Genomic DNA, 131,942 nt, shown 5'->3' with positions numbered 1-131,942 from the left:
CGGCTCAGGGAGGCAGAGCGTGTACAAAACCTGCATTCAAAGCGCTGATCACGAGACCCTGGAGATGCTGGCAAGTGCAGCAGCTATTCTTCATGCTGTACAAGTGCATCTTCATGCTGAGAGCCCAGCCTCAGAGGCTGCGTAGTGGGGAGGATATTGGTCAGGACAAGGGGTAGGGAAACATGCTGTGTATAATTTTGAATTTTCAGGAACAGCCAAGATGAGAAATTCTTTTTTGAGGCAGGCCATGTTTATGTTGGTTTTGAGTGTCTCTGCAGTAAAGAAAGTAGGGAATAAACCTGTGTAATAATGAAGCAGAAAAAAGGAGTGTAGGGTTCAATTATATGGAACTTAGTTATCGGGCCTGAAGGTGGCTCATGGTCACAAGAGTGTTCCAGACGCCTTTAGAAGGCTTTGAACAGACTAAACAAGAAGATAGAAAAAGAAAGATCCCAGTTAGAAAAACACAGGTGCACATTCCACGATAAAGGGAACTTGGCACAACCAACCTCAGTTCAGGGGCTTATCTTGACCAATTGGACTAAGCCAAGTCTTGCATGCTCTAATTAATACGGCCAATTATGTCCTATGTTTATGCGCGTGTACAGAGCGGGTATAACTAACTTTATCTTACGTTTGTGCGCGTGGACAGTACCGATGTAACCAATCACCGTTTATGCTTGTGCGCGTGGACACCAAATGCTTGCATGCAGCAACCAATCAGAGTTTCTAAACAACTTAGAGAAGTGTATAAGAATGATCAGCTAGGCTCAATAAAGGGGCGACTTTAATCATCATATTGGTGTTCTATCGTCCGGACCCCGCGGAAATAAACCCTAAACCCTGCATTTGGTGACCCCGACATGATCCGAAGAGGAACAAGAGGCAACGCTACTGAAAAGGCGGGGAATTGCTGCGGACCACGGTGGCTTGAAAGACAGTGCCGGACACTGCTCGAGAGAGGCAGGACAACACTGCTCGGGAGAAGCAGGACAACACTGCTCGGGAGAAGCAGGTAAATCGTAAGCTTACGTTGGTAAAAAGGGCGGCATGGGTATCGCAGCATCTGCGAAAGAAAAGGCAGCCGGAAAGATATTTACGAGGCTGGTTGAAAAAACAGAGACAGATATTAAAAAGGACAGAAACCTTTTAATTAGTGTTGGTACGGCTTTTGAACTTAGTACCTGGAAAGCTATCGGAACCTCCCTATGGGATGAAATTAGTGACGGGTCTAAAGAAGTTAAAGGTCTTGCAACTTTATGGAAATTGATTAAGACAACTCTGCAAGAAATGAAAGCAGATCGTAAAGCATCTGCGTCTGCTTTTGCTGCTCTCTCTCTCCAACCGCAAGCGAAAGGGAAAAGCGGGGAGAAAAACATAATGCAGCGAGAGAGACTTTTTGGAGCTTGTCCGCGTGCTCCTGTGCCCTTGACTTCTGCTCCACTCCCTGGGACTGCCGATATTAATCAGCAATCTGACAGTTTCCAAGCCTCCCTAACCGTACAATTAAAGGAAACCCTACAGAATCAGGGACTGAGTAAAAATCCACCTACAAGAAAACAGCCCCCAGGTACCACCGTTCAACATGAACAAATTATACCGAGCATATACCCTGATTCAAATAATGCAAACAAGGACTTGGCTACTCTAATAATAGAGCAAAAAGAGAAAATGTTAGAATTGCTGGAGGAAATGCGGAAAAGAGACGGGGGTAAAGGTGGGCAGCCGTTGACGAGAAAGAAATATGAGAAAGCAGTAACTGCGATTGTGGAAAGTATGGATTCTTTTGCTAAAATGGTGGGCAATGGGGAAGAAAAATCCCTCAAGGATAAAACGCAAGAACTGATTAACCTGTGTGTACAAAAAGGGGAATTAATGCCTGATGAGGGAAAAGGGTCTGAAGAGAGATACGAGGATAGATACAAAGGAATGTGACGGCTAACAGACCCGCCCTTACAAAACACGGAACCAGCCCGGGCAGGACCCCCACCACCACCACCCAGCGATCCGTCTTTTTCGCCGGGACAACGTTGGCGCGGAATTATTGAACAAGCCACTATAGAAGGAATAACACTGCCACCTACTATCGGATCATTTCCCGTGTTCACTGAACCAGGAGGAAAGCAACAATGAGCGCCTCTGGACTGGAAAACAGTTCGAGAACTGCAAAAAGCCATCATGCAATATGGAATAGACAATAAGTATGTACAACAAATGATACAACAATTTTTTAAGGCACAAACCTTAGTGCCAGCGGATATAAAGATTTTGGTGGAAATGTTCTTTGAACCAACTCAGAGGTTGCTGTTTCATGATCGGTGGAGACAGAAAGCAGAAGAAGCCCAGGTGAGAAATTTAGATGCTGGGGCACAAAATCCACTTGCATTTGTCAGTGTTGATATGTTACTTGGCATGGGACAGTTTGCTACTGGTCCCGTTCAGGCTGCATTAAGACCAGAGATTTTACAATTGGCACAACAACTAGCTCTGGAAGCTATTTCAGAGGTGCCCCAAGTGGGTAAACCAGTCCCACCATATTCTCAAATCATACAAGGGGAAGAGGAGCCGTACATGAAATTCCTTGACCGTTTAAAAACTGCTGTCGATGCGTCGCCCACCTTAACCCCCGAAGCGAAAGCTGCGGTCGGAAAGGACTTAGCTATTCAAAACGCGAATGCAAAATGCAGACAAATCATTGCATCGCTTCCATGTACAGCTACATTAGTGGATGTCATAGAGGCTTGTAATCGCTTACCTCTGATACAGGAACAAGAGAAAGCTAAAATACATGCTGAAGCTCACGCTGCAGCGCTTGCGGTAGCATTACGACCGATAGTGCAACAGGGAAAAGGAGACCGCGGCCCACACAAAGACCCCTTAGCGTGTTATCGGTGTGGTCAACCGGGGCATTTGAGACGTGCGTGCCCCCAACGCATAGCAACGCAGCCTCGATCTATGCCAGCACTAACTAACAGCAGTCAGTCAAACTCTCCTGGGGTCTGTAACAAGTGCGACAAGTTCGGACACAAAGCCAGTGACTGTCGATCAAGGTTTAAAAAAGATGGAACACCGTTAACACTATATTAGGGTTTGCAAGTTGCGGAAGCCTCTGTTTGTCCACAAAAGCTGTCGCTACACAAAGACATATGAAATATACATGATGTACAAAAACTTGTCGGAGACCTACAGTGGATTTGGCCTTATTGTGGTATCACAAATACAGACTTACAACCACTGCTGGACTTATTGCGGGGCAGCAATAGCTTAACTTCTGTACTACAACTAAATGCATCGGGACAGCAAGCCTTGACAGCAATTGAGCAAAAAATTACATCATCTATGTCTGGCAGATATATCCCTGATTTACCCATGAATTTATATGTATATAACTCAGATAAGGAAGTTGTGGGAATTTTGGGTCAGTGGGATGAGCGACAGAAACAAAACCCATTGGTAATACTAGAATGGATATTCTTGCCTGCTAGCATGTCAAAAACGGTAGTCACTAGAATTGAAGCTCTGGGAATGTGCATTCAAAAAGCAGGGGTGAGGGCAATACAAATTTCAGGGAGGCAAATGGACAAAATTATTTTACCTATGTCACTTGATATTGTGAATAATGCCATGATGAAAAATGACTGTCTTGCAGTAGCTCTGCTGGACTTCAAGGGGGAAGTGGATAATCACTACCCCCCTCACCCATTCTTTAAAACAATGTTAACAATGGAACCACGCTCTATTTGCAGCGAAAAGCCGCTGGAGGCCATTACCGTTTTTTACTGATGCTAGCAGCAGAACGGGTAAAGCGGGATTTGTGTATCTTCAGGACGGATCCTGGAAGTCCGAAGTCATTTTGCCAGAGGGGTCAGTACAGGTGCTTGAGCTATTAGCTGTATGCGCTGTTTTCAAAAGGTGGGATAAAACACCTGTCAACATTATTTCGGATTCTCAGTATGTCGTTGGGGTAGTCAAACGTATGCATAGGTCCTTGCTAAAAACTGTAAATAATAAGCAGCTGTTTATGACATTTTTTGAAATTATGGATGCTATTAGAAAAACGGACAGACTTATTTTTTATCGATCATATTCGTAGTCATACAACGTTGCCAGGATTCATTGTGGAAGGTAATGCGTGCGCAGATCGACTGGTAGTAGCCAATGCAAACGTTCGTTCTAATACACCCAAGCCTGATTTGTTTGGGCAAGCGCTGCTATCCCATAAATTTTACCATCAGTTGGCAAAAGCGCTGAGTAGACAATTTAATCTTCCCTTACAACAAACCAGAGCTATTCTTGCTGCCTGCCCAAACTGTGCGAATATTCCAAGCTTACAACCACAAGGGGTGAACCCCCGGGGATTATCACCATTGCAAATTTGGCAAACAGATGTTACGGAGTATCCCAGTTTTGGGAGATAAAATTTCATTCATGTATCTATTGACACATATTCGAACCTTATGTGGGCTACTGTTCATGTATCAACCAATGCCAAGGCCGTAATTAAGCACCTATTGGCAGCATTTGCGGCCATGGGAGTACCAACAGAAATTAAAACAGACAATGGCCCGGGATATCGCGCACAGTCATTAGAAACATTTTTACAGCTGTGGGGGGTAGCTCATAATTTTGGCATACCCCATAATTCTACTGGCCAAGCTATCGTTGAACGAGCACATCGGACATTAAAGACTCATTTAAACATTTTAAAAACAGGGGAAGACATGCGGCATTGTACCCCTCAAGAATTAATAAGTAAAGCACTGTATGTTTTGAATTGGCTACAGCCACGTGGCACTGAGGATCAGATCCCAATTAATAGGCATATGTGTGAGAACAACAATGTTGATAAATATCAGCCGCAGGTTTCAGTATTTGATCCAGTTTTAAAGCAATGGCAGGGACCTTGCAAATTATTTACTTGGGGAAGAGGGTATGCTTGTGTTTCCACAGGTAACGAACAGCCCCATTGGGTACCGGCAAAATGGGTCAAGCCGTGGATTGAGTGACCAGATGACACAAACAACTCAGAAGATCGAGAGCAAGAGGCAGCGGAGACATCAGCAGGTCCCGAAGCCCTAGACAGACCGACTAGACAAATCACGACGGAGACCGGCAGTCAATGTGGAAATTAAGAATGCGTGTGAAAAACGCGGAGTATGATACCGGCTTTAGATATGTATCTTAGTGCGAGTGGGTAGAAAGGAAAGTCAAAAAAAAAAAAAAAAAAATTTTTTTTTTGTGTGTGTAACCATTATAATAGACATTTAACTAACCAACTAACCTACTAACCTATACCTAATCGTATAGAGAATAAGCAGTTTAGAGTTCTTATAGCAGATATATATATATATATATGATTTAATATTGGCCAGCACTCGGTGAAACATTACTCTTAAGAACCGAGTGTGGAACTAGTTTTAAGATACCCTGATATGTAGTCATTTTAAAAAAAAAAAAAAAAAAAAAAAAAAAAAAAAGAGTGAGTTAGTTAAAACTAAAATTAGAGGTAAGGTCATTGACTTAGTTAAGAATCTAGAAACAGAGCAATGGGGAAGTCCACTTTTTCATTAATAACCTGGGGCGAGATTATGCTTGTGTTTTCACAGGTGCAAGCCCACAATGGACTTCTGTTCAATTTACATGATCATCATCATCCGGAGCATCATAGATGGTGTGGCAATACGAATACCACCTCAGCCAAAAACTAATGCGTAGGTCATCTTGGCTAACATAACAGATCAAAATTCTCAGTGCATTGCAACCGCATCACAAAGCCCATGAACAAATAGACAAGATGGCTATGACTCGTGCAGCGCGCCTGGCCAGCGAGCGCATGCGTCATAGGTTTCCAGATGAGGCGGATTTTGGCACCCGCTGGCCACGTGTGCTAAAATCCGTTCCTCTACAAATATATAAATACCGGGATTTTCCAAAGCGCATCAGGCTGGTGTACAGCAAGACCATAGCTGCCTCCGTGGGGACGCCCACATAAAGCTGACACCTACTGATTGCTGGGCTGAGTTTGCGGAGCAAGACGGCACAAGAATGTACAAGATGGTCCATCCTTGTATGTTGCAACGTGTTTAAAAATTAATTGATAGATCAAGTAAGGCTGTGTTAATTGAAACAAAAAAAAAAACAAAAAAAAAAAGGGGGGGGAGATGTAGGGTTCAATTATATGGAACTTAGTTATCGGGCCTGAAGGTGGCTCATGGTCACAAGAGTGTTCCAGACGCCTTTAGAAGGCTTTGAACAGACTAAACAAGAAGATAGAAAAAGAAAGATCCCAGTTAGAAAAACACAGGTGCACATTCCACGATAAAGGGAACTTGGCACAACCAACCTCAGTTCAGGGGCTTATCTTGACCAATTGGACTAAGACAAGTCTTGCATGCTCTAATTAATACGGCCAATTATGTCCTATGTTTATGCGCGTGTACAGAGCGGGTATAACTAACTTTATCTTACGTTTGTGCGCATGGACAGTACCGATGTAACCAATCACCGTTTATGCTTGTGCGCGTGGACACCAAATGCTTGCATGCAGCAACCAATCAGAGTTTCTAAACAACTTAGAGAAGTGTACAAGAATGATCAGCTAGGCTCAATAAAGGGGTGACTTTAATCATCATATTGGTGTTCTATCGTCCGGACCCCGCGGAAATAAACCCTAAACCCTACAAGGAGACTGTTTGGATGGACAATTTGCATCATACAAATACAGTAATCAAATAAGCCCACTGAATATTGGGGACATCTAATGCAGAGTGCAAACCTTCTTTTAGTGTAACACCTGGTGAGTCATTGTTTGTGTCTTCATACTTTCTTTATTGTGATGAGAAATAAACAAACCAAGAAACCCCAACCCCAAATTGACTGGGAATTACAGAAACAAAGGACTTTCAAACTAGTTTTGGAAAGCTTCTACTTCCTAGACATTGCCAAATCCTAACGACTGTTGTGGGTTGCCTGCCCTTTGAAAGGAAAGGAAAGAGCTCTGTAAGTCCTGGCTGGGCCACCAACAGAAACGTATGCAAATTAGTAGAACGTTCCGTTGCCGTAGCGCTGGAATGGCCGTTCCACCCCAGGCAGACTAGGCTGCAGTCAAACAGACAGTTGTAGCGGTCAGGAGTGCGGGTCAGTGCTGGTATGTATCCTGGTTTGACTCCAGCTGGCAAATAAGAACCACACAGCCGCTTGCTTCCTCGCCCCTGGTGAGATGGGGGAGGGAATTGGAAGGGTAAAAGTGAGAGAATTCATGGGTTGAGCTATAGTTCAATAGGTAAAGCAAAAGCTGCATGTGCAAGCAAAGCAAAATAAGGAATTAATTCACCACTTCCCATCAGCAGGCAGGTGTTCAGCCATCTCCAGGAAAGCAGGGCTCTATCATACCTAGTGGTTACTTGGGAAGACAAAATACTATCACTCCAAACACCACTCCCCCCGCCCCCCCCCCGCCCCCCTTCCTTCTTTATCGCCCAGCTTTATAGGGTGAGCATGACTTCATATGGTCTGGGATATCCCTCGGGTCAGTTGGGGTCAGCTGTCCCAGCTGTGTCCTCTCCCAACTCCTTGTGCCCCCCCAGCTCCTCGCTGGTGGGGTGGGCTGAGAAGCAGAAAAGGCCTTGGCTCTGGGTAAGCACTGCTCAGCAGTAACTAAAACATCCCTGTATTACTGAGGCTGTTTTCAGCACAAATCCAAAACATAGCCCCATACTAGCTACTATGAAGAAAATTAACTCTATCCCAGCCAAAACCAGCACAGTGTGTTAGTCTTCTATGGAGAAAGGGTGTCTGTTTTTACCTCTCTATATCAAATGCTGCAAATTTGAGTATTTGTACTGTCCTTATTTTAAGGCTAAGTACCACGCCTCTGTTGCTCTGTACTACAGGACCTTTCCCAGATTCAAACCCAGATACACAGCTCTGCGAGGTGGAAGCATTGATTCGAACTTGCAGTTTTGTGGCAGTAGTTGGATCACTGAAGAAGGTGAGAATGGAAAGGGGTTGAATATGCAATGGTGGCCTCAGCCAAATGGAATCCCCCCCCCCGATTTCAGGGAGAAATGGTCCTTGGAGGTCAGTCCTCATGTGCTGGCTCCGTGTCAGAATAGGTGGCTGGCAGAGCTCTGCAGATGATCCTGCCCTCCTCCAGTGGTATGCATGGCATCACATCTCTCTGTCACTAGTTCATTGTGCTTTCTCCTTTATCAACAGTAGCCAAATCACTACTACTGCCAGCCAGGACAGGGCCTGTGGCCCAACTGGCTATAAATTTGGCATGGGAATGAGATGTGAGTTCTGTTCCTAGCGTTGCTATCAATATGTGGTCTTGCAATAGGTAAATTCCCAGTTCTTCCTCTGCTTGCCCATCAGATCAGACCTTGGGGATGGGATGGTGCTGTAGAAACACTGGCAAGGTCTGCCTACTTGCTGACATGTCTTTATGCTTTCCAGAAATAACCAGTAGCACCGTGTGGGTCTATTGGTAGCTTTCACAGAAGCCAAGTCCTGAAATGGGAATCTTTTTTTCCCTCTTACCAGTGGGGCCTTCAACCTCTCTCTCCTGGCTTGCTAGCTCAATGCTGTTCAGAAGAATTAAACTGATGCTAGTTTATGAAAATTAAAACCAAACTGATCTTCTGAATGATTAAAAAAAAGTTGAATGCCTCACTCATTAGATGGGCTGATTGTAAATATGCGAGGTCAGCTAGCTCACTTGTTCCCTTTTACCTGATCTACAGCTTCTTTTCAGTCCATATTAACAACGCAGATGAAGAAGCAGCCCAGTTCACGGTATGGGGATGGAGTTAGGAAATTTGTGCACCCGAGGGCGATCTCTCCTGTGCCTGGCTGGTTCAGCAAGGCTAGCATGCTTGACCTCAGCACTGGGGCTGGAGGATGTCTCCCCCGCCTTTCTCACGAAGCCTTGACCCAGGACCCCCGAGAGAGGGATGTGAGCAGTGCTGCCCTGGAAAGCATTCAGATCAAGGACAAGCTGAAGACAAGGATGATGTCTGAGGACCTGTTAGCCTCACAGAGAGGTAAGGTGGGAGCCTGCATGCTCTCTTGTGGAAAGAAGGGTCTTTCCCAATGATTAAAAAAAAGTTGAATGCCTCACTCATTAGATGGGCTGATTGTAAATATGCGAGGTCAGCTAACTCACTTGTTCCCTTTTACCTGATCTACAGCTTCTTTTCAGTCCATATTAACAACGCAGATGAAGAAGCAGCCCAGTTCACGGTATGGGGATGGAGTTAGGAAATTTGTGCACCCGAGGGCGATCTCTCCTGTGCCTGGCTGGTTCAGCAAGGCTAGCATGCTTGACCTCAGCACTGGGGCTGGAGGATGTCTCCCCCGCCTTTCTCACGAAGCCTTGACCCAGGACCCCCGAGAGAGGGATGTGAGCAGTGCTGCCCTGGAAAGCATTCAGATCAAGGACAAGCTGAAGACAAGGATGATGTCTGAGGACCTGTTAGCCTCACAGAGAGGTAAGGTGGGAGCCTGCATGCTCTCTTGTGGAAAGAAGGGTCTTTCCCCAGCCTACAGAGGTAGCGCACATTCCCAGTGAACATTTCTCCCCTGCACGTGCCCCCCTGCGATAACCTGCCCAGCTCTCGGTCCCCTGTGTAGCCCTCCTGTTGCTGTAAGGGTGTACAACTGTGGGGCAGGGAGAGGAGCAGAAGGGTGTACGTGCAGGAGAGGTATTCTGTGTAAGTACAGGTCCGTGGGCTCCCTGTTGCCTGACAAGAGCCTGGAGGACCAGGGTGTTCCTCTGGTGGCTCTGTGGAAGTGGGAAAGTATTGTCCACTGGCCTGCTTCAAGTGGCTGCCAGCATGAGCATGTTTCCCTGTGCAGTTATTTAGAAGTTTCCAAGAAATCTGTCCGATGAAATATCTAGCTTCAGGTGCTTTAAGTTTGTATTGCTGCTTCTATTACGCTTTGTGTCTCCACTTTGCAGGCCTGACTGACTGCAGTGACTGTGAGGGGGTTACCCTGAAGCCAGTAGTTTCTAGGTCACCTTCCCAGAGGCTCCTGGTAACCTCCAAGTCCACGTCTCCCATCCCAAACAGCCTTCCTTTCTCAGAGCCCAGCAGGATGAGCAACGGAGAGCAGGAGCATGGGGAAAACGACACAGGCTGTGATGACAGTGATGGGAATAACAAGGAGTTGATGTCAGAGGGAAAAGGACATAAAGTAAGGAAACCAAGCCATATCACATGTGATGGATCTTCAGTTTATTTCCTGTAGGCAGAGCTCTGAGATCTTCTTCCCCTGTGGTGTGAGCCCAGGGAAGCAGCTGAGCCAAGGAAGAGCTCAGCTGGACATCACGCTTCAGGCTGTCTTTGCAACACGTGTACTGCAGACTTCATGTCCTCAACATCTATCAGTGGGAGAAGAGGGCTTTAAATAGTTTCTATGCTCTTTAATGGCTCCCGCTGTGTTTTATGATTGAAAAAACACCAGCAACCAGTCGGAGCAGCTAAATGTGTCTAATCTGGTCAAGCATATCCTTCTACAGTTAGTGAAATACATGTACCTGTGAACCATCTGTACATTGCAGTTACTGTTGCAGACCCACCAGTGTCTTGGTGGCTTTTCATATCAGCTCTGTCTGCTTTAGATGGAAAAAGATGTTTGCTGGAGCAGGCAGTCCTCCAAACTAAAGTTTAGGTTGCCTCAGCTTTTGAGTTGTACAGCTATGTCCTTCTGCACAGTTATCTTGAATAATATTTCTGGAGTTCAGCAGCTTCTGTGCAGCTTCATCCTCTCCCATGGGTCTGCCCAGGGGTAAGTTACGGGAACTGGCAATTCTGGCCATGGGGAATGGAGTCCAGACCCCATCTACTCAATTGCCTTTGCAGGAGGGGCAGAAGCTGCAGTTGTTTTTGTTTTGCCATGGTGGGGAGGAGAAGGCAGATGAATAACGGCTTTTGTAAACAGGATACCTAATATAAGGCTAGCGCACTTTATTTCAGCCCTGCAGATAGAGGGCCAAATGTATCCCTCACGTTAACTCTGTTGGTTTCACTGGAGTTTGAACAGGTCCTGATTTGGCTCTTTAGTTGTAACAAGAATGATGGGATACTAAGGAAGGGTATGCGTTTGCCCCTGCTCCCTCCACCCCCCTTCCTAGCCATGGCATGGGGAGCCTGAAGTAATTTCAGCAGGCAGGGAGACCCTACACAGAGCAGCAGGGTAGGGAGCTCTGCTGAACTTCATAAATGACAGTGAGCTTGAGATGATGGATTGCGTGGAAGCTGGAGAGAACCACGCATCCTGAGAGCACATTAGCATCTGGGCCGAAAGGCTGGTTGGGGACTGTAGGAAGGGCAGGAGCAGAAAAAATTACGGGCTTGAAAAAAGCAAGTTTTGACAGCGTGTAAAATGACTTTGTGGGGACTTGGCTGGAGTTCAGCAATGGCTGGTAGGCGCTTTAGGGACAGCGAGAGGATAGTGATCTAAACCCATTCCCATACCATCAGAAAGGCTAATAGAGGCAATGGCACCCCAGAACATCCTTATGCCAAGCAGACGGATGTCAGGTGGGAATGCAGCCACTGCCAGAGAGGTGAGCGAAGGGAGAGACCTGGCAACAGTGTGGGACATGGTCTCTCCCTCACCACTTTTCTTCCCATTGCCCATCCTAGGCCAAGCTGCTCCACCAGCTTTACTTTTCTTCTCCTGCCAAGTCCTAGCTAAAAGCGTGGCTAAACTTTTTGAGACATCAAAGGGGGAAGGTTGGATGCTCAAGCTGAGTGCTGTGTTCTACTATTTCCAGGCTTCCCCGCTGCCCTTCCCTTGCAGTGGTGGAGATGGGAAGAAGTCAATGAGAGTGGCTTTGATTCCCCCTGTCTCCAAGCCAGCAAGACCATCTGATGGGGCTCCTGGCAGTGCTGCAGTGCCTCTTCCAAGCTCTCAGCACCTGGTTTTCCAAGAGGGTCTGGAGATGAGGTAAGCCAAGGTGACCGCCTCTCTAATATGCCATTCACCTCACACTTCTTGTCTCTTGAGGTTGTTTTTCACAGTCAGCTTTCCAATATGTTTACGCAAACTTCTGTGCATTCACAATTTTTTCTTATATATGATGATCCAGCACAATGTCAAAACCAACATCATACACTCTAAGGGCAGGGGTGGGGGGGGTGTGGAGGAAGCAGGACTTAAGAGGACCTTAAAAGCAGGTCCTCTGCCGGACTCTGATACTGATTCATTCTGTAATCTTTGTGGTGCCATTTGGGAACTGTATTCCATGGATCTGAATACAGCATCTGGTTTTGTGTGTGATCTTTGACTGCCAATTTCTGTACCTGCAAGAATATGTTAAGGCAAATATTGGCTATTGTATAGCTGCCTGCAAATTCAGATGCTGCTTCTGTAAATGTCAGTCGTAACTTCTCTGTGTCGTGTCTGGGCCTTCACTGTGAAATGAGAGCCCAGGTAAATCTCAGTTTATAGATGTATAATCCTATAGACGTTTAATATTTACATATGGTTTTAAGATCAAAGGGGGCAAGGTGCTAGAGAACAGTTACAGGGCTGTAACTGATGGAAAGATATTTGCTTGGATATGCACGGGGAAATCTAGCTGTCAACCTTATCCTAGTTATAACAATAAATAAGGAGTCATAGAAATATAGTTCCAATTTAAAAGCTTCAGCATGGCTTTTAAAGCGCAATCTGAATATCCTTACCTACCAGTTGAGTTGGAAAAACCCCTTTTTCTTCTTGAAAGAGCAGGGAGGTGTAATATTCTTCTCAGGAGACAGCAGTGGTATTACCATGTGTAACCAAGATACTCTCATCAGTTGAAGTCATGACCAGGCAAAGTTAGGCTTCTGCAGCAGTATAAAGGTAGCTGCCCACAATACAGACTTATGACTGGCTTAACATCTCTTGCTGATTCAGGAAGGATGTATGTAACAGTGAGCCACTTATCTCCAAAAGGAGAGACAGCAAAATTGGATATTTAAGGCCCAAATTGAAGAATGACTCCTGTGTTTCAGCTGGAGCTTGATGAGCTCTGTGTGACTCCAGCAACTGAAAGTTTAATGGCAATTAATCAACTTTGCATATTGTTGGTTTTATGGGTTGCATTTGCTCCTTCATTGGAACGACCATGCTAAGAAAGTTTGCCTCCTTTAATGCTATCCCCCCTTTCTTTTTCTATCTCTTCATATATTCTTTTATCCTCAATTCTCTTAAGGCCAAGATCAGGCAGAAGCAATGAAGAGAAGACCCTTGAATCTCTAGGTAGGTACAAGGCATGGCTGTCCTAAAATGACAATAGGAATCCTGACCCATGGGTGGCATTGTGAAAGTTTGGTTGAAAACCATCCTGTAACTTTTTTTAATTCCTTGGTGTGCTCAGACGGCTCCCCCAGAACCCAGTCACTGGGAAATGTGCTCTGGTGATCCAGTGAAAATGACTCCAGCATGGAGTTATGAATGACAGGAGCTGGAGGGGTACCTTGGGGCCCTGGAAATGCACAGTAGGAAAAGAAAACATTCCTCTACCTCATGCTCATACCTTTTGTCCCCCTGCACACTCTCTAATGTCATGAAGATTAGAGAAAGATGAGGCATTTCACATGAAATGAGAAATGTTCCCACTCCTTCCTCCTACACTTGAAGGAGAAAACCTTCCATTGGTGCAGTTTCTGAACCAAACCCTTTGAGATCTGAAGTAGATTCATCAATATTGCTTATTTTTTGCACTGGGAGAAATAGTGAAACCTTGTGTGATAGGAAGTCCTTGTGAATTTTCCATTTCCAGAGAAAGAGACTCAAAAAAGGATCCAGCCTATGCAGGATCTGAGCTTTCCATCCTCTTAAAGCACAAGCCTAAACTCAATCCTGAGTAATGAACTGAAGTTTCCTCTGTGCAACTCATTTACTTCAAACCACATATGCTAGCTTTATGATTACAAATCTTTTCCCCTACTCTATCTGCATATGTCAGTATTGCAAACGGAGGCTGGGGTAGGAGATGCCTACTGGCTTCTCCCCCTCCCCACCTTGCATTATTACTAGTAATAAGACTTCTGCGAGACAAAATGTGGTGTCTGGTGCATCTGTGTTAGCCAATACTTTTAAGTTGAAAACCTCACTGACACCATTGCTGTCCCTTTGCCATCTGTGGGTTTGTAGTGATAGGAGAGATGAGAATTTAACAAATAATTTTGCTGGTGCAGAAGAAGGCAGAAGATCCACTGGTCCCTTAGCTCAGTGTTAGTTCCGCCAAATAATCATTCCCAACGGGCTTATGGGAACGATTCCTTTATTACTGGTATGCAGCTAGTATGCTGAATGCAACTAGGGAGAAGTACTGCTGAGTTAAGTAAGGTGACAGTTTTGCTGGATACATTCTGGACTAGAAATGAGCTATATTGTTAAACCATCTCTCTCTTTTATTATTGATCTGACCATTCTGCAGGGAAAAAAATCCTGATGTAAGAAAGTTATTCCTTTTTTCCTGCTTGGCTATCACATGATTTTATCATCTGCGAAGCCATGTTAGGAATGATTAGTTCTCTGAGTTTTAACAGCTCTGTTTGGAGAGTATTTCAGAAGGAGCTGCACTGTGCTGTTCCCATTAAGAAAATCAGCCTTTAGTCAGGCTGCCCAGAAAGTGGGCTGATCTGCTGCAATTTGGAATGAAACTCCTTGGGGAGAATGAATTCTCTAACCTCAAGAACACAGTTCTGGTTTTGGTAACACTCTAGCAATCCTAAGCTTTTCTCTAAATGCCCTCTAAAATATTCCAGCGAAGAGGAGGAAATGTTGATTCTTACCTCTACAAAGGCATATAGCCATTAAAAAGCAGGAGTTCTTTTAGTAACTAGGAAGAAGAGGATGTTTACTAAAATCAGAATGGATAGGAACAGATAAGAACCTTTTTGGCAAGAGCAATCTCCATCTCTCTGCTCTTCTCTATCAAACACAGCTAGCTGTTCACCAGAAGCCAAGGGCTGAGGCCTTTATCATGCGGTAGGTTTGAGTCTGATGGCCAACAGAGTAATGTCATTTCTGCTGCTAGTGCAGTATGGTAGTACTCCATCTGTTTGGAGAGGTCATATGTACCTCGCTTTTCTCATACACAAGCTATATCCATGTCTTATTAGAGCTCCAGACTCTGGCACCCGTCTTGCCTGTTCTCAAGCATCAACCTGTTGGTGGCATGAAGTCTCCCAGACGTTTATGTGAACCCGTGCCCCAGTTAACTGGCCTCCCACCCAGCCAGGCCGAGAAGATGGATCATCTCATGAGCGCTCCCCTTCTGAGTGACGACGACTTGAAGGACAGCAATGGAAGGGTAAGGGCTAAGGACAGGGGTGAGCAGGCTTCCTTTTCAGTGAGTGTTCAGTGCTTAGCACAAAATGTCACTGAAAATCATAGTCTTCCTCTCTGGGGGAGTGGATTCTCTTGGGAATACATTTGAAAGCTGCAGAGCAACTGCTTGAGCATTTTCACTGGTACAGAAGTCACTGGTTGGGAGATGGCGCTAAGGTTATGCCAGAAGCATTCTTTATGTACGAAGGCCAATTTAGAGCACATCTGAATGGCAGAGCAAGTTACACATCAGCGAACATGTGCAAAGTGCATGCTTGGAAGCACAGAAGCAAAGATTATAATATTGAGTGTAAGCAAGGCTGCAAAATAAAATGGGAGAGCTTAATTTTCCTTGGTTACCTTTCTTGCTGTATCTCCCAGCCCTCTCATTCTCAATTTTTCTATTCATTAAGACCAATGTTTCTCCAACTTGTTTTCACATGACTCCTTTTTTGGACTCATGTGTTTTCAGAGAGCAGCTGAATCCTTCAGAAGCAAGGAAGTGAGAAGCAGCTGCAATTACTGGCCGTGAGTGTTAGGAAGCAGCAAATTACCTCTCATTGCTGGTTATTGCAGATAGTTTTTGTTCCCCCACCCTGGCCTGAGGGAACTGAACTGCCTGTTCGCTGGTCATGTGAGCTCTTCTTACATCTCGGAGCATTCCTGACTCTCTTAGATCGAGCAGGGCTTCCTGACATAGATTGAGAAACAGTGTCTTGGACCAGTGGAAAGTTACAGTAGTAAAGTGTTATACATAACTTGGTGTAATTGTATGCCACAGTGAGGAAAGGAGGAGTTCTTCTGAAACTATTGGGATGTATATGGAGCTGCATTAAAGACTATGACGCTATACCACTGTGTTCCTGAAGAGGTGTTGTGTATGCTTTGTGTATCTCTCTTTATGCCCCATGATGTATTTCCTTTGCGACTAGATCCGTGTTACCTTGTCTAAGTCAGCTCAGAAGAAAATAGACCAGAAGCGAATGAAACAGCTGGAGCTATTGCGTAGAGAAAAGGAGAAAGAGAGAGAGAAGGAGAAAGAGAGAGAGAAGGAGAAAGAGAGAGAAAAGGAAAAGTCCCTGCAACTCCCTACACAGAGCGTTGACCCTGGGGATGCAGCTGAAGAAAGTAAGTGGTTGCTATAGTTGTAGGCCTTTTTGTTCACTTGCTTGCTATTTGCATAGTGGTGCAAGTGTCTATGAAATCAGACTGGAAGGCTGTTACACTTGCATCTAAGTGGAAATTAGAAGAGAATTTATTTCCATTTTCCGAAGGAAAATACAGAGGTATGAAGTGTCTTGCCTGTGGCCCACCCTGAGTCAGTCACGGATTATCACCTTCCCCCCTTCTACAAAGTCTTTCAGGCTAGATAATTCTGTCTTGCAAACTACATTGGGGCTGCCGACTCTCTAACTGAGAGTAGCCTCCAGGAAAAGGGAATGGATGAGTCCAAAAGAATGCTTTTCAACCAAGGTGCAACTTGGAAGAAACAAAATGAAACCATTTCTAATTAAAACACAAAAGATCCTGCTCACGTGATAGGACAGATTATCCTGGTCACAGCACTCCTTGCTGAGGAGCTTGCATTGCAGAGCCATGCTGGCGCCCTTAGCCAGTGCTTATGTTTTACCCACATGAGCAAGCAGTGTTACTGACTTAATTGCAGCTGACGGGCTCTGATTGTACTGCTGCATGCGCTACCACGAGTGCAGTGGCAGGGAACTTAAAAGTCAGCACTCAGCCCAAGGGCAATGACAAGGTTATCTGCTCTTTTTCTTGCTATTATTTTGTGAAGTGCTGATGAGGAGTGCTGAGGTGGGAGCCCCAGAAATGTAACTTCTCTATCCAGCCTCTGAAACAGGAAAGCAAAAGAAAAGCAGTACTGAGTTTTCCTCATTCTTAGGGAAAGCATCACTGCATTCAGTTTTAAACTAAAAGAGGGTAGATTTAGGTCAGATATAAAGATGTTTTTTACAATCAGGATGGTGAAACACCGCAACAGGTTGCCCAGAGAAGTTGTCAATGCCCCATCATTGGAGGTGTTCAAGGTCAGGCTGGACGGGGCTCTGAGCAACCTGCTCTAGTTGAAGATGTCCCTGCTCATTGCAGGGGGGTTGGACTAGATGACCTTTAAGGGTCCCTTCCAACCCAAACTGTTTTATGATTCTGTGATCACTGTCCCACATTAGAAGGCAACTGTTATTTATGCTTGGAGTTGTCTGGGACAACAAAGGGATGTTACCCAGCTCCAGCAAGTTTTCTAGCCCTTTCCAAGCCTGTAGCCACCCTGTCCAGCACTCTTCACTTACAAGGTCCTTTTCAGCCTCTGCAGGTTTTGGGCCACCGCCTGTCAATGGGACAGAGTTCACTTCCCCCAGCATGAGCAATGCACGTAGAGAGCGCGTTGGTAGTGCCTTGAGGAAGCGGGTCAACAGGCCCTCACTGCCCAGCGTGCCTGTCATCAGAGAGCGTGGCAGCTTCCCACGCAAGTCCTCAGGTGAGCCCCCTCTGCTGAAGCCCCCACATCAGCTCTTTCCTTGCACAATGAGCACAAACTGCCTCATTCCTCAACCACAGGTAGGATCTTGGGTCCAAAGCCTGTCCTGAGGACTGAAAGCAGACTTGCTTTGGTTCCACTCCAGCTTGGCGATACTGGAACAATTAGTGCTGACAGATCCATTGGAAAGCTTAGCTGAATAAAGTAGTGGTAAAGCCTTAAGCTCTAGCTTTTGCCCATACCCATAGTCCAAAATATAACACTGGTGCTGGGAGGCAGCTGTAAGTGCAGGGCTGAGCGCCGGTGAATTCTGGCAGGGTGTGCTAACTGTACGCATATGCGTACCACCATCATCAATTAGCCACTCACCATCTTGGCCCTCTGCCTGTGCTGCTGCCTGGCTCTCCAGCCAGCTTTTCTGCTATCACAGCAAGGGTTGTCTCTGCATGCAAATTAGTGACTTGGTACAATCACGCTATTGCACCTAAAAGTGCTTAATGGTTTCTAGCCTCTCTCATTCCACCGCCTGCAATGCAAGCTGGGAACAAGCAGTGCCTCTTCTGTCACCCCACCCAAACACAGTGGCTGTGTGTAGCAGATGACATACAGGAGAGGCTGCCTGGTGCTCCCAGGCTGCTTGCTACCTGCAATAAATCTACAGCAGATAGCAAGTCCATAGTGATTCTCATCTCTCCTTTGTGGGTAGCCTACCTCGTGTTATGATCCTGAGTAGTGTGAGTTAAGAAAAAGGGAGCTAGGAATGATACTTTGAATGCTCTTTTCTAGTGATGCTACTCTGATTTTCAAAATTGACCAGAACTAGCCTGACATGGCTCTCCATTCATATTGAATGTAGATGTGTATATCTACATACTCATGCAGCGACATCACTGATGTCAGTGACAGTGATATTGGTGACATCCAAATTAGTCCCCATCTGAATAGTTTTTGATTTTACAGTTCCTCCATCCTCCATACTTTGTAGAACACGTGAGGTAGCATAAAACCCCTACAGAGTCCATAGCAGTTCATCTAGTTTCTGTGCAATATTTATACTCAGTACTTTTAGACAGCTCAGATGTTTTCATCTACACTTTAGAAAATGAGCTTTTGAGTGCAAGACATGAAATTTTTGACCTACAGTGCTTTTGATGACAAATAGGTTTCATAACAAATGCATTTGTCATCTGATTTTTTTTATACCTTGTATATTTATCATCAAGAGAGTGCGTTTGCCAACAATTTGCATCTATATTTACATATTTTTATTCTCGGTTCACATTTGGAAGGCTTTTTTGTCACAACTATCTGCACTAGAAATTGCTTTTTTCCACAAGAGAAAGCTTAGGCTTTGCACAGTTTGCAAACAAGTACATTTGATGACAAATAAATCTCACCTCAGCATCTTCAAAATACAGCCAGTGATACCTCTGAAATAGTAAATATTCATAACGCTTGGAAAATAGCAAAATCCATAAACTACTACTTTCCCAATAGTATGCTAAAATGTGTGTGCACTCAGCTGCCTGCTGTCTAGAATATTTGAAGTAAATGGAAACAGAGGCACTGTCAGATTTAGAGGGTCAGGTATCACTGTTCCCTGGTGGTTGCTCCTTGGGGATTCACCCGAGCCCAGTGGGACTCAGGCTTGGTGCTCACTGGGGGCAGCTGGAGGTGTTTCCTCAAAGTTACAGGGTGCCTCTGTCCCCAGTGCTCCAGGTAACAGGGAGGTGATACAGGGAGTTATGTGCATATTTCAGGAGCTCATTCCTGGGGTAGCAAGTCTCGCTGGGTGGCACTGGCTCCCAGTGTGTGAGCTCGGTGGCACTAGGAAACTGCAAGCTGGCTGTGGTACCTATAGGGACTCGGGAGCTGGCTCTGTGTGGGCAATTTTCAGGTTTACACAAGAAGCTGGTGCCCAGCTGGGGGTGACTCGGAGGTGTCTGGGTGCTGGGGAAAGCAATGAGCCAGATAGCAGGGAAGTCTGAACCAATGCCGGTTTGCACCCGTATGTAACCTTGGCTGGGAGATTAAGTTGCAATCTGCTTGGTGGCCGGGTGCCTTGCCCGGGGATATGCGAAGCTGGTGCCTGACCCTCTCCTTACAGCGATCTCGCTGCCAGCCATTGCTCTGGACGTCCTGGAGGAGGAAGATGAGCCAGAGGGTGGGATCGCGGAGGAAGCCAGACCCTTCCCTCACCCACAGCAGGGGCTGCTTGATGCGCTCACGTGGCTCAGCAGTGATGACTGGTAAGAAAGCCCCCTGTTCGGTCTTTCTCCCTCTAAATGTCAAGCTCAGTTAGAAGCAATTACTTCCAGTGCCTCTGGGCCCAGACAGCCCAGATGTCCAAAGGGAACTAGTGAAACCACTCCAAAGCAGTCACAATATAAAGATGTGAGAGCAGCCTTTTATTTGCCTTGGTCTGTAGCAGTGCTACAGCCGCAGCAGGTCCATGCTGTTTCCTAGCTTTGTCTTCTGGTCCATGTAGCTGCAAACAAAATCTTCAGGGAAGAGAGAAAGTTGTGGCACAAGATTTGCTGGCTGAAGCCAGAAGCATGATGGAAGCTGTCTTGAGTTTAGAGATTGGGGGCCTCAGGTCACTGGCCCAGGTGGGACTGATTAAGGATTTATCTCTGCTCCCGCTGCTGGCAGCAGGAGACAGGGCGTCCCTGTGACCTGCTGCACCTACGTCCCAGGAGTGCCTACGGGGAGTTCCTATTTCTGAGAAACAGACTGAGACATGGTGCAGAGTTCCTCGGCCTGTCATTTCTCCTGAAGGGCTCGTGGCAAAAGATAAGGAAAAAAAAAAAAAAATCCTTCAGGAATCTTGCACTTTTAGAATTAAACTTTTTCCTCCTTGCTGCTTAATATGGGCCTAAGATGTTTTGTTGATAATCACAGTGTGTCCTGAAATTAGACGCAGACAGGAGGACACTACAAATTTCAGGTGATACTGGTTGTCTTTTTGATTTCTGGGTCAGCATACGCTCACTAGGGCTCTGTTCATACTGGGATAACCATGAAAAATCTCCCATGATGCATCTCCTTGTGCGATTGCTTTGTTTTGCACCTCTCCCCTTTCTCTTCCCTGCTCCTGTCTGGTGCCCTGTGAGGTGCGGAAAGCTGCTGCAGGTGCGTGGGGTCCGGGTTACATTCAGGGACCCCAGTGGGGATGGGTCCCTAGTCATGCCCTGCAGCCCTGGTGAACCCATGATGCGTCATGTGCCTTCATGTAGCTCAGGTCCTTCACAAAGAAAGTGCTGAAAGAGACGTGGTTTTACTACTTTTAAATAACATGTTGCTGTTGTGGGTGTTATTTTAAGTAGTCTTTTTCTGGAAAATCCAGCGTTTGGGCTGTTCTTGCCCAGGTGTGGAATCTCTTAGGACATACTGCTTTTTTTGGCAGCAGGGGTGGAGTGGGGTGGTGGTGGACATGGCGACTAGACTGCAGAGTGCAAACTCAGCTATGGAGTGGCAGTGCAGACTCTCACTCCTGAACTGCCCTCTGGGGATGGCAAAGAGGGAAAATGCCCAGTAACAGCCAGGCAGGACTGTGTCTCAGAGACAGGGTACAGAGAGGGTGCAAGAAACGGAAACATGGCACAATGTCCCAGCTTCTAGGAAGCAGTGACATCGGGCCTTTGTGTGCCAGGGATTTCAGAAAGGCTGTCTTGTTGAATGGCCACAAATTAACCCATCCCCTCTGAAACCATCTATTTGCCTTTTGGATTTATGTATGCTTTTGGCTGCCACAGCATCCTGTGGCAACGAGTTCCGTGATTTAAGTAAGTCCTGTATGAGAAGCACCTGCCTTTGTTTGTTTGAGCTGACTCCCTGGTAATTTCAGAGGGTGCTGCCTAGTTCTTGGGTGGTGAGAAAAATCAATCTTTTTGGTAATTGCCTTTCAGGGAGCAGAAGATGAAGGGACTCTTCAGCGTCAGACGCCTGGCTATCTGCCACTCAGAAGTCCTCCTCTGTAGACTTCATGATGTTTCCTTGGCAGTTACCAAGGAGGTAAGAACATTATGTTTAATTGTGTCCCATGTACCTTGTACATGGGGTGTAAAGTAGATATGTGCTTATTCATTTACATGTGTGCTCAGTGTCTGCCTTCATTACTATTTTTAGACCTCATTTTTTCTAATAGCTACGTCACCTATCTATATGATCTGTCTGTACATATAGCTATATTTACTGGTATGTAGGACATCTCTTCTCTTTGAGCTAGGTGTCATTATAATGCAATATACAAATGCAGAAGCTGAGACGCTAATCAGGTGATTTGCCACAGCCCAACTCTCTGCCCAAGCTGTAATTAAACACTGCAGCTTTTGCCTCCCAGCTTCCTCCCACTTCCTCCTCCTCCCCAGCATCCTGGGGGATTGACTGCAGGTTTTTATTTTCCAGTGTTTCCTGATGATGGCTTCTCCTTCTTCCTTTCTGTGTGCGTTTTGGTAATTTGCCCATTGGTCTGTTGCCTCCGTGCACCGATGGAATTTTGCACTGCAGCCACTGGGTGCTTGGAGTGGCCTGGCTGTGGGGTTTGCAGGGCAGTCGCACACAGCTTCACTATCTCATCTCTCAGTTAACAGAGAGGTCTCAACCTCAGCTCCTTAACATCTGTGGCTATATTTCTGACTTGGCACTTGTCTCTGGCCTGAACCAGCTGCCTTGTACTCTTATTACATGATTGCCAAATACATTGAATTTTCCTTTGCTGGCAGAAGACAGTAAGACTTAGTTAATTTCCATGAAAATCAGTCCCCCTATCTAATATTTAATGACGCTGGAGGCTTGAATGCCCCTTGGGTTGTTGGACTCTTCAAACCTTTCTGTTTAGATATGCAGGACTCGGATTCTCCCACTCTGATATCTGGGTTAGGAGAAGCCCTTTCAGCTTAGCTCATCTGATTCTTATATCACTTTTGTATTTCTGAGGAAATTTCCTCCTCTCTGTTCTACACATTCATGTGCAGAGACATCTTTCAGCTTTCATTTCATTCCAGTCCCAGATTTTGCTTTCACAAGCACTTCTAGCATTTACATGGTTCGTTTTTATTAACAGGCACAACTAAGTCCAGCAGAAAGAATCACTGGTCTGTCCTTCAAAGTATCTTTCAAATGAAGCACATGACTCTGAGATGCTTCTTCCTTACCCTTGTGGGGAGAACCTTTTGGAAGCAGGGATCACTCCAGAGCAGCACTGAATGCTGTAAAACCCCACCGATTGCAGCTGTAATTACATGTGATTTCCAGGATCCTGAAGTGCCTTAAGTCCAACTGCTAGGGTTCTCCTGAGTAGATGGAGCTGCAGAAGGACTCAAGTTCCTGCTGTGAATTAGTCTGTAGACTTGAGCCCATATCTTCTGTTTCCTGGTTGAGTGCTCAAACTGCCAGTGCTGCAATTTTTGATAGGAGGAAACTACTACTTTTCCTCTATCTTGTCTTTATGAATTGCACCTTTATAGTTTAAGAACAGCCCTTGCTTTAATTTTGTTGTTTGTTTGTTTGTTTTCAGTAAAAGGGCCTAAAATCAAAGCAGTGTACGTTATGGCTGAGTAGCACAATTTGTTCTAGGTGAAACAATATTTTTAAGCCTGCAGCCTCATTAAAATTGTATTGTATAAGTGGGCCTGAGGCCAGAGAAGAAGTTGGTATCAGAGTAAGTGTGGTTTTGTTCTTGTAGTCTTCTGCTCTTACCATGTTCTTATGTTCCACCTGGACACAGCAAGAAGTCTTGTTGTTTCCTAGGACTTTTGTCTAGGGGAACTGATTTTCTTTACAAGGTGATTCTTACGTTTCCCCTCATGAATTCCCCAGGTGAACAACCTCCGCTCAAAGGTGTGTCGCTTTGCAATCAGCACTCTTGGAGAGCTCTTCAGGACCATGACGAAACACATGGACCACGAGGTGGATGAGGTTGCTCGGGTCTTGCTCCAGAGGATGGGGGATTCCAACGAGTTCATTCAGAAAGCCGCCGATCGATCCCTGGGGATCATGGTGGGGACCGTGACTCCTGCACGAGCAATGACTGCTTTCATGGCTATTGGAGTCCAGTACGTTCTTCTCTTAGTGATAGCCTTCACCTTAAATTGTGTGGTAGGGGGAAGGGATGGGAGGCAGAAGGGGAATGATGGGAGGGAAGGGTCATTTCTCCTGCATCCTCTGTGAACTCGGTGATTAGATTCTCTGATCAACCTCACTCCCTTTCTCTTGTTGTCTGGTTCTGCCCTACTGCAGCCTATTTGTTCTCACAGTCTGTCAACATTGCCTAGATATGGTAAATGATGGGGAAGTGAAAGTCCCTGTAGAGGGTGGTGATACAGCCTTCTGGCTTTGTGGGAAGAGGGACAATGGCAATTCCAGCAGTGAGCGCCCTTTGATATTTCATGCTAACCACAGAGGCCCTGGGAAAAAACATGCATCATCATTATGCCATTAACTTGAGAAATAAAGACGCTAATTGCTGGGACATGGAGCACGTGGGGGAGAACCCGCTGCGTGTGGCACAGCCTGCTCAGCAGGTACAGCTCCTGCTGAGAGGAGTCTGTCTGACTCTCATGTCCTTAGAGTTCCACTTTCTATTCACATTGAAGCTGCATGTTAGCATTGAGATGGTGAGTCACTTTACAGGCGCCTTCACAGGCTGGCTCCCATGGGATAGCTGAAGCAAATGCTGCCTTAAAATAGCAGTGCTGTGCCTGATAGTTTCAAACAGGCACCTTCTAGAAAGGACAACCTGGCTAAAATGACTGCTACCTTTTCCTCAGCTTTTGAAAAGGGTAAAACATTCAAATGCACCTCTTGCCCCAAAGAACAAACTGGCTGCATTGCTGGATATTCTGCGGCTTCGTGCCCCACAGGGCTTTTCCCCCCATTTGTTTTTTTTCAAGGGTCTGCTGATTTGGAGATAAACGGGTGAAATAAGCCTAAATCCTGCTGCAGCTCTGCCTGTGTAGTGGAAGCCCTCGGCCAAGTCAGCATGAATTGTCTTTCATTTCGCTCTTTCTCAGAGTTAATTTTGGGAAAGAAATGGAGTATCAGATAGTCCAGGGAGATTAAATTCCTCCCTCTTCCTTGCGGGTAGTCTCTTTGTACAATGCCAACTTTGTGTTTATCTGAGGACAGAATCTTCTACAGGTGGCTACAATTGCAGCAAGAACACATGCCTCCTTCCCCCAGCCATTATGGGGAGCATGCTGTGACCAAGGACTGTGCTTCTGGCCCTCCTTTTCCCTCTGCCCCAGTGTTTGTTCTCTTGTTTCAGGCACCGCAACGTCCTGGTGCGGAGGTGTGCGGCCAAACACCTAGTGACTGTGATGGAGCGAATCGGAGCTGAGAAGCTCCTGTCGGGCGCACGTGCCAGTACTGAGGTACTGGTGAGCACGCTGGTGAAGCTTGCTCAGGACTGTCATCCGGACACAAGGTGATGATCTTCATTTCACCTCCTAAAATATGAAAACTGTTTGATGTCTGGCTATTAATGATAAAACCACAAAAGAATGGAAGGTGAAGTAAATATTAAGAAAGTTACTTCACAGTGTGGATAATGTTGTCTTGGGAAATGGCAGTACTGGGTAACATGAGGTTGTCCAGCAAGAATGACCATTGCCAAATGCCTGTGACTTGAATGATTCTTTGCTCAGATCAGCTGAGCTCAGATTAGTCAGTCAAACAATTTTGTTTGGTCTCATGTGCTTAATGCCAAGCTGAAGCGTTGGCCACTGTTCATCACTGAAAGATCCCAAGCATATATTTCTGATAAGGCTAAGACTGTCCTAGAAAAATTCCAGCTGTCTTTAACCAATGTAATCAGTCTTTCTAAACCTCTTCTTCAGATATAGCTAAGATAGTCACAAATTTTTCCTCCCAGTCATTGTATAATGTTGTTGTCTGTGGCTGAACGACCTCCAGATTTTCTCTTGAAGATAGCTGTAGTTTCATAGTAGCAAAACCAAACCAACCAACCAACCAAAAAACCCCCTTACTTTGATTATTAATTTAAATTCCCATTAACAGATGCCAAGAACACATGAGCAGCTAGCTGCCCGTGTGCATACATGTAGTATAGAAAACAAATAGTAAGCATGAGGCGATTTGTCCTAGCTTCTCTGCCAGTTAAAGAAAGGTAAATTATTGTCAACAGCAGAAAGGCACTGCAAATAAGCCATGACAGCAAAGCAGGAGATACGCTCTGCTCGTCCCATGGGATCCTTCGATCCCACAGAAGCATACACACAATTTCAGAGTGAAATTGTATTTTCCTGTTGCCCTGTGTTCTCTTCTTGCCTCTTGTGTTCAGCTGGCAGTGTTGTGCAGTGACAACAAGTGGAGGTAAATATCTCTCTTTGCTGAATGGGTAATACCTTCTCATGAATGTATTGCACATTATAAGTTTAAAATATCAGCTTATTCTATTAACACTTCCTTTGTTTATTCACAAGGGAGAAAAAACAGTAGTAGTCTGTATTCATTTCTCTCCTTCCTGCGTTAGGTGTTATGGACGGAAGATGATGAATATATTGATGAATCATCGAAAATTTGATAGGTATTTGAAACAGTCTGTCCCCTCACGTGACTTGGAAGATGTTATGGCAACAGTTAAGCAGCAAGTAAGTGCTTGGCAGGAGAAATGTCTCCTATATGCAAGTACTGAGATTGCTAGTATGAGATTAAACATACCTATTCTTTCTTTATCTCATTCTTCTTCCACTGAATCATTTTGCTCCTGGGAATGAACTGTTGATCCTCAGCCTGTTTATCTGCAGGCAGTGAACGAACTAGTTTGGTTAGAAATAAAGTGGCTGTATTTTGAATATCAGCCACAAACAGGAAGGGGAAGTAGGAGAAAATGGTTTTACCTTTAAGCATAAGAAACCTCAACACTCCCCCCCCCCCCCCCCCAATTAAGCAATGAAGTGAGAATAGTGCTTCTGAAGATAATAGAGTCTTTGCAACAGATGAAGGAAGTAGTAGTGCCAAGAAAACTTCCAAATACACAAAAGATGCGCAAGGCAACCATAATTAGTACATATATTGTCTGTATTCTGGGAATACTGCCCTGCTGTCATGCACTGTGGAGCTGGAAGAAGCTTCGTGAATTCAGCATCCAGTGGAAACTCATCCCTGGTTTGTTTTATTTGGGTTTTGGTCCGTCCGTGTGTCCCCCCCTTAATTTACATTCTAGAAAGGAATGTGCCTTTGTGCAGGAATAGGGAGAGTTAAGTGTGAACCAAATCAACTCCCAACACAGTGGGACCTCCAGAAAGTCCAAAAGTTTTCTGCTATTCCCTTTAAGAAAGCTTGTTCCCTACCAGTTTGTATTATTCCCATTTGTGCTCAAGAATAATGAATTCAGGATTTTTTACTGCTGCCCAGTATAGTAGCACCTATAACTTGCTTCGGGTTATTGAAAACAAATAGTAGACATCACTGAATCTCTGGCCTGTCTCCCGCTTTAAGTTATGAAATGTTTTCCTAAGCCTTTCTTGGTAGCAGTGATTCTGGTTATAACTTGTGTTTTAAACAAGTAATTTCCTATTTTATCTTCTATAGATTCATGTTTTTTTTATATATATCTAGGGAACAGAAGATCATAAATGTGAATATCCACCTGTCAAGGACACCAGGAAGTCTAGGAGCCACGGCTTGAAGATGTCCCAGGACAACTTGCCTTCTGATGGAGGGTACTGAGCACTTCTGTTATATCTGACAAAGCGCATGACAAGCTTTACATGTCTCTTCCTCAGTAAAATCTTTCTGGTGGAGATGAGCTGTGCCAGAGATTGTTTCCTTGCCCCACAAATCTTCTACGATAAAAAATGTCTATTTCTGCATTATGCTGAACACAAGTTCTCTGGAGGGTTTTCTAGAAAAATTGAGAGAGAGGAAGAGACAGCGAGCAGTTGCAGCTCAGAAGATCCAGTGCAGTGGCAAGGACAGTGTTGTGGAGGCTGTGAGAGGGTCGTGTCTCTGCTGTTTGACTTTGGACCAGTAATTTCGATCAGGGTATTCTTATCTGAGTGGAGTCTTTTTTAGATGGGTGGTTTGATGAGAAGTCCCAGTCTAGAACCATGATGCCATTCCCCAAAATAGCACTTTTGATACATGTGGTTTGGCCTCACTGAATCATGGCTTTCTGTCCCTCAAACAGTACCAGCAAGACAATTCCTGAGCAGTTCTGGTCAACAGATGTCTCAACGTGGACTTTTTCTGTAGCTGTTCATGTCATTCAGACCCATTACTGCTTGGCTGATGGACAGCATGTTCTTTTCCCCTGTGCTGCAGTCAGCATTCAAGATAGGAATTTGGTCCTTGCTGTCTCCCCATGCCGGTGGGAGAGCTACTTGTACCTGTTCTCTGATAACAGAGTGGATTTATTTAGCTCTGTTGTGCTCAGTAGTGGCAGGAAGGTGACCACACTTCTTATTAGCATAGTTAGGATCTCCCCATGCTCATGGCAGAGAGAGGTTGGTTGAAGAGAATTTTTCCCATCAGGTTTGTTAAGCTGTGGATCTAGTCCCTAGGGAAGCAATAATGTGAGTGTAGTGGTGGGATGTCTGCCTTCTGTTTTTATCTCTGTTACTGAGCCTCTGGATTCTTTCAGATATGCCCCTTAATTTCTCTGGGTAGGATTCATCTGTTCAGATGCATCTGAGCTATTTATCCAGATCCCCGTACCTGTTGTAGATACACTTCTCCAGAGTAAGAAATTTCCTTATAATACAGACACCTCCCATTCAAATGCCCAAAGACATTTAAACTTTGAAGTAGTGCCTATTTTTCCCCACAAAGGGATGCTAGATGAGTACCTGGGAAGACATCTGAAGATAAGTGAGATGAATCCCATCCTTGGTGCCTTGGTTTTTCTGAGTAAGCACTAGCAATAATGTTACTTGCAAATTGTCTCTGGTAACGATTGTCCTGAGATCCAAGTTGTTTTTCAGATAGGATCTAGCTGAAATCACGTCATTAGGAAGTCTCCTCAAGATGTTTTCCTCACAATTAACTGAAGACATTATCACTAAAAGGTCTTGCCTTGTTTTTATTTTCCAGCTTGAGGTCTGGCTCTGATGTACACGTCTTACCCCGTCAGACAGTCCGTCACACATCACTTCGGACCGCGGAAGAAATTGAACAGCTCAGGGAGCTTTCCAGGCTCCTGACAGCCACGGAGTTCCAGACACGAATGGAGGGAGTGGACCTCCTCCTAGATCACTGCAGAAGCAGCCCCCAGTTCGTCTCCACTAACATTGTCCAGGTATACAGGGCATCTCTATTGCTCCTTTCCCATTAGCTCCCTTCCCAAACCTGTACCAGTAAAGTTAACTCAGTGTGTCTTGGCACTACATACTAGTTGTTTGGGACAGGCTGGCCGCTTCTTACCCAGAATAATTTAATTCAATTCCAGGCTTCACGGCAAGTAGTTTCAGTCCAGATGTATTTCTCTGGCAGGTGCCTATCGGTGCTGTTCATGAGATCATGACAGTTTACTGCTGCTGTAGCTTCTGCTGTCTCCTGCTACCAGTTAGGTTGAAATAAAGGAAATCTAGCCACTGAAAGCTTGGCAATTATTCTTTAGAAGAAGAATGTGTTGGAATGGGGAAGAGAAGTATCAGGCTGGGCTGATTAAAAAAAAAATAAAATATTATTTTTTCAAGGATGCTCCTGTAAACTTTATCTTGCCTTGCACGGACACAGCTCTGCCTATTCACTTTCATCCTCATCCCCTTCCTGCTTAGGAAAGACTGTTCTCACACTTCCCAGGGGTCCTTTTTTCTCTTTGGAAAGAGGAGGAAAGTGGCTAGAGACAGATCTTCTCTTCCTTCTCTTCCCAGCAGCTGCTTTTTTCCTCTTTTCCCAAAAATGGCACCTGATAATGTGGCTGTCAAGGGACTGAACCTGCTCTCATGAGAACTGCACAGCACATTAAACTTCAGAAGTCTACCTGTTAGCTAGACAAATGGCCTGGATCCTGAAGAGTTTATCAGAGCCCTGCACTCCTCCAGACGCAGGTTCTGAGACAGATAAAACAAAACCTGGATCTCATCCAGTCACAGTTTTGGCAAAATGAAAACTACTCTCAGTACTTGAGACAGCTTTATGGAAAAATGGCCATCTTAAATACCTGTTTTCATACCTCTATACCAAAGATACTATTTTGCATTAATAATGTGGGATTGATTTAACTATTTGTGGGTAAAGAGAACAGCATATGAACTATCCTGTCCCCACCCAAACCTCTTAATAAAATATGAAAATCTTTTCCACCAGCATGAGGTTGTGCAACCACTACAGTGAGGAGCCCACAGGAAAACAGTGAAATTGTGCTAGCAAGTGCTGACCTGACAGAAAGAATTACATTCATCTTTTACATTGCTGGGTACTTGTTTCTACATCCCCTCTTGAAACAAAGACGTTTTAATCCAGCTTTCATGTCGTTTGTTTTCTTAACAGATTTTTGATATTTTTGTCCTGAGACTTCAGGATTGCAACAAGAAAGTGAACCAGCAGGCGCTGGAGGTGCTGGCTTTGATGACGCCCATACTCAAATATGCCTTACACCCAGTGCTGGTCCCTCTGGTAGCAGCAGTCACTGACAACCTGAACTCAAAACGCTCAGGGATTTATGCTGCAGCTGTGAAAGTGCTGGAAGCATCCATTGCTCACCTAGGTAAGGCTGACCTCTAACACTGACTTTCCTCAACTGTGGCTTCTATGTCTCAGAGTCAAGTGAACACCAAGTCTATTGATAGCTGGTGTCGTCTGTGGAAATATCCAGCTGCTGCAAGATATTTATGAAGTCCTGCCTGCATTCTTTCTATCCCAGTCTGTTGTATCATGTTGTGATCTGCAGCTGAATGGATGCTGCTTATCACCTGGCTCTTATGTCTGATTATTAACTCAGTAGAGAAGACATTATAGGGATTATTTTAAGTTCCTGCCAGAAGAGCATGAGGGAAGTGACTAGCATCTGGCATGACTGTTTTTCCCTCTTCCTCCTGGGAAACTGCATGCATTTTGTTTTTATTGAATTGGATTTCTAAGATGTGCGTTCTGTTAAGTTTATACCCACTAAAACAAGATGAAAGGAATGTGCCTTTCCCTCGAAACACATGGTGGGAAGGATGGTGGAGGCTCTTTGCTCTCGCTGGGCTTTGTTCCACGCTCTGGCAGTGGCAGCTCTCCTGAGCAGATGTGTCTGTCCCTTGCTGACTACCATATGAAAACCTTTGAACTCAGTTACTCATTTTGTAGTTTTAGGTAGTAGTTTAGCCATGTAAAGCCCAGTGAAAATGTCCTTATGAATCTAAAGATTGAGACCTTAAATTTAATAAGATACTGTGTTACGAAAGATCACAGTGGAGATCAGATGAAGGATGAAATGCTTGTTCTATAGTCAGTCTGGAGGTCTCACGTGTGGGGGGTTAGAATTGCCTTGGCTTCCTTCTTCCAGAAGGGAAAGGAGCCCATTATTGTCCCCTTTTCTAGGTGCTTGAGCATGGGGCTGCAAGTATGTCTGTTGATGTAAAATATGCACCTGCAGTAGGGAGAGGGTGAGGTCCCGATCTGCCCTGTGTCCTGAACCATATGGCCTGCTGCAGGTTGTGCAGCATGTGTTCTGCTGCCTACCAGGGTCATGCTGAAGCTCTCAGGGATCCTCAGGCTCATTTCGGCTGGAGGCACCTGCCCCACAGAGTGCAGCTCCAGCCCATCCCTTATCGCAGTCCAAAAACTGTGTTTGCATGCTGTGCCTTGGCAAATATAGTGGCATGGTCCTTCATGGCTAGTACTACAGAAGTCTGCATCAGTGTCTTTACAGTTCATCAAAACTTCTTTTAACAGCTACTTTTTGGTCAGCGTATTCAGAATAATTTCCTTGTGATCTGCTCTAGAAACTGATTGTATGCATGTGGGTAGTATGTATTTCTTAAAAGCATATGGAGATACTGTCCTGAAGTTAGCTCCCTGTTTCCCCTCACCTGCCACAGGTTTAAATTTGCCTTAATTTGGAGGCAGTAACCTAAAAATAAGGGAGTCAGAAAAGCAGAAGTAAAAGGATGGGAGTAAAATAGAATGGGATTATACTAAGTTGTTTTTTTTTTTTTGTCTCACCTTAGTTTTACGGTTGATATTAATGATTCACAACAATGAGTACAAGGACAGACAACTGGGTGGCTCTTTAAGTGAAGAAGGGGCTGGTAGGGTTGGTTGCAGCCAGGGGACACAGTTGAAAACCAGACCCAAGTCTATGGAAAGTGTTGTTCTCTGTGACTCGTAGGTTATTCTTATGCACTTTGTTTTAGGCAGCTGGATCCCCTGGAGGATCCAGCGGCAAGGATCTAGTGGAGAGGTGTTGATGTTGCCTGGTTTTCTTTTTGCACACATTTCCATCAGGCAGAGAGACTCAGGCTGCTCTGTGTAGCTTGCTGTAGGTGTTTACATCTACCCACTGAAACCTCAGTGAAGTGTTTAAAGTTTGGCGAGATGAATCCAGTCCTGAATTTCCCTCTTGATCTTCTGCTGTAGATTCAGCAGCGCACTGGCAATACTTGTGTTACTGCTGTCATCGCTGCAGCTGTGACCAGAAGTTTCTGGTCCCTGGGGCTCTTCATCTGCTGTTTACTCCAGCTCTGATTTCTGTTGAAATGTGAGATGAGAGCTGGTGTGTGTGCACTTAGAGATGCAAGGAGTTTGGTTTTGGAAAGATGAATGCCATCAATAAAAGTGTTCACCAGGACTTTCTCACACTGGTTAAAATGTACAGAAAAGCGGGTTCCACATAAAGTGTTTGGATTCTGTGTTTGATTCCAGGTTTGCAGATCGTTCATGTCATTTATGCTATATATCAAAGAACCTGAATTCCTGCCAACTGTCACTGGTGAGCTGGGTAACCAGAAGCCGTGGTGGTGCAGTCTTTATGCACCAGTTCCCAGGCAGGCTTGAATATGTACCAGCATTTCCCCAAAGCCCCAGGAGCCTTTGGCTCTGTGCTCCTTGTCTGCTTTGGTGCAGAAGGAGCTGAACAATAAATCCTGGAGTACAACTTTGCTAGAATTCAGGGACAAAGGGGTTTTTGGAGGTTGTTTGGGCCTGATTTTACTTCCCAAATGAATTGCTTTGCTATTGGTGTGAAGGGACACTGGCCCATCAGAGCTGCTGCAGTACGGCTTCCTGGAAGGCTCTACATTATAGGCATTAGCCAGTCCTGTCTATTTTCCACCTTTCTTCTTTGTCTTCTTTTTTAAAAAGGGAATTTATGATTTGCCAAGTTCATTTCTTTAGAACAAACAGGTATAAATCCAGCTGTAAATGATGGCTTGTTCCACATGTTGCTCTGCATAGGGCAAGATTGCTATAGCAAATAACTACATAGCCAAGGTCTGCTGTAAATGCCCTTGCCACACAGATTTATGTCAGCTGTGAAAATGCAGCACTGGGTGAATATGCCTGAAAAATTTAGTGTTGAAGAGGCAGGTCTTAGAGGGAAATTAACAACTTTCTCCACATCAGCTGCTTTGCAAACTCAGTGAATTTGCTGACCTGTTGCCTTTCTGTGTCCCAAGTATAGGGTTATTCCTGATCATGAAATGGGGAGAAGGGTGTGAGACCTGTAGTGCTCTTGGCCCTTATGCATTTTTTGTGGTGCCTGGGAGAAGGTTGGGGAAAAGTTGCGGAATCCTGCTAATAGAGGATGGGGCAAACAGATCCCTTCAGGGGTTTGTATGTAGCTTTCTGTCATTCCCCTCTCACCAATTCTGAAAGATCCCTGTAAATTTTCCATGCTCGCAGATGTCAGAACAGGAGTGAGGTACATCTGTCTCTCATCACACTGACTTTACCCAGAGACAGGTTCAAGCAAACAGGGTGGGATGTATTTTTTTGGTTCTGCTCATTTTTATGGACATTTGCAAAAATTCAAACAGGCAACTGAGTCACAAAGATTTCAAAATTCAACACCTAGGGCTTTAGTGGGGGAAGGAAGGGTCTACTGGAAAAATGCATGAGCGAAACCTTCCCACATGCTTTAAAATTGTCTGCCTTTTCAATTTAAAATCAAGTGGCAAATGACAACCCCCCCCAAGAACTCTAAAGGATTGTGCAACGCTCCTAGCTTAGAGTAAGTGAGCACAATGTCTTGCCCCATTGCTCCACTGAGTTTCATAGCTAAGAGCCCAGGTATTGCTCCAAGACTCTGTGTTGACATGCCTCAGATTCTGAGTTTTAGGTGAGACTTCCTCATCTGTCACCTTTAATGATCCATGCAAAAATGTAAGCTGGTGAGGAAATTGCTTTATCACTCGATGTAAAAACAAAACAAAAAAACCCCAAGCCCAAAACAAATCCCCCCCATCCTCAAGACAAAAATTCTACCCACCAACAAACTAACTTGCTTCCAAATAATGCCTGAATCTTTTATTTAGCTTAACCCTGACATTGGCTTGGACGTCCTCAGCTGAAGGCCCCACACATTCATTAGCTGTGACCTGGGACCCTAATCCCACTCGAGGGAGCCACCTTGTAGATGGCGGCAAATCAGCAAATCAAGCCCGACTGCAATGGGACCAAGGCATAGATCTTGCTCTCCTCTGACATCTGTCCTACCCTGTCCTCTGTCTTGAAAGAAATGCCATTCAGATGGCCGCTGCCTGACACTAGGATGTGGAGTGAGGCCAGCAGCCCGAGTAGCTCCCAGAGGAACCAGCCCTCTGCAAGACGGGAAGGGAAATTTCCCCTGTAGGTGTTTACATAGCAAAGAGGTGACCACAGTGCAAATGAGAGCGCAGAGAAGCAGATTCTTCTTTTGCTTGTATTGCAAATGCTGGGGTGTGTGTCCTGTGGCCAACAGGTTCAGCTAATATGTAGTGCAAAGAATTAAAGCTGAATTAATAAGAATTGAACTGCCTGCTGCCTTGTTTTCTCTAACAGCCATTAAAAGCTCCTCTGCCTTTAGGTCTCTCAAGGCAGCTAAAGTAATGGTTGGGTAAACTTGTTATCGACTCCAGCTTTACTGTTTCAAAATGCACAGGGCATTTGAAACCCTTAACTTGAAAGGTGAATAGTGCCTATACACTTAGATTCCTAAAAACCAAGCAAACAACCAGTTCTCCCTCACCCACCCAAACCCCAAGTGTTCCCCTGAAAATCTGTGTAGATACTGATCTTAATGATTAATTAACATTTTGTGCTCCTTCAACATCTCCAGATCTCAGGGTGTTTTTTTCAAAGCAGCAGCTGTAAGTTAACTCTCTGGGGAGGAACAGCACGTATGAAACAGGGTCTGCCAATACTGCAAGAGTGTGAGGCAAAAAGTGAAGTGTCTGTTTAAAAAGGTGGATGAGAAGAGTGTAATTACCAAAGCAGAAGCTTAATTAGGATAGCGGGATCAGTTCTTTACTGCACACTTCCAAGAAGATCATTAGGGACTTCCTTTTTGTATCTCATGTGAAAAGGAGCACTTAATAGCACAGTGCTACTTAAAACCACTTCAGGATTTAGCTCTGTTGTGGTTCACAAAGAAGTACGTTGCCTGCTTTATCGGTGCCACTCCTGGTGACATCATGAGGTATCGTATCGCATCCCACGTGCATTCTGCCTCTGAGAAAAGCTTTGCTGGACTTATCAAAGTGGTAAGACTGGAGGCTTGCAGAACAAGCCAGGCAACAGTTTATAAGTTAAAACAAGACCCTAAATCAACAACAGACAGCATAGGAAAAACTAAAATACATATGACTGTCAAGTATTGGGAAATCAGTTCGTTTTCCAGTCTGTCTGCCAAGATCTGATTTCAGAGATGTTACAAGAGCCCCCAAGAGTGGATGGTGTTGGCAATGAGCAGTAATTCTCTCTTGTAAGAGTAACTTGGAATCTTGTCTGTAGATTCCAACAGGTAACTTAAAGATTTAACAGTAGTTTATCCTTAAAATGTGAACGGATGTGTGGACTTTTGAGCCTTCTCACCCTTTTCCTTAGAGGAGGGAGGACGTCACTTCTGCAAAGCTCCAGCACGCACAACCTTTTCACTGCTTACATGTGATTTAAATTTTGAGGGCCCTGATGTGACATGTTTAACACAGTTCCTTGTGCAGCAGTCAACTTTGTATTTACAAATGTGAAATTAGAGCTTTTCTTTTTGAATTTTAAATCCTCCCAAGTAGGCCTGAAGGAAAGAAGAAGAAAAGCACTGAGAAAATGGCAGAATTTTATTTAAAAAATGCAGTTACCTCTGCCGCCCCTACCCCCCCCCCCCTTTTTCTTTATAACCTCAGAAGAGTGAGTAGAAAGAAATGTTTCTCTTTCAGATAACGCATTGCTGCTGCAAGCCTTGGCCCAGCGAGTGCGTTTCCTCAGTGGCCAAGCTCTGCTGGATGTCACAGAATATCTCTCAGGTATCACTTGCTTCAGCTAATTTCCACTGCTAAGTCAAGAAGCCTTCAGAGGCAATACTTAGAAGAAATGCCTCTGAATAGACAGTGCAGTAGCTCATCAAACACTAGAAGGTCCCGAGCTTGTCCGTCCTGCAAAATACACATAGTAGGTGTATTTGGCAGGGGTTTGCCTGGCTGCTGCAGAGGCATGCAGTGTGTGAGATGAGGATGGTGCTTGGGCTCCAGCGCTGAGATCTCACTGGGGCATATTGGGACCCACCTCCAGGAAAGAGAGGGGCTAAAAATACCCTGGCTGGCTCCTCTCTTTGAAGGACAGTACAGTAAAGGCCATGGAGGTCTGTAAGAGGTCCCTTTTCTAAAGCGAACAACCATCCTTTAGAAAAAATTGTGGCAACAGGTGTTTCTGAGGATCAGTTTGTTTTGTCATCATGGGATTCTTGTTTTCCTGTTGGAAACTTTTGAGGCTGAATTCTGCAGAGCCTGGGGCTCATAGCGTAGATGAAAACTCAACACACATATTACAGGCAAGGATTTTGTGCAAGGCAGGATTTGGGGGCAGAGAGGCAGAAGCGGGCAGTTCAGCCCAACCTACTGAGGCTCCCTGCCTGTATTGCAGATATGACGTTGGACTCTGAGCGTTTCAGGATGTGCAAACAAGTCTATTTCTGTATCAGCAGTGTCCGACACACCGCAAATGAAGCTGATAATTGATTTATAATAGTAGCTTGCTATGTCCAGCAATAGCCAAGGAATGGAAAAAATTATAATCTCAATATATACTAGAAAAGACCATTTATAGCCTTGCTTCAATTAGGGCTAAATCCACTGCTAATTATGCCAGCATCTTGTAATCCAAGGCTTAATACACTTTGCTTCTTCCTTATGAATCTCAAAAGGGCATGTTTAGCCACAGCGAATGTAAAAGGGCCTTTAAAGATAATTTGAATCGAGTAAATCTCCATAAACATAGAATATAATCTTAGAGTTATTTTAATCTCCTGAAAAAATAAAGCATTTGAAAATAAATTGGGACTACTTTGGAGAGAGCAGATGTTCTCTCTGGGATTTAGAGGGAACAGACAGCGCTTTCTCTTCTGAAGCTCCACGGTGACCACGGTGTTTAATAGCATTTAAACTCACATTAACTCCCATTTTCAAATAGGTACCATAACCCTTTTCTTGCTTACCAGAATTGGTTTTAGGTGCTTTCAGGAGCTGTTTAAATGTTGATGACTGATGCTAGATTAACGGTGTAGAGAAAATGAAGGTCCTTCCACTACAGAATAATAAATGGTTACTGCATAACTTTTCCACTGAACAGAAAATAAGAACTCTGTCTCCAGACCATTTCAGATTTTGATCTCTCAGCAAAATCTGCCATGCGAGGAGCCTATTGGGAGTAAATTTTTGTTTGTATTTAATATAGTTCAGAAAATGAGCTGAGAGCAGACTTCAGAGAGAATGAGAGGGAATGCTTGTTTTTTGGTTAAATGTCAGCCCCCTGCGTAAGATTTTTCTCTCTCTATTCCCCTATTTCAGAAAACATTGTGAGGGTAAATCCCATTAAAATCATGAGATGCTCAAATGCCATGGCAATGGGGTCTGGGTAATTATCTAAGGCGTCCTGAAGTTTGAAACAGCTGTTCATTAGAAGCCACCAAGTATGAGGGGAAAAAAGCTCAAACTAGACCATTCTGCCAAAGACATCAGTTAGTCACTGATGTTTCTAATAAAACTGTCAAGCAGCACACATCTTTTGTGGGCTGGAATTTTGAAGTGTAGTATAATACTGCTGTTCGCTGTGTGCCACTGAGCAAAGGGAACTGCCAAATTAGACTTCCGGCATTTTTCATCAAAGGTCACAAAAAAGTAATCATCCTTTTTATTAGAAATCTTTCAATTACCTCTCTAAGCTGCATTTCAAAATCTTCAGCAGATGGTTTAGACAACTTCTTAATGGAAATAAACAGTGATTTGACATTTTTGTCATTTGTAATGCAGAAGCGGATAGTGAAATGATTTGCAAAATGTGTATGATTCACTTTGCTAAGTCTATCACAGATGTAAAGCCTCTAATTTGGAGAAATTAAGGTCCTCAGAGGTTGATTGTTCTGTTCAGTGGATGGTCAGAGACTGTTGCCTGTTTCTGGATCGTCGGGCAATTTGTGCTTGCTGATATTAGCCAGAAAAGGCTTCCAAGAACCAAAAATAAAGGTAGGTACTTGTTTGCACTAACGTTTTTAAGAAGCTTGTCTCTCTTGTCCGGCAGTGCTTGTGGAATCTGTTTATCCTCGGAAACCCCAAGTCATCAAGCGCTACGCCCTGCCCGCGCTCTGGTCCTTCCTGGAAAACAGGGTCCTGCCTACCCGAAGCAGCAAAGTCAAGGCTGTGGTCACCAAGTTTGCAGCTACCCTCTACCAAGTGATGGGCTCCAGGCTGAAGGAGCATGCCGCCAAGCAGTCTCTGTGTGTGGCGAAAAACCTCTACGACATTTTGGACCTGAATGTTAATTGAAGGCTTGGTGTGCTCCAGGAAGCTGATGGGAAAGGTGGAGGCAAAGGTGGATGTGGCGGTGGCATTGGTTTCATTCTTTGTGTTTGAAGAAAAGGATTTACCCTACAGAGTTTCCTGTTACGGACATACATTATATATTTTGATGTAGGGTTTTAAAAACTAATAAAAAATAAAAGGAATTCTCAAAAATTTTATATCTTGAGCTCATGTTCCTTAAGATGCTTGCACAGATACCAAAAAAAATAAAAACCTGTGTGTAAATGCAATTTGTAACTGTAAAAAGGAAAAGAATATATTTCTATACATACTTACAAAGTAAGAGATGTGCATGTATATATACATATATTTACTTACAAAGTAAGAGATGGGCTTTGGAAGCATTGGGGTTACAGGATTAGATGGCTTGATTTGGGAAGCAGACAATGAGAGACCAGGACCTGCTAGCCCAGAGGATATGCCATGGGGTTATCAGAGGATGTGCATCTCACTGTATGTGCCAGTGTATGTCATACGTGCCAAGCTACTGGGTGGCCCCTTTACAAGTCTCTGGTAGCTGCTGGTGCAGTGGCAGATACCTGAGATGTCCAGGTCAAGCTCAGACTCCCTGTCCCATGACAGCAGAAATCTCCCCAGCTGCACTGAAATTTTCTTCCCATCTCAGGGGATGCATCTTGTCTGTCGTCCCCCGTGCAACGGACTGATGTGGCGAGGTGACCGGTGCCATCCGACTGCCTCCCAGCACCTTGGGGCACACCTGAGGAGGTGCAGGAGAGGGGCTTGGGGCAGGGGGCTGTGCCACCTTGCAGGGGGTGCTGGGTGGAACATGGAGTGCTGGGCAGTGAGTGGGCTAAGGGTGTCCTACAGAAGCTGGGGAGACCTAAGCTGTGGGACAAGGTATAGTTTTTTAAAGGATATACATTTTTTAAATGTCTTTTTTTCTGTCTTTTGAGAAGTGAAGGGTTTGCCTTATATGTGGAGCAATAAAGCACTTCTGAACCTGAGCTTCAGGAAACAGAGTGAGGAAGGGATGTGCCAGACCTTCACCATAGAAAGGTTTGGAAGCACAAGGGGAGAACTGATGAGAGAAGAGAGGAAGGGCTGAAAGCAGCAGATGTTGGTGCATCTGTATAGTCAGATATGAAAACAGAGCAGCCTGATCTATGTTCATATAGTCTGCAATATACTGGCAGAGTTCTGAAAGAAAGGAAAATGGAAGTTTTGGGGAGGAAAAAAAATAGGACAATAATGGCATGAAACACACTGGGCCCATGGAAGGTTAAAAGAGCCTTGACAGGTTCTTGACACGTACAAGGACCTTGTACGAAGCGGGGTGGCCAAAGAGTAGTCCAGGGAGATCTGCCCATCCCAGGGGTCTTGGGGTCTTGCATTTATTTGCTGCATTGTTTGGTATGTCTATATCTGTACAGGATTCCAACTTGCCAGATGCTATTGTTGCCTTGGGTCACCTCTTAAGGAATCTCTTTTTCTTCTTAGTACAGTACTAAAGCGGCAAAGTTATTTAGTAGACTCTTCTAAAATGTTTGGGGGTTTTTTTTGCTACTGCTTTTTGTTTTTAACTCCCAACTTTTAGTAGCAGGGAGCACTCAGGAACTCATCTCTGAAGTCTTGGCATGTGAGCTAGCCCAGGGACCTGGCTCTGAAACACTGGTGTCTCTGGGGATCCTGCAGAGCCTGCTGGAAGCCATAGTCCTTGCAGATCCGCTAGAACATTTTGGAGTTTAGCATCTCAAGAAATTTTTCTAATAGCTTACCAGAAACAGGAACAGCCTGGTAGCATGCACTTGTTTTGCAGGCGTGACAGGGCTCCGCAGATTATATGTGTGCACCCAATGCTAAGGGTGAAACACTGGAGAGTGTTAAAGGATGGATGAGTTTAAATAGCAGACCTCGAACTATGTCATGTAATTAAGCACCTGCAGTTTGCTACCTCCCGAGATCTATTTTAACAGGCAATTTTTATTTTTTTTTTAAGCGGTTGGCATCTCTAGAGGGCCTCCTGGTTTTGCTTCCTCTACCTCAATAGTTGTTCTTGCTGTTTCCTTCCTCTCCAGATCTCTCACTCAGGAGCTCCGTAAATGCTGCTCTGCCCAGGCTGCTTTTGCTGGGCTGAGTAAAAGCTCTTTGGTTTTACTTGCTTTTCGGCTGTGCTTGGGCTCTTGAGAATGTGGGGGGAAGTTTCTGCACTTGGGAGAAAAAAAGCTTTTGTGCATGTCACATGATGCCTCCCAGAGCCTGTTTTTTATGCATTTAGTTATAGCACTTGAAAAAGTAGGTTTGAAAAGTTACCCATGTAACTGGTTTCTTAACTCTGTTGGCCTCAAGTGGTGCTTTCACGCATACTGTTCCCCACAGTCAATGAGAATAAAGCATTGCCTGCCAGTACCTATTTTCTGTCTAGGTGTTTTATTTGTCTAACTCTCCAGCGGAGACAGTTTCCCCATGAGAGGGGCACTCCTACCACAGCGAGATCAAATTTAGCTGTGAGTGTGACTCTCTGCAGTGACAAGCAGAGGGGTTAATGGGCAGGGGTTGATTCAGCTCAGGTGAGCTCTCCTGCCACATGTTTGCACAGGTGCACATCTCAGAAGTTATTAAGGAGCTACTAAGGTTTGTGGATGATACAAACAGAAGGCAGAGCAGTGTTGGATCTTCTTCTGGCACTGGTAAGAATTTAAATACTTAATTTTTCTAACTTATTTTTATTATAACTTGATTACAGAAGTCTCACCAGAGAGGGGACTGCAAACTGCACTTGCAGGGCCAGCTTAATTAATTTAATTATTGCATTTAATGTGGAGTGCAGCTGCTAACCCGCAGAAGTTAGTATAGCAAAAGAAATTTATGGCAATCTTGAACGTTGGCTTACTCTTACCCTACATCCTGCCAGAGCCCCAAGACAGACCCTGGCTGTCACAGATGGTTCCTCCTGCTTGCTGAAGGTAAGAGTTGTTGTCATCAAGCAAAGGTGGAGGGTAAAAGGTGAGATGGCTTCTACCATAAAGGAGCGAATAAAGCTTACCTTCCCCTACAGAGTAGGAAGGTAGCGAGTTTGTGCCGTCTCCCTGTGCAAGGGGGCATTAGACCTCTGAAGTTGTGTGAATAGAGAGACTGGTGCTACGCACTCCGAATGCAGTCTGCAAAATTCATCATTTCCTCAAATGGGCACTTTCTTCTCAGCAAGAGTCAAAGCAAGTACCTGGTGGCATGGCTCGCCTGCTCTTCTGAGTGCTTGTGCCATGCAAATGTGTTAGCTGGACCCTAATCTCCCTGTGGAAATGCAACCACAAAGCCCTGCAGCAATGTGAACTAATGAACTTGGCAGTGCCAAGAAGACTTTGGGGATGGTATGGAAAAAGGAATGGCAAATAGGGAGGGTGGCCGGGGAGGGAGAACAAGGAAGGAAGGAAGGATGGCCCCAAAGTGTGGCGTGGAGGCTGAAGGCTGCTGTTGTAAGTAATGTTGGTGCTGTCTCATGGTGCTGCTGTGAGAGGTGGAGGAGAGAATTGAAGAATGCACCTGAAGGGAGCTGCTTTTGCAGAGGTGCAGCTGGGTCATGGAGTGTAATAAGGTGATTCTGGTAGAATTTGCTTTTGCAGAGGTGCAGCTGGGTCATGGAGTGTAATAAGGTGATTCTGGTAGAATTTGCTTTTGCCAAGGTTAAAGGTGGGATTGGGAACCAGCTGCTGAAGTCTCTCTCTCAAGCAGAGGGAGGGGGGCTGCACTGAGGTGGCTATTTTCATCCTTATTAAATAGTGACGATGGGAATAAAAGTGGTTGCATTGCTACCGAATCTCTGACAGCTGACACTGAATCCTGATGCTGTGATACTGCCTTTGATACAGGCAGAGGTGAGAAAACCACTCTAGTTAAAATTAGAGTTGACCTGAACCTTTAAGCCTCTACTGTGCCTTGGTATCTTGAGCTGAAAAAACCAGTAACTTTGTTTGGCCAACAAACTGCCCTGTGTATCCTTAAAAGCCCCCCAGTACTTTCTTAATGCAGCTGGCAATGGTAAAGGAGCTTGTAAAGCCTCTCTCTATGTTAAAAGCTGTGCCCCAAATAAATGAAGGCTGTGCTACTTTCACAGCCGTTTAGCATGTTCTGCCGCATTTGAGAGCGGAAAGGAAAAACTGTCCCCTTTGGAGACCGCAGTGAAGGCTGCAGGATGCGCAGGTCTGTCACTACCCGCTGCTGGGTCCTGCAAAGGACGTACGTGCCCAGCGGCCAGCACTGCAGTTAAGCCCAGGCTCTCAGGCAGAGCCTGAAATTTCATGTCCCTTGTGATTCGACTGCTGCTGCTCCAGCTTTCTCTACGGACACATGCACATCTATACGCACTCGTCTATGCATGGAGACACTTCCTCTGCACAATAGTCCTCCTCTGTGTATACTGCCAGTGTATGTAATGTATTAGGCTGTAAAACTCCTCAGCGTTGACACATTTCTGTCACTGCAAATATTCGAATAGTAGTACGTGTTATTTCAAGAAGGGAAATTGGCTATACTAATAAAACGACTTTCATATGGATATAATTGTGCCAGTACTAGGATCCCTATTGCTTTGACTGCTGTATTATTCTGGCAGGTTTTTATTTTCAGTATCACCCAGTGCGAACAAAACATGCTCCTGTTTCCCCAGGGAACAGCTGCCCTCCAGCTAAATCAGCCCGCTGGCTCTGGGAGGTGCCCTTGCAGGCTGGACCTCTGCAGCTGTGGGACGTCACTGCACCGTCTGGCAGCTGCTGGCAGGTACTGCTCATTCATTCCCCAGGGATTCTGCAATTAATACTCCATTTGAAGGTAATGGTAACACCATACCTCTCTTCTGGGCCTGCCCAGGGCTGATAGTAGTTCACATTTCACACCTGTAGAAAGCTATTATTTTTTTTTTTTTCCAAACTTACAGACTGCTCTTGTCCCAGTAAGTGATGGCCTAAAATCTTCCTCTGTGCAATTGCAATAAGGAATAAATCTGTCTCACCATATCCTTTCCTCACTGGGCCTCTCCTCTTCCTCTTTTGCCATGGCTTCTTTGTGTCATCTCCAGCTGCTGTTGATCATTTGGCATTACAATGGTGCCATTTATTTACATGTTTGGGGGACAACATACCCAAAAGGTCCTGTATAGAATGAAGTTTTCTAACTAAATGTATTCTGTGCTCACAATAGACCTGAACAAAGAAAACTTGGTCCAAATCCCGAAGCTTTGCACATTTGCAATCTGAGTCATTTCTGGCTCGTAGCTATCTTCAATCACAATTGTCTGTGTACGAGGAGGAACCATATTTCATTGGGAAAACATGCACTGCTTTTGAAAAAGCATATATATGTGTATTTACCCAGGACAGCACATAAGTGGTGTTGTTTGTAACTTGTTTGCAGAAGGACGAGTTGACCGTGAAGCCAATAACAGGCGAGAAGGGTTTCTCAAAACTATTTCTACTCCAGCCGGCGTGCCATTCAGCCCAGAGGCTGATTAGGGGACAGTGTCTAATGAATAAGGAACAGGCAGAGAGGTCTTGATGCTCCCCAGGGCTGGGCAAAACAGAGGCAGATGGAGAGCGGCAGATACAGCAGTATCTGTGTTTTTCCTGTTGTCTGTCCATCTTTCTTCTCTCTTTTCCTATCACTGTGAATTCAGGATTGATAAAAATGAACATTTTAAAAAGGTCTGTATAAGCTCACCAGCTCCAGACCTGTCTGCTGGGCTCTAATTAACATTTGCTTTGTGCACTTGGGCCGTTTCCCTCACAGGCTCGAATGCCACGCAATATTGATCGCCCTTGCCCAATGCACAAATGAGGTTGCCATGGGGAAAGCCCAAGGGCTCCCAATGCTGCGAACAAAAAAGAAACTGCCTGCGTGCCAGGAGGCTGCTGCGAAGGGCTGTGCTGCTCAGCAAGTGTACTATGTGAAAGAAAATGTGCTGAGAGGAATAGCTGAGCAGGTTTCTGGGTACAGGCACGTAAGGTGGCATGATTTCCGTCCCTGCTGCAGATGGCGGGGGGAAGCCCTGCTCAGCCCTGTGCTCCTGCCTACGGTGCCCCAAGGCTTCAAAGCAGAGTGTGGAGGTTTAGCCAAATAAGTCCAAGATGTGTTTATTGAAATAGAGAGGCCATGCTTCATGTCTAGAGAAAGGGGATTTCAAGGGAATTTTTGTTAACTTGTGAGGAATGATTGGACTGCTCTGTCAGGGAGGACTGGCGGAGGTGCTTGGGGTGCTATGGATGGATGCGAGAGAGGGTTTGATCTCGTAGCAAGGTTTATCCCATGGCTGTCTCAAGGAATGATGTGATAGCCATCACCAGGTTCGTTTCCAGGATGCACGTGAACACACGGACACTGCCCCTTCCTTGTGTAACGTAATGCATCATTACAGGGTGTGCAGGTGACATAAGAGCATGGCCACGTGGATGATGCTGCTGGAGGTGAAGTGGGTCTGACACAAGTTAGGTTCAGGAGGGAAGGTACTCTGTTCCCTGATTATGGCTGCAATTTTTTTCTTCCTTTTAGAAAGGATGAAATAAAACTTTGGCTTGCTGTTTTTAAGGCTAAGCATGTAGGCTTTCAAGTTTCTCTTTGGTTGCATCTGTCCCATCAGCTTCAGTATTACTGAGCCAAAAGAAAAGAGAGTGTAAGCAGGTGTTTGGGGAGAGAGACTGGACATTAGATGCTCCTGGGTGGTCCTTAGTCTGACCAGCTGACTACCTTTGCTCTACTTTTGTCACTTTTGCGTGATTTAACAGTGGTCACGCTTTTCAGTGCTGCTAATGCTGTTTCCCTGTAGAAGTGCTCATTTTGAGACACCCAGGAGCTTAACTTTTTCACTAGAGCTGAGCTTGTAGCTCATTGCTGGCCCCTTCAATTAAAGGGAACAACCAAACACTGTTTTGGGGAAAGTCCTTTGAAGAGCTACTGCCACCAATATTTTATGGTAACATCCCTAGCTGATGGCTGTGCCAGTTCTGTTAGATGATGCACACACATGTAGGAAGAGACAATTCCCTACCTTAAAGGGTTTGCCTTAAAAGAAAATACGGGGAAAGGTGAGCAAGCAGCATTTCTGCTATGCTTGCTTTGCAGGCAGGAGCTGGAGTAGATTAAGTCTTGCCTGAAGCCTCCAACACAGCTGAGACAGAATTTTCCTTGTGTCTCTTAAGGTCTAAAGCAGCGCTGGAGTCTGAGGGTAGTCCTCTGCCTCTTGTTTGTAGCAAAAGGGAGAAGCCTTTTGGGAGAATACTCCTGTTTCATGCAGGAGATGTCACATTTGGGGACCCATTTGCTGCAGTCAGCTCGTTTTCTGCCGTTCTGTGATATATAGAGTTGTCATTTTCTCACATGTCTGATTACTCAGCCTTGAAGAAGCTGAGAGAGTTGTGTGGTTTAAGATGACTCATTGTAAGGCTGAATCCTTTACTCCTACAGCACCAGTACCAACGGGGTGGCTCAGCAGTAACAGGAAGATGCTTCCCTTTGGCTTTGCTGCTGCTTTTACCAAGTGAGGTGACAGTCATCTCCCCAAATCGCAACAGGGTGCGTGTGCTGCCTTTGCTTGTTGGAGAAGGATTGCTAACTCCTGCAGATGGTTTTCTGTGGTTTTTTTTTTTTTCCCCTGTAGGAGCTGAATTATTGTACATTTTTACAGCTAAAAACCCCTTCCCACTTATCTGTTGGCTTGCAGGTTGGATACAGTGGCTCGGGACTTGCTGCTTGGTGTCTGAATTCCTTTTCTCATAATACTTGTGTGGACACTCTCCATCCAAATAATTGTAAAGACAGGTTGAGCTGCCATTCCCCATGGTTAACAGAGAACCTCATGCGAACCCTTGCACCTCTGCACAAAATTTCTCTCTCTTTTTGTGTGCTGGGTGTTTATAAAACCAGCCAGCAGTGACCTTGTTATGGAAAATTTCCAAACAAAATATTATTTTCACATTTGGAAGTAGCTTTTGAGTGAGCATAACAACAACAAAACACACACAGTAGCAAAACTAAATTTCTGCTCTGTGTTGCGTATTGCATAATTAGCAGCAGCACAGGGGAGAGGTATAAAAAAATTTGTAATGGGGCTGGTGGAGAATTCCAGTTTGGCAGCATTTAGTGGAGAGTGCAGCGACTGTGGACATGCCACATTGGAGAGGGCCAGGCTGAAGCAATTAGCTCTTCTCTTTTCCTAACCTTGCCTGAATGTGGTGCTTTCTGTAGGGCTGATACGGATTTACAGCAATCTAACTGAGAGGGGCTCCAGGCTCACGCTGCCTAGCTAAGCAATTTACCATGCAGAGATGTCATCAAATCCTGCAGTGAAGGGGGTGGAAACTTTCCCCTCCCTTTTACCAGTTTCCAGCAGATGCATACTTTGCTGTTTGCTTGGGCGTTGCGCACAGCTTTAGGCATGATTCTCACGCAGTGGTGGCAAGCAGGCAGGGAGGGACCGGGAACATGTTGCAGGTCAGAGTGTGTCCCTGCCTGAAGGTCTGGGTGCTGCGGAGGTCCCTCAGGTGTTTGCAGCTGCGGCACCCAGGGATCTGCCTGCCAGGCCTGCAGGCAAAAGATATTCCTTGCATCTCACGCCTCAAGATTTCTTCAGAGAAGTGGTTGCTATGCAGCCTTGTTTTTTCCTCGTGTCTGGCACTGTTTGCCTGCTGAGCTCGTGCACCTGGAAAGGGGAGCCTGCTGTACTCCTGGAGAAGGGGTCCAGCTTCACAAATGGCTGTCCCTGCTTCCAGTCGTGGAAACACAGGGTCTGGAACAGAAGAAATCCTTGTTTCCTTGTGGGAGGCAACCCACAGCAGGGTTTTACAGCTCCCGGGGGGAATACAAGCTTAACAACGTGGAGCTAGATTTCCACAGTGAAGGACACGCATGTTTGTGAAGGAGGTTGGTGGACAGCCCTGTCTCATGCGCTGTTGCTTTCTCAGCAAGGTGGTGCTCCGGCGGGGGCTGGCAGGAGCCAGGCAGAGGGGTTGCTTTTACTATGCTCTGGTGGAGGTTGCTGGGTGCAAGCGTCTCTCCCAGAAGGCAATAAAATCTGGGAGAAAGATTTGATGATTTTTCCTTTTCTTTTTCTCTTTTCAAAAGTTGTTTTGAAGTCTTAAAGCCACATGAGGGAAGCTTCTGCTGGGTGACTCCAGCCGTGTGCTGGAGAGTTTGGGTGTCATTTAAAAAAGACACAGTCCTGGGACGTGTGGAAGAGCAGCAGCGCTTCGGTGGCGGATGGAAGGAGGGGAGAGGAGGACAGGTGGGAGCTGCAGAGCAGATGGAGTGGTTTGTTGACAGGGAAATGGGAAGCTCCTCTTCATAAGAAGAGCAACAGCCTGGTCTCTGCCTCACCACAGGAGGCAGAGTGAGAGCTCCCACCTTGGCTCAGGTGCTGCCCTCAGGCTCCCAGGGCTTGTTTTGCTGCTGTGTGTGGGCAAATGGGCAAGTGCCCCACTCAGCTCCTGCTCAAACTCCCCTTGCTCTGACTGAGGCCAAAAAGCAAACACTGCACCTTTGGTCCTTCCTGGGCTCACACTGTTATTTTCCAGGTAGAATCAAGGAAGGTCGAACTCAAATCAACTTTCTGAAGCGGGCCCTGCTGAGGTTTAGGTCAGTGTTATATGGCTCCCGGGGGTGAGGGTTCACCCCTGCAGGATGGTAATCAAGTCTGCTCTTGCCAATGGTTTAAATTGCTGCGTTTCACTGAGTTTAAGCATGGCACCTCACTCCAAAGGATGTGGGGGAAAAGTGCATTTTCCTGCAAGCAAAGAGAGTAGAAGCAAACTTTAGTGAGCTCACAGTCTCTCTGATACGTAAATGCCCAGTCCCAAAGCGATATCACGCTGACGAACAAACTTGCCTCCAGGTTAGCCTCTGTTTTCAAAGGCGTTTTTTACTAAAAGCATGAAGCTCTGAAAATTGAATCTGGGAAAGGTGTAGGAGGAAGAGGAGGAAAGAGCCATGGTCTAACACATCTTGAATTTCTTTTAGGGTGCAGAGATGCTGGCCTGCCACAGCAGTAGGGGGAGGACAAACCAAACTCTCTGAAGGATTGAGATACAGGGACTCTGCACATTATCAGAGGTGTTTGCTGGTTACTTTCTCCCTCCGTTTCTCTCCTTCTCTCTCCGGAGATAATGCCTTTGCTTCACTTGTTTTTTCATTCCCTTTCTTCCTGGTAATATCTGTGCTCCCTCACCCCTAACAATTTAGCAAGCTGGGGCTTTGCTGCAGAGACTGCTGCTGTAATGACAGTGGTAACTGCTCCTATTTGCATAATATCCATCACCCCAGGGCATTTGAGAGCTTTGCAAAGCTTCCAAGCATCATTTGCATTTTTCCGTTGGAGATACTGACCTGTAAGAAGCAAAAGTTGACTTGTTAAAAAATCTGCGGCCTGCAGAGGTCACGCTTATACGCTCCTAACTTTTTTCTGGCCTTAAGATTTGTATTTCTGGCCTTGAGATTTATATTTCTATTTCTTTGCAGGCCAGGCAATGAATCAGCAGTAGAGCTAGCCTGCTTCTGCAGTCTTCCACTTTCCATGCTCTTCTTCGGCTGTGTTCACTTTTGGATGTTGGAAGTGATGGCAGTTTGGAAACGTGGTATTTTCTGTCAGGTCAGTGAGCCAAACCATTGCAAGGTTTCATCAGGCAGCAGTACTGTGTTGCGTGTTCATATCTGGCAGCTCTTGTTTGTCCCCTTGCCTGTAAAGCATTGCTGTTTGCTGCAGAGACAGCCTATTACTCCTTTACCTCTCCAGCTCACCCAATGCTGCCAGCTGGTAGATGTTGAAAAATAGTAATTTGTCCACCTTGACTGAAGATCCTGCATTGGGGCCTCTGGGCACCATGGTGTGGGGCTCTAAGCAGCAGGTCAGATGCAAGACACCTCCTGTGTTTAGCAGGCGTGAGCCCATGGACACTTGGGCGCTCTAGGGATTTAAATCCCTTGGAGTTAGGTGATACCTTGTAGCTTAGGTGAATGGAGGTGGTGTGCTTTAACCCCAGCTGGCAACTAAGCACCACACAGCCGCTCACTCACCTCCCTCACAGTGGGATGGGGGAGAGAATCAGAAGGGTTAAAGTGAGAAAAACTTGTGAGCTGAGATAAAGACATTTTAATAGGTAAAGCAAAAGCTATGCACACAAGCAAAGCAAAACAAGGAATCCATACAACACTTCCCATCAGCAGGCAGGTATTCAGCCATCTCTAGGAAAGCAGGGCTCCATCACGTGTAACGGTTACTTGAGAAGACAAATGCCAGTACTCCAAACACCCCCCCCCCCCTTCCTTCTTTATCCCCCAGCTTTATAGGGTGAGCACGACGTCATATGGTCTGGGATATCCCTCGGGTCAGCTGGGGTCAGCTGTCCCGGCTGTGTCCTCTCCCAACTCCTTGTGCCCCCCCAGCTCCTCGCTGGTGGGGTGGGCTGAGAAGCAGAAAAGGCCTTGGCTCTGGGTAAGCACTGCTCAGTGATAATGAAAACATCCCTGTGTTATCAACACCGTTTTCAGCACAAATCCAAAACATAGCCCCATACTAGCTACTGTGAAGAAAATTGACTCTATCCCAGCCAAAACCAGCACAGGAGGCTTTAAATATTTCAGTGATGCTTGAAGAGCAGACTTAGGCCCTGAACAAAACAGAGGTGCTTAGATACTGTAAAGACCAGGGAATAAATTCTAAGCGGTGGGAACTGTTGTATTTCAAGGTTCATACAGCACTAACAACAGTACTGGGACTTTAGTGGAATAGACATAAGAGTAGTAAAATGGACAATTAAGCTGGTCTCGTTAAAGGATATGCTCCTGTTTTTGCATGTCAGCCCTGCACCTCATGCTCCCAATGCTTGTTACTCATAATGAAAAATTTCAATACAGAACTCGGATCCCAGGTTGCAACTGAATGAAATTGCTTCATATCATTGAGAATTTCCCTGCCTGGTGATTACACAGGAACAGGACAGAGCCCTTAGGATGCTCACTTGGAGTTATCTTGGATTTATGCAGCTGTTTGTGGAAACCTGCTCTAGTCAGACTGCTTGGAGTTGGTTTGTGCCTTTACGAAAGATGTGTGGAACAGTATGCAGGGCCCTATCAGGAGAAAACTACTGGCCAGGGAACATATTTTAGTAGCCCTCTGGGATGGCTTCACACAGGAGTATGGGGTGGGAGACCGCTCTCCCTGAGGCAGCTGAGAGGAAGGCACTGAGGCAGACAAGCCTGGTATTTCTAAGGAAAATGCTTTTACAAGAAACCAGTGTGAACCAACAAACAGCTGGCCTAGCATTTCAAGACATGGGCCACTGGTTGGACTTAATTTGAGGATATATTAGTTCAAGGTGCTGATTGTGACTGCTTCTGTAGCCAAGCCTTGAGTGTTGGGCATTTAGAGCCTTTCCAAGAGTCCTTCATGGCAGAAATCCCACGTGCTGTGAAGACCTGCTCTCAGAAGAGATGGCAGCAGCTGATCGGTGCCTGCTTTTTCTAGCGCTAGGCCCCGCAGCTTTACTGCTGTCAGCTAATTTATGTTCATACGGCATTAGCAGCTGGAGGCCCCTCAGGGCGAGGACCTCTCTGCATGAGGTGCTCTGCAAACCCCTGCATGGCCTCAGCATCTCGCAGTTTCAGGGTCTTCTTCAAAGTGCCTCGATAAGGAGGGGAAATCTTTCAATGCTTTTGGTCCAGGCTGGGTTATGCTCAAGGCAAAGGTGTGTCAGTGTACTTGGCTTCTCCTCATCTCATTGTGTCTGGCAGTCACAGGAGCCCAGAGAGCAATCAATCACCCACCTTTGGGGAACAACCGCTCTGGGCCACAGCTCTAACAGAGACCGTCGCAGTGCTCAGTGGGAGCAAACTTGTGTACAGTACTCAAATAACCGTGGTGTCCAGCACAACACCTCATTAGAGCTGGAATGAGGGCTTGTTCAAGTGCTTTTTGAAGGAGCTAATGAGGTTTGGCATTCAGATCAGCTTATTCTCAACTCTTCATTTGCTGCCCTGCGTAAGCTGCTGCTTGTGGTAACTCTTGTTTCATGGTTGAGCAGCCCTGCTCTGCTGAGAAGCAGCCATTGTAGGAGCTTTCGATAGGGACATTGAACTTTTAAGATCTTCCAAATGAATGCTGAGGGCACAACTTGTAAAAAGAGCATCACGTGGGCGATGCTTTTCACGTTACATCTTTTGTCTGTGCTTCTTGCCATGCACAGTAAATATATGAGGAAGCAAGTTTGCTGGTTCAGAAATTCCTCAAAATGGTAAGAGAAAACAGATTTTGGCTGTGTTATCTTGCTTGGATCATTGTGCAGAAAGATACAGGAGCACTTCTTGTGACCTGTGTGTCTAACCTAAGTGGCTTTGACACCAAGAACTTAGAAAAGTGGGGAGAGATGCAATTAGTAGCACAGGGACCTGCCTTGTGATTCTCCTGCAGGCCTGGGGAAACTGCCCAGGTCCACTGGGCGATGGCTTTTTACTCTACATAAAAACTTCATCCTACAGACGCGTTATGGCCCTGCAAGCTGAAATCCTCTGGCCAAAAACCCCCCAAACAACTGTCATCACTCCAATTCCATTTTATCCTCACAACTAGCCTCTGGCTGGTGAGATACTGGGTTCAACCTCCACAGTGGCTCCAGTCCTGACGGGCTCTGTAGGGTTGTTGGAATCAGCATGTTTCACATAACAATACTGTATGTTTGCTGTGCTGGGAAGCCACCAGAGAAATAGCTTGTTAATTGGGAAAGAAAGTAATGATAGCATTAAATAATCTCTGTTTTCATTTACTGGGTGCTAATGATCCAAAGAAGCTGAAAATCCCAAAGGATGCGTTTCCTTTTGATTAACCCAGCAGAAGGATGACAAGGAGTACAGTTACTGTCTATTGAAACATCACCAGGGCCTGGAGCTGTTCACATGCAGCTGTGTTCCATTTTTTCTTCTTCAGAAAGCCATTTTCTAACGCTTTTTTTCACTCAGCAGTGAACCACTGCTACTGTTCTCCTCTGTACAGAGAATGGCACCAGCTTGTTTTCCATGCTCCTGTCAACAGTGGCAAAAGATGAATCCTGCACACCCAGTGCTTCCCCCAGGCTGCAGGCAAACTGCTCTGCTATTATCATTTGGGTTACAGTGGTTTCAGTGCAAGGGAGAAAGGGGTGGCCCTATATAGCTGTACATTTGGGGCTTTCCATATCATGTAGCTGGCCTGAATTAGGTACTATGCCCTGAATTTAGGCAATCAAGTCTTTGGGGGCCATGGAGGTGCCATAAGTAATGCCCTTCCTAATTATGCTTTATAGCATGCTAGCATTTAGGTAGGACAGACTGGCAGAGGAACAAAACTGAGGCATGGAGAGCCTGACTTTGTGCAACAGGGTTAAGTCAGTGGTAGAGGCAGCCTCTGTTTTAGCTACAGGATAGATTAATTTCTGGTACTTACTGCTTTCTTTTGGGCATTTTTAATACCTTAAGCAATGGGACATGCTCAGCTTCATTTAGGAGGTGATCTTAACCAGGCAAAATTGCTGCTGGCATATTTCTTAGATATTCATCCTATGCAATGAGACCAAAGAAAATATACCTTAATCCCTGCTTTATGTCCTAGTCCCACTTGCAATGATACCTCTATGCCTTGTTTTAAAGTACAGTCCAAATAGACCTATATTTGTATTTTTAAGGGTGTTTAGTGCCTGCCTTTTGTTGAAAGTAATGGGAATTAGGCTCTAAAAGCTCTCCAAGCACCTTCATTCATTGACCTTAAGCTGTCTCTGTGAATTTATCTAGACTAACAAAAAGAGTGAAAGCCAGAAGTGGGTTAACTGTCTCCGCTAACTCCAGTCTTTCTGAAATCACTTGTTTTACTCCAGATGAATGCTTTGATAGCTTTTGAGCAGAGTTAAATCTTTTGGGCAGGGGGTGGAGCAGCACAGGGCCTTGCTGCAATACGAACAATTTCTACTAAAATTTGCTTGAGGATGCCATTTTATCTGATTGTAAGTTTGATTGATGGTAGGGTACCTCAAGTCCTTGTACAGCATTCCTTGTTATTTGTTTTAAGCTTACAGAACAAATGAATAGGGACCTGCCTTTGCTTCCACCGAGTGCAGAGGCATTTTTCCTTCTGTAATACTTTAACTGAACTGTGTCTGTGATTGATCCTTCTGGCTGCACTGAGCTACCATGTGATAGTCGCTCTGTTTGCAGAGCTTTGGAGGCACCCATGAGTGGATTTTCAAAAGCGGTTCACACTGGCATCCTTCTGTACTTACTGACGTTTATAGGAATTTTACTGCTGGCTTACCATTCTGACCTCTGATCCTAAGGCACGCTCTGCAAAATCCCCTCTTACCTCTCACTTAGGCCATAAGAAATGGGCTGATATGTTTAAGGAAGCCCAAGTCCTGTATAGTGACTAAAGTCTGTCAGAAGGTGAAAAGAAATCTCTATAGAGAGTTTTGAAGTGAAAGAAATCAAACTGGTAAGGAAACAGACTGCAGGGACTGAAGCTGACGAGTGTCACGTTTTGCTATAGCACTAACCTGAAGGGCTAAGCCTAAACTTCCTTTACTCTCATATACCTGTGCCCTGTAACACCGTCTACAACTCCACTGGCCCTGTGGGATGTGCATTTGTTGATGTGAGCGTGGCATATAGTTTCTGGATAGCTGGCATCCCTAAATATGCGTTATGCCATAGCCTCAGGCTTTCTGAGGTGCTGCAAGTGCTATAGGTAACTCGGCAACACTATAAATGCAGGCAATTTAGCTACAAGGGCAGTTGTTTCAACCGCTTTTCTCCTTCCTTTCCCACTTGGTGGCAGATCTGGCAGTATTTGGCTTGTGTTTTAAATTGTGGCTCAGAATTACCCATGGATGTGTGATAAAATCTTACCTATCCCTTTCTATGGAAAAAATCTTGCAGATGGGTGGAAAGTGCTAGAGAATAGGGGTTACACACCAGTCTCCAGTATTGTTAGCCCGGTGCCGCCCCCCCCCCCCCCCCCCTTAATTCCAGGTACATTTGTATTAAAAAGGAGCAAATGATTCTAACCCCCATTTTTTTGGTTGCTCTTGGGGCAAGTCCAATGTGGCCTTCAAACTCTTTGTTATCAAATGTGTGAAATGATGCTCCTGCTGCAGCGGCAGTGCCGACTTCAGTGGGAACAACTCCAGCATGCTGCACTGGGGCCAGCAGCAGTGGGTGCGGTGAGAGCCTTGCCTCGGCTGCCATGCTCATACAGCCATGGGGAGAACAGCTGCTGGGGCGGAGTTATGTCTCCCCCGTTATGCCGACAGCAGTCTTCCTCCAGCATTTGGAGTTTGTGGCCATGATTTTGACAGAATTTGGAAAATGCATAGCTTGAATATATTTCTATGCTGTTTTAACACCACCTGACTTGAGCAGTTTCATATGCAGGAACCCCTGTATGCGGGGCAATGCCAGGGATCGGTGGCTGTCACTTGCACTAGCAGTGTTATTTTTCCATATAGGCTCCTGATGCTGCTGGGAAACCCACCAGCAGTTGTATCAGGCCCAGCGACCAGCGGCACATCGAGTAGACTCTCATCTGCAAAGAGCCCCTTGCCTCCCCTGCCATGGAAACACAAGATGATTTCGCAGCAGGTGAAGGGCTGCAGCAGACCGGAGACTTCTTCATCCAGGGCTTGTTGCAATCCCGTTCCTGCAGCCTTTGCCTGGAAGATGTTCGCCTACAGCGGCCGTGCCACTGCCCAGGAATGCTGCTCGGCTCAGGGAGGCAGAGCGTGTACAAAACCTGCATTCAAAGCGCTGATCACGAGACCCTGGAGATGCTGGCAAGTGCAGCAGCTATTCTTCATGCTGTACAAGTGCATCTTCATGCTGAGAGCCCAGCCTCAGAGGCTGCATAGTGGGGAGGATATTGGTCAGGACAAGGGGTAGGGAAACATGCTGTGTATAATTTTGAATTTTCAGGAACAGCCAAGATGAGAAATTCTTTTTTGAGGCAGGCCATGTTTATGTTGGTTTTGAGTGTCTCTGCAGTAAAGAAAGTAGGGAATAAACCTGTGTAATAATGAAGCAGAAAAAAGGAGTGTAGGGTTCAATTATATGGAACTTAGTTATCGGGCCTGAAGGTGGCTCATGGTCACAAGAGTGTTCCAGACGCCTTTAGAAGGCTTTGAACAGACTAAACAAGAAGATAGAAAAAGAAAGATCCCAGTTAGAAAAACACAGGTGCACATTCCACGATAAAGGGAACTTGGCACAACCAACCTCAGTTCAGGGGCTTATCTTGACCAATTGGACTAAGACAAGTCTTGCATGCTCTAATTAATACGGCCAATTATGTCCTATGTTTATGCGCGTGTACAGAGCGGGTATAACTAACTTTATCTTACGTTTGTGCGCGTGGACAGTACCGATGTAACCAATCACCGTTTATGCTTGTGCGCGTGGACACCAAATGCTTGCATGCAGCAACCAATCAGAGTTTCTAAACAACTTAGAGAAGTGTATAAGAATGATCAGCTAGGCTCAATAAAGGGGCGACTTTAATCATCATATTGGTGTTCTATCGTCCGGACCCCGCGGAAATAAACCCTAAACCCTGCATTTGGTGACCCCGACGTGATCCGAAGAGGAACAAGAGGCAACGCTACTGAAAAGGCGGGGAATTGCCGCGGACCACGGTGGCTTGAAAGACAGCGCCGGACACTGCTCGAGAGAGGCAGGACAACACTGCTCGGGAGAAGCAGGACAACACTGCTCGGGAGAAGCAGGTAAATCGTAAGCTTACGTTGGTAAAAAGGGCGGCATGGGTATCGCAACATCTGCGAAAGAAAAGGCAGCCGGAAAGATATTTACGAGGCTGGTTGAAAAAACAGAGACAGATATTAAAAAGGACAGAAACCTTTTAATTAGTGTTGGTACGGCTTTTGAACTTAGTACCTGGAAAGCTATCGGAACCTCCCTATGGGATGAAATTAGTGACGGGTCTAAAGAAGTTAAAGGTCTTGCAACTTTATGGAAATTGATTAAGACAACTCTGCAAGAAATGAAAGCAGATCGTAAAGCATCTGCGTCTGCTTTTGCTGCTCTCTCTCTCCAACCGCAAGCGAAAGGGAAAAGCGGGGAGAAAAACATAATGCAGCGAGAGAGACTTTTTGGAGCTTGTCCGCGTGCTCCTGTGCCCTTGACTTCTGCTCCACTCCCTGGGACTGCCGATATTAATCAGCAATCTGACAGTTTCCAAGCCTCCCTAACCGTACAATTAAAGGAAACCCTACAGAATCAGGGACTGAGTAAAAATCCACCTACAAGAAAACAGCCCCCAGGTACCACCGTTCAACATGAACAAATTATACCGAGCATATACCCTGATTCAAATAATGCAAACAAGGACTTGGCTACTCTAATAATAGAGCAAAAAGAGAAAATGTTAGAATTGCTGGAGGAAATGCGGAAAAGAGACGGGGGTAAAGGTGGGCAGCCGTTGACGAGAAAGAAATATGAGAAAGCAGTAACTGCGATCGTGGAAAGTATGGATTCTTTTGCTAAAATGGTGGGCAATGGGGAAGAAAAATCCCTCAAGGATAAAACGCAAGAACTGATTAACCTGTGTGTACAAAAAGGGGAATTAATGCCTGATGAGGGAAAAGGGTCTGAAGAGAGATACGAGGATAGATACAAAGGAATGTGACGGCTAACAGACCCGCCCTTACAAAACACGGAACCAGCCCGGGCAGGACCCCCACCACCACCACCCAGCGATCCGTCTTTTTCGCCGGGACAACGTTGGCGCGGAATTATTGAACAAGCCACTATAGAAGGAATAACACTGCCACCTACTATCGGATCATTTCCCGTGTTCACTGAACCAGGAGGAAAGCAACAATGAGCGCCTCTGGACTGGAAAACAGTTCGAGAACTGCAAAAAGCCATCATGCAATATGGAATAGACAATAAGTATGTACAACAAATGATACAACAATTTTTTAAGGCACAAACCTTAGTGCCAGCGGATATAAAGATTTTGGTGGAAATGTTCTTTGAACCAACTCAGAGGTTGCTGTTTCATGATCGGTGGAGACAGAAAGCAGAAGAAGCCCAGGTGAGAAATTTAGATGCTGGGGCACAAAATCCACTTGCATTTGTCAGTGTTGATATGTTACTTGGCATGGGACAGTTTGCTACTGGTCCCGTTCAGGCTGCATTAAGACCAGAGATTTTACAATTGGCACAACAACTAGCTCTGGAAGCTATTTCAGAGGTGCCCCAAGTGGGTAAACCAGTCCCACCATATTCTCAAATCATACAAGGGGAAGAGGAGCCGTACATGAAATTCCTTGACCGTTTAAAAACTGCTGTCGATGCGTCGCCCACCTTAACCCCCAAAGCGAAAGCTGCGGTCGGAAAGGACTTAGCTATTCAAAACGCGAATGCAAAATGCAGACAAATCATTGCGTCGCTTCCATGTACAGCTACATTAGTGGATGTCATAGAGGCTTGTAATCGCTTACCTCTGATACAGGAACAAGAGAAAGCTAAAATACATGCTGAAGCTCACGCTGCAGCGCTTGCGGTAGCATTACGACCGATAGTGCAACAGGGAAAAGGAGACCGCGGCCCACACAAAGACCCCTTAGCGTGTTATCGGTGTGGTCAACCGGGGCATTTGAGACGTGCGTGCCCCCAACGCATAGCAACGCAGCCTCGATCTATGCCAGCACTAACTAACAGCAGTCAGTCAAACTCTCCTGGGGTCTGTAACAAGTGCGACAAGTTCGGACACAAAGCCAGTGACTGTCGATCAAGGTTTAAAAAAGATGGAACACCGTTAACACTATATTAGGGTTTGCAAGTTGCGGAAGCCTCTGTTTGTCCACAAAAGCTGTCGCTACACAAAGACATATGAAATATACATGATGTACAAAAACTTGTCGGAGACCTACAGTGGATTTGGCCTTATTGTGGTATCACAAATACAGACTTACAACCACTGCTGGACTTATTGCGGGGCAGCAATAGCTTAACTTCTGTACTACAACTAAATGCATCGGGACAGCAAGCCTTGACAGCAATTGAGCAAAAAATTACATCATCTATGTCTGGCAGATATATCCCTGATTTACCCATGAATTTATATGTATATAACTCAGATAAGGAAGTTGTGGGAATTTTGGGTCAGTGGGATGAGCGACAGAAACAAAACCCATTGGTAATACTAGAATGGATATTCTTGCCTGCTAGCATGTCAAAAACGGTAGTCACTAGAATTGAAGCTCTGGGAATGTGCATTCAAAAAGCAGGGGTGAGGGCAATACAAATTTCAGGGAGGCAAATGGACAAAATTATTTTACCTATGTCACTTGATATTGTGAATAATGCCATGATGAAAAATGACTGTCTTGCAGTAGCTCTGCTGGACTTCAAGGGGGAAGTGGATAATCACTACCCCCCTCACCCATTCTTTAAAACAATGTTAACAATGGAACCACGCTCTATTTGCAGCGAAAAGCCGCTGGAGGCCATTACCGTTTTTTACTGATGCTAGCAGCAGAACGGGTAAAGCGGGATTTGTGTATCTTCAGGACGGATCCTGGAAGTCCGAAGTCATTTTGCCAGAGGGGTCAGTACAGGTGCTTGAGCTATTAGCTGTATGCGCTGTTTTCAAAAGGTGGGATAAAACACCTGTCAACATTATTTCGGATTCTCAGTATGTCGTTGGGGTAGTCAAACGTATGCATAGGTCCTTGCTAAAAACTGTAAATAATAAGCAGCTGTTTATGACATTTTTTGAAATTATGGATGCTATTAGAAAAACGGACAGACTTATTTTTTATCGATCATATTCGTAGTCATACAACGTTGCCAGGATTCATTGTGGAAGGTAATGCGTGCGCAGATCGACTGGTAGTAGCCAATGCAAACGTTCGTTCTAATACACCCAAGCCTGATTTGTTTGGGCAAGCGCTGCTATCCCATAAATTTTACCATCAGTTGGCAAAAGCGCTGAGTAGACAATTTAATCTTCCCTTACAACAAACCAGAGCTATTCTTGCTGCCTGCCCAAACTGTGCGAATATTCCAAGCTTACAACCACAAGGGGTGAACCCCCGGGGATTATCACCATTGCAAATTTGGCAAACAGATGTTACGGAGTATCCCAGTTTTGGGAGATAAAATTTCATTCATGTATCTATTGACACATATTCGAACCTTATGTGGGCTACTGTTCATGTATCAACCAATGCCAAGGCCGTAATTAAGCACCTATTGGCAGCATTTGCGGCCATGGGAGTACCAACAGAAATTAAAACAGACAATGGCCCGGGATATCGCGCACAGTCATTAGAAACATTTTTACAGCTGTGGGGGGTAGCTCATAATTTTGGCATACCCCATAATTCTACTGGCCAAGCTATCGTTGAACGAGCACATCGGACATTAAAGACTCGTTTAAACATTTTAAAAACAGGGGAAGACATGCGGCATTGTACCCCTCAAGAATTAATAAGTAAAGCACTGTATGTTTTGAATTGGCTACAGCCACGTGGCACTGAGGATCAGATCCCAATTAATAGGCATATGTGTGAGAACAACAATGTTGATAAATATCAGCCGCAGGTTTCAGTATTTGATCCAGTTTTAAAGCAATGGCAGGGACCTTGCAAATTATTTACTTGGGGAAGAGGGTATGCTTGTGTTTCCACAGGTAACGAACAGCCCCATTGGGTACCGGCAAAATGGGTCAAGCCGTGGATTGAGTGACCAGATGACACAAACAACTCAGAAGATCGAGAGCAAGAGGCAGCGGAGACATCAGCAGGTCCCGAAGCCCTAGACAGACCGACTAGACAAATCACGACGGAGACCGGCAGTCAATGTGGAAATTAAGAATGCGTGTGAAAAACGCGGAGTATGATACCGGCTTTAGATATGTATCTTAGTGCGAGTGGGTAGAAAGGAAAGTCAAAAAAAAAAAAAAAAAAATTTTTTTTTTGTGTGTGTAACCATTATAATAGACATTTAACTAACCAACTAACCTACTAACCTATACCTAATCGTATAGAGAATAAGCAGTTTAGAGTTCTTATAGCAGATATATATATATATGATTTAATATTGGCCAGCACTCGGTGAAACATTACTCTTAAGAACCGAGTGTGGAACTAGTTTTAAGATACCCTGATATGTAGTCATTTTAAAAAAAAAAAAAAAAAAAAAAAAAAAAAAAGAGTGAGTTAGTTAAAACTAAAATTAGAGGTAAGGTCATTGACTTAGTTAAGAATCTAGAAACAGAGCAATGGGGAAGTCCACTTTTTCATTAATAACCTGGGGCGAGATTATGCTTGTGTTTTCACAGGTGCAAGCCCACAATGGACTTCTGTTCAATTTACATGATCATCATCATCCGGAGCATCATAGATGGTGTGGCAATACGAATACCACCTCAGCCAAAAACTAATGCGTAGGTCATCTTGGCTAACATAACAGATCAAAATTCTCAGTGCATTGCAACCGCATCACAAAGCCCATGAACAAATAGACAAGATGGCTATGACTCGTGCAGCGCGCCTGGCCAGCGAGCGCATGCATCATAGGTTTCCAGACGGGGCGGATTTTGGCACCCGCTGGCCACGTGTGCTAAAATCCGTTCCTCTACAAATATATAAATACCGGGATTTTCCAAAGCGCATCAGGCTGGTGTACAGCAAGACCATAGCTGCCTCCGTGGGGACGCCCACATAAAGCTGACACCTACTGATTGCTGGGCTGAGTTTGCGGAGCAAGACGGCACAAGAATGTACAAGATGGTCCATCCTTGTATGTTGCAATGTGTTTAAAAATTAATTGATAGATCAAGTAAGGCTGTGTTAATTGAAACAAAAAAAAAAAAACAAAAAAAAAAAAGGGGGGGGAGATGTAGGGTTCAATTATATGGAACTTAGTTATCAGGCCTGAAGGTGGCTCATGGTCACAAGAGTGTTCCAGACGCCTTTAGAAGGCTTTGAACAGACTAAACAAGAAGATAGAAAAAGAAAGATCCCAGTTAGAAAAACACAGGTGCACATTCCACGATAAAGGGAACTTGGCACAACCAACCTCAGTTCAGGGGCTTATCTTGACCAATTGGACTAAGACAAGTCTTGCATGCTCTAATTAATACGGCCAATTATGTCCTATGTTTATGCGCGTGTACAGAGCGGGTATAACTAACTTTATCTTACGTTTGTGCGCATGGACAGTACCGATGTAACCAATCACCGTTTATGCTTGTGCGCGTGGACACCAAATGCTTGCATGCAGCAACCAATCAGAGTTTCTAAACAACTTAGAGAAGTGTACAAGAATGATCAGCTAGGCTCAATAAAGGGGTGACTTTAATCATCATATTGGTGTTCTATCGTCCGGACCCCGCGGAAATAAACCCTAAACCCTACAAGGAGACTGTTTGGATGGACAATTTGCATCATACAAATACAGTAATCAAATAAGCCCACTGAATATTGGGGACATCTAATGCAGAGTGCAAACCTTCTTTTAGTGTAACACCTGGTGAGTCATTGTTTGTGTCTTCATACTTTCTTTATTGTGATGAGAAATAAACAAACCAAGAAACCCCAACCCCAAATTGACTGGGAATTACAGAAACAAAGGACTTTCAAACTAGTTTTGGAAAGCTTCTACTTCCTAGACATTGCCAAATCCTAACGACTGTTGTGGGTTGCCTGCCCTTTGAAAGGAAAGGAAAGAGCTCTGTAAGTCCTGGCTGGGCCACCAACAGAAACGTATGCAAATTAGTAGAACGTTCCGTTGCCGTAGCGCTGGAACGGCCGTTCCACCCCAGGCAGACTAGGCTGCAGTCAAACAGACAGTTGTAGCGGTCAGGAGTGCGGGTCAGTGCTGGTATGTATCCTGGTTTGACTCCAGCTGGCAAATAAGAACCACACAGCCGCTTGCTTCCTCGCCCCTGGTGAGATGGGGGAGGGAATTGGAAGGGTAAAAGTGAGAGAATTCATGGGTTGAGCTATAGTTCAATAGGTAAAGCAAAAGCTGCATGTGCAAGCAAAGCAAAATAAGGAATTAATTCACCACTTCCCATCAGCAGGCAGGTGTTCAGCCATCTCCAGGAAAGCAGGGCTCTATCATACCTAGTGGTTACTTGGGAAGACAAAATACTATCACTCCAAACACCACTCCGCCCCCTGCCCCCCGCCCCCTTTCCTTCTTTATCGCCCAGCTTTATAGGGTGAGCATGACTTCATATGGTCTGGGATATCCCTCGGGTCAGTTGGGGTCAGCTGTCCCAGCTGTGTCCCCTCCCAACTCCTTGTGCCCCCCCAGCTCCTCGCTGGTGGGGTGGGGTGAGAAGCAGAAAAGGCCTTGGCCCTGGGTAAGCACTGCTCAGCAGTAACTAAAACATCCCTGTATTACTGAGGCTGTTTTCAGCACAAATCCAAAACATAGCCCCACACTAGCTACTATGAAGAAAATTAACTCTATCCCAGCCAAAACCAGCACAGTGTGTTAGTCTTCTATGGAGAAAGGGTGTCTGTTTTTACCTCTCTATATCAAATGCTGCAAATTTGAGTATTTGTACTGTCCTTATTTTAAGGCTAAGTACCACGCCTCTGTTGCTCTGTACTACGGGACCTTTCCCAGATTCAAACCCAGATACACAGCTCTGCGAGGTGGAAGCATTGATTCGAACTTGCAGTTTTGTGGCAGTAGTTGGATCACTGAAGAAGGTGAGAATGGAAAGGGGTTGAATATGCAATGGTGGCCTCAGCCAAATGGAATCCCCCCCCCCGATTTCAGGGAGAAATGGTCCTTGGAGGTCAGTCCTCATGTGCTGGCTCCGTGTCAGAATAGGTGGCTGGCAGAGCTCTGCAGATGATCCTGCCCTCCTCCAGTGGTATGCATGGCATCACATCTCTCTGTCACTAGTTCATTGTGCTTTCTCCTTTATCAACAGTAGCCAAATCACTACTACTGCCAGCCAGGACAGGGCCTGTGGCCCAACTGGCTATAAATTTGGCATGGGAATGAGATGTGAGTTCTGTTCCTAGCGTTGCTATCAATATGTGGTCTTGCAATAGGTAAATTCCCAGTTCTTCCTCTGCTTGCCCATCAGATCAGACCTTGGGGATGGGATGGTGCTGTAGAAACACTGGCAAGGTCTGCCTACTTGCTGACATGTCTTTATGCTTTCCAGAAATAACCAGTAGCACCGTGTGGGTCTATTGGTAGCTTTCACAGAAGCCAAGTCCTGAAATGGGAATCTTTTTTTCCCTCTTACCAGTGGGGCCTTCAACCTCTCTCTCCTGGCTTGCTAGCTCAATGCTGTTCAGAAGAATTAAACTGATGCTAGTTTATGAAAATTAAAACCAAACTGATCTTCTGAATGATTAAAAAAAAGTTGAATGCCTCACTCATTAGATGGGCTGATTGTAAATATGCGAGGTCAGCTAGCTCACTTGTTCCCTTTTACCTGATCTACAGCTTCTTTTCAGTCCATATTAACAACGCAGATGAAGAAGCAGCCCAGTTCACGGTATGGGGATGGAGTTAGGAAATTTGTGCACCCGAGGGCGATCTCTCCTGTGCCTGGCTGGTTCAGCAAGGCTAGCATGCTTGACCTCAGCACTGGGGCTGGAGGATGTCTCCCCCGCCTTTCTCACGAAGCCTTGACCCAGGACCCCCGAGAGAGGGATGTGAGCAGTGCTGCCCTGGAAAGCATTCAGATCAAGGACAAGCTGAAGACAAGGATGATGTCTGAGGACCTGTTAGCCTCACAGAGAGGTAAGGTGGGAGCCTGCATGCTCTCTTGTGGAAAGAAAGGTCTTTCCCAATGATTAAAAAAAAGTTGAATGCCTCACTCATTAGATGGGCTGATTGTAAATATGCGAGGTCAGCTAACTCACTTGTTCCCTTTTACCTGATCTACAGCTTCTTTTCAGTCCATATTAACAACGCAGATGAAGAAGCAGCCCAGTTCACGGTATGGGGATGGAGTTAGGAAATTTGTGCACCCGAGGGCGATCTCTCCTGTGCCTGGCTGGTTCAGCAAGGCTAGCATGCTTGACCTCAGCACTGGGGCTGGAGGATGTCTCCCCCGCCTTTCTCACGAAGCCTTGACCCAGGACCCCCGAGAGAGGGATGTGAGCAGTGCTGCCCTGGAAAGCATTCAGATCAAGGACAAGCTGAAGACAAGGATGATGTCTGAGGACCTGTTAGCCTCACAGAGAGGTAAGGTGGGAGCCTGCATGCTCTCTTGTGGAAAGAAGGGTCTTTCCCCAGCCTACAGAGGTAGCGCACATTCCCAGTGAACATTTCTCCCCTGCACGTGCCCCCCTGCGATAACCTGCCCAGCTCTCGGTCCCCTGTGTAGCCCTCCTGTTGCTGTAAGGGTGTACAACTGTGGGGCAGGGAGAGGAGCAGAAGGGTGTACGTGCAGGAGAGGTATTCTGTGTAAGTACAGGTCCGTGGGCTCCCTGTTGCCTGACAAGAGCCTGGAGGACCAGGGTGTTCCTCTGGTGGCTCTGTGGAAGTGGGAAAGTATTGTCCACTGGCCTGCTTCAAGTGGCTGCCAGCATGAGCATGTTTCCCTGTGCAGTTATTTAGAAGTTTCCAAGAAATCTGTCCGATGAAATATCTAGCTTCAGGTGCTTTAAGTTTGTATTGCTGCTTCTATTACGCTTTGTGTCTCCACTTTGCAGGCCTGACTGACTGCAGTGACTGTGAGGGGGTTACCCTGAAGGCAGTAGTTTCTAGGTCACCTTCCCAGAGGCTCCTGGTAACCTCCAAGTCCACGTCTCCCATCCCGAACAGCCTTCCTTTCTCAGAGCCCAGCAGGATGAGCAACGGAGAGCAGGAGCATGGGGAAAACGACACAGGCTGTGATGACAGTGATGGGAATAACAAGGAGTTGATGTCAGAGGGAAAAGGACATAAAGTAAGGAAACCAAGCCATATCACATGTGATGGATCTTCAGTTTATTTCCTGTAGGCAGAGCTCTGAGATCTTCTTCCCCTGTGGTGTGAGCCCAGGGAAGCAGCTGAGCCAAGGAAGAGCTCAGCTGGACATCACGCTTCAGGCTGTCTTTGCAACACGTGTACTGCAGACTTCATGTCCTCAACATCTATCAGTGGGAGAAGAGGGCTTTAAATAGTTTCTATGCTCTTTAATGGCTCCCGCTGTGTTTTATGATTGAAAAAACACCAGCAACCAGTCGGAGCAGCTAAATGTGTCTAATCTGGTCAAGCATATCCTTCTACAGTTAGTGAAATACATGTACCTGTGAACCATCTGTACATTGCAGTTACTGTTGCAGACCCACCAGTGTCTTGGTGGCTTTTCATATCAGCTCTGTCTGCTTTAGTTGGAAAAAGATGTTTGCTGGAGCAGGCAGTCCTCCAAACTAAAGTTTAGGTTGCCTCAGCTTTTGAGTTGTACAGCTATGTCCTTCTGCACAGTTATCTTGAATAATATTTCTGGAGTTCAGCAGCTTCTGTGCAGCTTCATCCTCTCCCATGGGTCTGCCCAGGGGTAAGTTACGTGAACTGGCAATTCTGGCCATGGGGAATGGAGTCCAGACCCCATCTACTCAATTGCCTTTGCAGGAGGGGCAGAAGCTGCAGTTGTTTTTGTTTTGCCATGGTGGGGAGGAGAAGGCAGATGAATAACGGCTTTTGTAAACAGGATACCTAATATAAGGCTAGCGTACTTTATTTCAGCCCTGCAGATAGAGGGCCAAATGTATCCCTCACGTTAACTCTGTTGGTTTCACTGGAGTTTGAACAGGTCCTGATTTGGCTCTTTAGCTGTAACAAGAATGATGGGATACTAAGGAAGGGTATGCGTTTGCCCCTGCTCCCTCCACCCCCCCTTCCTAGCCATGGCATGGGGAGCCTGAAGTAATTTCAGCAGGCAGGGAGACCCTACACAGAGCAGCAGGGTAGGGAGCTCTGCTGAACTTCATAAATGACAGTGAGCTTGAGATGATGGATTGTGCGGAAGCATCCTGAGAGCACATTAGCATCTGGGCCGAAAGGCTGGTTGGGGACTGTAGGAAGGGCAGGAGCGGAAAAAATTATGGGCTTGAAAAAAGCAAGTTTTGACAGCGTGTAAAATGACTTTGTGGGGACTTGGCTGGAGTTCAGCAATGGCTGGTAGGCGCTTTAGGGACAGCGAGAGGATAGTGATCTAAACCCATTCCCATACCATCAGAAAGGCTAATAGAGGCAATGGCACCCCAGAACATCCTTATGCCAAGCAGACGGATGTCAGGTGGGAATGCAGCCACTGCCAGAGAGGTGAGCGAAGGGAGAGACCTGGCAACAGTGTGGGACATGGTCTCTCCCTCACCATTTCTGTTCCCATTGCTCATCCTAGGCCAAGCTGCTCCATCAGTTTTACTTTTCTTCTCCTGCCAAGTCCTAGCTAAAAGCGTGGCTAAACTTTTTGTGACATCAAAGGGGGAAGGCTGGATGCTCAAGCTGAGCGCTGTGTTCTACTATTTCCAGTTTTCCTCGCTGCCCTTCCCTTTTTAAGAAGCTTGTCTCTCTTGTCCGGCAGTGCTTGTGGAATCTGTTTATCCTCAGAAACCCCAAGTCATCAAGCGCTACGCCCTGCTCGCGCTCTGGTTCTTCCTGGAAAACAGGGTCCTGCCTACCCGAAGCAGCAAAGTCAAGGCTGTGGTCACCAAGCTTGCAGATACCCTCTACCAAGTGATGGGCTCCAGGCTGAAGGAGCATGCTGCCAAGCAGTCTCTGTGTGTGGCGAAAAACCTCTACGACATTTTGGACCTGAATGTTAATTGAAGGCTTGGTGTTCTCCAGGAAGGTGATGGAGAGGTGCTGAGTGGGACAGGTGGAGGCAAAGGTGGACATGGCGGTGACATTGGGTTTATTCTGTGTGTTTGAAGAACAGGATTTATCTTAGAGAGTCTATGGTTACAGGTTATGGTTTTATTCTATGTGTTTGAAGAACAGGATTTATCTTACAGAGCTTATGGTTACAGACGTACATTATATATTTTGATGTTGGGTTTTAAAAACTAATAAAAATTAAAAAGAATTCTCAAAACACCCTGCCCGCGCTCTGGTTCTTCCTGGAAAACAGGGTCCTGCCTACCCGAAGCAGCAAAGTCAGGGCTGTGGTCACCAAGCTTGCAGATACCCTCTACCAAGTGATGGGCTCCAGGCTGAAGGAGCATGCTGCCAAGCAGCTTCCGTGTGTGGTGAAAAACCTCTGCGACATTTTGGACCTGAATGTTGAGTGAAGGCTTGGTGTGCTCCAGGAAGCTGATGGGAAAGGTGGAGGCAAAGGTGGATGTGGCAGTGGCATTGGTTTTATTCTTTGTGTTTGAAGAAAAGGATTTACCCTACAGAGTTTACTGTTACAGACATACATTATATATTTTGATGTAGGGTTTTAAAAACTAATAAAAAATAAAAGGATGTAGCGTTCGCTACATATCAAGGTGCCACGCTTAGATCACTGGTCGGCCCAGACCAGGGAAAGAGACAGATAACACACACAGTGTGAGCGGCAACTTCCACCTTTTATTGTGCACTTAATTCCTTTTATACTAACAAGGGGAGGTGGGGTTACAGGTACATCACAAGGCTGCGACTAACCCTCTAACTTTCCGTGCCATTGCGAGATCTTCCAAACGCCGAACCCTACAAAAGGAATTCTCAAAAATTTTATATCTTGAGCTCATGTTCCTTAAGATGCTTGCACAGATACCAAAAAAAATAAAAACCTGTGTGTAAATGCAATTTGTAACTGTAAAAAGGAAAAGAATATATTTCTATACATACTTACAAAGTAAGAGATGTGCATGTATATATACATATATTTACTTACAAAGTAAGAGATGGGCTTTGGAAGCATTGGGGTTACAGGATTAGATGGCTTGATTTGGGAAGCAGACAATGAGAGACCAGGACCTGCTAGCCCAGAGGATACGCCATGGGGTTATCGGAGGATGTGCATCTCACTGTATGTGCCAGTGTATGTCATACGTGCCAAGCTACTGGGTGGCCCCTTTACAAGTCTCTGGTAGCTGCTGGTGCAGCGGCAGATACCTGAGATGTCCAGGTCAAGCTCAGACTCCCTGTCCCATGACAGCAGAAATCTCCCCAGCTGCACTGAAATTTTCTTCCCATCTCAGGGGATGCATCTTGTCTGTCGTCCCCCGTGCAATGGACTGATGTGGCGAGGTGACCGGTGCCATCCGACTGCCTCCCAGCACCTTGGGGCACACCTGAGGAGGTGCAGGAGAGGGGCTTGGGGCAGGGGGCTGTGCCACCTTGCAGGGGGTGCTGGGTGGAACATGGAGTGCTGGGCAGTGAGTGGGCTAAGGGTGTCCTACAGAAGCTGGGGAGACCTAAGCTGTGGGACAAGGTATAGTTTTTTAAAGGATATATATTTTTTAAATGTCTTTTTTTCTGTCTTTTGAGAAGTGAAGGGTTTGCCTTATATGTGGAGCAATAAAGCACTTCTGAACCTGAGCTTCAGGAAACAGAGTGAGGAAGGGATGTGCCAGACCTTCACCATAGAAAGGTTTGGAAGCACAAGGGGAGAACTGATGAGAGAAGAGAGGAAGGGCTGAAAGCAGCAGATGTTGGTGCATCTGTATAGTCAGATATGAAAACAGAGCAGCCTGATCTATGTTCATATAGTCTGCAATATACTGGCAGAGTTCTGAAAGAAAGAAAAATGGAAGTTTTGGGGAGGAAAAAAAATAGGACAATAATGGCATGAAACACACTGGGCCCATGGAAGGTTAAAAGAGCCTTGACAGGTTCTTGACACGTACAAGGACCTTGTACGAAGCGGGGTGGCCAAAGAGTAGTCCAGGGAGATCTGCCCATCCCAGGGGTCTTGGGGTCTTGCATTTATTTGCTGCATTGTTTGGTATGTCTATATCTGTACAGGATTCCAACTTGCCAGATGCTATTGTTGCCTTGGGTCACCTCTTAAGGAATCTCTTTTTCTTCTTAGTACAGTACTAAAGCGGCAAAGTTATTTAGTAGACTCTTCTAAAATGTTTGGGGGTTTTTTTTGCTACTCCTTTTTGTTTTTAACTCCCAACTTTTAGTAGCAGGGAGCACTCAGGAACTCATCTCTGAAGTCTTGGCATGTGAGCTAGCCCAGGGACCTGGCTCTGAAACACTGGTGTCTCTGGGGATCCTGCAGAGCCTGCTGGAAGCCATAGTCCTTGCAGATCCGCTAGAACATTTTGGAGTTTAGCATCTCAAGAAATTTTTCTAATAGCTTACCAGAAACAGGAACAGCCTGGTAGCATGCACTTGTTTTGCAGGCGTGACAGGGCTCCACAGATTATATGTGTGCACCCAATGCTAAGGGTGAAACACTGGAGAGTGTTAAAGGATGGATGAGTTTAAATAGCAGACCTCGAACTATGTCATGTAATTAAGCACCTGCAGTTTGCTACCTCCCGAGATCTATTTTAACAGGCAATTTTTATTTTTTTTTTAAGCGGTTGGCATCTCTAGAGGGCCTCCTGGTTTTACTTCCTCTACCTCAATAGTTGTTCTTGCTGTTTCCTTCCTCTCCAGATCTCTCACTCAGGAGCTCCGTAAATGCTGCTCTGCCCAGGCTGCTTTTGCTGGGCTGAGTAAAAGCTCTTTGGTTTTACTTGCTTTTCGGCTGTGCTTGGGCTCTTGAGAATGTGGGGGGAAGTTTCTGCACTTGGGAGAAAAAAAGCTTTTGTGCACGTCACATGATGCCTCCCAGAGCCTGTTTTTTATGCATTTAGTTATAGCACTTGAAAAAGTAGGTTTGAAAAGTTACCCATGTGTAGGTAATTAGGGTCTGGCGGCCGGAAGATATCGCATTGTACGGAAAGATAGGGCCCCTCTCCTAATGGCCAGTAGTGTTTACGATGTAAGCAGACGGAAGTGGCGTTGTAAACTCAAGCTATATAATGCTGTGTCGATCACCAATAAACGCCATTTGCTGTCCACCACATTGGTGTCCGCAAGCTGATGGACGGGGATCGCCATTCCTGAACCAGGTCGCCATGCCTGCCCTAGGCAACAAGTGGTGCCGAAACCCAGGAAGATCGCCTGGACGGGTGAACGGTCGGACGAGCTGGACCAGCCCAGCGGGGGAGGTCGAGGGAGGACGCTCCCGGACCAGGACCAACAAGGAGGATGGAGGCCCTTGTGAAGGTCGTATCCCAATTACGATAGGGAGTGGGGGATTGATTGTAAGCCTAAAGATTTTACTCTCGCGGTCGCGAGGCTTTTGCAAATCGGGGTCATTGACCAGCCGGTAGATATTCTCCACCCTGAGGTGTGGGATAAATGCACTAAAGCGCTAGCCGAGGAGACAAAGTCCTCGGGCTGTGGGAAACACCTTAATGCATGGGGAAAAGTCGAACAGGCTTTGCAGAAGGCCATACAAGAGCAGGAAACCTGGAGGGCAGCAAGGGACTGTCTGTTGGTCACCCCGAAATTGGGAGTCGGGGCAGCCACACAGACTCCGCACCCCCCAGACGACGGCAATTCTGCCGAGCTAGAACACCCGCGGGAGGCCGATACGTCCCCAAAATCCCCAAGCCCCGATCCGCTCACGGAGGCACAAAATCGAGCAAAATCTTTCTGGGGCGGGTTAGCCGAGGAGGCCACGGGTGCCGCGGAGAAATCAGAGTCTGAGAATACTCGGGCTAAACCACCGCCCTATGCGCCCCAAGATGGCGCCGAGCGGCAAGGGGAGAGGCGGGGCGAGGATGCCCCCGGCGGGAACAGAGACAAAGCGCTAGAACTAACAAGCGCACACAAAAGGGAAGGGGAGGGGAGTGCGGGTGAGGGGCGGAGAGCCAATCAGAGCGGCCGTCTGAAAAAACGGCCGAGCACCCGCCCCGAGTAGAAGGCGGGGCGAGCCAACAGGGGGGGAACGGCCCGCCCGCAAGGGAAGTGGGCGGGGCCGGAGCCCAACAAAAAGGTCTTGGAGCCCGGAAGTGACCCGTCAGTCGAGTTCCGACTCCGGGTCAGACACTTCCTGGGACGAGTGGCTCGCAGCCGATCCAACTTCAGAGGAGGAAACACTCCCCCACTGGGGAAATCAGATGCCCTTGCCGGGAGAGCGGACTGAGCCTCCTGAATCTTTGCCTGAGCCTATGCCTGCCGAGCCGTCACCTGCACCCCCTCCGGCGCTTCCTCCTCCCTTTCTTTTCCGCCCCCCCCCCCCTCCGCCGCCTTGCAGCGGCCCGTGTCAGCCGGCCATGGAGCGGCCGCCGCCAGGCGCGGCCGGCACCCGAGCAGAACCATCCGCACCCCCACCACCGCCCTGTAATACATCCCGCCTTTCGGAACCGGAGACGGTGAAACCAACTGCGCCCGCGATAGACGTGGAGCCGCCTGCAATAACCGCTGCAGAAGAAAGGCAGAGACATTGGAGGGGAGTAATAAAAGGTGCCATTATAGAAGAGACTATGCTCCAAGCATTCCCAGTTATTGCATTAAATGGACAGAAAAAATGGGAAGCATTTGACTGGAAGGTCATTGAAAAATTAAAGAATGCTGTAAGTCAGTACGGGATCAAATCTGCGTTAGCTCACCAAATGCTGCAATTCATTTTTTCTGCTGATACGCTGATACCTCAAGATATTAAACAGATAGCATGGTTAGTTTTAGAGCCCTCCGAAATGCTAGTGTTTTTCCGGCAGTGGGAGAGGTTCTGTGATCGGGAACAAGCAACGCTACGACAACAAACAGATCCCTTATGGGGAGTAACCACACAGATGCTGATGAGTACTAGACCCTTCACATCAGGGAACGCTCAGTTACAGTGGATCACTGAGGTTCATCACCTATCACAGATCTTGGCACATCAAGCTTTTCTTACCATACCAGGCAATATTTGAAACCATACTTTTACTGAGGTGAAACAAGAGCATTATGAACCTTTCGCACAGTTCATTAATAGACTGCATAGGACAATCTACGACCACCATGACATGAACGAGGGCATGAAAGAAAACATGCAGCTCCACAAGGAGCTACAAAGAAGCACAAGGCCAGTAAGACACCCTTGGTCAAGTGTTTTAACTGTGGCAAACGCGGACACATTAAAAGCAAATGTACAGCTTCTGCTAAGAAAAATAACAATACCACCAAGAATACAGGAAGAAGGGAAACTTTACACCGAGCATGAGGAGAATGCAGGCAGTGTGAGAAATTTGAGATAAGGATAGTAACTGAGAGATGTAACGGACAAAACATGGACTGAACGCAGCTAGAGAGTTAAGAGCTCCTTGATGAGTGGGGAATTTTTGTTGCTGTAATCGTGGTGAAGGGACAAGGGGTGGATTGTGTGTAAATTGTCCACTTTTTGTCGGTTTTGTGATGATATTATTTTGATTTTGGTGTGGGGAATTCTTTTGTTGATGTAAGTGAAGATTTTGTGTGATGAATGTAGATTTTAATGATAGTTCTTGGAAATGTGATGCACAGAGGTGAGGAGTGGAATGTATTGGTTTTGTGTGACAAGGTTTTGGTAACGGGGGGGTTACAGGGGTGGCTTCTGTAAGAAGCTGCTGGAAGCCTTCCCCATGTTCGAGAGAGAGCGAGCCCATACCAGCCGGCTCTAAGACGGACCCGCCGCCGGCCAAGGCCGAGCCAATCAGTGATAGTGGTAACGCCTCTGTGATAACATTTTTAAGGGGAAAAAAAAAAAAAAAAAAGGTTGAGAGAGTGAGAAACAGGCGCCGGAACAGATATCCACCTGCAGCCCGTGGAGGACCCCACGCTGGAGCAGGTGGGTTCCCGAAGGAGGCTGCGACCCCACCAGATCCACCACTGCAGGGAGCTCCGGAGTGGAGGTGGAAACCGCAGTATACATTCAACATAAAGGGACTATTGGGGTTTGGGCTTAGTGCATTTGTGATAGGGTGATCTTCAACAGCTCTAAAAGGAATTTTGGTAGTCCCAGAGTTTATTGATGCAGATTTTTGTGGGACCGTGAAAATTATGATTCATGTTTTAATCCCTCCTGTTTCTATTCCTAAAGGTACCAGAATAACACAATTAGTTCCATTCAGGTCATGTGTTCCAAACCCAGGTGAAGTACAACATGGAGATGGTGGATTCGGCTCCACAGGGGAACCACAGGTATACCTTGCCATGGACATAACAAAAGGTAAACCAGAAAAGGTAATGCAATTGGAAGGGCCTGACGGAGTTATCGTCAAGAAACTGACGACGATCGATATAGGAACTGATGTTACAATTATTTCACGATATATTTGGCCTCCATCATGGCCATTGATCAATCCAAATTTTGGCATTGCAGGGATAGGGGGCACACAAGCCACCTTAGTAAATCAGCTACCGATTACATTTGTGTTCCCCTACAATGAAAACGTTACGACGCGTCCGTATGTCATGACTACCCCAACTGAATTGTTTGGCCTCATAGGCCGTGATTTATTGAGCCAAATGAAGGCAATGTTAGTGACCCATCCTTTTTAGGAGCAGTCACTGAGGGGCAGCCAATCCTGAAAATTAGCTAAAAAACAGATGAGCCTGTTTGGATTGATCAGTAGCCGCTAAATTCTGAAAAGCTGCTAAAAATACAAAAGCTAGTTAAGGACCAATTGAGAATGACACATGTTGTTCCTTCTACTAGTCCATGGAATACACCAATATTTACCATTCCCAAGAAAACTAGGAAATGGAGACTGTTACATGATCTCAGAATGTGAATGCAGTGATGCACAGTATGAGAGCCCTGCAGCCAGGTTTGCCATCTCCAGTTATGCTTCCAGAATAATGGGATTTGTTAATTATAGATCTAAAGGATTGTTTTTTCACCATTCCCTTGCACCCAGATGACACTGAACAGTTCGCCTTTTCGGTACCATCGATTAACAAGGCAGAGCCCTATAAGAGATACCATTGGGTCGTGTTACCGCAAGGAATGTGAAATTCCCTCACTGTGTGTCAGGTATATGTGGCCTGGGCATTAGAGCCTGTAAGAAAGCAGTTTCCTCAGTTACATTTTGATAGCGGGAAGGAACTTGCCACAGGATGAAATTTTAACTCAATTGCAGGACATCTCAAGCCATTGCGGAGTAATAATTACTCCTGAAAAGGTGCAAAAGGCAACACCTTGGAAGTGTTTGGGGTGGCACATAGATGCTAGCAATGTTAGAAATTTCAACGGTACATGATGCCCAGAAGCTTGTGGGAGACATCCAGTGAGTACGAAATCTTTGTGGTATCACTAATAACAATATGGCCCTTCTGGTAGAACTCTTGAGTTCGAGTGCATGTGTATATTGATACCTATCCTGCTGCCATGTGGACCACAGTACAAACTAGAGAATAGGCCTTACATATTGAATGACATCTTCACGCTGCTTTTGCAGTGCTGGGTGTGCCTAAAGAAATTAAGACAGACAACAGCCTGGTCTATGGTTCTACACAATTTACTCAATTTTATAATTTGTAGAAAATTCACCATGGTACGGGTATTCCACATCTTCCCACAGGACAAGCTATTGTCAAACAGGCCAACCAAACCCTAAAGAGCATGCTGCAAAAACAAAAAGGGGGGAACCCAGGGCTTACTCCCAGGGGAATGATTGGCCAAAGCCTTATTTGTGCTAAATTATCTTAGATTGACAGGTGATCACAAAGACCCACCAATGGTAGTGCATCATGCTCTTCTACAGGCGGAAAGGATGCATCAAAGTACAGGAATCATGGTAATGTATAAGGACCCAGAGTCCGGGAAATGGTGTGGACCAGCAGTAAGCATAATTTGGTTAAACATAGTGTGATTATGAGAAGACAGTGTGGGGTATACGTAAAAGTTAGTTAAAGCCAAAGTTAGGGGTAAAGTTTATTTCCATTAATAACCTGGGAACAAGGTTGATTGTGTTTCCACAGATACAGGCCCACGACGGACTCCTGTTGAATTTGTACGATCATCATCATCTGAAGCATCATAGATGGTGTGGCAATATGAATACCACCTCAATCAAAAACTAATGTATAGGTCACCTTGGTTAACATAACAGGTCAAGATCTCTGTGCACCACAACCTCATCATAAAGCCCATGAACCAAGAGACAAGATGGCTATGACCCGTGCAGCGAGCCTGGCCAGCAAGCGCATGCGTCATAGACTGCAATCGAGGCAGACTTTTGGCACCCGCTGGCCACGTGTGCTAAAACCCGTTCCTCTGCAAATGTATAGATACCGGGATTTTCCGAAGAGCATCGGGCTGGTGTACGGTGAGGCCATCGTTGCCTCTGTGGGGACGCCCACGGAAAACTGGCACCTACCGATTGCTGGGCTGAGTTTGCGGAGCAAGATGGCACAAGAATCTATGGATGGTTCATCTTCCTTACAATCCTCATGGTTTGAGTCATTAGTGCCTTATCTTTCTATGACACATTTTTTAAAATTGTTATAAAGCATAAGAATAAGAATAGAATTTTTCGAGATTGTTGTATTTTAACTAATTTAGTTACGCATAGGGAGGGGGGAAATGTAGGTAATTAGGGTCTGGCGGCCAGAAGATATAGCGTTGTATGGAAAGATAGGGCCCCTCTCCTAATGGCCAGTAGTGTTTACGATGTAAGCAGACGGAAGTGGCGTTGTAAACTCAAGCTATATAATGCTGTGTCGATCACCAATAAACGCCATTTGCTGTCCACCACATCGGTGTCCGCAAGCTGATGGACGGGGATCGCCGTTCCTGAACCAGGTCGCCACGCCTGCCCTAGGCAACACCCATGTAACTGGTTTCTTAACTCTGTTGGCCTCAAGTGGTGCTTTCACGCATACTGTTCCCCACAGTCAATGAGAATAAAGCATTGCCTGCCAGTACCTATTTTCTGTCTAGGTGTTTTATTTTTCTAACTCTCCAGCGGAGACAGTTTCCCCATGAGAGGGGCACTCCTACCACAGCGAGATCAAATTTAGCTGCGAGTGTGACTCTCTGCAGTGACAAGCAGAGGGGTTAATGGGCAGGGGTTGATTCAGCTCAGGTGAGCTCTCCTGCCACATGTTTGCACAGGTGCACATCTCAGAAGTTATTAAGGAGCTACTAAGGTTTGTGGATGATACAAACAGAAGGCAGAGCAGTGTTGGATCTTCTTCTGGCACTGGTAAGAATTTAAATACTTAATTTTTCTAACTTATTTTTATTATAACTTGATTACAGAAGTCTCACCAGAGAGGGGACTGCAAACTGCACTTGCAGGGCCAGTTTAATTAATTTAATTATTGCATTTAATGTGGAGTGCAGCTGCTAACCCGCAGAAGTTAGTATAGCAAAAGAAATTTATGGCAATCTTGAACGTTGGCTTACTCTTACCCTGCATCCTGCCAGAGCCCCAAGACAGACCCTGGCTGTCACAGATGGTTCCTCCTGCTTGCTGAAGGTAAGAGTTGTTGTCATCAAGCAAAGGTGGAGGGTAAAAGGTGAGATGGCTTCTACCATAAAGGAGCGGATAAAGCTTACCTTCCCCTACAGAGTAGGAAGGTAGCGAGTTTGTGCCGTCTCCCTGTGCAAGGGGGCATTAGACCTCTGAAGTTGTGTGAATAGAGAGACTGGTGCTACGCACTCTGAATGCAGTCTGCAAAATTCATCATTTCCTCAAATGGGCACTTTCTTCTCAGCAAGAGTCAAAGCAAGTACCTGGTGGCATGGCTCGCCTGCTCTTCTGAGTGCTTGTGCCATGCAAATGTGTTAGCTGGACCCTAATCTCCCTGTGGAAATGCAACCACAAAGCCCTGCAGCAATGTGAACTAATGAACTTGGCAGTGCCAAGAAGACTTTGGGGATGGTATGGAAAAAGGAATGGCAAATAGGGAGGGTGGCCGGGGAGGGAGAACAAGGAAGGAAGGAAGGATGGCCCCAAAGTGTGGCGTGGAGGCTGAAGGCTGCTGTTGTAAGTAATGTTGGTGCTGTCTCATGGTGCTGCTGTGAGAGGTGGAGGAGAGAATTGAAGAATGCACCTGAAGGGAGCTGCTTTTGCAGAGGTGCAGCTGGGTCATGGAGTGTAATAAGGTGATTCTGGTAGAATTTGCTTTTGCAGAGGTGCAGCTGGGTCATGGAGTGTAATAAGGTGATTCTGGTAGAATTTGCTTTTGCCAAGGTTAAAGGTGGGATTGGGAACCAGCTGCTGAAGTCTCTCTCTCAAGCAGAGGGAGGGGGGCTGCACTGAGGTGGCTATTTTCATCCTTATTAAATAGTGACGATGGGAATAAAAGTGGTTGCATTGCTACCGAATCTCTGACAGCTGACACTGAATCCTGATGCTGTGATACTGCCTTTGATACAGGCAGAGGTGAGAAAACCACTCTAGTTAAAATTAGAGTTGACCTGAACCTTTAAGCCTCTACTGTGCCTTGGTATCTTGAGCTGAAAAAACCAGTAACTTTGTTTGGCCAACAAACTGCCCTGTGTATCCTTAAAAGCCCCCCAGTACTTTCTTAATGCAGCTGGCAATGGTAAAGGAGCTTGTAAAGCCTCTCTCTATGTTAAAAGCTGTGCCCCAAATAAATGAAGGCTGTGCTACTTTCACAGCCGTTTAGCATGTTCTGCCGCATTTGAGAGCGGAAAGGAAAAACTGTCCCCTTTGGAGACCGCAGTGAAGGCTGCAGGATGCGCAGGTCTGTCACTACCCGCTGCTGGGTCCTGCAAAGGACGTACGTGCCCAGCGGCCAGCACTGCAGTTAAGCCCAGGCTCTCAGGCAGAGCCTGAAATTTCATGTCCCTTGTGATTCGACTGCTGCTGCTCCAGCTTTCTCTACGGACACATGCACATCTATACGCACTCGTCTATGCATGGAGACACTTCCTCTGCACAATAGTCCTCCTCTGTGTATACTGCCAGTGTATGTAATGTATTAGGCTGTAAAACTCCTCAGCGTTGACACATTTCTGTCACTGCAAATATTCGAATAGTAGTACGTGTTATTTCAAGAAGGGAAATTGGCTATACTAATAAAACGACTTTCATATGGATATAATTGTGCCAGTACTAGGATCCCTATTGCTTTGACTGCTGTATTATTCTGGCAGGTTTTTATTTTCAGTATCACCCAGTGCGAACAAAACATGCTCCTGTTTCCCCAGGGAACAGCTGCCCTCCAGCTAAATCAGCCCGCTGGCTCTGGGAGGTGCCCTTGCAGGCTGGACCTCTGCAGCTGTGGGACGTCACTGCGCCGTCTGGCAGCTGCTGGCAGGTACTGCTCATTCATTCCCCAGGGATTCTGCAATTAATACTCCATTTGAAGGTAATGGTAACACCATACCTCTCTTCTGGGCCTGCCCAGGGCTGATAGTAGTTCACATTTCACACCTGTAGAAAGCTATTATTTTTTTTTTTTTTCAAACTTACAGACTGCTCTTGTCCCAGTAAGTGATGGCCTAAAATCTTCCTCTGTGCAATTGCAATAAGGAATAAATCTGTCCCACCATATCCTTTCCTCACTGGGCCTCTCCTCTTCCTCTTTTGCCATGGCCTCTTTGTGTCATCTCCCGCTGCTGTTGATCATTTGGCATTGCAATGGTGCCATTTATTTACATGTTTGGGGGACAACGTACCCAAAAGGTCCTGTATAGAATGAAGTTTTCTAACTAAATGTATTCTGTGCTCACAATAGACCTGAACAAAGAAAACTTGGTCCAAATCTCGAAGCTTTGCACATTTGCAATCTGAGTCATTTCTGGCTCGTAGCTATCTTCAATCACAATTGTCTATGTAAGAGGAGGAACCATATTTCATTGGGAAAACATGCACTGCTTTTGAAAAAGCATATACATGTGTATTTACCCAGGACAGCACACAAGTGGTGTTGTTTGTAACTTGTTTGCAGTAGGACGAGTTGACCGTGAAGCCAATAACAGGCGAGAAGGGTTTCTCAAATCTATTTCTACTCCAGCCGGCGTGCCATTCAGCCCAGAGGCTGATTAGGGGACAGTGTCTAATGAATAAGGAACAGCCAGAGAGGTCTTGATGCTCCCCAGGGCTGGGCAAAACAGAGGCAGATGGAGAGAGGCAGATACAGCAGTATCTGTGTTTTTCCTGTTGTCTGTCCATCTTTCTTCTCTCTTTTCCTATCACTGTGAATTCAGGATTGATAAAAATGAACATTTTAAAAAGGTCTGTATAAGCTCACCAGCTCCAGACCTGTCTGCTGGGCTCTAATTAACATTTGCTTTGTGCACTTGGGCCGTTTCCCTCACAGGCTCGAATGCCACGCAATATTGATCGCCCTTGCCCAATGCACAAATGAGGTTGCCATGGGGAAAGCCCAAGGGCTCCCAATGCTGCGAACAAAAAAGAAACTGCCTGCGTGCCAGGAGGCTGCTGTGAAGGGCTGTGCTGCTCAGCAAGTGTACTATGTGAAAGAAAATATGCTGAGAGGAATAGCTGAGCAGGTTTCTGGGTACAGGCACGTAAGGTGGCATGATTTCCGTCCCTGCTGCAGATGGCGGGGGGAAGCCCTGCTCAGCCCTGTGCTCCTGCCTACGGTGCCCCAAGGCTTCAAAGCAGAGTGTGGAGGTTTAGCCAAATAAGTCCAAGATGTGTTTATTGAAATAGAGAGGCCATGCTTCATGTCTAGAGAAAGGGGATTTCAAGGGAATTTTTGTTAACTTGTGAGGAATGATTGGACTGCTCTGTCAGGGAGGACTGGCGGAGGTGCTTGGGGTGCTATGGATGGATGCGAGAGAGGGTTTGATCTCGTAGCAAGGTTTATCCCATGGCTGTCTCAAGGAATGATGTGATAGCCATCACCAGGTTCGTTTCCAGGATGCACGTGAACACACGGACACTGCCCCTTCCTTGTGTAACGTAATGCATCATTACAGGGTGTGCAGGTGACATAAGAGCATGGCCACGTGGATGATGCTGCTGGAGGTGAAGTGGGTCTGACACAAGTTAGGTTCAGGAGGGAAGGTACTCTGTTCCCTGATTATGGCTGCAATTTTTTTCTTCCTTTTAGAAAGGATGAAATAAAACTTTGGCTTGCTGTTTTTAAGGCTAAGCATGTAGGCTTTCAAGTTTCTCTTTGGTTGCATCTGTCCCATCAGCTTCAGTATTACTGAGCCAAAAGAAAAGAGAGTGTAAGCAGGTGTTTGGGGAGAGAGACTGGACATTAGATGCTCCTGGGTGGTCCTTAGTCTGACCAGCTGACTACCTTTGCTCTACTTTTGTCACTTTTGCGTGATTTAACAGTGGTCACGCTTTTCAGTGCTGCTAATGCTGTTTCCCTGTAGAAGTGCTCATTTTGAGACACCCAGGAGCTTAACTTTTTCACTAGAGCTGAGCTTGTAGCTCATTGCTGGCCCCTTCAATTAAAGGGAACAACCAAACACTGTTTTGGGGAAAGTCCTTTGAAGAGCTACTGCCACCAATATTTTATGGTAACATCCCTAGCTGATGGCTGTGCCAGTTCTGTTAGATGATGCACACACATGTAGGAAGAGACAATTCCCTACCTTAAAGGGTTTGCCTTAAAAGAAAATACGGGGAAAGGTGAGCAAGCAGCATTTCTGCTATGCTTGCTTTGCAGGCAGGAGCTGGAGTAGATTAAGTCTTGCCTGAAGCCTCCAACACAGCTGAGACAGAATTTTCCTTGTGTCTCTTAAGGTCTAAAGCAGCGCTGGAGTCTGAGGGTAGTCCTCTGCCTCTTGTTTGTAGCAAAAGGGAGAAGCCTTTTGGGAGAATACTCCTGTTTCATGCAGGAGATGTCACATTTGGGGACCCATTTGCTGCAGTCAGCTCGTTTTCTGCCGTTCTGTGATATATAGAGTTGTCATTTTCTCACATGTCTGATTACTCAGCCTTGAAGAAGCTGAGAGAGTTGTGTGGTTTAAGATGACTCATTGTAAGGCTGAATCCTTTACTCCTACAGCACCAGTACCAACGAGGTGGCTCAGCAGTAACAGGAAGATGCTTCCCTTTGGCTTTGCTGCTGCCTTTACCAAGTGAGGTGACAGTCATCTCCCCAAATCGCAACAGGGTGCGTGTGCTGCCTTTGCTTGTTGGAGAAGGATTGCTAACTCCTGCAGATGGTTTTCTGTGGGTTTTTTTTTTTCCCCCTGTAGGAGCTGAATTATTGTACATTTTTACAGCTAAAAAACCCTTCCCACTTATCTGTTGGCTTGCAGGTTGGATACAGTGGCTCGGGACTTGCTGCTTGGTGTCTGAATTCCTTTTCTCATAATACTTGTGTGGACACTCTCCATCCAAATAATTGTAAAGACAGGTTGAGCTGCCATTCCCCATGGTTAACAGAGAACCTCATGCGAACCCTTGCACCTCTGCACAAAATTTCTCTCTCTTTTTGTGTGCTGGGTGTTTATAAAACCAGCCAGCAGTGACCTTGTTATGGAAAATTTCCAAACAAAATATTATTTTCACATTTGGAAGTAGCTTTTGAGTGAGCATAACAACAACAAAACACACACAGTAGCAAAACTAAATTTCTGCTCTGTGTTGCGTATTGCATAATTAGCAGCAGCACAGGGGAGAGGTATAAAAAATTTGTAATGGGGCTGGTGGAGAATTCCAGTTTGGCAGCATTTAGTGGAGAGTGCAGCGACTGTGGACATGCCACATTGGAGAGGGCCAGGCTGAAGCAATTAGCTCTTCTCTTTTCCTAACCTTGCCTGAATGTGGTGCTTTCTGTAGGGCTGATACGGATTTACAGCAATCTAACTGAGAGGGGCTCCAGGCTCACGCTGCCTAGCTAAGCAATTTACCATGCAGAGATGTCATCAAATCCTGCAGTGAAGGGGGTGGAAACTTTCCCCTCCCTTTTACCAGTTTCCAGCAGATGCATACTTTGCTGTTTGCTTGGGCGTTGCGCACAGCTTTAGGCATGATTCTCACGCAGTGGTGGCAAGCAGGCAGGGAGGGACCGGGAACATGTTGCAGGTCAGAGTGTGTCCCTGCCTGAAGGTCTGGGTGCTGCGGAGGTCCCTCAGGTGTTTGCAGCTGCGGCACCCAGGGATCTGCCTGCCAGGCCTGCAGGCAAAAGATATTCCTTGCATCTCACGCCTCAAGATTTCTTCAGAGAAGTGGTTGCTATGCAGCCTTGTTTTTTCCTCGTGTCTGGCACTGTTTGCCTGCTGAGCTCGTGCACCTGGAAAGGGGAGCCTGCTGTACTCCTGGAGAAGGGGTCCAGCTTCACAAATGGCTGTCCCTGCTTCCAGTCGTGGAAACACAGGGTCTGGAACAGAAGAAATCCTTGTTTCCTTGTGGGAGGCAACCCACAGCAGGGTTTTACAGCTCCCGGGGGGAATACAAGCTTAACAACGTGGAGCTAGATTTCCGCAGTGAAGGACACGCATGTTTGTGAACGAGGTTGGTGGACAGCCCTGTCTCATGCGCTGTTGCTTTCTCAGCAAGGTGGTGCTCCGGCGGGGGCTGGCAGGAGCCAGGCAGAGGGGTTGCTTTTACTATGCTCTGGTGGAGGTTGCTGGGTGCAAGCGTCTCTCCCAGAAGGCAATAAAATCTGGGAGAAAGATTTGATGATTTTTCCTTTTCTTTTTCTCTTTTCAAAAGTTGTTTTGAAGTCTTAAAGCCACATGAGGGAAGCTTCTGCTGGGTGACTCCAGCCGTGTGCTGGAGAGTTTGGGTGTCATTTAAAAAAGACACAGTCCTGGGACGTGTGGAAGAGCAGCAGCGCTTCGGTGGCGGATGGAAGGAGGGGAGAGGAGGACAGGTGGGAGCTGCAGAGCAGATGGAGTGGTTTGTTGACAGGGAAATGGGAAGCTCCTCTTCATAAGAAGAGCAACAGCCTGGTCTCTGCCTCACCACAGGAGGCAGAGTGAGAGCTCCCACCTTGGCTCAGGTGCTGCCCTCAGGCTCCCAGGGCTTGTTTTGCTGCTGTGTGTGGGCAAATGGGCAAGTGCCCCACTCAGCTCCTGCTCAAACTCCCCTTGCTCTGACTGAGGCCAAAAAGCAAACACTGCACCTTTGGTCCTTCCTGGGCTCACACTGTTATTTTCCAGGTAGAATCAAGGAAGGTCGAACTCAAATCAACTTTCTGAAGCGGGCCCTGCTGAGGTTTAGGTCAGTGTTATATGGCTCCCGGGGGTGAGGGTTCACCCCTGCAGGATGGTAATCAAGTCTGCTCTTGCCAATGGTTTAAATTGCTGCGTTTCACTGAGTTTAAGCATGGCACCTCACTCCAAAGGATGTGGGGGAAAAGTGCATTTTCCTGCAAGCAAAGAGAGTAGAAGCAAACTTTAGTGAGCTCACAGTCTCTCTGATACGTAAATGCCCAGTCCCAAAGCGATATCACGCTGACGAACAAACTTGCCTCCAGGTTAGCCTCTGTTTTCAAAGGCGTTTTTTACTAAAAGCATGAAGCTCTGAAAATTGAATCTGGGAAAGGCGTAGGAGGAAGAGGAGGAAAGAGCCATGGTCTAACACATCTTGAATTTCTTTTAGGGTGCAGAGATGCTGGCCTGCCACAGCAGTAGGGGGAGGACAAACCAAACTCTCTGAAGGATTGAGATACAGGGACTCTGCACATTATCAGAGGTGTTTGCTGGTTACTTTCTCCCTCCGTTTCTCTCCTTCTCTCTCCGGAGATAATGCCTTTGCTTCACTTGTTTTTTCATTCCCTTTCTTCCTGGTAATATCTGTGCTCCCTCACCCCTAACAATTTAGCAAGCTGGGGCTTTGCTGCAGAGACTGCTGCTGTAATGACAGTGGTAACTGCTCCTATTTGCATAATATCCATCACCCCAGGGCATTTGAGAGCTTTGCAAAGCTTCCAAGCATCATTTGCATTTTTCCGTTGGAGATACTGACCTGTAAGAAGCAAAAGTTGACTTGTTAAAAAATCTGCGGCCTGCAGAGGTCACGCTTATACGCTCCTAACTTTTTTCTGGCCTTAAGATTTGTATTTCTGGCCTTGAGATTTATATTTCTATTTCTTTGCAGGCCAGGCAATGAATCAGCAGTAGAGCTAGCCTGCTTCTGCAGTCTTCCACTTTCCATGCTCTTCTTCGGCTGTGTTCACTTTTGGATGTTGGAAGTGATGGCAGTTTGGAAACGTGGTATTTTCTGTCAGGTCAGTGAGCCAAACCATTGCAAGGTTTCATCAGGCAGCAGTACTGTGTTGCGTGTTCATATCTGGCAGCTCTTGTTTGTCCCCTTGCCTGTAAAGCATTGCTGTTTGCTGCAGAGACAGCCTATTACTCCTTTACCTCTCCAGCTCACCCAATGCTGCCAGCTGGTAGATGTTGAAAAATAGTAATTTGTCCACCTTGACTGAAGATCCTGCATTGGGGCCTCTGGGCACCATGGTGTGGGGCTCTAAGCAGCAGGTCAGATGCAAGACACCTCCTGTGTTTAGCAGGCGTGAGCCCATGGACACTTGGGCGCTCTAGGGATTTAAATCCCTTGGAGTTAGGTGATACCTTGTAGGTTAGGTGAATGGAGGTGGTGTGCTTTAACCCCAGCTGGCAACTAAGCACCACACAGCCGCTCACTCACCTCCCTCACAGTGGGATGGGGGAGAGAATCAGAAGGGTTAAAGTGAGAAAAACTTGTGAGCTGAGATAAAGACATTTTAATAGGTAAAGCAAAAGCTATGCACACAAGCAAAGCAAAACAAGGAATCCATACAACACTTCCCATCAGCAGGCAGGTATTCAGCCATCTCTAGGAAAGCAGGGCTCCATCACGTGTAACGGTTACTTGAGAAGACAAATGCCAGTACTCCAAACACCACCCCCCCCCTTCCTTCTTTATCCCCCAGCTTTATAGGGTGAGCACGACGTCATATGGTCTGGGATATCCCTCGGGTCAGCTGGGGTCAGCTGTCCCGGCTGTGTCCTCTCCCAACTCCTTGTGCCCCCCCAGCTCCTCGCTGGTGGGGTGGGCTGAGAAGCAGAAAAGGCCTTGGCTCTGGGTAAGCACTGCTCAGTGATAATGAAAACATCCCTGTGTTATCAACACCGTTTTCAGCACAAATCCAAAACATAGCCCCATACTAGCTACTGTGAAGAAAATTGACTCTATCCCAGCCAAAACCAGCACAGGAGGCTTTAAATATTTCAGTGATGCTTGAAGAGCAGACTTAGGCCCTGAACAAAACAGAGGTGCTTAGATACTGTAAAGACCAGGGAATAAATTCTAAGCGGTGGGAACTGTTGTATTTCAAGGTTCATACAGCACTAACAACAGTACTGGGACTTTAGTGGAATAGACATAAGAGTAGTAAAATGGACAATTAAGCTGGTCTCGTTAAAGGATATGCTCCTGTTTTTGCATGTCAGCCCTGCACCTCATGCTCCCAATGCTTGTTACTCATAATGAAAAATTTCAATACAGAACTCGGATCCCAGGTTGCAACTGAATGAAATTGCTTCATATCATTGAGAATTTCCCTGCCTGGTGATTACACAGGAACAGGACAGAGCCCTTAGGATGCTCACTTGGAGTTATCTTGGATTTATGCAGCTGTTTGTGGAAACCTGCTCTAGTCAGACTGCTTGGAGTTGGTTTGTGCCTTTACGAAAGATGTGTGGAACAGTATGCAGGGCCCTATCAGGAGAAAACTACTGGCCAGGGAACATATTTTAGTAGCCCTCTGGGATGGCTTCACACAGGAGTATGGGGTGGGAGACCGCTCTCCCTGAGGCAGCTGAGAGGAAGGCACTGAGGCAGACAAGCCTGGTATTTCTAAGGAAAATGCTTTTACAAGAAACCAGTGTGAACCAACAAACAGCTGGCCTAGCATTTCAAGACATGGGCCACTGGTTGGACTTAATTTGAGGATATATTAGTTCAAGGTGCTGATTGTGACTGCTTCTGTAGCCAAGCCTTGAGTGTTGGGCATTTAGAGCCTTTCCAAGAGTCCTTCATGGCAGAAATCCCACGTGCTGTGAAGACCTGCTCTCAGAAGAGATGGCAGCAGCTGATCGGTGCCTGCTTTTTCTAGCGCTAGGCCCCGCAGCTTTACTGCTGTCAGCTAATTTATGTTCATACGGCATTAGCAGCTGGAGGCCCCTCAGGGCGAGGACCTCTCTGCATGAGGTGCTCTGCAAACCCCTGCATGGCCTCAGCATCTCGCAGTTTCAGGGTCTTCTTCAAAGTGCCTCGATAAGGAGGGGAAATCTTTCAATGCTTTTGGTCCAGGCTGGGTTATGCTCAAGGCAAAGGTGTGTCAGTGTACTTGGCTTCTCCTCATCTCATTGTGTCTGGCAGTCACAGGAGCCCAGAGAGCAATCAATCACCCACCTTTGGGGAACAACCGCTCTGGGCCACAGCTCTAACAGAGACCGTCGCAGTGCTCAGTGGGAGCAAACTTGTGTACAGTACTCAAATAACCGTGGTGTCCAGCACAACACCTCATTAGAGCTGGAATGAGGGCTTGTTCAAGTGCTTTTTGAAGGAGCTAATGAGGTTTGGCATTCAGATCAGCTTATTCTCAACTCTTCATTTGCTGCCCTGCGTAAGCTGCTGCTTGTGGTAACTCTTGTTTTGATATAGAGAGCAAACTGCTAATTGCTTAATGGTTGTTTCTCTCTGTAACTTTACATACCAAAGACTGGTGTTCCTCAAGGATTAAGCCTGTCAGAGACTGGTACTTGGGAGTGATGAGCAAGAAGGAACCATGAACAATCACAAAACTTAATTAAATGTTTGATGTATTTACGATCTTGTTAAGAAGGCACAAGTAGAGACCTTGCTTGAATAGATAGGGCCAGAAAAGACAAGAACTCCTGCTTTTGTTCTCATCCTTGTAGATAATTTAACTTAAACTAACCATATGATTTTACACCACTGAGAACTTAGATAATAAAAGCACTAACGAGCACTGATGTATCAAAATATGTAAAAGACCATACTGCGCAGTGTGGGATGATTAAAAGAATAGATACATAGCGAACGAGAGACACAATGGGGCTGTTCAATCTGAGCCAGAGGCACCCACAAGCAGCAGGCCTCAAGGACGCAGCGAAGGCTAACTGTTTCTACAAAGTTTGATGAAACAGGCACAAAAAGCCAAGCAAGATGGGCCTTCGTGACCGAAAGCAGAATCATCTGAGGAGGGTCAAATAGCGGACAAGTGAGGAAGACTATGGAAGACCACCAGAGGACTTCCGAAGACCACCAGAGACCTTCAATGCGCCTGCGTAAAAGACATTTGCATATGCTAATAGTTTCCTGGAAAACTAAGGAATATGTATAACATTTCTCGGAAATCTAATGAATATGTGTGTAGAACATGTACTTAACCTGCACAATTAGGCCCGACGGCGCGCACGACTTTGGTGGGACTACCCCCCCCCACCCCGTGCTGCCCAGCGCTGAATAAACATACCTACTTTACAATCTCACCGATTGTGGAGTCTGTTTTCCGCACGTCAGTTTCATGGTTGAGCAGCCCTGCTCTGCTGAGAAGCAGCCATTGTAGGAGCTTTCGATAGGGACATTGAACTTTTAAGATCTTCCAAATGAATGCTGAGGGCACAACTTGTAAAAAGAGCATCACGTGGGCGATGCTTTTCACGTTACATCTTTTGTCTGTGCTTCTTGCCATGCACAGTAAATATATGAGGAAGCAAGTTTGCTGGTTCAGAAATTCCTCAAAATGGTAAGAGAAAACAGATTTTGGCTGTGTTATCTTGCTTGGATCATTGTGCAGAAAGATACAGGAGCACTTCTTGTGACCTGTGTGTCTAACCTAAGTGGCTTTGACACCAAGAACTTAGAAAAGTGGGGAGAGATGCAATTAGTAGCACAGGGACCTGCCTTGTGATTCTCCTGCAGGCCTGGGGAAACTGCCCAGGTCCACTGGGCGATGGCTTTTTACTCTACATAAAAACTTCATCCTACAGACACGTTATGGCCCTGCAAGCTGAAATCCTCTGGCCAAAAAAACCCCAAACAACTGTCATCACTCCAATTCCATTTTATCCTCACAACTAGCCTCTGGCTGGTGAGATACTGGGTTCAACCTCCACAGTGGCTCCAGTCCTGACGGGCTCTGTAGGGTTGTTGGAATCAGCATGTTTCACATAACAATACTGTATGTTTGCTGTGCTGGGAAGCCACCAGAGAAATAGCTTGTTAATTGGGAAAGAAAGTAATGATAGCATTAAATAATCTCTGTTTTCATTTACTGGGTGCTAATGATCCAAAGAAGCTGAAAATCCCAAAGGATGCGTTTCCTTTTGATTAACCCAGCAGAAGGATGACAAGGAGTACAGTTACTGTCTATTGAAACATCACCAGGGCCTGGAGCTGTTCACATGCAGCTGTGTTCCATTTTTTCTTCTTCAGAAAGCCATTTTCTAACGCTTTTTTTCACTCAGCAGTGAACCACTGCTACTGTTCTCCTCTGTACAGAGAATGGCACCAGCTTGTTTTCCATGCTCCTGTCAACAGTGGCAAAAGATGAATCCTGCACACCCAGTGCTTCCCCCAGGCTGCAGGCAAACTGCTCTGCTATTATCATTTGGGTTACAGTGGTTTCAGTGCAAGGGAGAAAGGGGTGGCCCTATATAGCTGTACATTTGGGGCTTTCCATATCATGTAGCTGGCCTGAATTAGGTACTATGCCCTGAATTTAGGCAATCAAGTCTTTGGGGGTCATGGAGGTGCCATAAGTAATGCCCTTCCTAATTATGCTTTATAGCATGCTAGCATTTAGGTAGGACAGACTGGCAGAGGAACAAAACTGAGGCATGGAGAGCCTGACTTTGTGCAACAGGGTTAAGTCAGTGGTAGAGGCAGCCTCTGTTTTAGCTACAGGATAGATTAATTTCTGGTACTTACTGCTTTCTTTTGGGCATTTTTAATACCTTAAGCAATGGGACATGCTCAGCTTCATTTAGGAGGTGATCTTAACCAGGCAAAATTGCTGCTGGCATATTTCTTAGATATTCATCCTATGCAATGAGACCAAAGAAAATATACCTTAATCCCTGCTTTATGTCCTAGTCCCACTTGCAATGATACCTCTATGCCTTGTTTTAAAGTACAGTCCAAATAGACCTATATTTGTATTTTTAAGGGTGTTTAGTGCCTGCCTTTTGTTGAAAGTAATGGGAATTAGGCTCTAAAAGCTCTCCAAGCACCTTCATTCATTGACCTTAAGCTGTCTCTGTGAATTTATCTAGACTAACAAAAAGAGTGAAAGCCAGAAGTGGGTTAACTGTCTCCGCTAACTCCAGCCTTTCTGAAATCACTTGTTTTACTCCAGATGAATGCTTTGATAGCTTTTGAGCAGAGTTAAATCTTTTGGGCAGGGGGTGGAGCAGCACAGGGCCTTGCTGCAATACGAACAATTTCTATTAAAATTTGCTTGAGGATGCCATTTTATCTGATTGTAAGTTTGATTGATGGTAGGGTACCTCAAGTCCTTGTACAGCATTCCTTGTTATTTGTTTTAAGCTTACAGAACAAATGAATAGGGACCTGCCTTTGCTTCCACCGAGTGCAGAGGCATTTTTCCTTCTGTAATACTTTAACTGAACTGTGTCTGTGATTGATCCTTCTGGCTGCACTGAGCTACCATGTGATAGTCGCTCTGTTTGCAGAGCTTTGGAGGCACCCATGAGTGGATTTTCAAAAGCGGTTCACACTGGCATCCTTCTGTACTTACTGACGTTTATAGGAATTTTACTGCTGGCTTACCATTCTGACCTCTGATCCTAAGGCACGCTCTGCAAAATCCCCTCTTACCTCTCACTTAGGCCATAAGAAATGGGCTGATATGTTTAAGGAAGCCCAAGTCCCGTATAGTGACTAAAGTCTGTCAGAAGGTGAAAAGAAATCTCTATAGAGAGTTTTGAAGTGAAAGAAATCAAACTGGTAAGGAAACAGACTGCAGGGACTGAAGCTGATGAGTGTCACGTTTTGCTATAGCACTAACCTGAAGGGCTAAGCCTAAACTTCCTTTACTCTCATATACCTGTGCCCTGTAACACCGTCTACAACTCCACTGGCCCTGTGGGATGTGCATTTGTTGATGTGAGCGTGGCATATAGTTTCTGGATAGCTGGCATCCCTAAATATGCGTTATGCCATAGCCTCAGGCTTTCTGAGGTGCTGCAAGTGCTATAGGTAACTCGGCAACACTATAAATGCAGGCAATTTAGCTACAAGGGCAGTTGTTTCAACTGCTTTTCTCCTTCCTTTCCCACTTGGTGGCAGATCTGGCAGTATTTGGCTTGTGTTTTAAATTGTGGCTCAGAATTACCCATGGATGTGTGATAAAATCTTACCTATCCCTTTCTATGGAAAAAAATCTTGCAGATGGGTGGAAAATGCTAGAGAATAGGGGTTACACACCAGTCTCCAGTATTGTTAGCCCGGTGCCGCCCCCCCCCCCCCCCCCCTTAATTCCAGGTACATTTGTATTAAAAAGGAGCAAATGATTCTAACCCCCATTTTTTTGGTTGCTCTTGGGGCAAGTCCAATGTGGCCTTCAAACTCTTTGTTATCAAATGTGTGAAATGATGCTCCTGCTGCAGCGGCAGTGCCGAGTTCAGTGGGAACAACTCCAGCATGCTGCACTGGGGCCAGCAGCAGTGGGTGCGGTGAGAGCCTTGCCTCGGCTGCCATGCTCATACAGCCATGGGGAGAACAGCTGCTGGGGCGGAGTTATGTCTCCCCCGTTATGCCGACAGCAGTCTTCCTCCAGCATTTGGAGTTTGTGGCCATGATTTTGACAGAATTTGGAAAATGCATAGCTTGAATATATTTTTATGCTGTTTTAACACCACCTGACTTGAGCAGTTTCATATGCAGGAACCCCTGTATGCGGGGCAATGCCAGGGATCGGTGGCTGTCACTTGCACTAGCAGTGTTATTTTTCCATATAGGCTCCTGATGCTGCTGGGAAACCCACCAGCAGTTGTATCAGGCCCAGCGACCAGCGGCACATCGAGTAGACTCTCATCTGCAAAGAGCCCCTTGCCTCCCCTGCCATGGAAACACAAGATGATTTCGCAGCAGGTGAAGGGCTGCAGCAGACCGGAGACTTCTTCATCCAGGGCTTGTTGCAATCCCGTTCCTGCAGCCTTTGCCTGGAAGATGTTCGCCTACAGCGGCCGTGCCACTGCCCAGGAATGCTGCTCGGCTCAGGGAGGCAGAGCGTGTACAAAACCTGCATTCAAAGCGCTGATCACGAGACCCTGGAGATGCTGGCAAGTGCAGCAGCTATTCTTCATGCTGTACAAGTGCATCTTCATGCTGAGAGCCCAGCCTCAGAGGCTGCGTAGTGGGGAGGATATTGGTCAGGACAAGGGGTAGGGAAACATGCTGTGTATAATTTTGAATTTTCAGGAACAGCCAAGATGAGAAATTCTTTTTTGAGGCAGGCCATGTTTATGTTGGTTTTGAGTGTCTCTGCAGTAAAGAAAGTAGGGAATAAACCTGTGTAATAATGAAGCAGAAAAAAGGAGTGTAGGGTTCAATTATATGGAACTTAGTTATCGGGCCTGAAGGTGGCTCATGGTCACAAGAGTGTTCCAGACGCCTTTAGAAGGCTTTGAACAGACTAAACAAGAAGATAGAAAAAGAAAGATCCCAGTTAGAAAAACACAGGTGCACATTCCACGATAAAGGGAACTTGGCACAACCAACCTCAGTTCAGGGGCTTATCTTGACCAATTGGACTAAGACAAGTCTTGCATGCTCTAATTAATACGGCCAATTATGTCCTATGTTTATGCGCGTGTACAGAGCGGGTATAACTAACTTTATCTTACGTTTGTGCGCGTGGACAGTACCGATGTAACCAATCACCGTTTATGCTTGTGCGCGTGGACACCAAATGCTTGCATGCAGCAACCAATCAGAGTTTCTAAACAACTTAGAGAAGTGTATAAGAATGATCAGCTAGGCTCAATAAAGGGGCGACTTTAATCATCATATTGGTGTTCTATCGTCCGGACCCCGCGGAAATAAACCCTAAACCCTGCATTTGGTGACCCCGACGTGATCCGAAGAGGAACAAGAGGCAATGCTACTGAAAAGGCGGGGAATTGCTGCGGACCACGGTGGCTTGAAAGACAGCGCCGGACACTGCTCGAGAGAGGCAGGACAACACTGCTCGGGAGAAGCAGGACAACACTGCTCGGGAGAAGCAGGTAAATCGTAAGCTTACGTTGGTAAAAAGGGCGGCATGGGTATCGCAACATCTGCGAAAGAAAAGGCAGCCGGAAAGATATTTACGAGGCTGGTTGAAAAAACAGAGACAGATATTAAAAAGGACAGAAACCTTTTAATTAGTGTTGGTACGGCTTTTGAACTTAGTACCTGGAAAGCTATCGGAACCTCCCTATGGGATGAAATTAGTGACGGGTCTAAAGAAGTTAAAGGTCTTGCAACTTTATGGAAATTGATTAAGACAACTCTGCAAGAAATGAAAGCAGATCGTAAAGCATCTGCGTCTGCTTTTGCTGCTCTCTCTCTCCAACCGCAAGCGAAAGGGAAAAGCGGGGAGAAAAACATAATGCAGCGAGAGAGACTTTTTGGAGCTTGTCTGCGTGCTCCTGTGCCCTTGACTTCTGCTCCACTCCCTGGGACTGCCGATATTAATCAGCAATCTGACAGTTTCCAAGCCTCCCTAACCGTACAATTAAAGGAAACCCTACAGAATCAGGGACTGAGTAAAAATCCACCTACAAGAAAACAGCCCCCAGGTACCACCGTTCAACATGAACAAATTATACCGAGCATATACCCTGATTCAAATAATGCAAACAAGGACTTGGCTACTCTAATAATAGAGCAAAAATAGAAAATGTTAGAATTGCTGGAGGAAATGCGGAAAAGAGACGGGGGTAAAGGTGGGCAGCCGTTGACGAGAAAGAAATATGAGAAAGCAGTAACTGCGATCGTGGAAAGTATGGATTCTTTTGCTAAAATGGTGGGCAATGGGGAAGAAAAATCCCTCAAGGATAAAACGCAAGAACTGATTAACCTGTGTGTACAAAAAGGGGAATTAATGCCTGATGAGGGAAAAGGGTCTGAAGAGAGATACGAGGATAGATACAAAGGAATGTGACGGCTAACAGACCCGCCCTTACAAAACACGGAACCAGCCCGGGCAGGACCCCCACCACCACCACCCAGCGATCCGTCTTTTTCGCCGGGACAACGTTGGCGCGGAATTATTGAACAAGCCACTATAGAAGGAATAACACTGCCACCTACTATCGGATCATTTCCCGTGTTCACTGAACCAGGAGGAAAGCAACAATGAGCGCCTCTGGACTGGAAAACAGTTCGAGAACTGCAAAAAGCCATCATGCAATATGGAATAGACAATAAGTATGTACAACAAATGATACAACAATTTTTTAAGGCACAAACCTTAGTGCCAGCGGATATAAAGATTTTGGTGGAAATGTTCTTTGAACCAACTCAGAGGTTGCTGTTTCATGATCGGTGGAGACAGAAAGCAGAAGAAGCCCAGGTGAGAAATTTAGATGCTGGGGCACAAAATCCACTTGCATTTGTCAGTGTTGATATGTTACTTGGCATGGGACAGTTTGCTACTGGTCCCGTTCAGGCTGCATTAAGACCAGAGATTTTACAATTGGCACAACAACTAGCTCTGGAAGCTATTTCAGAGGTGCCCCAAGTGGGTAAACCAGTCCCACCATATTCTCAAATCATACAAGGGGAAGAGGAGCCGTACATGAAATTCCTTGACCGTTTAAAAACTGCTGTCGATGCGTCGCCCACCTTAACCCCCAAAGCGAAAGCTGCGGTCGGAAAGGACTTAGCTATTCAAAACGCGAATGCAAAATGCAGACAAATCATTGCGTCGCTTCCATGTACAGCTACATTAGTGGATGTCATAGAGGCTTGTAATCGCTTACCTCTGATACAGGAACAAGAGAAAGCTAAAATACATGCTGAAGCTCACGCTGCAGCGCTTGCGGTAGCATTACGACCGATAGTGCAACAGGGAAAAGGAGACCGCGGCCCACACAAAGACCCCTTAGCGTGTTATCGGTGTGGTCAACCGGGGCATTTGAGACGTGCGTGCCCCCAACGCATAGCAACGCAGCCTCGATCTATGCCAGCACTAACTAACAGCAGTCAGTCAAACTCTCCTGGGGTCTGTAACAAGTGCGACAAGTTCGGACACAAAGCCAGTGACTGTCGATCAAGGTTTAAAAAAGATGGAACACCATTAACACTATATTAGGGTTTGCAAGTTGCGGAAGCCTCTGTTTGTCCACAAAAGCTGTCGCTACACAAAGACATATGAAATATACATGATGTACAAAAACTTGTCGGAGACCTACAGTGGATTTGGCCTTATTGTGGTATCACAAATACAGACTTACAACCACTGCTGGACTTATTGCGGGGCAGCAATAGCTTAACTTCTGTACTACAACTAAATGCATCGGGACAGCAAGCCTTGACAGCAATTGAGCAAAAAATTACATCATCTATGTCTGGCAGATATATCCCTGATTTACCCATGAATTTATATGTATATAACTCAGATAAGGAAGTTGTGGGAATTTTGGGTCAGTGGGATGAGCGACAGAAACAAAACCCATTGGTAATACTAGAATGGATATTCTTGCCTGCTAGCATGTCAAAAACGGTAGTCACTAGAATTGAAGCTCTGGGAATGTGCATTCAAAAAGCAGGGGTGAGGGCAATACAAATTTCAGGGAGGCAAATGGACAAAATTATTTTACCTATGTCACTTGATATTGTGAATAATGCCATGATGAAAAATGACTGTCTTGCAGTAGCTCTGCTGGACTTCAAGGGGGAAGTGGATAATCACTACCCCCCTCACCCATTCTTTAAAACAATGTTAACAATGGAACCACGCTCTATTTGCAGCGAAAAGCCGCTGGAGGCCATTACCGTTTTTTACTGATGCTAGCAGCAGAACGGGTAAAGCGGGATTTGTGTATCTTCAGGACGGATCCTGGAAGTCCGAAGTCATTTTGCCAGAGGGGTCAGTACAGGTGCTTGAGCTATTAGCTGTATGCGCTGTTTTCAAAAGGTGGGATAAAACACCTGTCAACATTATTTCGGATTCTCAGTATGTCGTTGGGGTAGTCAAACGTATGCATAGGTCCTTGCTAAAAACTGTAAATAATAAGCAGCTGTTTATGACATTTTTTGAAATTATGGATGCTATTAGAAAAACGGACAGACTTATTTTTTATCGATCATATTCGTAGTCATACAACGTTGCCAGGATTCATTGTGGAAGGTAATGCGTGCGCAGATCGACTGGTAGTAGCCAATGCAAACGTTCGTTCTAATACACCCAAGCCTGATTTGTTTGGGCAAGCGCTGCTATCCCATAAATTTTACCATCAGTTGGCAAAAGCGCTGAGTAGACAATTTAATCTTCCCTTACAACAAACCAGAGCTATTCTTGCTGCCTGCCCAAACTGTGCGAATATTCCAAGCTTACAACCACAAGGGGTGAACCCCCGGGGATTATCACCATTGCAAATTTGGCAAACAGATGTTACGGAGTATCCCAGTTTTGGGAGATAAAATTTCATTCATGTATCTATTGACACATATTCGAACCTTATGTGGGCTACTGTTCATGTATCAACCAATGCCAAGGCCGTAATTAAGCACCTATTGGCAGCATTTGCGGCCATGGGAGTACCAACAGAAATTAAAACAGACAATGGCCCGGGATATCGCGCACAGTCATTAGAAACATTTTTACAGCTGTGGGGGGTAGCTCATAATTTTGGCATACCCCATAATTCTACTGGCCAAGCTATCGTTGAACGAGCACATCGGACATTAAAGACTCGTTTAAACATTTTAAAAACAGGGGAAGACATGCGGCATTGTACCCCTCAAGAATTAGTAAGTAAAGCACTGTATGTTTTGAATTGGCTACAGCCACGTGGCACTGAGGATCAGATCCCAATTAATAGGCATATGTGTGAGAACAACAATGTTGATAAATATCAGCCGCAGGTTTCAGTATTTGATCCAGTTTTAAAGCAATGGCAGGGACCTTGCAAATTATTTACTTGGGGAAGAGGGTATGCTTGTGTTTCCACAGGTAACGAACAGCCCCATTGGGTACCGGCAAAATGGGTCAAGCCGTGGATTGAGTGACCAGATGACACAAACAACTCAGAAGATCGAGAGCAAGAGGCAGCGGAGACATCAGCAGGTCCCGAAGCCCTAGACAGACCGACTAGACAAATCACGACGGAGACCGGCAGTCAATGTGGAAATTAAGAATGCGTGTGAAAAACGCGGAGTATGATACCGGCTTTAGATATGTATCTTAGTGCGAGTGGGTAGAAAGGATAGTCAAAAAAAAAAAAAAAAAAAAAAAATTTTTTTTTTGTGTGTGTAACCATTATAATAGACATTTAACTAACCAACTAACCTACTAACCTATACCTAATCGTATAGAGAATAAGCAGTTTAGAGTTCTTATAGCAGATATATATATATATGATTTAATATTGGCCAGCACTCGGTGAAACATTACTCTTAAGAACCGAGTGTGGAACTAGTTTTAAGATACCCTGATATGTAGTCATTTTAAAAAAAAAAAAAAAAAAAGTGAGTTAGTTAAAACTAAAATTAGAGGTAAGGTCATTGACTTAGTTAAGAATCTAGAAACAGAGCAATGGGGAAGTCCACTTTTTCATTAATAACCTGGGGCGAGATTATGCTTGTGTTTTCACAGGTGCAAGCCCACAATGGACTTCTGTTCAATTTACATGATCATCATCATCCGGAGCATCATAGATGGTGTGGCAATACGAATACCACCTCAGCCAAAAACTAATGCGTAGGTCATCTTGGCTAACATAACAGATCAAAATTCTCAGTGCATTGCAACCGCATCACAAAGCCCATGAACAAATAGACAAGATGGCTATGACTCGTGCAGCGCGCCTGGCCAGCGAGCGCATGCGTCATAGGTTTCCAGATGAGGCGGATTTTGGCACCCGCTGGCCACGTGTGCTAAAATCCGTTCCTCTACAAATATATAAATACCGGGATTTTCCAAAGCGCATCAGGCTGGTGTACAGCAAGACCATAGCTGCCTCCGTGGGGACGCCCACATAAAGCTGACACCTACTGATTGCTGGGCTGAGTTTGCGGAGCAAGACGGCACAAGAATGTACAAGATGGTCCATCCTTGTATGTTGCAACGTGTTTAAAAATTAATTGATAGATCAAGTAAGGCTGTGTTAATTGAAACAAAAAAAAAAAAACAAAAAAAAAAAAGGGGGGGGAGATGTAGGGTTCAATTATATGGAACTTAGTTATCGGGCCTGAAGGTGGCTCATGGTCACAAGAGTGTTCCAGACGCCTTTAGAAGGCTTTGAACAGACTAAACAAGAAGATAGAAAAAGAAAGATCCCAGTTAGAAAAACACAGGTGCACATTCCACGATAAAGGGAACTTGGCACAACCAACCTCAGTTCAGGGGCTTATCTTGACCAATTGGACTAAGACAAGTCTTGCATGCTCTAATTAATACGGCCAATTATGTCCTATGTTTATGCACGTGTACAGAGCGGGTATAACTAACTTTATCTTACGTTTGTGCGCGTGGACAGTACCGATGTAACCAATCACCGTTTATGCTTGTGCGCGTGGACACCAAATGCTTGCATGCAGCAACCAATCAGAGTTTCTAAACAACTTAGAGAAGTGTATAAGAATGATCAGCTAGGCTCAATAAAGGGGCGACTTTAATCATCATATTGGTGTTCTATCGTCCGGACCCCGCGGAAATAAACCCTAAACCCTACAAGGAGACTGTTTGGATGGACAATTTGCATCATACAAATACAGTAATCAAACAAGCCCACTGAATATTGGGGACATCTAATGCAGAGTGCAAACCTTCTTTTAGTATAACACCTGGTGAGTCATTGTTTGTGTCTTCCTACTTTCTTTATTGTGATGAGAAATAAACAAACCAAGAAACCCCAACCCCAAATTGACTGGGAATTACAGAAACAAAGGACTTTCAAACTAGTTTTGGAAAGCTTCTACTTCCTAGACATTGCCAAATCCTAACGACTGTTGTGGGTTGCCTGCCCTTTGAAAGGAAAGGAAAGAGCTCTGTAAGTCCTGGCTGGGCCACCAACGGAAACGTATGCAAATTAGTAGAACGTTCCGTTGCCGTAGCGCTGGAATGGCCGTTCCACCCCAGGCAGACTAGGCTGCAGTCAAACAGACAGTTGTAGCGGTCAGGAGTGCGGGTCAGTGCTGGTATGTATCCTGGTTTGACTCCAGCTGGCAAATAAGAACCACACAGCCGCTTGCTTCCTCGCCCCTGGTGAGATGGGGGAGGGAATTGGAAGGGTAAAAGTGAGAGAATTCATGGGTTGAGCTATAGTTCAATAGGTAAAGCAAAAGCTGCATGTGCAAGCAAAGCAAAATAAGGAATTAATTCACCACTTCCCATCAGCAGGCAGGTGTTCAGCCATCTCCAGGAAAGCAGGGCTCTATCATACCTAGTGGTTACTTGGGAAGACAAAATACTATCACTCCAAACACCACTCCCCCCGCCCCCCCCCCCCCCCCTTCCTTCTTTATCGCCCAGCTTTATAGGGTGAGCATGACTTCATATAGTCTGGGATATCCCTCGGGTCAGTTGGGGTCAGCTGTCCCAGCTGTGTCCTCTCCCAACTCCTTGTGCCCCCCCAGCTCCTCGCTGGTGGGGTGGGCTGAGAAGCAGAAAAGGCCTTGGCTCTGGGTAAGCACTGCTCAGCAGTAACTAAAACATCCCTGTATTACTGAGGCTGTTTTCAGCACAAATCCAAAACATAGCCCCATACTAGCTACTATGAAGAAAATTAACTCTATCCCAGCCAAAACCAGCACAGTGTGTTAGTCTTCTATGGAGAAAGGGTGTCTGTTTTTACCTCTCTATATCAAATGCTGCAAATTTGAGTATTTGTACTGTCCTTATTTTAAGGCTAAGTACCACGCCTCTGTTGCTCTGTACTACGGGACCTTTCCCAGATTCAAACCCAGATACACAGCTCTGCGAGGTGGAAGCATTGATTCGAACTTGCAGTTTTGTGGCAGTAGTTGGATCACTGAAGAAGGTGAGAATGGAAAGGGGTTGAATATGCAATGGTGGCCTCAGCCAAATGGAATCCCCCCCCCCGATTTCAGGGAGAAATGGTCCTTGGAGGTCAGTCCTCATGTGCTGGCTCCGTGTCAGAATAGGTGGCTGGCAGAGCTCTGCAGATGATCCTGCCCTCCTCCAGTGGTATGCATGGCATCACATCTCTCTGTCACTAGTTCATTGTGCTTTCTCCTTTATCAACAGTAGCCAAATCACTACTACTGCCAGCCAGGACAGGGCCTGTGGCCCAACTGGCTATAAATTTGGCATGGGAATGAGATGTGAGTTCTGTTCCTAGCGTTGCTATCAATATGTGGTCTTGCAATAGGTAAATTCCCAGTTCTTCCTCTGCTTGCCCATCAGATCAGACCTTGGGGATGGGATGGTGCTGTAGAAACACTGGCAAGGTCTGCCTACTTGCTGACATGTCTTTATGCTTTCCAGAAATAACCAGTAGCACCGTGTGGGTCTATTGGTAGCTTTCACAGAAGCCAAGTCCTGAAATGGGAATCTTTTTTTCCCTCTTACCAGTGGGGCCTTCAACCTCTCTCTCCTGGCTTGCTAGCTCAATGCTGTTCAGAAGAATTAAACTGATGCTAGTTTATGAAAATTAAAACCAAACTGATCTTCTGAATGATTAAAAAAAAGTTGAATGCCTCACTCATTAGATGGGCTGATTGTAAATATGCGAGGTCAGCTAGCTCACTTGTTCCCTTTTACCTGATCTACAGCTTCTTTTCAGTCCATATTAACAACGCAGATGAAGAAGCAGCCCAGTTCACGGTATGGGGATGGAGTTAGGAAATTTGTGCACCCGAGGGCGATCTCTCCTGTGCCTGGCTGGTTCAGCAAGGCTAGCATGCTTGACCTCAGCACTGGGGCTGGAGGATGTCTCCCCCGCCTTTCTCACGAAGCCTTGACCCAGGACCCCCGAGAGAGGGATGTGAGCAGTGCTGCCCTGGAAAGCATTCAGATCAAGGACAAGCTGAAGACAAGGATGATGTCTGAGGACCTGTTAGCCTCACAGAGAGGTAAGGTGGGAGCCTGCATGCTCTCTTGTGGAAAGAAGGGTCTTTCCCCAGCCTACAGAGGTAGCGCACATTCCCAGTGAACATTTCTCCCCTGCACGTGCCCCCCTGCGATAACCTGCCCAGCTCTCGGTCCCCTGTGTAGCCCTCCTGTTGCTGTAAGGGTGTACAACTGTGGGGCAGGGAGAGGAGCAGAAGGGTGTACGTGCAGGAGAGGTATTCTGTGTAAGTACAGGTCCGTGGGCTCCCTGTTGCCTGACAAGAGCCTGGAGGACCAGGGTGTTCCTCTGGTGGCTCTGTGGAAGTGGGAAAGTATTGTCCACTGGCCTGCTTCAAGTGGCTGCCAGCATGAGCATGTTTCCCTGTGCAGTTATTTAGAAGTTTCCAAGAAATCTGTCCGATGAAATATCTAGCTTCAGGTGCTTTAAGTTTGTATTGCTGCTTCTATTACGCTTTGTGTCTCCACTTTGCAGGCCTGACTGACTGCAGTGACTGTGAGGGGGTTACCCTGAAGGCAGTAGTTTCTAGGTCACCTTCCCAGAGGCTCCTGGTAACCTCCAAGTCCACGTCTCCCATCCCGAACAGCCTTCCTTTCTCAGAGCCCAGCAGGATGAGCAACGGAGAGCAGGAGCATGGGGAAAACGACACAGGCTGTGATGACAGTGATGGGAATAACAAGGAGTTGATGTCAGAGGGAAAAGGACATAAAGTAAGGAAACCAAGCCATATCACATGTGATGGATCTTCAGTTTATTTCCTGTAGGCAGAGCTCTGAGATCTTCTTCCCCTGTGGTGTGAGCCCAGGGAAGCAGCTGAGCCAAGGAAGAGCTCAGCTGGACATCACGCTTCAGGCTGTCTTTGCAACACGTGTACTGCAGACTTCATGTCCTCAACATCTATCAGTGGGAGAAGAGGGCTTTAAATAGTTTCTATGCTCTTTAATGGCTCCCGCTGTGTTTTATGATTGAAAAAACACCAGCAACCAGTCGGAGCAGCTAAATGTGTCTAATCTGGTCAAGCATATCCTTCTACAGTTAGTGAAATACATGTACCTGTGAACCATCTGTACATTGCAGTTACTGTTGCAGACCCACCAGTGTCTTGGTGGCTTTTCATATCAGCTCTGTCTGCTTTAGTTGGAAAAAGATGTTTGCTGGAGCAGGCAGTCCTCCAAACTAAAGTTTAGGTTGCCTCAGCTTTTGAGTTGTACAGCTATGTCCTTCTGCACAGTTATCTTGAATAATATTTCTGGAGTTCAGCAGCTTCTGTGCAGCTTCATCCTCTCCCATGGGTCTGCCCAGGGGTAAGTTACGGGAACTGGCAATTCTGGCCATGGGGAATGGAGTCCAGACCCCATCTACTCAATTGCCTTTGCAGGAGGGGCAGAAGCTGCAGTTGTTTTTGTTTTGCCATGGTGGGGAGGAGAAGGCAGATGAATAACGGCTTTTGTAAACAGGATACCTAATATAAGGCTAGCGCACTTTATTTCAGCCCTGCAGATAGAGGGCCAAATGTATCCCTCACGTTAACTCTGTTGGTTTCACTGGAGTTTGAACAGGTCCTGATTTGGCTCTTTAGCTGTAACAAGAATGATGGGATACTAAGGAAGGGTATGCGTTTGCCCCTGCTCCCTCCACCCCCCTTCCTAGCCATGGCATGGGGAGCCTGAAGTAATTTCAGCAGGCAGGGAGACCCTACACAGAGCAGCAGGGTAGGGAGCTCTGCTGAACTTCATAAATGACAGTGAGCTTGAGATGATGGATTGCGTGGAAGCTGGAGAGAACCAAGCAACCTGAGAGCACATTAGCATCTGGGCCGAAAGGCTGGTTGGGGACTGTAGGAAGGGCAGGAGCGGAAAAAATTACGGGCTTGAAAAAAGCAAGTTTTGACAGCGTGCAAAATGACTTTGTGGGGACTTGGCTGGAGTTCAGCAATGGCTGGTAGGCGCTTTAGGGACAGCGAGAGGATAGTGATCTAAACCCATTCCCATACCATCAGAAAGGCTAATAGAGGCAATGGCACCCCAGAACATCCTTATGCCAAGCAGACGGATGTCAGGTGGGAATGCAGCCACTGCCAGAGAGGTGAGCGAAGGGAGAGACCTGGCAACAGTGTGGGACATGGTCTCTCCCTCACCACTTTTCTTCCCATTGCCCATCCTAGGCCAAGCTGCTCCACCAGCTTTACTTTTCTTCTCCTGCCAAGTCCTAGCTAAAAGCATGGCTAAACTTTTTGAGACATCAAAGGGGGAAGGTTGGATGCTCAAGCTGAGTGCTGTGTTCTACTATTTCCAGGCTTCCCCGCTGCCCTTCCCTTGCAGTGGTGGAGATGGGAAGAAGTCAATGAGAGTGGCTTTGATTCCCCCTGTCTCCAAGCCAGCAAGACCATCTGATGGGGCTCCTGGCAGTGCTGCAGTGCCTCTTCCAAGCTCTCAGCACCTGGTTTTCCAAGAGGGTCTGGAGATGAGGTAAGCCAAGGTGACCGCCTCTCTAATATGCCATTCACCTCACACTTCTTGTCTCTTGAGGTTGTTTTTCACAGTCAGCTTTCCAATATGTTTACGCAAACTTCTGTGCATTCACAATTTTTTCTTATATATGATGATCCAGCACAATGTCAAAACCAACATCATACACTCTAAGGGCAGGGGTGGGGGGGGTGTGGAGGAAGCAGGACTTAAGAGGACCTTAAAAGCAGGTCCTCTGCCGGACTCTGATACTGATTCATTCTGTAATCTTTGTGGTGCCATTTGGGAACTGTATTCCATGGATCTGAATACAGCATCTGGTTTTGTGTGTGATCTTTGACTGCCAATTTCTGTACCTGCAAGAATATGTTAAGGCAAATATTGGCTATTGTATAGCTGCCTGCAAATTCAGATGCTGCTTCTGTAAATGTCAGTCGTAACTTCTCTGTGTCGTGTCTGGGCCTTCACTGTGAAATGAGAGCCCAGGTAAATCTCAGTTTATAGATGTATAATCCTATAGACGTTTAATATTTACATATGGTTTTAAGATCAAAGGGGGCAAGGTGCTAGAGAACAGTTACAGGGCTGTAACTGATGGAAAGATATTTGCTTGGATATGCACGGGGAAATCTAGCTGTCAACCTTATCCTAGTTATAACAATAAATAAGGAGTCATAGAAATATAGTTCCAATTTAAAAGCTTCAGCATGGCTTTTAAAGCGCAATCTGAATATCCTTACCTACCAGTTGAGTTGGAAAAACCCCTTTTTCTTCTTGAAAGAGCAGGGAGGTGTAATATTCTTCTCAGGAGACAGCAGTGGTATTACCATGTGTAACCAAGATACTCTCATCAGTTGAAGTCATGACCAGGCAAAGTTAGGCTTCTGCAGCAGTATAAAGGTAGCTGCCCACAATACAGACTTATGACTGGCTTAACATCTCTTGCTGATTCAGGAAGGATGTATGTAACAGTGAGCCACTTATCTCCAAAAGGAGAGACAGCAAAATTGGATATTTAAGGCCCAAATTGAAGAATGACTCCTGTGTTTCAGCTGGAGCTTGATGAGCTCTGTGTGACTCCAGCAACTGAAAGTTTAATGGCAATTAATCAACTTTGCATATTGTTGGTTTTATGGGTTGCATTTGCTCCTTCATTGGAACGACCATGCTAAGAAAGTTTGCCTCCTTTAATGCTATCCCCCCTTTCTTTTTCTATCTCTTCATATATTCTTTTATCCTCAATTCTCTTAAGGCCAAGATCAGGCAGAAGCAATGAAGAGAAGACCCTTGAATCTCTAGGTAGGTACAAGGCATGGCTGTCCTAAAATGACAATAGGAATCCTGACCCATGGGTGGCATTGTGAAAGTTTGGTTGAAAACCATCCTGTAACTTTTTTTAATTCCTTGGTGTGCTCAGACGGCTCCCCCAGAACCCAGTCACTGGGAAATGTGCTCTGGTGATCCAGTGAAAATGACTCCAGCATGGAGTTATGAATGACAGGAGCTGGAGGGGTACCTTGGGGCCCTGGAAATGCACAGTAGGAAAAGAAAACATTCCTCTACCTCATGCTCATACCTTTTGTCCCCCTGCACACTCTCTAATGTCATGAAGATTAGAGAAAGATGAGGCATTTCACATGAAATGAGAAATGTTCCCACTCCTTCCTCCTACACTTGAAGGAGAAAACCTTCCATTGGTGCAGTTTCTGAACCAAACCCTTTGAGATCTGAAGTAGATTCATCAATATTGCTTATTTTTTGCACTGGGAGAAATAGTGAAACCTTGTGTGATAGGAAGTCCTTGTGAATTTTCCATTTCCAGAGAAAGAGACTCAAAAAAGGATCCAGCCTATGCAGGATCTGAGCTTTCCATCCTCTTAAAGCACAAGCCTAAACTCAATCCTGAGTAATGAACTGAAGTTTCCTCTGTGCAACTCATTTACTTCAAACCACATATGCTAGCTTTATGATTACAAATCTTTTCCCCTACTCTATCTGCATATGTCAGTATTGCAAACGGAGGCTGGGGTAGGAGATGCCTACTGGCTTCTCCCCCTCCCCACCTTGCATTATTACTAGTAATAAGACTTCTGCGAGACAAAATGTGGTGTCTGGTGCATCTGTGTTAGCCAATACTTTTAAGTTGAAAACCTCACTGACACCATTGCTGTCCCTTTGCCATCTGTGGGTTTGTAGTGATAGGAGAGATGAGAATTTAACAAATAATTTTGCTGGTGCAGAAGAAGGCAGAAGATCCACTGGTCCCTTAGCTCAGTGTTAGTTCCGCCAAATAATCATTCCCAACGGGCTTATGGGAACGATTCCTTTATTACTGGTATGCAGCTAGTATGCTGAATGCAACTAGGGAGAAGTACTGCTGAGTTAAGTAAGGTGACAGTTTTGCTGGATACATTCTGGACTAGAAATGAGCTATATTGTTAAACCATCTCTCTCTTTTATTATTGATCTGACCATTCTGCAGGGAAAAAAATCCTGATGTAAGAAAGTTATTCCTTTTTTCCTGCTTGGCTATCACATGATTTTATCATCTGCAAAGCCATGTTAGGAATGATTAGTTCTCTGAGTTTTAACAGCTCTGTTTGGAGAGTATTTCAGAAGGAGCTGCACTGTGCTGTTCCCATTAAGAAAATCAGCCTTTAGTCAGGCTGCCCAGAAAGTGGGCTGATCTGCTGCAATTTGGAATGAAACTCCTTGGGGAGAATGAATTCTCTAACCTCAAGAACACAGTTCTGGTTTTGGTAACACTCTAGCAATCCTAAGCTTTTCTCTAAATGCCCTCTAAAATATTCCAGCGAAGAGGAGGAAATGTTGATTCTTACCTCTACAAAGGCATATAGCCATTAAAAAGCAGGAGTTCTTTTAGTAACTAGGAAGAAGAGGATGTTTACTAAAATCAGAATGGATAGGAACAGATAAGAACCTTTTTGGCAAGAGCAATCTCCATCTCTCTGCTCTTCTCTATCAAACACAGCTAGCTGTTCACCAGAAGCCAAGGGCTGAGGCCTTTATCATGCGGTAGGTTTGAGTCTGATGGCCAACAGAGTAATGTCATTTCTGCTGCCAGTGCAGTATGGTAGTACTCCATCTGTTTGGAGAGGTCATATGTACCTCGCTTTTCTCATACACAAGCTATATCCATGTCTTATTAGAGCTCCAGACTCTGGCACCCGTCTTGCCTGTTCTCAAGCATCAACCTGTTGGTGGCATGAAGTCTCCCAGACGTTTATGTGAACCCGTGCCCCAGTTAACTGGCCTCCCACCCAGCCAGGCCGAGAAGATGGATCATCTCATGAGCGCTCCCCTTCTGAGTGACGACGACTTGAAGGACAGCAATGGAAGGGTAAGGGCTAAGGACAGGGGTGAGCAGGCTTCCTTTTCAGTGAGTGTTCAGTGCTTAGCACAAAATGTCACTGAAAATCATAGTCTTCCTCTCTTGGGGAGTGGATTCTCTTGGGAATACATTTGAAAGCTGCAGAGCAACTGCTTGAGCATTTTCACTGGTACAGAAGTCACTGGTTGGGAGATGGCGCTAAGGTTATGCCAGAAGCATTCTTTATGTACGAAGGCCAATTTAGAGCACATCTGAATGGCAGAGCAAGTTACACATCAGCGAACATGTGCAAAGTGCATGCTTGGAAGCACAGAAGCAAAGATTATAATATTGAGTGTAAGCAAGGCTGCAAAATAAAATGGGAGAGCTTAATTTTCCTTGGTTACCTTTCTTGCTGTATCTCCCAGCCCTCTCATTCTCAATTTTTCTATTCATTAAGACCAATGTTTCTCCAACTTGTTTTCACATGACTCCTTTTTTGGACTCATGTGTTTTCAGAGAGCAGCTGAATCCTTCAGAAGCAAGGAAGTGAGAAGCAGCTGCAATTACTGGCCGTGAGTGTTAGGAAGCAGCAAATTACCTCTCATTGCTGGTTATTGCAGATAGTTTTTGTTCCCCCACCCTGGCCTGAGGGAACTGAACTGCCTGTTCGCTGGTCATGTGAGCTCTTCTTACATCTCGGAGCACTCCTGACTCTCTTAGATCGAGCAGGGCTTCCTGACATAGATTGAGAAACAGTGTCTTGGACCAGTGGAAAGTTACAGTAGTAAAGTGTTATACATAACTTGGTGTAATTGTATGCCACAGTGAGGAAAGGAGGAGTTCTTCTGAAACTATTGGGATGTATATGGAGCTGCATTAAAGACTATGACGCTATACCACTGTGTTCCTGAAGAGGTGTTGTGTATGCTTTGTGTATCTCTCTTTATGCCCCATGATGTATTTCCTTTGCGACTAGATCCGTGTTACCTTGTCTAAGTCAGCTCAGAAGAAAATAGACCAGAAGCGAATGAAACAGCTGGAGCTATTGCGTAGAGAAAAGGAGAAAGAGAGAGAGAAGGAGAAAGAGAGAGAGAAGGAGAAAGAGAGAGAAAAGGAAAAGTCCCTGCAACTCCCTACACAGAGCGTTGACCCTGGGGATGCAGCTGAAGAAAGTAAGTGGTTGCTATAGTTGTAGGCCTTTTTGTTCACTTGCTTGCTATTTGCATAGTGGTGCAAGTGTCTATGAAATCAGACTGGAAGGCTGTTACACTTGCATCTAAGTGGAAATTAGAAGAGAATTTATTTCCATTTTCCAAAGGAAAATACAGAGGTATGAAGTGTCTTGCCTGTGGCCCACCCTGAGTCAGTCACGGATTATCACCTTCCCCCCTTCTACAAAGTCTTTCAGGCTAGATAATTCTGTCTTGCAAACTACATTGGGGCTGCCGACTCTCTAACTGAGAGTAGCCTCCAGGAAAAGGGAATGGATGAGTCCAAAAGAATGCTTTTCAACCAAGGTGCAACTTGGAAGAAACAAAATGAAACCATTTCTAATTAAAACACAAAAGATCCTGCTCACGTGATAGGACAGATTATCCTGGTCACAGCACTCCTTGCTGAGGAGCTTGCATTGCAGAGCCATGCTGGCGCCCTTAGCCAGTGCTTATGTTTTACCCACATGAGCAAGCAGTGTTACTGACTTAATTGCAGCTGACGGGCTCTGATTGTACTGCTGCATGCGCTACCACGAGTGCAGTGGCAGGGAACTTAAAAGTCAGCACTCAGCCCAAGGGCAATGACAAGGTTATCTGCTCTTTTTCTTGCTATTATTTTGTGAAGTGCTGATGAGGAGTGCTGAGGTGGGAGCCCCAGAAATGTAACTTCTCTATCCAGCCTCTGAAACAGGAAAGCGAAAGAAAAGCAGTACTGAGTTTTCCTCATTCTTAGGGAAAGCATCACTGCATTCAGTTTTAAACTAAAAGAGGGTAGATTTAGGTCAGATATAAGGAAGATGTTTTTTACAATCAGGATGGTGAAACACCGCAACAGGTTGCCCAGAGAAGTTGTCGATGCCCCATCATTGGAGGTGTTCAAGGTCAGGCTGGACGGGGCTCTGAGCAACCTGCTCTAGTTGAAGATGTCCCTGCTCATTGCAGGGGGGTTGGACTAGATGACCTTTAAGGGTCCCTTCCAACCCAAACTGTTTTATGATTCTGTGATCACTGTCCCACATTAGAAGGCAACTGTTATTTATGCTTGGAGTTGTCTGGGACAACAAAGGGATGTTACCCAGCTCCAGCAAGTTTTCTAGCCCTTTCCAAGCCTGTAGCCACCCTGTCCAGCACTCTTCACTTACAAGGTCCTTTTCAGCCTCTGCAGGTTTTGGGCCACCGCCTGTCAATGGGACAGAGTTCACTTCCCCCAGCATGAGCAATGCACGTAGAGAGCGCGTTGGTAGTGCCTTGAGGAAGCGGGTCAACAGGCCCTCACTGCCCAGCGTGCCTGTCATCAGAGAGCGTGGCAGCTTCCCACGCAAGTCCTCAGGTGAGCCCCCTCTGCTGAAGCCCCCACATCAGCTCTTTCCTTGCACAATGAGCACAAACTGCCTCATTCCTCAACCACAGGTAGGATCTTGGGTCCAAAGCCTGTCCTGAGGACTGAAAGCAGACTTGCTTTGGTTCCACTCCAGCTTGGCGATACTGGAACAATTAGTGCTGACAGATCCATTGGAAAGCTTAGCTGAATAAAGTAGTGGTAAAGCCTTAAGCTCTAGCTTTTGCCCATACCCATAGTCCAAAATATAACACTGGTGCTGGGAGGCAGCTGTAAGTGCAGGGCTGAGCGCCGGTGAATTCTGGCAGGGTGTGCTAACTGTACGCATATGCGTACCACCATCATCAATTAGCCACTCACCATCTTGGCCCTCTGCCTGTGCTGCTGCCTGGCTCTCCAGCCAGCTTTTCTGCTATCACAGCAAGGGTTGTCTCTGCATGCAAATTAGTGACTTGGTACAATCACGCTATTGCACCTAAAAGTGCTTAATGGTTTCTAGCCTCTCTCATTCCACCGCCTGCAATGCAAGCTGGGAACAAGCAGTGCCTCTTCTGTCACCCCACCCAAACACAGTGGCTGTGTGTAGCAGATGACATACAGGAGAGGCTGCCTGGTGCTCCCAGGCTGCTTGCTACCTGCAATAAATCTACAGCAGATAGCAAGTCCATAGTGATTCTCATCTCTCCTTTGTGGGTAGCCTACCTCGTGTTATGATCCTGAGTAGTGTGAGTTAAGAAAAAGGGAGCTAGGAATGATACTTTGAATGCTCTTTTCTAGTGATGCTACTCTGATTTTCAAAATTGACCAGAACTAGCCTGACATGGCTCTCCATTCATATTGAATGTAGATGTGTATATCTACATACTCATGCAGCGACATCACTGATGTCAGTGACAGTGATATTGGTGACATCCAAATTAGTCCCCATCTGAATAGTTTTTGATTTTACAGTTCCTCCATCCTCCATACTTTGTAGAACACGTGAGGTAGCATAAAACCCCTACAGAGTCCATAGCAGTTCATCTAGTTTCTGTGCAATATTCATACTCAGTACTTTTAGACAGCTCAGATGTTTTCATCTACACTTTAGAAAATGAGCTTTTGAGTGCAAGACATGAAATTTTTGACCTACAGTGCTTTTGATGACAAATAGGTTTCATAACAAATGCATTTGTCATCTGATTTTTTTTATACCTTGTATATTTACCATCAAGAGAGTGCGTTTGCCAACAATTTGCATCTATATTTACATATTTTTATTCTCGGTTCACATTTGGAAGGCTTTTTTGTCACAACTATCTGCACTAGAAATTGCTTTTTTCCACAAGAGAAAGCTTAGGCTTTGCACAGTTTGCAAACAAGTACATTTGATGACAAATAAATCTCACCTCAGCATCTTCAAAATACAGCCAGTGATACCTCTGAAATAGTAAATATTCATAACGCTTGGAAAATAGCAAAATCCATAAACTACTACTTTCCCAATAGTATGCTAAAATGTGTGTGCACTCAGCTGCCTGCTGTCTAGAATATTTGAAGTAAATGGAAACAGAGGCACTGTCAGATTTAGAGGGTCAGGTATCACTGTTCCCTGGTGGTTGCTCCTTGGGGATTCACCCGAGCCCAGTGGGACTCAGGCTTGGTGCTCACTGGGGGCAGCTGGAGGTGTTTCCTCAAAGTTACAGGGTGCCTCTGTCCCCAGTGCTCCAGGTAACAGGGAGGTGATACAGGGAGTTATGTGCATATTTCAGGAGCTCATTCCTGGGGTAGCAAGTCTCGCTGGGTGGCACTGGCTCCCAGTGTGTGAGCTCGGTGGCACTAGGAAACTGCAAGCTGGCTGTGGTACCTATAGGGACTCGGGAGCTGGCTCTGTGTGGGCAATTTTCAGGTTTACACAAGAAGCTGGTGCCCAGCTGGGGGTGACTCGGAGGTGTCTGGGTGCTGGGGAAAGCAATGAGCCAGATAGCAGGGAAGTCTGAACCAATGCCGGTTTGCACCCGTATGTAACCTTGGCTGGGAGATTAAGTTGCAATCTGCTTGGTGGCCGGGTGCCTTGCCCGGGGATATGCGAAGCTGGTGCCTGACCCTCTCCTTACAGCGATCTCGCTGCCAGCCATTGCTCTGGACGTCCTGGAGGAGGAAGATGAGCCAGAGGGTGGGATCGCGGAGGAAGCCAGACCCTTCCCTCACCCACAGCAGGGGCTGCTTGATGCGCTCACGTGGCTCAGCAGTGATGACTGGTAAGAAAGCCCCCTGTTCGGTCTTTCTCCCTCTAAATGTCAAGCTCAGTTAGAAGCAATTACTTCCAGTGCCTCTGGGCCCAGACAGCCCAGATGTCCAAAGGGAACTAGTGAAACCACTCCAAAGCAGTCACAATATAAAGATGTGAGAGCAGCCTTTTATTTGCCTTGGTCTGTAGCAGTGCTACAGCCGCAGCAGGTCCATGCTGTTTCCTAGCTTTGTCTTCTGGTCCATGTAGCTGCAAACAAAATCTTCAGGGAAGAGAGAAAGTTGTGGCACAAGATTTGCTGGCTGAAGCCAGAAGCATGATGGAAGCTGTCTTGAGTTTAGAGATTGGGGGCCTCAGGTCACTGGCCCAGGTGGGACTGATTAAGGATTTATCTCTGCTCCCGCTGCTGGCAGCAGGAGACAGGGCGTCCCTGTGACCTGCTGCACCTACGTCCCAGGAGTGCCTACGGGGAGTTCCTATTTCTGAGAAACAGACTGAGACATGGTGCAGAGTTCCTCGGCCTGTCATTTCTCCTGAAGGGCTCGTGGCAAAAGATAAGGAAAAAAAAAAAAAAATCCTTCAGGAATCTTGCACTTTTAGAATTAAACTTTTTCCTCCTTGCTGCTTAATATGGGCCTAAGATGTTTTGTTGATAATCACAGTGTGTCCTGAAATTAGACGCAGACAGGAGGACACTACAAATTTCAGGTGATACTGGTTGTCTTTTTGATTTCTGGGTCAGCATACGCTCACTAGGGCTCTGTTCATACTGGGATAACCATGAAAAATCTCCCATGATGCATCTCCTTGGGCGATTGCTTTGTTTTGCACCTCTCCCCTTTCTCTTCCCTGCTCCTGTCTGGTGCCCTGTGAGGTGCGGAAAGCTGCTGCAGGTGCGTGGGGTCCGGGTTACATTCAGGGACCCCAGTGGGGATGGGTCCCTAGTCATGCCCTGCAGCCCTGGTGAACCCATGATGCGTCATGTGCCTTCATGTAGCTCAGGTCCTTCACAAAGAAAGTGCTGAAAGAGACGTGGTTTTACTACTTTTAAATAACATGTTGCTGTTGTGGGTGTTATTTTAAGTAGTCTTTTTCTGGAAAATCCAGCGTTTGGGCTGTTCTTGCCCAGGTGTGGAATCTCTTAGGACATACTGCTTTTTTTGGCAGCAGGGGTGGAGTGGGGTGGTGGTGGACATGGCGACTAGACTGCAGAGTGCAAACTCAGCTATGGAGTGGCAGTGCAGACTCTCACTCCTGAACTGCCCTCTGGGGATGGCAAAGAGGGAAAATGCCCAGTAACAGCCAGGCAGGACTGTGTCTCAGAGACAGGGTACAGAGAGGGTGCAAGAAACGGAAACATGGCACAATGTCCCAGCTTCTAGGAAGCAGTGACATAGGGCCTTTGTGTGCCAGGGATTTCAGAAAGGCTGTCTTGTTGAATGGCCACAAATTAACCCATCCCCTCTGAAACCATCTATTTGCCTTTTGGATTTATGTATGCTTTTGGCTGCCACAGCATCCTGTGGCAACGAGTTCCGTGATTTAAGTAAGTCCTGTATGAGAAGCACCTGCCTTTGTTTGTTTGAGCTGACTCCCTGGTAATTTCAGAGGGTGCTGCCTAGTTCTTGGGTGGTGAGAAAAATCAATCTTTTTGGTAATTGCCTTTCAGGGAGCAGAAGATGAAGGGACTCTTCAGCGTCAGACGCCTGGCTATCTGCCACTCAGAAGTCCTTCTCTGTAGACTTCATGATGTTTCCTTGGCAGTTACCAAGGAGGTAAGAACATTATGTTTAATTGTGTCCCATGTACCTTGTACATGGGGTGTAAAGTAGATATGTGCTTATTCATTTACATGTGTGCTCAGTGTCTGCCTTCATTACTATTTTTAGACCTCATTTTTCTAATAGCTACGTCACCTATCTATATGATCTGTCTGTACATATAGCTATATTTACTGGTATGTAGGACATCTCTTCTCTTTGAGCTAGGTGTCATTATAATGCAGTATACAAATGCAGAAACTGAGACGCTAATCAGGTGATTTGCCACAGCCCAACTCTCTGCCCAAGCTGTAATTAAACACTGCAGCTTTTGCCTCCCAGCTTCCTCCCACTTCCTCCTCCTCCCCAGCATCCTGGGGGATTGACTGCAGGTTTTTATTTTCCAGTGTTTCCTGATGATGGCTTCTCCTTCTTCCTTTCTGTGTGCATTTTGGTAATTTGCCCATTGGTCTGTTGCCTCCGTGCACCGATGGAATTTTGCACTGCAGCCACTGGGTGCTTGGAGTGGCCTGGCTGTGGGGTTTGCAGGGCAGTCGCACACAGCTTCACTATCTCATCTCTCAGTTAACAGAGAGGTCTCAACCTCAGCTCCTTAACATCTGTGGCTATATTTCTGACTTGGCACTTGTCTCTGGCCTGAACCAGCTGCCTTGTACTCTTATTACATGATTGCCAAATACATTGAATTTTCCTTTGCTGGCAGAAGACAGTAAGACTTAGTTAATTTCCATGAAAATCAGTCCCCCTATCTAATATTTAATGACGCTGGAGGCTTGAATGCCCCTTGGGTTGTTGGACTCTTCAAACCTTTCTGTTTAGATATGCAGGACTCGGATTCTCCCACTCTGATATCTGGGTTAGGAGAAGCCCCTTCAGCTTAGCTCATCTGATTCTTATATCACTTTTGTATTTCTGAGGAAATTTCCTCCTCTCTGTTCTACACATTCATGTGCAGAGACATCTTTCAGCTTTCATTTCATTCCAGTCCCAGATTTTGCTTTCACAAGCACTTCTAGCATTTACATGGTTCGTTTTTATTAACAGGCACAACTAAGTCCAGCAGAAAGAATCACTGGTCTGTCCTTCAAAGTATCTTTCAAATGAAGCACATGACTCTGAGATGCTTCTTCCTTACCCTTGTGGGGAGAACCTTTTGGAAGCAGGGATCACTCCAGAGCAGCACTGAATGCTGTAAAACCCCACCGATTGCAGCTGTAATTACATGTGATTTCCAGGATCCTGAAGTGCCTTAAGTCCAACTGCTAGGGTTCTCCTGAGTAGATGGAGCTGCAGAAGGACTCAAGTTCCTGCTGTGAATTAGTCTGTAGACTTGAGCCCATATCTTCTGTTTCCTGGTTGAGTGCTCAAACTGCCAGTGCTGCAATTTTTGATAGGAGGAAACTACTACTTTTCCTCTATCTTGTCTTTATGAATTGCACCTTTATAGTTTAAGAACAGCCCTTGCTTTAATTTTGTTGTTTGTTTGTTTGTTTTCAGTAAAAGGGCCTAAAATCAAAGCAGTGTACGTTATGGCTGAGTAGCACAATTTGTTCTAGGTGAAACAATATTTTTAAGCCTGCAGCCTCATTAAAATTGTATTGTATAAGTGGGCCTGAGGCCAGAGAAGAAGTTGGTATCAGAGTAAGTGTGGTTTTGTTCTTGTAGTCTTCTGCTCTTACCATGTTCTTATGTTCCACCTGGACACAGCAAGAAGTCTTGTTGTTTCCTAGGACTTTTGTCTAGGGGAACTGATTTTCTTTACAAGGTGATTCTTACGTTTCCCCTCATGAATTCCCCAGGTGAACAACCTCCGCTCAAAGGTGTGTCGCTTTGCAATCAGCACTCTTGGAGAGCTCTTCAGGACCATGACGAAACACATGGACCACGAAGTGGATGAGGTTGCTCGGGTCTTGCTCCAGAGGATGGGGGATTCCAACGAGTTCATTCAGAAAGCCGCCGATCAGTCCCTGGGGATCATGGTGGGGACCGTGACTCCTGCACGAGCAATGACTGCTTTCATGGCTATTGGAGTCCAGTACGTTCTTCTCTTAGTGATAGCCTTCACCTTAAATTGTGTGGTAGGGGGAAGGGATGGGAGGCAGAAGGGGAGTGATGGGAGGGAAGGGTCATTTCTCCTGCATCCTCTGTGAACTCGGTGATTAGATTCTCTGATCAACCTCACTCCCTTTCTCTTGTTGTCTGGTTCTGCCCTACTGCAGCCTATTTGTTCTCACAGTCTGTCAACATTGCCTAGATATGGTAAATGATGGGGAAGTGAAAGTCCCTGTAGAGGGTGGTGATACAGCCTTCTGGCTTTGTGGGAAGAGGGACAATGGCAATTCCAGCAGTGAGCGCCCTTTGATATTTCATGCTAACCACAGAGGCCCTGGGAAAAAACATGCATCAACATTATGCCATTAACTTGAGAAATAAAGACGCTAATTGCTGGGACATGGAGCACGTGGGGGAGAACCCGCTGCGTGTGGCACAGCCTGCTCAGCAGGTACAGCTCCTGCTGAGAGGAGTCTGTCTGACTCTCATGTCCTTAGAGTTCCACTTTCTATTCACATTGAAGCTGCATGTTAGCATTGAGATGGTGAGTCACTTTACAGGCGCCTTCACAGGCTGGCTCCCATGGGATAGCTGAAGCAAATGCTGCCTTAAAATAGCAGTGCTGTGCCTGATAGTTTCAAACAGGCACCTTCTAGAAAGGACAACCTGGCTAAAATGACTGCTACCTTTTCCTCAGCTTTTGAAAAGGGTAAAACATTCAAATGCACCTCTTGCCCCAAAGAACAAACTGGCTGCATTGCTGGATATTCTGCGGCTTCGTGCCCCACAGGGCTTTTCCCCCCATTTGTTTTTTTTCAAGGGTCTGCTGATTTGGAGATAAACGGGTGAAATAAGCCTAAATCCTGCTGCAGCTCTGCCTGTGTAGTGGAAGCCCTCGGCCAAGTCAGCATGAATTGTCTTTCATTTCGCTCTTTCTCAGAGTTAATTTTGGGAAAGAAATGGAGTATCAGATAGTCCAGGGAGATTAAATTCCTCCCTCTTCCTTGCGGGTAGTCTCTTTGTACAATGCCAACTTTGTGTTTATCTGAGGACAGAATCTTCTACAGGTGGCTACAATTGCAGCAAGAACACATGCCTCCTTCCCCCAGCCATTATGGGGAGCATGCTGTGACCAAGGACTGTGCTTCTGGCCCTCCTTTTCCCTCTGCCCCAGTGTTTGTTCTCTTGTTTCAGGCACCGCAACGTCCTGGTGCGGAGGTGTGCGGCCAAACACCTAGTGACTGTGATGGAGCGAATCGGAGCTGAGAAGCTCCTGTCGGGCGCGCGTGCCAGTACTGAGGTACTGGTGAGCACGCTGGTGAAGCTTGCTCAGGACTGTCATCCGGACACAAGGTGATGATCTTCATTTCACCTCCTAAAATATGAAAACTGTTTGATGTCTGGCTATTAATGATAAAACCACAAAAGAATGGAAGGTGAAGTAAATATTAAGAAAGTTACTTCACAGTGTGGATAATGTTGTCTTGGGAAATGGCAGTACTGGGTAACATGAGGTTGTCCAGCAAGAATGACCATTGCCAAATGCCTGTGACTTGAATGATTCTTTGCTCAGATCAGCTGAGCTCAGATTAGTCAGTCAAACAATTTTGTTTGGTCTCATGTGCTTAATGCCAAGCTGAAGCGTTGGCCACTGTTCATCACTGAAAGATCCCAAGCATATATTTCTGATAAGGCTAAGACTGTCCTAGAAAAATTCCAGCTGTCTTTAACCAATGTAATCAGTCTTTCTAAACCTCTTCTTCAGATATAGCTAAGATAGTCACAAATTTTTCCTCCCAGTCATTGTATAATGTTGTTGTCTGTGGCTGAACGACCTCCAGATTTTCTCTTGAAGATAGCTGTAGTTCCATAGTAGCAAAACCAAACCAACCAACCAACCAAAAAACCCCCTTACTTTGATTATTAATTTAAATTCCCATTAACAGATGCCAAGAACACATGAGCAGCTAGCTGCCCGTGTGCATACATGTAGTATAGAAAACAAATAGTAAGCATGAGGCGATTTGTCCTAGCTTCTCTGCCAGTTAAAGAAAGGTAAATTATTGTCAACAGCAGAAAGGCACTGCAAATAAGCCATGACAGCAAAGCAGGAGATACGCTCTGCTCGTCCCATGGGATCCTTCGATCCCACAGAAGCATACACACAATTTCAGAGTGAAATTGTATTTTCCTGTTGCCCTGTGTTCTCTTCTTGCCTCTCGTGTTCAGCTGGCAGTGTTGTGCAGTGACAACAAGTGGAGGTAAATATCTCTCTTTGCTGAATGGGTAATACCTTCTCATGAATGTATTGCACATTATAAGTTTAAAATATCAGCTTATTCTATTAACACTTCCTTTGTTTATTCACAAGGGAGAAAAAACAGTAGTAGTCTGTATTCATTTCTCTCGTTCCTGCGTTAGGTGTTATGGACGGAAGATGATGAATATATTGATGAATCATCGAAAATTTGATAGGTATTTGAAACAGTCTGTCCCCTCACGTGACTTGGAAGATGTTATGGCAACAGTTAAGCAGCAAGTAAGTGCTTGGCAGGAGAAATGTCTCCTATATGCAAGTACTGAGATTGCTAGTATGAGATTAAACATACCTATTCTTTCTTTATCTCATTCTTCTTCCACTGAATCATTTTGCTCCTGGGAATGAACTGTTGATCCTCAGCCTGTTTATCTGCAGGCAGTGAACGAACTAGTTTGGTTAGAAATAAAGTGGCTGTATTTTGAATATCAGCCACAAACAGGAAGGGGAAGTAGGAGAAAATGGTTTTACCTTTAAGCATAAGAAACCTCAACACTCCCCCCCCCCCCCAATTAAGCAATGAAGTGAGAATAGTGCTTCTGAAGATAATAGAGTCTTTGCAACAGATGAAGGAAGTAGTAGTGCCAAGAAAACTTCCAAATACACAAAAGATGCGCAAGGCAACCATAATTAGTACATATATTGTCTGTATTCTGGGAATACTGCCCTGCTGTCATGCACTGTGGAGCTGGAAGAAGCTTCGTGAATTCAGCATCCAGTGGAAACTCATCCCTGGTTTGTTTTATTTGGGTTTTGGTCCGTCCGTGTGTCCCCCCCTTAATTTACATTCTAGAAAGGAATGTGCCTTTGTGCAGGAATAGGGAGAGTTAAGTGTGAACCAAATCAACTCCCAACACAGTGGGACCTCCAGAAAGTCCAAAAGTTTTCTGCTATTCCCTTTAAGAAAGCTTGTTCCCTACCAGTTTGTATTATTCCCATTTGTGCTCAAGAATAATGAATTCAGGATTTTTTACTGCTGCCCAGTATAGTAGCACCTATAACTTGCTTCGGGTTATTGAAAACAAATAGTAGACATCACTGAATCTCTGGCCTGTCTCCCTCTTTAAGTTATGAAATGTTTTCCTAAGCCTTTCTTGGTAGCAGTGATTCTGGTTATAACTTGTGTTTTAAACAAGTAATTTCCTATTTTATCTTCTATAGATTCATGTTTTTTTTATATATATCTAGGGAACAGAAGATCATAAATGTGAATATCCACCTGTCAAGGACACCAGGAAGTCTAGGAGCCACGGCTTGAAGATGTCCCAGGACAACTTGCCTTCTGATGGAGGGTACTGAGCACTTCTGTTATATCTGACAAAGCGCATGACAAGCTTTACATGTCTCTTCCTCAGTAAAATCTTTCTGGTGGAGATGAGCTGTGCCAGAGATTGTTTCCTTGCCCCGCAAATCTTCTACGATAAAAAATGTCTATTTCTGCATTATGCTGAACACAAGTTCTCTGGAGGGTTTTCTAGAAAAATTGAGAGAGAGGAAGAGACAGCGAGCAGTTGCAGCTCAGAAGATCCAGTGCAGTGGCAAGGACAGTGTTGTGGAGGCTGTGAGAGGGTCGTGTCTCTGCTGTTTGACTTTGGACCAGTAATTTCGATCAGGGTATTCTTATCTGAGTGGAGTCTTTTTTAGATGGGTGGTTTGATGAGAAGTCCCAGTCTAGAACCATGATGCCATTCCCCAAAATAGCACTTTTGATACATGTGGTTTGGCCTCACTGAATCATGGCTTTCTGTCCCTCAAACAGTACCAGCAAGACAATTCCTGAGCAGTTCTGGTCAACAGATGTCTCAACGTGGACTTTTTCTGTAGCTGTTCGTGTCATTCAGACCCATTACTGCTTGGCTGATGGACAGCATGTTCTTTTCCCCTGTGCTGCAGTCAGCATTCAAGATAGGAATTTGGTCCTTGCTGTCTCCCCATGCCAGTGGGAGAGCTACTTGTATCTGTTCTCTGATAACAGAGTGGATTTATTTAGCTCTGTTGTGCTCAGTAGTGGCAGGAAGGTGACCACACTTCTTATTAGCATAGTTAGGATCTCCCCATGCTCATGGCAGAGAGAGGTTGATTCAAGAGAATTTTTCCCATCAGGTTTGTTAAGCTGTGGATCTAGTCCCTAGGGAAGCAATAATGTGAGTGTAGTGGTGGGATGTCTGCCTTCTGTTTTTATCTCTGTTACTGAGCCTCTGGATTCTTTCAGATATGCCCCTTAATTTCTCTGGGTAGGATTCATCTGTTCAGATGCATCTGAGCTATTTATCCAGATCCCCGTACCTGTTGTAGATACACTTCTCCAGAGTAAGAAATTTCCTTATAATACAGACACCTCCCATTCAAATGCCCAAAGACATTTAAACTTTGAAGTAGTGCCTATTTTTCCCCACAAAGGGATGCTAGATGAGTACCTGGGAAGACATCTGAAGATAAGTGAGATGAATCCCATCCTTGGTGCCTTGGTTTTTCTGAGTAAGCACTAGCAATAATGTTACTTGCAAATTGTCTCTGGTAACGATTGTCCTGAGATCCAAGTTGTTTTTCAGATAGGATCTAGCTGAAATCACGTCATTAGGAAGTCTCCTCAAGATGTTTTCCTCACAATTAACTGAAGACATTATCACTAAAAGGTCTTGCCTTGTTTTTATTTTCCAGCTTGAGGTCTGGCTCTGATGTACACGTCTTACCCCGTCAGACAGTCCGTCGCACATCACTTCGGACCGCGGAAGAAATTGAACAGCTCAGGGAGCTTTCCAGGCTCCTGACAGCCACGGAGTTCCAGACACGAATGGAGGGAGTGGACCTCCTCCTAGATCACTGCAGAAGCAGCCCCCAGTTCGTCTCCACTAACATTGTCCAGGTATACAGGGCATCTCTATTGCTCCTTTCCCATTAGCTCCCTTCCCAAACCTGTACCAGTAAAGTTAACTCAGTGTGTCTTGGCACTACATACTAGTTGTTTGGGACAGGCTGGCCGCTTCTTACCCAGAATAATTTAATTCAATTCCAGGCTTCACGGCAAGTAGTTTCAGTCCAGATGTATTTCTCTGGCAGGTGCCTATCGGTGCTGTTCATGAGATCACGACAGTTTACTGCTGCTGTAGCTTCTGCTGTCTCCTGCTACCAGTTAGGTTGAAATAAAGGAAATCTAGCCACTGAAAGCTTGGCAATTATTCTTTAGAAGAAGAATGTGTTGGAATGGGGAAGAGAAGTATCAGGCTGGGCTGATTAAAAAAAAAATAAAATATTATTTTTTCAAGGATGCTCCTGTAAACTTTATCTTGCCTTGCACGGACACAGCTCTGCCTATTCACTTTCATCCTCATCCCCTTCCTGCTTAGGAAAGACTGTTCTCACACTTCCCAGGGGTCCTTTTTTCTCTTTGGAAAGAGGAGGAAAGTGGCTAGAGACAGATCTTCTCTTCCTTCTCTTCCCAGCAGCTGCTTTTTTCCTCTTTTCCCAAAAATGGCACCTGATAATGTGGCTGTCAAGGGACTGAACCTGCTCTCATGAGAACTGCACAGCACATTAAACTTCAGAAGTCTACCTGTTAGCTAGACAAATGGCCTGGATCCTGAAGAGTTTATCAGAGCCCTGCACTCCTCCAGACGCAGGTTCTGAGACAGATAAAACAAAACCTGGATCTCATCCAGTCACAGTTTTGGCAAAATGAAAACTACTCTCAGTACTTGAGACAGCTTTATGGAAAAATGGCCATCTTAAATACCTGTTTTCATACCTCTATACCAAAGATACTATTTTGCATTAATAATGTGGGATTGATTTAACTATTTGTGGGTAAAGAGAACAGCATATGAACTATCCTGTCCCCACCCAAACCTCTTAATAAAATATGAAAATCTTTTCCACCAGCGTGAGGTTGTGCAACCACTACAGTGAGGAGCCCACAGGAAAACAGTGAAATTGTGCTAGCAAGTGCTGACCTGACAGAAAGAATTACATTCATCTTTTACATTGCTGGGTACTTGTTTCTACATCCCCTCTTGAAACAAAGACGTTTTAATCCAGCTTTCATGTCGTTTGTTTTCTTAACAGATTTTTGATATTTTTGTCCTGAGACTTCAGGATTGCAACAAGAAAGTGAACCAGCAGGCGCTGGAGGTGCTGGCTTTGATGACGCCCATACTCAAATATGCCTTACACCCAGTGCTGGTCCCTCTGGTAGCAGCAGTCACTGACAACCTGAACTCAAAACGCTCAGGGATTTATGCTGCAGCTGTGAAAGTGCTGGAAGCATCCATTGCTCACCTAGGTAAGGCTGACCTCTAACACTGACTTTCCTCAACTGTGGCTTCTATGTCTCAGAGTCAAGTGAACACCAAGTCTATTGATAGCTGGTGTCGTCTGTGGAAATATCCAGCTGCTGCAAGATATTTATGAAGTCCTGCCTGCATTCTTTCTATCCCAGTCTGTTGTATCATGTTGTGATCTGCAGCTGAATGGATGCTGCTTATCACCTGGCTCTTATGTCTGATTATTAACTCAGTAGAGAAGACATTATAGGGATTATTTTAAGTTCCTGCCAGAAGAGCATGAGGGAAGTGACTAGCATCTGGCATGACTGTTTTTCCCTCTTCCTCCTGGGAAACTGCATGCATTTTGTTTTTATTGAATTGGATTTCTAAGATGTGCGTTCTGTTAAGTTTATACCCACTAAAACAAGATGAAAGGAATGTGCCTTTCCCTCGAAACACATGGTGGGAAGGATGGTGGAGGCTCTTTGCTCTCGCTGGGCTTTGTTCCACGCTCTGGCAGTGGCAGCTCTCCTGAGCAGATGTGTCTGTCCCTTGCTGACTACCATATGAAAACCTTTGAACTCAGTTACTCATTTTGTAGTTTTAGGTAGTAGTTTAGCCATGTAAAGCCCAGTGAAAATGTCCTTATGAATCTAAAGATTGAGACCTTAAATTTAATAAGATACTGTGTTACGAAAGATCACAGTGGAGATCAGATGAAGGATGAAATGCTTGTTCTATAGTCAGTCTGGAGGTCTCACGTGTGGGGGGTTAGAATTGCCTTGGCTTCCTTCTTCCAGAAGGGAAAGGAGCCCATTATTGTCCCCTTTTCTAGGTGCTTGAGCATGGGGCTGCAAGTATGTCTGTTGATGTAAAATATGCACCTGCAGTAGGGAGAGGGTGAGGTCCCGATCTGCCCTGTGTCCTGAACCATATGGCCTGCTGCAGGTTGTGCAGCATGTGTTCTGCTGCCTACCAGGGTCATGCTGAAGCTCTCAGGGATCCTCAGGCTCATTTCGGCTGGAGGCACCTGCCCCACAGAGCGCAGCTCCAGCCCATCCCTTATCGCAGTCCAAAAACTGTGTTTGCATGCTGTGCCTTGGCAAATATAGTGGCATGGTCCTTCATGGCTAGTACTACAGAAGTCTGCATCAGTGTCTTTACAGTTCATCAAAACTTCTTTTAACAGCTACTTTTTGGTCAGCGTATTCAGAATAATTTCCTTGTGATCTGCTCTAGAAACTGATTGTATGCATGTGGGTAGTATGTATTTCTTAAAAGCATATGGAGATACTGTCCTGAAGTTAGCTCCCTGTTTCCCCTCACCTGCCACAGGTTTAAATTTGCCTTAATTTGGAGGCAGTAACCTAAAAATAAGGGAGTCAGAAAAGCAGAAGTAAAAGGATGGGAGTAAAATAGAATGGGATTATACTAAGTTGTTTTTTTTTTTTTGTCTCACCTTAGTTTTACGGTTGATATTAATGATTCACAACAATGAGTACAAGGACAGACAACTGGGTGGCTCTTTAAGTGAAGAAGGGGCTGGTAGGGTTGGTTGCAGCCAGGGGACACAGTTGAAAACCAGACCCAAGTCTATGGAAAGTGTTGTTCTCTGTGACTCGTAGGTTATTCTTATGCACTTTGTTTTAGGCAGCTGGATCCCCTGGAGGATCCAGCGGCAAGGATCTAGTGGAGAGGTGTTGATGTTGCCTGGTTTTCTTTTTGCACACATTTCCATCAGGCAGAGAGACTCAGGCTGCTCTGTGTAGCTTGCTGTAGGTGTTTACATCTACCCACTGAAACCTCAGTGAAGTGTTTAAAGTTTGGCGAGATGAATCCAGTCCTGAATTTCCCTCTTGATCTTCTGCTGTAGATTCAGCAGCGCACTGGCAATACTTGTGTTACTGCTGTCATCGCTGCAGCTGTGACCAGAAGTTTCTGGTCCCTGGGGCTCTTCATCTGCTGTTTACTCCAGCTCTGATTTCTGTTGAAATGTGAGATGAGAGCTGGTGTGTGTGCACTTAGAGATGCAAGGAGTTTGGTTTTGGAAAGATGAATGCCATCAATAAAAGTGTTCACCAGGACTTTCTTACACTGGTTAAAATGTACAGAAAAGCGGGTTCCACATAAAGTGTTTGGATTCTGTGTTTGATTCCAGGTTTGCAGATCGTTCATGGCATTTATGCTATATATCAAAGAACCTGAATTCCTGCCAACTGTCACTGGTGAGCTGGGTAACCAGAAGCCGTGGTGGTGCAGTCTTTATGCACCAGTTCCCAGGCAGGCTTGAATATGTACCAGCATTTCCCCAAAGCCCCAGGAGCCTTTGGCTCTGTGCTCCTTGTCTGCTTTGGTGCAGAAGGAGCTGAACAATAAATCCTGGAGTACAACTTTGCTAGAATTCAGGGACAAAGGGGTTTTTGGAGGTTGTTTGGGCCTGATTTTACTTCCCAAATGAATTGCTTTGCTATTGGTGTGAAGGGACACTGGCCCATCAGAGCTGCTGCAGTACGGCTTCCTGGAAGGCTCTACATTATAGGCATTAGCCAGTCCTGTCTATTTTCCACCTTTCTTCTTTGTCTTCTTTTTTAAAAAGGGAATTTATGATTTGCCAAGTTCATTTCTTTAGAACAAACAGGTATAAATCCAGCTGTAAATGATGGCTTGTTCCACATGTTGCTCTGCATAGGGCAAGATTGCTATAGCAAATAACTACATAGCCAAGGTCTGCTGTAAATGCCCTTGCCACACAGATTTATGTCAGCTGTGAAAATGCAGCACTGGGTGAATATGCCTGAAAAATTTAGTGTTGAAGAGGCAGGTCTTAGAGGGAAATTAACAACTTTCTCCACATCAGCTGCTTTGCAAACTCAGTGAATTTGCTGACCTGTTGCCTTTCTGTGTCCCAAGTATAGGGTTATTCCTGATCATGAAATGGGGAGAAGGGTGTGAGACCTGTAGTGCTCTTGGCCCTTATGCATTTTTTGTGGTGCCTGGGAGAAGGTTGGGGAAAAGTTGCGGAATCCTGCTAATAGAGGATGGGGCAAACAGATCCCTTCAGGGGTTTGTATGTAGCTTTCTGTCATTCCCCTCTCACCAATTCTGAAAGATCCCTGTAAATTTTCCATGCTCGCAGATGTCAGAACAGGAGTGAGGTACATCTGTCTCTCATCACACTGACTTTACCCAGAGACAGGTTCAAGCAAACAGGGTGGGATGTATTTTTTTGGTTCTGCTCATTTTTATGGACATTTGCAAAAATTCAAACAGGCAACTGAGTCACAAAGATTTCAAAATTCAACACCTAGGGCTTTAGTGGGGGAAGGAAGGGTCTACTGGAAAAATGCATGAGCGAAACCTTCCCACATGCTTTAAAATTGTCTGCCTTTTCAATTTAAAATCAAGTGGCAAATGACAACCCCCCCCAAGAACTCTAAAGGATTGTGCAACGCTCCTAGCTTAGAGTAAGTGAGCACAATGTCTTGCCCCATTGCTCCACTGAGTTTCATAGCTAAGAGCCCAGGTATTGCTCCAAGACTCTGTGTTGACATGCCTCAGATTCTGAGTTTTAGGTGAGACTTCCTCATCTGTCACCTTTAATGATCCATGCAAAAATGTAAGCTGGTGAGGAAATTGCTTTATCACTCGATGTAAAAACAAAACAAAAAAACCCCAAGCCCAAAACAAATCCCCCCCATCCTCAAGACAAAAATTCTACCCACCAACAAACTAACTTGCTTCCAAATAATGCCTGAATCTTTTATTTAGCTTAACCCTGACATTGGCTTGGACGTCCTCAGCTGAAGGCCCCACACATTCATTAGCTGTGACCTGGGACCCTAATCCCACTCGAGGGAGCCACCTTGTAGATGGCGGCAAATCAGCAAATCAAGCCCGACTGCAATGGGACCAAGGCATAGATCTTGCTCTCCTCTGACATCTGTCCTACCCTGTCCTCTGTCTTGAAAGAAATGCCATTCAGATGGCCGCTGCCTGACACTAGGGTGTGGAGTGAGGCCAGCAGCCCGAGTAGCTCCCAGAGGAACCAGCCCTCTGCAAGAGGGGAAGGGAAATTTCCCCTGTAGGTGTTTACATAGCAAAGAGGTGACCACAGTGCAAACGAGAGCGCAGAGAAGCAGATTCTTCTTTTGCTTGTATTGCAAATGCTGGGGTGTGTGTCCTGTGGCCAACAGGTTCAGCTAATATGTAGTGCAAAGAATTAAAGCTGAATTAATAAGAATTGAACTGCCTGCTGCCTTGTTTTCTCTAACAGCCATTAAAAGCTCCTCTGCCTTTAGGTCTCTCAAGGCAGCTAAAGTAATGGTTGGGTAAACTTGTTATCGACTCCAGCTTTACTGTTTCAAAATGCACAGGGCATTTGAAACCCTTAACTTGAAAGGTGAATAGTGCCTATACACTTAGATTCCTAAAAACCAAGCAAACAACCAGTTCTCCCTCACCCACCCAAACCCCAAGTGTTCCCCTGAAAATCTGTGTAGATACTGATCTTAATGATTAATTAACATTTTGTGCTCCTTCAACATCTCCAGATCTCAGGGTGTTTTTTTCAAAGCAGCAGCTGTAAGTTAACTCTCTGGGGAGGAACAGCACGTATGAAACAGGGTCTGCCAATACTGCAAGAGTGTGAGGCAAAAAGTGAAGTGTCTGTTTAAAAAGGTGGATGAGAAGAGTGTAATTACCAAAGCAGAAGCTTAATTAGGATAGCGGGATCAGTTCTTTACTGCACACTTCCAAGAAGATCATTAGGGACTTCCTTTTTGTATCTCATGTGAAAAGGAGCACTTAATAGCACAGTGCTACTTAAAACCACTTCAGGATTTAGCTCTGTCGTGGTTCACAAAGAAGTACGTTGCCTGCTTTATCGGTGCCACTCCTGGTGACATCATGAGGTATCGTATCGCATCCCACGTGCATTCTGCCTCTGAGAAAAGCTTTGCTGGACTTATCAAAGTGGTAAGACTGGAGGCTTGCAGAACAAGCCAGGCAACAGTTTATAAGTTAAAACAAGACCCTAAATCAACAACAGACAGCATAGGAAAAACTAAAATACATATGACTGTCAAGTATTGGGAAATCAGTTCGTTTTCCAGTCTGTCTGCCAAGATCTGATTTCAGAGATGTTACAAGAGCCCCCAAGAGTGGATGGTGTTGGCAATGAGCAGTAATTCTCTCTTGTAAGAGTAACTTGGAATCTTGTCTGTAGATTCCAACAGGTAACTTAAAGATTTAACAGTAGTTTATCCTTAAAATGTGAACGGATGTGTGGACTTTTGAGCCTTCTCACCCTTTTCCTTAGACGAGGGAGGACGTCACTTCTGCAAAGCTCCAGCACGCACAACCTTTTCACTGCTTACATGTGATTTAAATTTTGAGGGCCCTGATGTGACATGTTTAACACAGTTCCTTGTGCAGCAGTCAACTTTGTATTTACAAATGTGAAATTAGAGCTTTTCTTTTTGAATTTTAAATCCTCCCAAGTAGGCCTGAAGGAAAGAAGAAGAAAAGCACTGAGAAAATGGCAGAATTTTATTTAAAAAATGCAGTTACCTCTGCCGCCCCTACCCCCCCCCCCCCCCTTTTTCTTTATAACCTCAGAAGAGTGAGTAGAAAGAAATGTTTCTCTTTCAGATAACGCATTGCTGCTGCAAGCCTTGGCCCAGCCAGTGCGTTTCCTCAGTGGCCAAGCTCTGCTGGATGTCACAGAATATCTCTCAGGTATCACTTGCTTCAGCTAATTTCCACTGCTAAGTCAAGAAGCCTTCAGAGGCAATACTTAGAAGAAATGCCTCTGAATAGACAGTGCAGTAGCTCATCAAACACTAGAAGGTCCCGAGCTTGTCCGTCCTGCAAAATACACATAGTAGGTGTATTTGGCAGGGGTTTGCCTGGCTGCTGCAGAGGCATGCAGTGTGTGAGATGAGGATGGTGCTTGGGCTCCAGCGCTGAGATCTCACTGGGGCATATTGGGACCCACCTCCAGGAAAGAGAGGGGCTAAAAATACCCTGGCTGGCTCCTCTCTTTGAAGGACAGTACAGTAAAGGCCATGGAGGTCTGTAAGAGGTCCCTTTTCTAAAGCGAACAACCATCCTTTAGAAAAAATTGTGGCAACAGGTGTTTCTGAGGATCAGTTTGTTTTGTCATCATGGGATTCTTGTTTTCCTGTTGGAAACTTTTGAGGCTGAATTCTGCAGAGCCTGGGGCTCATAGCGTAGATGAAAACTCAACACACATATTACAGGCAAGGATTTTGTGCAAGGCAGGATTTGGGGGCAGAGAGGCAGAAGCGGGCAGTTCAGCCCAACCTACTGAGGCTCCCTGCCTGTATTGCAGATATGACGTTGGACTCTGAGCGTTTCAGGATGTGCAAACAAGTCTATTTCTGTATCAGCAGTGTCCGACACACCGCAAATGAAGCTGATAATTGATTTATAATAGTAGCTTGCTATGTCCAGCAATAGCCAAGGAATGGAAAAAATTATAATCTCAATATATACTAGAAAAGACCATTTATAGCCTTGCTTCAATTAGGGCTAAATCCACTGCTAATTATGCCAGCATCTTGTAATCCAAGGCTTAATACACTTTGCTTCTTCCTTATGAATCTCAAAAGGGCATGTTTAGCCACAGCGAATGTAAAAGGGCCTTTAAAGATAATTTGAATCGAGTAAATCTCCATAAACATAGAATATAATCTTAGAGTTATTTTAATCTCCTGAAAAAATAAAGCATTTGAAAATAAATTGGGACTACTTTGGAGAGAGCAGATGTTCTCTCTGGGATTTAGAGGGAACAGACAGCGCTTTCTCTTCTGAAGCTCCACGGTGACCACGGTGTTTAATAGCATTTAAACTCACATTAACTCCCATTTTCAAATAGGTACCATAACCCTTTTCTTGCTTACCAGAATTGGTTTTAGGTGCTTTCAGGAGCTGTTTAAATGTTGATGACTGATGCTAGATTAACGGTGTAGAGAAAATGAAGGTCCTTCCACTACAGAATAATAAATGGTTACTGCATAACTTTTCCACTGAACAGAAAATAAGAACTCTGTCTCCAGACCATTTCAGATTTTGATCTCTCAGCAAAATCTGCCATGCGAGGAGCCTATTGGGAGTAAATTTTTGTTTGTATTTAATATAGTTCAGAAAATGAGCTGAGAGCAGACTTCAGAGAGAATGAGAGGGAATGCTTGTTTTTTGGTTAAATGTCAGCCCCCTGCGTAAGATTTTTCTCTCTCTATTCCCCTATTTCAGAAAACATTGTGAGGGTAAATCCCATTAAAATCATGAGATGCTCAAATGCCATGGCAATGGGGTCTGGGTAATTATCTAAGGCGTCCTGAAGTTTGAAACAGCTGTTCATTAGAAGCCACCAAGTATGAGGGGAAAAAAGCTCAAACTAGACCATTCTGCCAAAGACATCAGTTAGTCACTGATGTTTCTAATAAAACTGTCAAGCAGCACACATCTTTTGTGGGCTGGAATTTTGAAGTGTAGTATAATACTGCTGTTCGCTGTGTGCCACTGAGCAAAGGGAACTGCCAAATTAGACTTCCGGCATTTTTCATCAAAGGTCACAAAAAAGTAATCATCCTTTTTATTAGAAATCTTTCAATTACCTCTCTAAGCTGCATTTCAAAATCTTCAGCAGATGGTTTAGACAACTTCTTAATGGAAATAAACAGTGATTTGACATTTTTGTCATTTGTAATGCAGAAGCGGATAGTGAAATGATTTGCAAAATGTGTATGATTCACTTTGCTAAGTCTATCACAGATGTAAAGCCTCTAATTTGGAGAAATTAAGGTCCTCAGAGGTTGATTGTTCTGTTCAGTGGATGGTCAGAGACTGTTGCCTGTTTCTGGATCGTCAGGCAATTTGTGCTTGCTGATATTAGCCAGAAAAGGCTTCCAAGAACCAAAAATAAAGGTAGGTACTCGTTTGCACTAACGTTTTTAAGAAGCTTGTCTCTCTTGTCCGGCAGTGCTTGTGGAATCTGTTTATCCTCGGAAACCCCAAGTCATCAAGCGCTACGCCCTGCCCGCGCTCTGGTCCTTCCTGGAAAACAGGGTCCTGCCTACCCGAAGCAGCAAAGTCAAGGCTGTGGTCACCAAGTTTGCAGCTACCCTCTACCAAGTGATGGGCTCCAGGCTGAAGGAGCATGCCGCCAAGCAGTCTCTGTGTGTGGCGAAAAACCTCTACGACATTTTGGACCTGAATGTCAATTGAAGGCTTGGTGTTCTCCAGGAAGCTGATGGGAAAGGTGGAGGCAAAGGTGGATGTGGCGGTGGCATTGGTTTCATTCTTTGTGTTTGAAGAAAAGGATTTACCCTACAGAGTTTCCTGTTACGGACATACATTATATATTTTGATGTAGGGTTTTAAAAACTAATAAAAAATAAAAGGAATTCTCAAAAATTTTATATCTTGAGCTCATGTTCCTTAAGATGCTTGCACAGATACCAAAAAAAATAAAAACCTGTGTGTAAATGCAATTTGTAACTGTAAAAAGGAAAAGAATATATTTCTATACATACTTACAAAGTAAGAGATGTGCATGTATATATACATATATTTACTTACAAAGTAAGAGATGGGCTTTGGAAGCATTGGGGTTACAGGATTAGATGGCTTGATTTGGGAAGCAGACAATGAGAGACCAGGACCTGCTAGCCCAGAGGATACGCCATGGGGTTATCGGAGGATGTGCATCTCACTGTATGTGCCAGTGTATGTCATACGTGCCAAGCTACTGGGTGGCCCCTTTACAAGTCTCTGGTAGCTGCTGGTGCAGCGGCAGATACCTGAGATGTCCAGGTCAAGCTCAGACTCCCTGTCCCATGACAGCAGAAATCTCCCCAGCTGCACTGAAATTTTCTTCCCATCTCAGGGGATGCATCTTGTCTGTCGTCCCCCGTGCAATGGACTGATGTGGCGAGGTGACCGGTGCCATCCGACTGCCTCCCAGCACCTTGGGGCACACCTGAGGAGGTGCAGGAGAGGGGCTTGGGGCAGGGGGCTGTGCCACCTTGCAGGGGGTGCTGGGTGGAACATGGAGTGCTGGGCAGTGAGTGGGCTAAGGGTGTCCTACAGAAGCTGGGGAGACCTAAGCTGTGGGACAAGGTATAGTTTTTTAAAGGATATATATTTTTTAAATGTCTTTTTTTCTGTCTTTTGAGAAGTGAAGGGTTTGCCTTATATGTGGAGCAATAAAGCACTTCTGAACCTGAGCTTCAGGAAACAGAGTGAGGAAGGGATGTGCCAGACCTTCACCATAGAAAGGTTTGGAAGCACAAGGGGAGAACTGATGAGAGAAGAGAGGAAGGGCTGAAAGCAGCAGATGTTGGTGCATCTGTATAGTCAGATATGAAAACAGAGCAGCCTGATCTATGTTCATATAGTCTGCAATATACTGGCAGAGTTCTGAAAGAAAGAAAAATGGAAGTTTTGGGGAGGAAAAAAAATAGGACAATAATGGCATGAAACACACTGGGCCCATGGAAGGTTAAAAGAGCCTTGACAGGTTCTTGACACGTACAAGGACCTTGTACGAAGCGGGGTGGCCAAAGAGTAGTCCAGGGAGATCTGCCCATCCCAGGGGTCTTGGGGTCTTGCATTTATTTGCTGCATTGTTTGGTATGTCTATATCTGTACAGGATTCCAACTTGCCAGATGCTATTGTTGCCTTGGGTCACCTCTTAAGGAATCTCTTTTTCTTCTTAGTACAGTACTAAAGCGGCAAAGTTATTTAGTAGACTCTTCTAAAATGTTTGGGGGTTTTTTTTGCTACTCCTTTTTGTTTTTAACTCCCAACTTTTAGTAGCAGGGAGCACTCAGGAACTCATCTCTGAAGTCTTGGCATGTGAGCTAGCCCAGGGACCTGGCTCTGAAACACTGGTGTCTCTGGGGATCCTGCAGAGCCTGCTGGAAGCCATAGTCCTTGCAGATCCGCTAGAACATTTTGGAGTTTAGCATCTCAAGAAATTTTTCTAATAGCTTACCAGAAACAGGAACAGCCTGGTAGCATGCACTTGTTTTGCAGGCGTGACAGGGCTCC

The 131,942-nt window shown here is 45.6% G+C and overlaps 2 protein-coding genes and 1 long non-coding RNA gene across 3 annotated transcripts in view; all 3 read left to right on the top strand.

Moving 5' to 3' along the window:
- The window catches only part of LOC142037699 (TOG array regulator of axonemal microtubules protein 2-like), a 43,591-nt gene extending 4,615 nt beyond the window's left edge, over positions 1–38,976 (top strand). The window contains exons 3-23 of the mRNA XM_075042182.1: positions 5,607–5,711; positions 7,172–7,214; positions 7,858–8,006; positions 8,833–9,044; positions 9,962–10,197; positions 11,783–11,955; positions 13,208–13,254; positions 15,126–15,316; positions 16,266–16,338; positions 16,375–16,461; positions 17,666–17,830; positions 19,938–20,079; positions 21,739–21,844; positions 23,651–23,886; positions 25,098–25,256; positions 26,325–26,442; positions 27,413–27,516; positions 28,892–29,090; positions 30,287–30,503; positions 36,133–36,219; positions 38,489–38,976. Of these exons, the coding sequence (XP_074898283.1) occupies positions 5,607–5,711; positions 7,172–7,214; positions 7,858–8,006; positions 8,833–9,044; positions 9,962–10,197; positions 11,783–11,955; positions 13,208–13,254; positions 15,126–15,316; positions 16,266–16,338; positions 16,375–16,461; positions 17,666–17,830; positions 19,938–20,079; positions 21,739–21,844; positions 23,651–23,886; positions 25,098–25,256; positions 26,325–26,442; positions 27,413–27,516; positions 28,892–29,090; positions 30,287–30,503; positions 36,133–36,219; positions 38,489–38,733 (3,094 nt within the window). The 3' untranslated portion in view covers positions 38,734–38,976. The remainder of the gene's footprint in view (positions 1–5,606; positions 5,712–7,171; positions 7,215–7,857; positions 8,007–8,832; positions 9,045–9,961; positions 10,198–11,782; positions 11,956–13,207; positions 13,255–15,125; positions 15,317–16,265; positions 16,339–16,374; positions 16,462–17,665; positions 17,831–19,937; positions 20,080–21,738; positions 21,845–23,650; positions 23,887–25,097; positions 25,257–26,324; positions 26,443–27,412; positions 27,517–28,891; positions 29,091–30,286; positions 30,504–36,132; positions 36,220–38,488) is intronic.
- A 16,271-nt stretch (positions 38,977–55,247) lies between these two features.
- LOC142037596 (uncharacterized) lies at positions 55,248–64,376 on the top strand. The gene is made up of 3 exons (XR_012652417.1): positions 55,248–55,553; positions 63,338–63,470; positions 64,225–64,376. It is a non-coding gene; the product is annotated as an uncharacterized LOC142037596 (long non-coding RNA).
- A 27,314-nt stretch (positions 64,377–91,690) lies between these two features.
- Positions 91,691–130,343, top strand: LOC142038096 (TOG array regulator of axonemal microtubules protein 2-like). Its single transcript, XM_075043143.1, has 20 exons — positions 91,691–91,716; positions 99,684–99,833; positions 100,660–100,871; positions 101,342–101,577; positions 103,163–103,335; positions 104,588–104,634; positions 106,506–106,696; positions 107,646–107,718; positions 107,755–107,841; positions 109,049–109,213; positions 111,321–111,462; positions 113,122–113,227; positions 115,033–115,268; positions 116,480–116,638; positions 117,707–117,824; positions 118,791–118,894; positions 120,270–120,468; positions 121,665–121,881; positions 127,514–127,600; positions 129,870–130,343. Exons 1-20 carry the CDS (start codon positions 91,691–91,693, stop codon positions 130,112–130,114), a joined length of 2,973 nt encoding a protein of 990 aa, XP_074899244.1. The 3' UTR covers positions 130,115–130,343.
- The last annotated feature ends 1,599 nt before the right edge of the window (positions 130,344–131,942 follow it).

The sequence above is a fragment of the Buteo buteo genome, chromosome 12 (assembly GCF_964188355.1).
Source record: "Buteo buteo chromosome 12, bButBut1.hap1.1, whole genome shotgun sequence".
Classification (NCBI taxonomy): Eukaryota; Metazoa; Chordata; class Aves; order Accipitriformes; family Accipitridae; genus Buteo; species Buteo buteo.
This window is presented reverse-complemented; position numbering and strand designations above follow the sequence as displayed.

Bases quoted from the DNA above. Each gene is read 5' to 3' on its own strand.
- LOC142038096 (XM_075043143.1), top strand. From the start codon at position 91,691: ATGGAAACACAAGATGATTTCGCAGC. The intron at 101,578-103,162 runs GTAAGGAAACCA...TACTATTTCCAG, and splicing joins CAGAGGGAAAAGGACATAAA to GCTTCCCCGCTGCCCTTCCC. The intron at 113,228-115,032 runs GTAAGAACATTA...TGAATTCCCCAG, and splicing joins CCTTGGCAGTTACCAAGGAG to GTGAACAACCTCCGCTCAAA.